The 125,429-nt window shown below is 50.8% G+C and overlaps 3 protein-coding genes and 1 long non-coding RNA gene across 6 annotated transcripts in view; 2 read left to right on the top strand and 2 right to left on the bottom strand.

Annotated features, from left to right (window-relative positions):
- Positions 1–3,818: 3,818 nt before the first annotated feature.
- Positions 3,819–5,805, top strand: Drd5 (dopamine receptor D5). Its single transcript, XM_070012663.1, is given in 3 exon segments — positions 3,819–5,118; positions 5,506–5,606; positions 5,608–5,805. Coding segments are annotated over 3 exon segments (1,452 nt in total). The 3' UTR covers positions 5,659–5,805.
- A 17,609-nt stretch (positions 5,806–23,414) lies between these two features.
- Positions 23,415–25,430, top strand: LOC138820628 (uncharacterized). 3 transcript variants are annotated; one of them, XR_011369938.1, is made up of 5 exons: positions 23,415–23,488; positions 23,954–24,044; positions 24,311–24,438; positions 24,873–24,985; positions 25,159–25,430. It is a non-coding gene; the product is annotated as an uncharacterized lncRNA (long non-coding RNA). The 3 variants fall into 3 exon arrangements; XR_011369937.1 differs by having other exon boundaries at positions 23,475–23,563; XR_011369939.1 differs by lacking the exon at positions 23,415–23,488 and adding an exon at positions 23,574–23,729.
- Slc2a9 (solute carrier family 2 member 9) lies at positions 24,427–92,089 on the bottom strand. The gene is made up of 12 exons (XM_070012386.1): positions 91,884–92,089; positions 90,656–90,754; positions 77,733–77,893; positions 70,133–70,257; positions 65,411–65,556; positions 55,679–55,811; positions 48,294–48,481; positions 45,079–45,189; positions 41,731–41,832; positions 40,325–40,400; positions 27,733–27,860; positions 24,427–25,087 (listed from the first exon to the last, which is right to left on the bottom strand). The coding sequence occupies exons 1-12, from the start codon at positions 91,962–91,964 to the stop codon at positions 24,848–24,850; spliced, it is 1,590 nt and encodes a 529-aa protein (XP_069868487.1). The 5' UTR covers positions 91,965–92,089; the 3' UTR covers positions 24,427–24,847.
- A 24,908-nt stretch (positions 92,090–116,997) lies between these two features.
- Positions 116,998–125,429, bottom strand: part of Wdr1 (WD repeat domain 1) — a 32,277-nt gene continuing 23,845 nt past the window's right edge. The window contains exons 10-15 of the mRNA XM_070012761.1: positions 125,146–125,302; positions 123,624–123,711; positions 121,147–121,257; positions 120,069–120,242; positions 119,677–119,821; positions 116,998–118,089 (exon numbers count right to left, since the gene is read on the bottom strand). Coding sequence (XP_069868862.1) covers positions 117,983–118,089; positions 119,677–119,821; positions 120,069–120,242; positions 121,147–121,257; positions 123,624–123,711; positions 125,146–125,302 — 782 coding nt within the window. The 3' untranslated portion in view covers positions 116,998–117,982. The remainder of the gene's footprint in view (positions 118,090–119,676; positions 119,822–120,068; positions 120,243–121,146; positions 121,258–123,623; positions 123,712–125,145; positions 125,303–125,429) is intronic.

The following is a 125,429-nucleotide window of genomic DNA, read 5'->3' as shown; positions in this document are numbered from 1 at the left end:
CCACTGAACCACCTTCCCAGCCCACGTCTATCAGGTTTTGAAACCTCATTGCTAAGATGGCATGGGTGGCTCATTACTTGGGAGGCTGAGGTCTGAGGATCATGGTTTGAAGCCAGCCCTGACAGCAAAGTCCATGAAACTCATCTCCAGTTAACTACCAAAAAGCCAGAAGAGTAGCTGTGGCTCAAGTGGTAGAGCACTACTCGCCTTGAGTGAAAATGCTAAGGGATAGCACCCAGGCCTTGAGTTCAAGCCCCAGGAACAACACACACACACACACACACACACACACACACACACACACACACACACACACACACACACACACACACACACACACACACACACACACACACACACCCTTATCGCTTTTCCTTTACTGTAAGCTGTAGCATATCCTAAAGTAAAGAACCCTGTGGGGGGGAGGGTTGGGTAGGGGGCCGGGGGAGGATGGGAAGGGATGGGAAAGGGAAACAAAGGAGGAGGCTACAATGCTTGATAAGAAATGTACTCATTATCTTGCCCATGTAATTGTAACCCCTCTGTTCAGTATTTTCACACACAAAAAAACCCTGTGGGGCAATTGTTTGGGGGCCATGTACCCAAGTTAGCTGGCAGAAACTCTCAGGACACACAGCCTTGCAGGGGCGGAGCACGGCCGGCAGGGGGCGCATGTGCACTTCTCATGGTACAGACTCATCTGGGCTCTCCTGGCAAACCAAGAGGCCAGCCTGTGGTACCGGGGTGCAGCCTTGAACTTGCCTGCTAGGTACAGGAGGGTAGTTTCAGCCAGCCTGCCTGCCTGCCTCTCTGCCTCCCTCCCTCCCTCCCCCTCCCTCCCTCCCTCTTTCCTTCCCTCCTTCCTTCCTTCCTCTCTTCCTTCCTTCCTTCCTCTCTTCCTTCCTTCCTCCCTTCCTTCCTCCCACCCTCCTCTTCTTTTCCTGCTCCATTCCCTCTTCTTTTTCTCTTCTCTTACACTGCCCCCTGCCCCCCATCTTCTGCTTTGTGGTGTTCTCAGTCTCCTCCTACACAAGGACACTGACAGCCTGCAAAGCCAAGGCCACAGGCAGGATCGCAGCTTAGCCTCCCCGCAGAAAGACACGACACGACACCCACCCTTCGCTCCAGCATCTCCGCGACAGTCCAGGCAGCAGCTCCAGTCCGACGCTGGGGGACATGCCTCCACGCCTCTGTCCAAGGCCAGGGCTGAGAAGTTCAGCCTCCAAGGCCTGAGCAGCCACGAAAGAGGGGAGGCCAGATGACAGGGTGCAACACTCCAGCCAGCTTACTCCCGTGGCTGCCAGTTACTGCCACGCACAGGGCAGGCGGGACCTTGGGGTGGGGAGGGCGACCCAAGAACAAAAGGCTTCAGAAGGCCCGGTGGTGGCTGCCGGCCTCTGGTGTGGTAAGATGACATTTTCACCTCCCCCCGTCGCTGGCCTCCATCTGGCACTGGCAAGCTTCATTTCCCAGGTTGCACAGCATGGGGTGGCCTTTGCCACCCTGCTTTCCAGCCACAGTACCCCACTGTGATTATGATGGCCAGTTATGTCATATGGTCACACCAATTGCCCACTAGCTACTACCTTGAGCCTCGCTCTCAAGAGCCCCCTGCCACCTTGGCCAGCCTGACCTCCCTCCTGGCTGCCCTTCTCCTGCCACACCCCGTAAGGCTCATGCATGTATGGTCCATGTCCCGCCCCCAGGGGGAGGGGACAGAGGCCGCACCTGCTGGGATTGGTCAGGAATGTGAAATCAATTTGAGCCACCTTCTAGGATCTCAGCCTCGAAAGCTGTGTCCTGAGACAGTGGAGTCAGAAGCAGGACCTGGGCATATGCCCTGTGCCATTTCAGTGTTTTCTATCATTGGGGGACACCGCCCCCTCCCCCAAGCTTTCATCAGTGAGTCCTAAAGACCGAGAGAGCCGCCTGAACTTCGCTTCTGACATCTGGAACTTAGAACAGATGGTATTGTGGTCACCATGGCAACAGTGCTCACGTGCATCTCCACGAACTTGCATCTTCGTGTCACACCTTGCCTGGCTATGACCTTACAGCCCTCCGGAGCCATGTGCCTGCTCTCAGCTTGTGTGTTCACAGATCAGTTCTCTCTGCTGCAGGGCCTTGGCAGCCGCTCATCTCCTACAATGATTCCCCTGACTAAAATCGTGGCCATCTTTCTGACTGATAAGAGGCAATGGGTGCCGTTGTTAATTGTTATTCTTTTGGTGGCAGTGGTGCACTCTTGGGCGCTGGCTGGGTGGAGGAGTGGCAGGACAGCAGCAGCAGCCACGGGCAAAGTCGGGGCCAGGGAGTGATCAGCCCTGGCATGCCTGCCAGGGAACTGAGGCCTGTAGAGCCTGGGCTGATGACTTTCCAGCGGACAGTACGTGCAGGGTCACAGCCTGGACTTGGCCTGGGGCTGGGGATCAGGGCAGAGCCTGGAAGCTCGGTTGTTCCAGATCAGAGCAGGCCTGGTCTGGAAGAAGGCTGTCAGTGGCTGAGAGGAGGGGGCCAGTGCCAGGAGAGGACGGGCAGGAGGGAAGCAAGTACGGCTGGCTCTCCAGCACCTGGACAGGTGGCCTTGCTTTCTCTCAGCAGGGAGCACTGGGCGGAGGGGACCAGGGTTGGAAGTGAGCAGCCAGGGGCTGGGGCTGCTGTCCCAGGGCAGCAGGTGGGTCTGGAGTGCTGAATGCTCAGTCCTCCTTGGCCCCTCTCTTCCCACCCTTCTTTTTATGATTATTTAGACCACCCAGCCAAGCCTCAGTTTCCCCTTCTCTCAAGGTTAAAAAAAGAGGAAAGAATGCGGGAACGCCCTGCCAGGAGGAGACTCTCAGCTCTCTGGGATGGGCGGGTTGTATCCTTCCTCCTGGTCTTCTATTTATTTAGATTGTTCCTCAAAGGAAAAAGTCACCCTCTCCCCCGACCCCCGGCCCAAGATTCAAGGTGATGGGGAGAAAATCTCCTGCTAAGGAAGAACCAGGAGATGCTGTACTGAGCCTCTGCTCCCCAAGGACCTAGCAGGTTCCTTTTGACCCCCCAGGGGAGCAAGAATTGGGACAAAGAAACCAAGGTCCGGGCGGTGGGGAGGGGGGGGGGGCAGGCGCCTGCCCGCGGTGGGAGCGGCGGGACTGAAGCCCGTGCCCCGGGCTCAGGTCCGAAGGCTCCGAAGAATTGCCCTTTTCGTCCTGCGAGGCAAGAATTGCCCTTTTCGTCCTGCGAGGCGAGGCGCTTCCCAACACGGCCAGGCCCAGAGCCTCGGGGCTGGGTCAGGCCAGGAGGCTTCCCGTGTGACCCGGCATCGGGGCTGGGGGCTGGCTTGGGGTGTGTGTGTGGGGGTGATCGCTGCCCCTTCCGTGTTGGCCCTGGATCGCGGCGAGTTAGGACGACGGGGGCCCAGGTGGGGCGGGTGCGCGGCGGGGCGGGAGCGGGGACCCGGGAGCGGGAGCGGCGGGCGCGGGGGGAGTGGGGGGGGGGACGGCGGCAGCGGCGGTGCCGCAGCGCCCGCCTGGCATCCCGGCTCCCGGCGGCTCGCGCTTCCCTCCGCCGGCTCCACGCCAGACCCTGGCTGCCGGTGCTGCGGGCGCCGGCGCCGCGGCCCGGGACCGGAGGGGCTCTGGACGGCCACCGCTCCGGGGCGCACGGTGAGCGCGCCTCCGGGAATCGGGGTGGGGTGGGGGGCGGAGAGGTCTCTCCATTGCGGGGCCGGGCGCTCCCTTTGGGGGGCGCCCGATGGGGCGACCTCTGGGGTGCCAGGCTGAAGTTGAGACCTGCCTCCGTGCGCCCCCGCGCCCCCCCCGCCCCACCCCGAGCCCGACATGCTGCCGCCGGGGCGCAACGGCACCGCGTCCTGGGCGCACTGGGGGCGGCGGCAGCGGCAGCAGCGGCCGGCGCCGGGGGGCGGCCCGCGGGGCTCGGCGTGGCCGGGGCCCGGGCAGGTGGTCACCGCCGGCCTCCTGACCCTGCTCATCGTCTGGACGCTGCTGGGCAACGTGCTGGTGTGCGCGGCCGTCGTGCGCGACCGGCACCTGCGCGCCAAGACGACCAACGTGTTCATCGTGTCGCTGGCGGCGAGCGACCTCTTGGTGGCGCTGCTGGTCATGCCCTGGAAGGCGGTGGCCGAGGTGGCCGGCTTCTGGCCCTTCGGGGCGTTCTGCGACGTCTGGGTGGCCTTCGACATCATGTGCTCCACGGCCTCCATCCTGAACCTGTGCGTCATCAGCCTGGACCGCTACTGGGCCATCTCCAGGCCCTTCCGCTACGAGCGCAGGATGACCCAGCGCGTCGCCCTGCTCGTGGTGGGCCTGGCCTGGGCCCTGTCCGTCCTCATCTCCTTCATCCCGGTCCAGCTCAACTGGCACCGGGGCAAGGCCGGCTCCTGGGCCGGGCTGGATCTTCCGGCCAACGGCACGACGTGGGAGGAAGCCGCGGAGCCTGGGATGCGGGCGGAGAGCTGTGACTCCAGCCTGAACCGAACCTACGCCATCTCCTCCTCGCTCATCAGCTTCTACATCCCGGTGGCCGTCATGATCGTCACCTACGCGCGCATCTACCGCATCGCGCAGGCGCAGATCCGCCGGATCGCCTCCTTGGAGCGGGCGGTCGAGCATGCGCAGAGCTGCCGGGGCCCCGCGGCCTGCGCGCACCACCCGGGCCTGGGCACGTCCATCCGCAAGGAGACCAAGGTCCTCAAGACCTTGTCGGTGATCGTGGGGGCCTTCGTGTGCTGCTGGCTGCCCTTCTTCGTCCTGAACTGCGTGGTTCCCTTCTGCCACCGCAGGCCCCCCGGCGGCGCGCGCGGGGCCGGCTGGCCCTGCGTCGGCGAGACCACCTTCGACGTCTTCGTCTGGTTCGGCTGGGCCAACTCCTCGCTCAACCCCATCATCTACGCCTGCAACGCCGACTTCCGCAAGGTGTTCGCGCAGCTGCTGGGCTGCGGCCGCCTCTGCGCCCGCACCCGGGTGGAGACGGTGCGCGTGCGCGTGGGCCACGAGCTCCTCGCCTGCCACCCAGACGCCGCCCTCCCCCGGGAGATCGCGGCTGCCTCCGTCCACGAGGTCCCCAGTGCGGTGGCCCCCGGGGACAGAGAGATGGAGGAGGAGGAGGAGGAGGAGGAGGAGGAGGGGGAGAGAAAGGAGAGAGAGGAGGGGGAAGGGGAAGAGGGGGAGGAGGAGGAGGGGGAAGGGGAGGAGGGGGAGGAGGGGGAGGGAAAGGAGGAGGAGGGGGAAGGGGAGGAGGGGGAGGGAGAGGAGGGGGAAGGGGAGGAGGGAGAGGAGGGGGAGGGGGAAGGCGAGGAGGGGGAGGAGGAGGAGGGGGAAGGGGAGGAGGGAGAGGAGGAGGAGGGGGAAGGGGAGGGGGGAGAGGAGGGGGAGGGAAAGGAGGAGGAAGAGGGGGAGAAGAAGGAGGGGGAAGTGGGGGAGGAGAAGGAGGGGGAAGAGGAGGAGGGAAAGAAGGAGGATGACGGGGAGGAGGGGGAGGAGGGGGAGGAGGAGGAGGAGGGGGAGCAGGGTCCCTTGGATCACACGTCCCAGGCCTCTCAGAAGTCCCTGGGTGGAGCGCCTGTGGCTGAGTCTGTCCGGGAACTGGACCGCGAAGGGGTCCAGTCCATTAGGCAAAATTACGCCCCTGACCCCAAATGGATTCCACCAAAGTGCGTGAGAAAAGGGCGAAGGCACCTGTCGTGAGGTGCCCGCGCGCGTGCGCACGCGCGTCTCCCTCGTCTGTGTCTCTGTGTAGTTAAGGGCCGCATGCTTAGGAAGCTCCCGCGCAGGGAGCTGACCAGAGGAGGCCGCAGGAGGGAAGGTCGCTCAGAGACACCAGTCAGTCAGCCTCGTTTGCGTCTGGGTTGGTTTGGGAATGGCAGGTTCGTGCCTGGGTGGGGTGGGGGTGGGAGAGGGGGGTGGCCGGCCCGATTCTTGTTTCTGTGGCTTCAGTCATTTCTGCAGTCTGTGCAGGGGGCAGAGGAATGCTTCCTGGTGCTCCCTCGTGTATTCTGGCATTCAATAGACACAGGCTCTGCGGGCTGTGACACCCTCACAAGTTGCTTTGCCAGGTTAATTTTCAGGCTCGTTACTGGAAAACTATGGATTCCCCTAAAAAGCGGCAAGGGTGGAGAGCGTGCATTTATTTGCTTTTACAGATAGGTTAGCCTGAAATGGGGGCCACAGACGCAGAGCTTCTGACATCTCTGATTGTGGATTGCGTATAGCAAGAGACAGGTTCCTTGCACTACTAGTCAGAATGAACTTCTCAAGCTTGACACTTGGATACGTTTTCTTTGCTTCTCGATTGGAACCTTCCTTTTAAAAGGAAATCAGACACTTCCTGCGACTCCTGAGCAGAGATCAGCTCCTGACAAAGACCACATGCAAAAAACAGCTCACAGTGCTTTCTCACCTCAAATCTGTTGTGTTGTGATGTCCTAGCTCTGTAAGCGTGCTTGTGAAGGGCTCGGAGATGTGTGATATCAAAGAAGCTCCCTTTTCAACATTTCAAAGCCACTTTGGCTTTGTAGACAATAACGAATTGGTGAATGCATTTCAGCTGAGATCTGGAAAGCCAGAGAGGGCATTTGAGTGAACTTGGAATTGGAAAATCTCTAGAGTGAGAAGCTCACCTGCCTCCCCATCCTTTTGTTTCTTTCTTTGCAGTGAGCAGGACAAGTTGCTTCATTCCAGCACCTTCCCAACATGACCATTAGACCTCATGTAAAAACCCCGCCAGAGCAAATGGATGTGTCATTTCTGACAAGTCCTTCGACCTTGCGTGATCAAGGACAGTGCCATCAATTTGGGTGACGTCAAGGATAATTTTATTGTCAGCCTTCCAACAGCCATGTCTTGTTCGCCGTAAAATGTGCAGTGCTGGCTCATAATGCTTAATAAACGCGTGCTGAATGAACAGTGATTGAGAGTCGATGCTGGTTGGATGAATAGGTTGAACGCAGGTTGTATTTGCTACATTAATTTTCATGTATGATTCCTCTGCTCGTTCTGGAATCAGGCATGTTCAGTTTTTTTCCCCTGGTGGCTGGGGGTGGGGGGAGGGATTATGTGTTGAGTTCCGGGCCTTTCGCCTGCGAGGTAAGTGCTCTTCCGCAGGAGCTCTACCCCTCCAGCCCTCTAGTCTTTCATTATTTTTCAGATAGTCTCTGACTTCTTATGAGGGCTAGCCTTGGACCCCAACCTTCCTATCTATATCGCCCTCACAAATAGAATTACAGACAGACCGTATGTGGTTTGTTCTTTGAGGTAGGGTCTCGTTACAACTTGTTTTTCCCAGGCTAGGCTCAACCCTCGATCCTCCTCACTCCACCACCCATGCAGCTGGGATTATAGGCATGAGCTACCATACCCCACTTGTGTTCAGTTTTTGCCTTCTTAAAAACCGACAGCTCAGCAGACATCATTCATGCTCCATCAGGGGCAGTACAAATGCACTGCTGTGTGACCTTGATTGAGCCTAGGAACTTTTCTGGGCTTTTGACCTTTTGTCTGAATTTGGAGACTGAGGGACTTACATCATGTTCTTTACAAAAATCATGCATCATGATGTGTGTTAATGGACAGCATCTATGTTGGAATACAGTTAATCACCTCAGCTCTCTCCCTGTTTTCTCTGCAGGACTTCTTAGAGCTTTCTCAAGCGTTATGAAACCCCATGGGGAAAGAATTCATGTTGTGTCTCAGTGCCTCCAACCTTGTGAATCCTTGTTTGGTCCAGTTCCTATGCATATCTCTCTGCAGTCCACTGCTATGGGTATAGTTATGGGAACAAAGTTTGAGAAATTTGAGTGTAACGTATCCAGAAGTTGTTAAAAAAAACAACACACAGCCATTCTGTTCTGGAGAAGAGCTCGGTATAAGAGAATGCCTTCAGAGCAAATGCTATTCTCACCCAGTTTAAATAAGTTTTGTCGGGAGTTCCTGTAAAATATTACCCATTAGGTAGAATAACCATTTTACCCTCCTCTGTCCTGTGTGTGTTCTGCCATCCAGCTGCTAGGAATGTCATCCCCTCCTCCCCGCCCCTCACCCCTGTAGCCCGGGGACTTCCATTTCCGAGGGAGAGAGATGAGTCCACAAACTCCCTGAGTGGATCTCCGCGGTGCCGCACTGGACTCAGCACCACACACAGTAGCAGGCAGGCGGTTATCACCCAGACAGAGGCATGATGGCGAGAGAAAAGGCCCGGATCAAAGATGGGCTGGGCTGAAGGAGCAAGAGTGGTCCAGACTGAAGGCATGCAGCGGCAGAGAAAGATGGCCGGGGTGGCGGGAAGATGATGGAAGGGGGGAGATGCTGGGTCAATGCCGATGGCAGTGGTGGCAGCCACAGGGGGGCTACTCTTCCTGTCACTCCTCCTGTGTGGGTCTGACACACATGGCCACATAGCGGCCATCACCCCCTCAAGGCTCAGCTGCCCCCTAGGTAAGGAGAATCGGCTTCATAAGATGGAATAGGGCCGTTATCTTGCAGGGTTGGTACAGTGTGGGCTCACGTGGGGGCGGAAGGGGCTCCTTGTGGGCTGGGCAGTTCCCTGTTCCTGTTTACGTGTACTAAGCTGGCTAGGCCTAGAGTTGGAGAGGAAGTACGGGAAATGGTTGTGGGGCTTGAACTCAGGGCCTGGGCGCTGTCCCTGAGTTCTTTTGCTCAAGGCGAGTGCTTTACCACTTGAGCCACAGCACCATTTCTGGTTTTCTGGTGGTTTATTGGAGATAAGAGTCTCACAGACTTTCCTGCCTGGGCTGACTTTGAACTGCGATCCTCAGGTCTCAGCCTCCTGAGTAGCTAGGGTTACAGGTGTGAGCCGCCAGTGCCTGGCAGATCCGTTCCCCCCCCATGCAGCTGGGGCACCCATGAATTCACCTTCAGCTCTCCCCAGTAGTTTCACGGTGGCTTGGCAGCATGCAGGCTAGCTTGGGGCTCTGGATGAGGTCCCGAAATGAGGAGGCAGGCGGTGAGAGCCTCCTGGAGCCTCCCTGACCCCCGGAGCCACAGCGGCTCATCAGAAGGGCGTCCACACAGCCAGTTACAAGGTCAAGGGAAGGAGGTTGGACATGACCCTCCAGGGGGATGCTGGGAAATTTTCAGAAATGCTTCCTCTTGGATGGTTTAGTAAAACTTTTATTCTGCCATAATTTCAGATTCACAGAAAGGCTGCAAAAGAGTATAAAGAATTCATAAATACTCTTTGTCCAGATCACTCAACATTCATATTTTACTCTATTGTTAATTTGTTCTCCTCTCTCTTTTCTGAATCATTAGGGACGTGGCACCCAGTTACCCTTGAATTCTTTGGTGCCGTTTCATGAAAAACGAGGACTTTCTAAGCTACGGCCTCGAGCTTATTCAGGTCTCCTAATGATGTCCTCCGTTTCAAAGCCATCCACGGAAGCGAGCTGGGGTCAAATCTCTTTCCTCTCCGTCAGTGGGCCACTTAGCTCCTCTATCAGCTCCTGCTTCTTTACCTCTCACAACACTGCCTCTGCCAGTGTTCTGGCCAGGCACTAGTGCAATGTCCTGGTGCTCCTGATTGGATCATGATCTGGTCATCGGGCAGAATATATCAGAAGCCATCTGACCTTTTCTCCAGTGTCCTCACGGGGACCTGTGTTGTCACTCAGTCCTGTACTAACAGTGTTCTCATTGTTCTGGGCCTTCCCATAGTATCCATGATAGAGTTTCCCTTGTACCCTTGTAATGAAGAAATGCCCTTTGGAGAGATGCTTTGAGATTGAAAATCTCCCCCCTCCCCTTCTCTCAGCTCTGGGGATTGAACGCAGGGCCTTGAATATGCTAGACAAGCACTCTACTACTGAGTGACATCCCCAGGCCATGTTTTTGTTTTTTGATGCTCCATATAGCCCAGAGTAGAATAGAATTTAAGACCCCTGCCCTGCTCTATCTCCACCCTGAGTGCTGGGGGTATAGACGCCTGTCAACGTGCCCGGCAAAAATAATCAATTGATCCTTAAACTTTTGTCTGTCTGTGTTAGTACCAATTAACGAACCTTCTCTGTAAATATTGTATTTGCCAAGGGGTGTTTGTATTTTTTTAAAAAGATTTCTCTTGCCTTTCTAAATTTACTCTTGGCTTTCTACCATTTGGGAGAACATGCTTTTATTTATATCAACATAGATCCTTGGAATCCTAGTTTTCCCAATAACTTATAACACATAATTCTCCACAGTTATTATGAGGTTTAAGAGAGGTTTGCAAGGTTTGAGAGCCTTGCAAATGAGCTGCTGTTTTTTGTTGACATGTGTCAATGCTCTTGGAATAGTTCTCTGCTTTTTGATGTGTAACATCACAGGCACATTTTATACACTGTCGGCCCAAGTTCTGGAATCAGCTGCGTCTCTACCATGCATGGTGCTTGTCAGCAGAGAGTGGCACTTAGCAATCAGTATCTGGGCACTGGGGGGTCTATTGCTACCGGCGTGTCATGTAACTAGCAAAAGACTAAGATAAGGAATGCATATTATAATCTATTGCACATCATAAACTATTGAGTTAATTTATACATACACACATATGTGTCTGCACATACCTATTTCTATGCCTAGCTTGTACATGTATAAAGTTCCATAGGTTCTCTGTGTGTGTATGTGTGTGTGTATGTGTGTGTGTATGGGAGAGAGCGAGAGAAAGAGAGAGAGAGAGAGAGAGACAGCAAGAGAGAGGGAGACTGAGGATTGAACTCAGGGCCTCACACTTACACACGCTCTACCATGTCAGCCACACTCTTGGCCATTTTATTTTATTTTTATTTTTTATTGCTTTGTCGTGTTAATTTTTTTAGATAAAGAGCCTTGCACTTTTCCCTGGCCTGGTCTTAAACTTTGAGTCTGCTGCCTCTGCTTCAAACTGGATTACAGATGCGAGCTACCATGTCTGGCGACAGCATATAGTTAACTCTTGCCAGGGATGGCCTCCAATTGTGATCCTGTAGTCTCTACCACTCATCTCCAAGTAGCTGAGATCACAGGCCTGGCCTGTCATGCCCCGTCCCCGTAGGTTCATTTGGATACCTTGTGGACAGCTTCTCAAACAATCACCCATGGTTCAAAGGCCAGCTCTGACTTCCTAGCTCATGAAGAGATTGTCCTCCTTTTCCATCGTGAAATGAAATAAATGACTCACCTTGTAGTTCATGATGTCATAGGATGTGCTGTGTCACATGATGCACATGGAGTGTGGAAGGCTCTGTGCTTGTGTCTAAAAACCGGAGAGCCCAGGGTAGGGCCACTCTGTGCTCCATTTTATGGATCCCTAGTGCCTGCGTGCTCAGGGGAGGGATAGAGTGATCCAGAGGTCACAGGGAAAGAGGACAACACATGGAGCTTGACACGAGGTAATCACTGACCCACAGCCAGAGGGAAGGGAGGGTCTTGAGCACATACGCGGCCGCTGGGTCCCTAGGCTAATTTTGGTGGAAGACACAAAGGAGCCATGCGTGTCACCGTCGGAGCCACTGGACGTTGGCAGTGGTAAGTGATACCATGTTGGCATTCCTGGTATATGGGCCGGGATTGCCTGGATCCCAATTCTAGGCCATTCACACAATGCTAGATCCAGTGAGATGTGCCAGGATGACTGTTTTCTATTGTTCGCTAAGCCCATCCCTACATTCAAAGCTCTCAGGGAGCCGAGAGGACCAGCACTTCACCATCAGAGGGAGAAGAAAGGGGACCTCCAGCATGAGCTAACCACGCCCGTGGTGAGATGTTTCACAGTCACTGCCTCGCCTCCTACAATCTCAGTCACCTATGAGCTCATCAGTGAGTCAATGGATTGATGAAGTTAGGCCAACCCTTCCCAATACATCCTCAGCTGGGACCCAGCCTTCAGCACGTGAGTTGTTGCTGGGTGGGGGAGAGGGTCTTTATTGCTTCTGCAAGGAAATGGTACCACTGAGAAAGAAGTATTCTGGCACAGGCCAGAACCTGGGCCTCTCAATTCTATTTTTTTTTTGCTACTTCTGAGAGGTGAGTTAAGGGGCACCTCTTGGTCCAAGGGCAATCATGAGCACCAAGTTCAGGCCCAGGTATCCCTTCCATGTAACGGCATTGATGGTATTTCTCTTTCCCTCACTGTATCCTCTGTTAAGATGGAGCATCGTTCAGTGGTTGGTGGAATAAATACAGATACGCAGGGATTTTAGGGCTTTGATTCATTCTCGATTAAAAGCAGTGTGAGGAATGATCATTGACAACAAGAAATATGAGCTCTTAGAGGGGCAGAGCAGCATTTCAAAGGCCTTTTTTGTGTGTTTGTTTTCTATATTTCGTGAAAGACAGTAGGCTCTTCTGTACAAAGCGGCAGAACCGCCATTTCCAAGAAGGGTTAAAGGCAAAAGAGAATTTCCAAAATGGATTGAAAACAGGCTCAAAGCATCAGAACTTCTCTATTATGAGTTCCTCCTGCAGGGTGAGTGGTCCAAAGTGACATCAAGGATTTAACCAACTGTCTGTAAAAAAAAAGGGAGATGTGGATATTTCAAGCAACAAAGAATGAACATCAAATTGGGAAGCAAAGGACTTGGTTTCAAGTCTGATTCCCATGATTCTATACAACTGGCTCGACATCTCGAGTTCAGTCTGCTTGTCTAACAACAAAAGCTATAATGCTGCTATCACAAGGTCATTATTAAAGAGAAAACATGCATCTACTAGAGTTTGACCCATACCAGATGCCACGTTGGGGACTGTGCAGAGTGAAGTCATCGAGTCTCTGTAGCAGACCTTCTGAAGAGATCTTTTCATGTCCATTGTGCATCAAGGGTTCAGAGAGGTCAAGCTCCTTGCTCAAGGTCATTCAAGGTGGGGCTTCAAAACCAGGCCTGTCAGATTTGATACTACACAGTAAGACAGGGGTGACAACAAACTGCAAAGCAAAACCAAACCCACAGGCTCACTTGCCCATTATGTGTGGTTGTGTTAGGGACCCCAAATTAAAGATGCATCAGAGCCAGGAGCTGGTGGCTCATGCCTGTAATCATAGCTAATCAGGCAGCTGAGTTCTGAGGATTGTGGTTCGAAGCAAGCCTAGGCAGGAAAGTCTGTGAGACTCGTATCTCCAGTAAACCACTAGAAAACCAGAAGTAGAATTGTGGCTCAAAATGGTAGATTGCTTGAGTGTAAGAGCTCAGGCACAGTGTCCAGGCCCTGAGTTCAAGCCCCGCAACTGACAATAAACAGACAAACAAACAAGCAACTATGGATCAGCATCAGGGTCTACTTCCAAGAATCCAATACCATTGTCCACGCAGCCCTCAGCTGTGTAGGGGAAAGGGATCTTGATGGTCCCAGGGACAGGGTCTGATGCATTGGATTTAGCTTGGGACTGATGAGTAGGATGCACATGGACCATTCAGGTGGGTATAGAAGGTGAGGAACAGAGCAGAGGTCAGATGACACCAAAGATGTGGCGGATCTCCGTGATGAGAGTAACAGAGTCCATGGAGTGCGCCGCTCTTGCTGCATGTGGCTGTGGAGCTTGCCTCTCAAGCACATGGGGGTGAAAGCTGACGCCACAGGGCTGACACTTCTTGGAAGTCATCCCGGGGCTTCCCTGCTTGGTGATTCACAGATCAATCTTGGTTCCCAAACCCCGTGCTTCCGCTTGCTCAGTCTGTAAGAGGTCCCCGGTGCATTTACTTCAGCTTCATTTGAATGCTTCTGGACTGAGCATGTGCTAACTTTCTTTTTTTCCTCCAGAGAACTGGACAACATTTTATGATCCCTAGTCTGAAAGACCACATTTCCCTTAGGAAAATGCTTTTGTACACCCCCTTATTCCCTATGAGAGAGAGCAGCAGGAGAATGGGATGCTGTGAACAAGGTGAGAGGTACATTCCCTGGGCTGAGGTCGGGTCTCTAGCCCCTCCGGGTCTGCTTCCCTATACAAATAAAGGGATTTCTCACGCTCTCTGTCCCTCAAGGAATTCAGGGAGACAGAAGAGCACTCTGAACACAAGGTCATGGCAGTGCTGATCTATTGAGTGCTTGCTACATGCAAAGGCTCTCTGCCAATAATACAAATATGGACTCAGTCAATACTGACCCAACAAAACTAATGGCAGGTGATGCTTCCACAGTACTGGTGACCGAATGAGGAACTGACTGTGTGATCCAACATCTCAAAGCACATGCACAGCTCTGACCCCGACAGGACACTCCGAGCCCATTTTCCCACCAAACAGCTTGTCTCGCTGGATATCTGGCTATGCTCCTTTAGGCTTGAGCTTTGAGGGCCAAGAAAGGGAATCTCATGGGCATCACCATTTGAGGTTGTTGAGATATTTTTTTCCCCTTGACAGTAACACTGTGGTAAAGCAGTTCTGAACATCCCCATCTCTCTCTGCTTTCCCCCAAGCTTGGTTTGTGGTTCTAAGGAACACTGGGAACCTAGTTCATCCCAATTCAGGAAGTGAAGAAGAATCACATGAGTGAGGTCGACCAGATGTTTCAGTAGATTATGTGTCATGTCTGGGGCATTCCTTCTTCTGAAATGGAGCCTCAGCCCCAACCAACATCTTTATCACCTGTTCTCATCTCCAGGGACCTTCTTAGGGCTCAGTGTGTTTATCTCATGCAACGAGGCAGATCTGTTTTGGAGATGTGGAACATGGATGTAAGTTCACACTGGAGTACACATGACCAACCAGCATTACATCTGTTCATTTCCCTCATGGCTGTTTGCTAGCACTCAGGTGTTGTGGTCCTCAAATTCTTCTACCTCTGAATGTCAGGGACTATAAATAAGTTGAGGAGAGGATCAGTGTTGTGTCAATCATCATTTGTCTAACACTTACCTGACCTTGTCCTTATCATGATAAAATTGGCCAAGTGAAAGCATATCTCATATCCTGGTGTCTCACTCCTATATTTCATTCTGTACAAACCTTGCTTGATTTATAGGCCTAAAGTAGAAATCTAACCCATGTTCATTCACTCGACCTTCAGTGACTCCTTTAATCCTGATACAGAACAAAAGTCAGATTTATTGGATTAGCATATGCTTGATGACTCTATGTACTCAACTACCATCTGTCCACAGTGTAGAAGTAATCATGATGATGATGATGATGATAATGATGATAGTGACAATTGTGATGATAATGGTGGTGATATTGATATAGATGGTGATGACGTTGATGTTAGTGATAATGATACTGATATGAGTGATGATAATGGTAATCATGATGACGGTGGTGTTGATTGTGGTGATGTCAGCAGTGATGATGATGATATTGATAGTGGTGATGATAATGAGTATGATGGTGATGATTCATGGTGATGGTAATAATGATGATGTTAAGAGTGATAATGATAGTGATAATGGTGATAATGAAGAGTATGATGGTGATATCAATGGTAATGTTGTTGACAATGATGTTGATGGTAATGATGATGATGATGATGATGATGATCATGATGCTAGGGATTACTATGGAGCACCAAGTGCAAGCAGACCTTGTGTTTTGTGCTTTCTCTATATTTCTTCTTGTAATCCTTTTGCTGTCTTAGGAGGGATTTTGCAGGTGAGCAGGCTATACATTCACCCATGGCTCTCTTGACTGGTCCAGGACTTCCTGGCTGTCTTCTAACTCCAAAAGAGTGCTTGTTGTCATGCTACATGCTGTTCCTTTGTCTCAACTGAAATAAAATTTCAAGTCTGTTTGGTTGAAGGATTTTTCCCCCCGCTTCTCCAAAGCCTTACTTTGTCATGGTAGCTGAGACTTTAGTATTATAAATCAAATAATAAATATAAGAATTGAAACAGGAATCCAAATAAACCACTTTGATGGATGTTGCCTTGGTCACTTGGTTCACTTGAATTTGTTCAAATGCTTGCTACCCTAAGTGAGTGATAGGCTTTGCTGTCACAATACCGTAGAATTAAAACTCCTATAATGTCGGCGCTAACATTGCTTCCCAGAGTCAAAGGCAAGCTATGGCATCACTAGATGCAGTTGTGCCTGGCTCTAGGCTGCGCGTTAGCTTCTTGTCTGCTGTGCTTGGCTCTCATTAGAGGGTCCAGAAAAGTAGCAACTGCTACTGAGGTATTCTGTGGTATTTGCATCTCATGATAGAGGACAGGATCCCAAGAGACCACATCAAATCAGCAGGAACATTTATTGATTCTGCTTGTATGCTGAGCTCATTAGGTTCAGTCATATTTCATTGGCTAAGGCAAGTCACCTGGCCAAGCCCAATATCGGTAGGGGAGGCACAGCAGTCTAATGGGCATGCAGAAGTGTTAATGTAAGAGCACAGTAACAAACATATCTTGAGTGACTGATAGCTCCCAGGAAGCTACCAGAGCGCCAGGGCTTCAGAGAGGAGTTAGATGTCTCTGTCTTCTGTCATTGTTTGTGTGCTCCCAACCCATCCCTGATAAATCCTTCTAGAAAGTCAGAGAAGAGGCAGGGACAAAAATATTAATCTCCTCTGCTCTTTTCCATTAGATTCATAAGCCTCTTCTCATTCATTTACGTTATACTCTTATTTTCCACCTACCAGGTGCTATGGAATGTGGTAATCGCAAGGTCAGGGGTTAGGTGGTCCTCAGGACAATGGAACTCCCGCTAGCCACCAGAAAGAACTAATTTTATTTTTATCTACCCCCCAATGACACAGGTATCACAATCTCCATGTTATATACAGGGGACTCAGGGAAATTCACTCCTTCCCTCTTGATCCCACAGCTAGGACATAGCTGCATCTAAACCTCCAACCTCTTGGGATTATCCTCAAGGCTTTCCATGTTTTGGATGCTCCTAGATGTAAGTATCAAGGCAGATACTTGGTCCCTGGTAGGACTAACATAGGGACTGACTGAAATTTACATACTATCAGATCTGTCCATTGAGAAGTCTATCTGATTCATACACATATGTGTGATTGACACACATATGAGATCTGGTCTGCACATCTGCAAGCCTAGACATTCACTGTGGGGCTCTGCAGAGACAGTTCATGCTACCAACTCAATCCAACTGTCCATCCAGGAGCTGCTGTGATCTGCCCAGGTCATCCCCTTCTCCAGCATTTTGGAAGGGTTGAGCCAGGATGAGTGCCAGGCACCAGGGCACTTAAAAGCTACAGGCACAGAGGAAAGCAAGTGGTGTTCTCCTTAGGTACCACCATTAATGCTGACCATGGAGCGCAACCATCTTTCCTGAGAAGTAATGGATGCGATTTCAACAGCTTCCCTGGTCATTAACCTAAATATTCAACTTATGTTAAGCACCAAGGCCAGCTGATTAAGAATGGCTCCTTCCAGATCTGCGGAAGCATTTGCATGGCCCCCAGCACCCCCGCCATCAGCCTCAATCAGGGCCTGGTAGACAAGATGAATTGTCCTCATGGGTTATTTATAAGTAAATCACAGAATCATTATGTAAAGAGCATTTATTTGCTGCTCCATCATCTACCCTTCCCCCCTGCAAATGTCGATCTGTCCCTTTTATTTCACCCTCTGGCTGCAGTGAGATGTAATGTAGAGGTGATGGTTTGGGTTATACATTGGAAGATGCTGAAGGCAAGGGGGGTTTGTCATTCTTATCCTTAAAGACGAAGATTTTAAGTGTCAAAGTAGGATTGTGAGATTTCTAGTCTGGCTCTCCTATGTGATTGATAGAAAAACTTGAAAAGTTAGAGAAAGCATAATTTTACAGCCAGCTGAAGGTGAGGTGAGTTATTCAGCTGATCACCATGGTGGTTTGACTCTCCTAGCAAGGAAGACTCCAGAAAGCTGGAAAGAAGCACAATAACTGCAGAACAAGGAAGCAGGTTGATGATTCAATGATGCTCACCTGCATTGAGAGACGGTCCCAGACATTCATTTTCCCAAGCCTCTGGACTGTTGGTCTGAACAACGGTCCCTAGTGTCAGAGAAAGACTTGAGGCAGAAATGATGAGGCAGAGGGACCTCAGATAAGTTACCATGTACCTCAGAGCTGTCCCGCCTGACAGCTCCTCTCATATTGACTGAGGATGGTGTGTCCATGTTAGCTCCGTTATCAAAGGAGAAAGCAGTCATAGAATTCTGGGGGTCAGAGATTGGGGGATGGCTTAGGAGTGGGTTTGTGCCAGGTTCTAGGTGAGCTGCTGGATAGAACACAGTGTAGGTAACAGTGTGATAGCAAACATTTTAAGCAACATGAGGAAAGATGACTAGCAGACAGACTTGGAGCTGGCTTTGGCTAGAGCTATGTGTTCCCTAGCCCATCGGAACAGCTCCTGGTAGGAGGCTGCTGTCTTTCTAAGTGTGGCCTTGCTCCTGCTTCTCTAGTGATAGGAATTACCAGCAGGAGACAAATACTTATTAGCCAGACTCAGCTACTCAGAGACCAAATCTTTGAAATGCTCATTCCAGAAGATAAATAGGAAAGTGTGAGTCTATTTGATCAGGGACAGAAGATTCATTTGTACAAATGAGTTCTACAGATACTTTCCCTTTTTAAACTAGAAGTTAAAATGAATAATAATGAATTTCAAAGACATGATGGACTGTGCTACTGACAGTGAGAGATGCAGCCTGGACACACAGTCTGGTCCTCATACCATTTCCTTCTGACACACAGGGGGTGGCAGTGAAATGCTTCAAAGGCAAGAGCAGGGATGCTTGCATGGGATAGAATATTCTTCTTGTGGGTGACTCTCGATGCTCATTAACATCTTCCTCTCTCGCAAAAGATGTACAACACACAGATTTCATCTTGCCTGAATCAATGTTACAGTTTGAATCTGGGATGGCCCCCTCAGCTTTATGTTACTTGGAGGTGGTGGACACTTCAAGAGGAGGAGCTTAGTGAGAAGTCTTTAGGTGATTGGGGGTGTGTCCTTAAAGGGCATTGTGGGACTCTAGTCTCCTTCTCTTTCTCTCCTTAGCTTTCCAGCTGTGAGGTGCTTGGCTCTGCATCACCACTCATGTCCACCATCTCAACACAGGCTCAGCGACATGAGGCAAACCCATCCTGAATGGAGACCTCAGAAACTGAACCAAAATGAAATCTTTTTCTTTCTTTATATGTTGGTGACCTCAGGTATGTTACAGTGATGGAAAGGTTCCTTCCTTCCTTCCTTCCTTCCTTCCTTCCTTCCTTCCTTCCTTCCTTCCTTCCTTCTTTCCTTCCTTCCTTCCCTCTCTCTCTCTCTCGCCCTCCCCCCTCTCTTTCTTTCTGCCAGTCCTGGGGCTTGAACTCAGGGTACTGTCCTTGAGCTTCTTTTGCTCAAGGCTAGCACTCTACCACTTGAGCCACAGTGCCATTTCTGGTTTTTTTTCTCTGTGTGTGTGGTACTGAGGAATCAAACCCAGACCTTCATGCATGCAAGGCAATCACTCTACCGCTAAGCCACATTCCCAGCCCTGGAAAGGTTTCTGATGAACCCAGATTTCCCAAATATACTTTATCATGTATCCTTTCTTAAAGCCTTTGCTCAATAGTACTGGGAATCCTTTGTAGACCTTGGACTGTAGGATTTAATCCCAAACCTGTGTCCCCTCAGAGGGGATGGCACCTGGCTGGTAAGTGTAATAGCCTGGGAATTGGAGGGCCTGGAACTTGGGCCTCTTCTTGGCCTTGTCTTGCTATACGATCATGGTAAAACACCCAGCTTCTGTTTTCCAGTTGTCTTAGTTTTCTCATTTGTAAAATGGGGCTAACAATGATTGGGCTACTTGGAGATTAAGTGTGAGATCATGGGAAATTCTTAGAACAGGCTGACACATAGCAGAAGCGGTTACTATGATGGTGATGATAGTGATGATGGGGATGATAGGGATGATGATGATGATGATGATGATGATGATGATGATGATGATGATGATGATGATGATGAAGATGAGTTTGGACTTAGGATGTTTACTATGTTATCTAGTGATATTGTCACTTTGTATATAAATCGAGAACTATGATACATGTTTTAGTATATTACCTTGTAAAATCAACACATCCAAAATCAACACATCCATCAAACCTTAACCTAGGTAGATGAGAAATCACAAAATGAGAAGTGGAGGATTACAAAGTTTATGTAACTTCTACAAGGCCAGAAAACAGCAGAGCCAGGGTCAAATCCTGAAACTTCATTACTACAAAAAGAGCAGCCCACTGTCCAACTGTCCACAACTCTCTGAACCCTCACTGCAATATACTGAGTGCTTCTGGCTATTACTTGATATTAAGTCACGTTTCAAATGCAAGCATTTGATGGCCTTTGACTATGGAGTCCTTGGTCTTGCAATAGAGACTTGTATAAATGAACCAGCAACAAGCTTATTAAACACCTCCCACATTGCCAGTGAATAGATTAAATCCTACACAGCTAACAGTCACCAGGACAGGCTGTATTTTGTGTTTTGATTAAGCTAGGAGTAAGTTATCTAAAGGTTACATCTGTTCATTTCTTCCCTGTCTGTTCCAACAAAATATGAATCAAGTGGAATGCATTCCTGTATTGTATTTAACAGTTGGTGTCCTGCAAGGAAATCTGGAGATGGCTTATCAACTCTTCTCTTCTTCAAAAAGTCTGTACTGATAAGGAGAGCAGGAAATGTGAATAGAAAATACAAATGCAATTTTAAATCCTTACAAACTCTGGGTGTGAGAGGGGTAGATATTCTACCTATTGCAAAAAAAAAAAGAATAAAAAAATAAAAATAATTCTAGCTGGATCATGAATGTTTTTGGAAGCGGTGGTAAGCACAGGAGGTAGACACAGAGTCACGGCATTTACGGCTCTAGAATCACAGCAGAGGGTCAAGGTTTGAGAAGGAAAGTAGGAAGAGCTCATCACTTCTTTACCTGCTCCTCAAAGTCCTCATTCTCTCTTCTCTGGCTTTTGCTTCTCACTTCCTTCACCCAGGAGCTGCTCAGCTGGTCAGGGTCACAGTGAATGTGTGGAAAGCAGTCTGTGTTCAGGGAGGAGGGGGGAGAAGGGTGGTGGGGCACTCTTCTCATAGGCCATTGACACAATTTGCACCAGCCAATAGGCTCTCACCAGGAAGCCCCACCCCTCCCCCTACCATGTCTTTGGTCAAGTGCTGAAACTTTCTTATTGTTGTGTTGAGTCACTTTTCTTCAGGCCTGCCAGCTTCCACATGAGCACCCCACTTTCCTGGGTAGCTCTGGAGGTACCTTCTCTCAGATGCGCTTCTCTGTGCTCAGGTTTGTCACAGAATGCAATGTTTGTTTATTTGTTTGTTTGTTTATTTATGTGTGCCAAATGTGGAGGCAGAGGTAGCTGCTGAGGCGAGCCACATTGTTGGGACAGCTTTCCATGCATTCAGGAGGCACCCAGTTCTGGGACTGCTGGAGCTGTGGGCCCCTAGCTCAGTTCTGACATACTGCCCCATGCTGGCTGCCCACACTTACTGCTGAGAACCCAGGCTCTGCCTCCGCCCTCTGCCGGTGGTAATTCTGAGCTCTAGTTCTTGGCTGAGACAAACTGAAGTCCCTAAGTGCCTTGACTGAACAGGGAGGAAATTTACTGAACTGAATGTACAAATTTGCCAGGGGACAGTGAAGGTGCTAAGGGCAATTACATCCACATCACAGTGGAAATGACAGCCAATGTCCACAGCCATGAGCGGCTGCTGTGTCTGTCACTCAAGGCGACCTCTGTTCTCTGGGGTTTGCAACCTGTGAAGGAACACTCAGTGGAAGCCAAATGAGAAGAAGTCTGCTTAGAACGATCCGAACTCCCCGAGCCTCACCATCCAGTCCATGAAGGGGCAGTGGCAGGATCAGGTGTTTTCTGCACAGGCCTGTGTTAAGCAGGAGGTGGATGGTGTGCTCTGGACTTAGTCTCAGTGGAGTCAGCACTCACTTTTCCAGCTCATCCTCCACCTTCGTCCTCACAGACACCACGGGGGCCCCCAGCAGCAGTTTGCTGGTCTTAGGACATCCCATTCCACCCTTATCTCATCTCTTCTAACTTCTGTCTGGAATTCTTCACCCTTTTCTCAATCTGATGACATCTGTACCCTTATTGGAGATGTAGCCCCCATGTTCCCACTCAGAGCTGCCTGTCTTAATCACCCAGCCATACACATTCCCCACCCAGCTCCTCTATCTGCTCATCTTTATCACAACATTCATTTGTTTTGTCAACATACAATGAGCACCTCACAGGCTCTGGGACAGATCTGGTATGTCTTATGTTAAGAATCTTAGCCTGGACAAGAAGAAACGCAAGCAAAAGCAACCACAGCCAAGTGCAAGCAGCAAGAAATCCAACAAGGAACCACAGAGGTCTCTGTTGTAGCCAAAGCCCAAAGCACACAGTCTGGATTGACAGAAAGAGGTCCAGAGACAAAAGGGTTCTCGCTCAGCCACAGAGGCTGGCTGGGTTTTGCCCAGTGCACGGCAGGAGAGTGAGAGTCACCACGGAGGGAACCCTGACCGTGGGGTTGGCATCCATGGCGGCTCATCTTCCCTAATTCTTGAAGGTTGAGTTGGGTTTTAGCTATTTTTGCCTCCTTAGTACCTAACAGAGGTGTGCAGTAGACACTTAACAAATGTTTGGGAGGTGAATGAATGAGCTACTCATCGAGAGAATTCATTTTTATTTTATTATGGGTTGACCTGGACTATGAGGTACGATGACAGATGCATACACTTGTGCCCAGCTCTTTCTGTTGATATGAAATTTCTCTTTTTTGGCCAAGCGGGTCTGGAACTGTGATCCCCACAATCTCAGCCTCACGTGGACCTGGGATGACAGGCATTTATTATTGTGTACCCAGTTGGTTGAAATGAATTTCATAAACTTTCTGGGCTTAAAACTATGATTCTCCTGATCTGTGTCTCCTAAGTAGCCACAATCACAGCCCACTAGTGCTGGAGTAATCCAGAGGATTTTAATGTTGTTCTTTTTAGGGTGTCTGAGCTTGAACCAGGACTTGAGACTTTACTGAGAAATGTAACCAGAAATAACAAGTCTCTGTTATTTATTTATTGTTGTCTAACGAAGTATACCAAAAGATGTTGGCATAGAGCAGCAATAATTCATGTTTACTGTAATTCTCTGAGGGATTTTTAAAGCAGATCTTTGGTTGCTTTCTCCTGGCCTCGCTTACATAGCCACATCAGTTGGAAAGTGATTCAGATCGAGGCTCCCTTACATCTTCAAGAAGGCCAGAGAGAAATTGCCCAAATATACAGCCTTCCAAGAAAGAAAGCTCTAGGGCATACTGATTGTGTCCTTTTCCCTGAGTCATATTGTATGATAGTTCAGTGGCCAAAGAAACTTGTACCAGGTCTAGAGACAACATGGTAGAGTATTACACAACATGGGAGTGCCAGGAGGTGATTTGCTAGTGTCATTAATGCTACACTCCAATGTGTAGTCAGCAGGTGTCACAATGCTGCAGTGCACAGGTCAGAGTCAAAGGCGCAGAATGACAGATGTATTAAACCTGGCTGGTTTGAGAGCTGGAAGAACTGGATTTTGAACCACATAAGATGAGCCCAGTAATATTTACTTTCCAGTCATCTCTAGCATCATAAACAATATCATGACAGTATGTTAGTGGACCCGAAGTCCAGGTCAGCACCATGGACAGCTCCAAAAGCAAGGTTTATGGGAATGATAACTCCAACTTGGACACAGCTGGGCGCCTCTGGAAATAACTCGCCGTGTGTCTAAAGAATTGGATTTGGTTCATACAGTTCATTTGGTTCATTTTACTGGCGCTCTTTCCTATCACAAACTGTAAGAAAATTGAGTTTAGATTTAGTCATAAGTAAGAGGCATTTGACTTGAGCAAGAGCATTCAAAAGTTAAGATTTCACTTTATTTCTTTATTATTATTACTTTTTTTTTTACACTTTTGTATCTGGAAAATTTTGTACCTAATCACCACTTTCTCTGTATACCACTAAACACATCCACACAATCCAGCCATTAACTCTCATTTACCTATTAACTTTTTTCAGGGTTTGGAGGCAAGCCAAATATCAAACACCGCTCCTCATTTCCAGTGCTGGTGAACTCACTGTCTTCGAAAGCAGTATGCTGCCTCTTAGGGTAAGTCTTCTAGACTTGGCAGACATGTGGCACACAAGCTGATTCTTTCATTCCTGCACTGGAGACAGACATCATCAATCAATCACAATGTTCTTTCTCATCAACAACAGGCGTAGTCTCATAATCATTCTCAGTATTGTGCTTCAGTTGGATAGAGTTCAATTTGTAGTGTTTGCCTCAGTTAGGAGAAAGGTTGTTTTTGTTCTTATACTTGCATGTCTGTTTCTTTTTACACATTGATAATTTCTATATCCTGTGTATTACAGTCTAAAGTCAAGATAGCCCAGGCCTAGCATCTGGAACTCCTGGGACAGCAACACAGAGAAGGCAGAACTTGCAAGATGATGGTGGGGCATGAGGCTTTCCTAAGCCTGGTCCCAAGGCAGAGAGACAGGTGAGTGAAAGGCACTTACTGGAGGAAGTCTTCCTACTGGGCTCGGAAGGCCTAGGCTTTCATAGGGCAGGTCAGGGTCCTTAGGGCCCAGCTGGAACTTGAACTTCCAAGTATAATTTCCAGCCATAGAGTCCTCATCAGACCAGTTTCCTTTAAGAATGCTATTGCCCCAATTTCCTGTCAAAACCATAGCAATGTCACAGAAGGCCAGCCTCTATGGTACCCAAATGGTCCACATAAGGAGATTCTTTCCAGCTTCCAGAAGAGTGTGGGAGGTTGAGCTGTAAAGAGACAGTCGTGTGAGATCAGAAAGGCTCATTTTTAAAGGCTTGCGTGGTTTCAGTCATTTGAGTCCTCCAAACGTGGGGAGATCTTTGGTTGGTTGAAACGGGGAGACCTTTCCATCCATTCAAACAACCCTGTTTTTGACACAGTTGTCCGACGTGGAAGCCGTTCCGTTCTCCTTCTTGCCCTCTGTGGCAGGGCCGGGCTTCTCCTCAGGGGCCTGCACCTTGTTCCGCCTGGCAAAGGCTTGGCTGATTTCGGCGTGAGTCCTGTTCTTGGTCTCGGGCAGGACGAAGTAGAAGTAGAGTGCGCCTGCGACACATATTGCCGCGAAGACGACGAAGCAGTAGGAGTCCAGGCTTTTCTGTGGAAAGGCAGGGACAACACAACCTGAAACCAACCATTGCTTACATTTTTTTTCTGTTGTTGTTGCAGATTTGGCTTTTCAAAGTGGACCATCGCAAAAGCAAGAATATAACATTGGAAGTGTAGTGTCTTAGCTTTCTATCCAGTGTTTCCCACATTTTCTTCCCACTTCCACCATACACCACAAGACACATGGGTTACCAACAGGAAGAGAAATATTCCCAGAGAGCAGATCAAGAGAACAGTTCTGTTTTTCCACTATGTGAAAGATCTAAACTCCTGACAGACACTTAGACCCAACCTTGCACAAATAAGAGAGACTAGAGAAAATAAAAAGACATGGCAGGTACAGATGCTGCTTGGTGTCCTGATTAGAGCCAGGAGAGACCTCCGGCTTTGTGGTGACTTGGTTACCTCTGCTGCTTCTGGGCCTTGAGGGGTGTCTGGTTTGCACGAGGCACTCAGCAAGGTTTAGGAGTGAAAGGCTTCCTGGGGAAGCTGCCTCTCAAGGACAAATATCTAGTAAGCCAAAGAGGAGGCGATGAAACCCATAAGAATATTTGTTGTCTGCTTTTAGTCAATTCTATTTAATTCTTGCATTTGAAAAACAAAAACAAATCCACACCTATTTTTGGAGCATAGCATAGCATTTAGAGCTTGATCTCTTGCTCCACTCTGAGACTGAGCAGACAACACATCTGAGACTCCTCCTGACTCAGAGTCAATGGCTGTAAAAGAATAGCAGTGTTGTTAAAGTCAAGTCCTTTGGAGTAGTGCATGCAGGGGCTTTGCTCTGTGTGTGTGGGTGCCTTCCGTTGGCCCCTACCATGGGTAGCATGGAGGAGTGGAAGTGGGATCTGTGAATCCAGTGGGATCCAGATTCTTGTGCCTTTTTTCATATGTTGCTAACATGTAAGACCTGGCATTTCAGTGCACTGAGCACCAGTCAGTTTCCTAATGGGTACCATAATGGTGGTCTTGAAGCTAAAATGGGAGCTGAAATGGGTGTTTTGGTATAGCAGCAGAAACGGCTAGGATGAACCTCCACACCCTGCCACACTGAGGTGGCTGCCCTTGTAGGGCCATAGACCCGATAGCAGATGCATGCTCACCGCCGCTCCTACCTCGTACCCCTGAGCAGAGCCCCAGTCCTGACGGTTGGCTCTGCAGAACTGCTCAGGGAGGGGCCGGTAGAAAGCTACCCAGCGACTCAGTGAGCTGAGCATTTACCCAGTGACTCAGTGAGCTGAGCATTTACCCAGAGACTCGGTGAACTGAGCGTTTAGCCTTATTGATTTTGGAGTCAGATCTTTGGCAGTGTGCTCCTGTCTAGTTCATCCCTCTTCTCAGAGGAGGAAATCAAACTGCAGTGATTTATGCTGCTTGTCCTGAACACCCTGCTAGGATGGCAGGTGGGAGCAAAACTCAGCCTTGTGCTCTTTCCCGAAGCTGTGCTTGTTAGACTGTGGCTTGGGCTGGGGAGGAGAGAGGATGAGGCAGAAGGTAGTGGTAGTGATTGCCTGTTGACTCTTCCCTGTGCTAAGCACTGTTGATGGGCAGCACTTGTGCCAACCCTGTGATGTGGGCACTGTTTTTGGATAAGACAACTAAAGGGGGTGACATTTGTAGTTCCAGTTTTTGGGCTATGCAGACCAGTTGAAAATGGAGGTACTGGAGGCTCTTTCCTGGACCAATTGTCCACCCTGCCCAGCGAAGAGCAGCCCCTCCTTGCCTCTTCCCTTTGCCAGCTGACTTTAAAGCTATTAATGGTAATCATACCACTTCTGTAAATATATCTTTTATGTTATTGAAAATGGCCATGAAAATGTTCCAGCTTCTCAGATTCAGACAAAGATCTCTTTTTCAGAATATAGCATTCACGTTAAAATGATGCTAAAAATAGAAGGCAATTTTGGCACAGTGCTACTTTTACCTTGCTATTTAGATAAAACAAAAATCTCAGCTGTTTCCTACTCCCATGAATGGGAAGTGGGTGAAAGTGAAGTGTAACAGCTCCTTGGAGCAAGGCAGACAGATAAGAAGGACTTTCTTGGTAATGTAGTCATGGCCTCCTACACATCCTCCTACACCCAGGGACCTTTTGTGGATCAGTGTTTTTGCATGAGTCAAGGGTGAGCCAGGCATGGCCTAGAAACTTAGTAACAAAGCTACTGTCATACAGCCTTATGTCATAATTTAGAAGCAGCCATTCAATCAGTTCATCAAAAGCCAATATGTGGCCAGGTGCCAGTGGCTCACGCCTTGAATCCTAGCTACTGAGGAGGCTAAGATCTGAGGATTGTGGTTCCAAGCCAGCCTGGGCAGAAAAGTCCCTGTGAGACTCTTATCTCCAATTAACCACTCAAAAACTGGAAGTGGCGCTGTGGCTTAAGTGGTAGAGCACTAGCTTTGAGCACAAAGAGGCTCAGGGACAGCACCTAGGCCCTGAGTTCAAACCCCTCATCCAACAAAAATAAATACAGGTGTCAGCCATGGTGCCTTGTGGGAGAAGAGGACTTTTAGTTAAGAAGACTAGTGTAAGTTGGGGGAGGGGGGGATCGATCTGCTCTGTCCTTCCAGCTGGCCTCCACAGGCTGTGGAATGCAGGACGACCCCATAGAAGCAGCCTCTTGCCAGCCATACCTGGATGTAGGGGAAGAGGAGGCCCACGGCGAAGTTGGACAGCCAGTTGACGGTGCCTGCGATCATGAAGGCTGCTGGCCGCTGTGACTGCTGGAAGAACTCACCGGTCAGGATGAAGGGGATGCCACCTGCAGGGAGAGCCGCGCAGGAATGAGTCCTGCACCCCTGACTCCACGAAGCAGGCCATAGGACCACCCTGGGGCAGGCGTGCTCTCCTGTTAGGAGCAGCTCTGTGGGTGTGATGGTTTGGGGAGAGTTTGCTGGCACTGGAGGACCCTCAGCCCTTAAGCTCTGATGTAAGGAAACACATGTCTGGTCTGGATCATCCAAAGCAGGAAGCCAGCATCCTCTTGACCCTCTGAACATCCCTGGAAATGGCCTGATCACACCTAGGAGCCTTTGATGTCTGAACCAACCGACACTTACAGTCTAGAGACCTCCAGCTTGCCATGGAGTTGCACACATCTGTTGGATATTAAATATCAAAACGGCATCGAATATAATCTAACCTAACTGAAGGATGTGGGTTAGCCCAGTGACCTAGATGCTCAGATCACTTGCTTATAATGTTCACGTGCTTGTGAACATTTGAGTAAGTGTTAAACTGAACATTGCTGCCAGGAAGAGGCTGCGATTGGTTTTGACTGAACATCTGATTTGTTTTGCTTTTGGACAGGCTGTTGTTACTTTTGACCAGGCTACAGTTGGACTCATGATCTTCTGATCTCAGCCTCCTAAGCTCAGTTTTCATACATTATAAAGTCAAAACATCATGAGTCAAGCCATGGTAAGCTGGAAGCCATGTTTTAGGAATATTTTCAACCTAACATTCAGACTGAAGCCACGTAAGCCAGGCTGAGATTGGTTACCGTATTCTTCAATGAGGAAACCAAAGCCCAGAGTGGTCACTTGAGTTGTCCAAGGATACCCAGCTCTCAGCATCAGGATGATAACTCAGGCTGGAACTTTTGCTTCCAAATTCCAAGTTTCTCCCTTATAATTCTTACTGGAGAGACAGAGGACAGAAGCTCCTGCCCAGATGGCTCTCATTTTACCCTTAACTTCTATTGGTTGGGTGTGGGGTTAGGCCCGCCCCTGATTTGGGGGAAGGGTGCAGCCCAGAGGCACCACCACTGACAATGGAGATAGTTGATTGTCCAAGAGGATGTCCATCACTCCCCAGTCACCATGGCAACCGGATCACCAATCTGATCACTGGATTGCTCAGTTGTAGATGTACTCAGCTCTCCTGATCAAGCACCTCTGAGGTTCTGCCCCCTCCCTCCCTACAAATTTCACTCAGTGGAGTGGACCATTGGTCCCCTGCCCAGACCTGGGACCTAGGATGCAGTGTGGTTTGTTGGGTCCTGTTGTCCCCTCCCCCACTCTGGACCCTAGTGGAGCTGCTACTCTGCCAATCAGATACCATGTCGGTGTTCCTCAGACACAGCAGGGTGGGGAGTAGAAGGGGAGACACCAAACACAGCTGGAAGACCACCCGGAGGGATTCAGCCATGCTGTGCCACCCAACGGTTATTTGCTGGCCGTGGCTCTCCAACAGGGGTGGTCAGCTATGCCCTTGCCTCCAGGGAACTCCTTCATCTTCTAGGGGAGATGAGGAGACTTCTTTTAAGGGCTCGAGTAGAGCCAAGTATGATTAATACTGAAGGAGATGCACAGGGAAGTGGGATTCAGCTCAGTGGAGTCGGGGGACGCCTCACTGGGCTCCTGAAGACCCAGAGTTGTTCATGACAGGTGGGGAGCTGGCAAGGCGGAGGTCTGAACATGAGCATGGAGTCGAGGTCTCGGATATTCAATCTACTTAGACACACGAAGGAGAGAGGTGGAGAGGCGGGGAGATGCGGTGATGAAGGCCGGAGGACAGTGTCCTGTTCCTGTAGACCAGGAGGCCAAGGACTTGATCATGGAAGAAAACCACTGGGGTTGACGTGGTCAATTTCCACTGCAGACAGAGAGTGCTGCTCCTTGGGGGAAGGACGGAGGGTGGACACAGAGGCTCCTGGGGGAAATCCGGGGGGGGGGGCGATGGTTCTGTGGGAGACAGCTCAGTGGCGGCAGAGGGCAGAGGAAGGGGGGGTAGATTGAGAGATCTCTGGAGCCCTGTGTCTGAGCATGACTCCTAGCCACACACCATCAAGCCACCCGGTACACAGAGCCACGGGGCCAGATCAATGCCAGTTGGTCCCTTTTGGGCTCACATGGCTGCCAGCAAGCTTTGGGCCCAGATTGATGGAGATGGCGAGCTCGCTGGGCAGCACCGTCTCCCGCCTGCCTGGCTCCGTGGCAGGCAGCACAGGTGCCAGGATCTCCTTACTCCACTTTGTGTTCACAGCGAAGCTGGGACTGGCCTTGGGCCACAGAGCAAGTGTGTCCTAAAGGAATCTACCAGAACAGTTTGCCAACAATGATTGCACAGGAGAGGTGATAAAAAGTGGCCTTCAGGGCTGGGGGTGCAGACTGGAAGTTCCCCTGTCAGGGACTGTGTGCATCATGCTCCGAGCCGATCCTGAAGCTCAGCCGCATGGCTCCAGGAAGAGAGGTTTGGTGAGGAATGGATCTTGATGCTTCTGCAGCTCACGTGGTGCTGCTGCAGGGTCTCACTTCCCTCCCCGAACTCCTGAAATATTTGGAAGCAGCTGTGGCTCACACCACAGACTCCCGAGACTGAGCCCCTGAGAGGGGCCACCGGCCCAGACACAGAGGGGCATGAATATGTCACTTCAGAGGCCCCGTGGGCAGGATCTGGGCCCTGGGTTCAGTCAGATGAATATGTCACTTCAGAGCCCCGTGGGCAGGATCTGGGCCCTGGGCTCAGTCAGGTGGCCACTGCCACCAGTTCTTCCTATTGGCTAGCAGCTTCTCCCCCTTTGCTTTGCAGTGGGAGGGTGGAGTGCTGCTTTTCCGGAACTTTCCTACAGATGGAGGCGGGTGACGGGGTTGGGGTGGGAGGCAGGCATGGCTGGGAATCTAGGTTCTTCCTTCTCCGTCTGCTTTGCTCTGAGATTTTATAAGGTGATTTGCACCAGAATTCTATCCACATGGCCGGGGGGTTTGCTCTGTGTCAGGGCTCTTCTTCCCTCAGATTAGGGCATGGCTATGCTTTGGATATGAAATATCGGCTGCAGGCTGGTTGTTAGCTGGGGGACCCAATCGTTGAGGGGTGAGTAGATTCTGAGGGCTCTGGTCTCTCCAGTGAAATCATCAATTGTTGGATTCATGATCAGATGGGCAGTTGGAGGGGCAGTTCATGGAGGACGTAGGGCATGTCCTGGAAAGACATCCCTGGCGCTCTCTCTCCTCTTTCCTTGTCTCTTCACCCCCCCACCTCTCCCCTCCCCTCTCCTGGTGCTCTCTGGCTGCCAGCAGATGGGAAACTCTGCTCCTAGTGCCTCAAGGCCCCATGGACTGCGACGCACCGTGCAGCTGGCCTGCACAGGTAGCCGTTGCGACCTGTGACCTCCCACGAGGCAGGGTCTCTGCAGCAGCAGAAGCTGCACGTGGGTTCTGACCTGAATTTGATCCAATCCATCCCGGGACTTGAAAGAAGCCACGCTGCCTCTGGATGTGCACTTGACTCCATTCCTGTGGACCCTTCCCATCGGAGCTCCTCAGACTAGGGTGGTACTGCAGCCTGGAAGGCGCCAAGCTCGTGGAGACATTGCTGGAAACGTGGGCCCCCAAATCCCTGGGTCTGAAGTCATTACCCCCCCCTTCCCTCCCTCCCGGCCCAGCATGGAATGGCAGCTGCTCAATCTGTCATTTAACGTGGCTGAGGTTCTGAGAGACAGAGAATGAAGTAGTCATCTATGATTCCTGCGCCCCTGGTGTCTTCGTGTCTGTCTGCTGCAGGATTTAAAGCACTTCTTCTTTCAGATAGGGCTGGACACTTCTGTGTGGAGCCTCTATGGAGGCAGCTGGGCTGAGGAGCGGCCGTGGGGACGGGGAAGGGGTTTGCTGTGTAGACGTTTCCTTTGCAGTCCCTTCATTCATTCTTAGGACATCTTTGAGGGTGGTGTTCTCATAGCCATAGTATTAGTGCCCAGGGGCTCTGTGACTTGTTGTCCAAATTCAGGTGCTGTTAATCGCTGCATCAAGACAGGAAGTGTGTTCTGAGGCTGTTCCAAGCAATTCATCCATGAAGGAATTGACCCAGTGAAAATGCTAGTGGAGGTGCTAAGCCAAGAAGGCAGACCGAGATCCAGGTCTGCTGAACTCCATGGAAGTTCCCTTGTGCGTCTCAGCACAAACAGCACTTCTGAAGTCCTGAGCAACACAGCGTGACCTCTGGTACAGGGGGACAGCAGTTGATTTTTATTTCCCCGTGACTCTTTCCTGGAGGGGCATATTATCCCTAATTGACAAACGAGGGCACAGAGACGCAGAGAGGAGAGCTGCTGAAAGTTGTTCCCAGGACTCGTGGCAAGGCTAGAATCTGGTGCCAGTTTGCTTCCATACCAGGGTGAGGCTGAGAGACAGGTGACAATGAAACCCACTGCTCCTGATTATCACAGGACAGTGGCAAAGAGCAGCGAGACAGATGAAGGCGAGGGCTGAAGCACTCGGTGCATGCGTGACCTCACCTGGCGTTGCCACGTTCTACGACTTCTCTCTTGGACTTCTTCCCAGCAGAAAAATGAGCTGAGGTTTCTTCTCTGGTTGTCTTCCTTTATCAAGCATGCCCAGCCTGCAGCTGTAGGCGTCAATGGAGAGAGAGAGAGCAAGGGAGAGAGAGCCATGCCCTCCAGGAGTCAGCCCTTGCTATCGACCAGCTGGGTGGTCATGGGGGCCAGCTGTGACAAGGGACCTCTCTGCAATGCCAGCTGTTTCTTGATTAGGAGGCTGAGCCCTGCCGACAGGAGCTAAATCCTTCCTGCTGAGCACTGACCTGGCAGCTGCTGGGCTGGGCCACTTCCAGGCCTAGATTCTTCTTACTATGCAAAGTGCTAGGGTTTGCAGGCTTTGCTCTGCCACAGCTAGCCTCCTGTGGTACCTGCTGTCTCTTAGCCGCCTGGCTATACTGGGTACACATATCTTTCCTCTTCCATCCACTCCACATCTGTAGGCTTACAAAACGACTCAGCTTTTATAATTTACTTCTAGGACCATTGACTGAATTATAAGCTTAAAGAAACCTTCCTCCTTCTAAGCTGATTATCTCAGGTGTGTTTGTCCTAGCCACAGAAAGCTGACCCGCACAGATACGATCATGTCAAAGATCTGAAGGAAGTCTGAATTATCAGCTTGAGTCTCAAATACAGTCATACAGATCCCCACAGGGTCTTTGGGACATCGAGGAGGAGATGGGGTGAAAACAGAGGCAGAGATTGGAGGGATGTAGTTACCACCTGCGGCGCACCAGCAGCTCCAGTAGCTCAGAGAGAGGCAGGAGAGAGATCTCTCATGGAGCCATGGGTCTAGTGTGGCTCTGCTGAACCTTGGTCTTGGACTTTTGGCTTTCAGGGCTGTCAGCAAGTGCAGTTGTGTTGTTTGAGATCACCAGTGCAGAAGACAAGAAATGAACCTCAGAAGATGGTCTGAGATGGAGTGAGATGATTCTAAAAGGCTGGGCATGATGCCAAGACATGGCAAGTACAGAGTACATCTTAGCCAGCATTATATTAAAATGTTCATCATAATGGTGCCCAGCTGGGGAGTAGAAGACCTTTCTTGTTCCTATGGTGAACATGGCAAGTTCTATTCACAAAACCTGTTCACCTGTAGTACCTGCAAACATGGCCTCATTTTGAAGATGAAGCAGTAGTGGATTCAACCTTGTGAATGGTGACATTATAAGGAGAGAGAATTTTGAAGGCAGAGAGAGGGCCTTCCCCACAGCCTTTAGAGAAAGCTTAGTCCTAAGACACCTTGAATTTGAGCCGCTAGCTTGCAGACCTGTGTGAGAATATGTTGCTTGTCTCACTTTGCAATGGCAATGCACGCAATCACATTTGAATACGAGGCAGTAAAAGTTATAGACAGGAGCAGAATGAAGATAAGACTTGAAAAGTATCTGACAGCTCTTTGAATGGATTTGACGCACTAGCTTGGGCCTGATGTGCCCTTTGAAGGTGGCGGTCTTGGTCCCCAGCAGCGCAGGGGAGGTCATGGAGACCTCGAGGGTGAGGCTGAGAGTGACATCTGGTGACAGGAGCGGCTTTGTTCCACCATGAACTCCCACCTGCACTCCCTCAACGATGCGCCGCTTAGTCACAGGCTTACAGCCACTCACGGAGCGGAACCGCCACAAGGGTGAGTCAAAATAACCCTCTTCTTTTCACTCGTTGATCTTCTCAGGTATTCTATTACAGTCCTGGGTGACGGATGGCAAAAGCCTGCAGCTTGGTTTTCTTGTCTTATCCCCAGTCTGTCCCCAGTCCATTTCCCATCATCTTCTGCCTTGCTCTGGGTCCCTACGGACAGCCAATGTGGGCCCCAGCCTCTGGCTATTTCCTAAGACCACCAACAGGGGGCACTGTTAGCATACAGAACTGTTGGGACTAGAGATGGGGTCTCTCTGCACTGCCTCCCTTTCCACTTCATGGCAGTTCTAGCTAAACAAGTGGAAGCTACAGAGACCACCACCACCACCACCACCAGCAGCAGCAGCAGCAGCAGCAGCAGCAGCGACAATGAGCCCTGTCCCTAAGCCTAGCCAGACACAGGGAGCCACATGGCAAGCCCAGAGAGAGGTCCTTCTCCAGGGACTGCTCTTGCTAGGACTCAGCCTGTACCTCTTCCGCTGTTTCCCTGAACCCTAACCTTCAGCTCCGAGAACATCCCATACAGACCACTGCTACTGAAGTCCCAGCCACCATCTCCTGCTGGACCCTTGGCTAACGTCAGTTCATATATAAGACGCTATGTAAACAGCTCGCCTCAAATGCTTCCTTCTCCAAGGCTCTCACAGTTGTGGTCTGGTGGTTGGTGACACAACCACCAATTCCCACCGTGAGCTCCCACCACCACCTCCATTTCTAGATCGCTACTGTGACTAATTCACACACGTGATAGCAGAATTAAACAAACTCATTTTAGAGAAATCAATATGTCCTGAGCAATGACAGCTAATCTTGTTTTACATGGTTTTTAAAAAAATTATGACTACATGATGATTTGGGGCCAGGATGTGTTTTTTAATTTATGGATCTAATTATATTAATGTTTGTATACCTGTTTCTTCTACCCAATGATTTCTGCTTGGTCAGGAAATTAATTTACCTGCCATTCTGCTTTGTACATATTTTTCTGACTCCTGAAGGAAAAAGAGTCATGGGGGAGGCGTATGTGTGTATGTGTGTATGTGTGTGTGTGTGTGTGTGTGCAAGACCAGAACTCAAACTTGGTACCTAATGTTTTCACTCATTGGCTAGTGTTCTACCAACTGAGCCATACCTCCAGCCCCCATTTGATTTTTTTGAGAAGTGGTAGTAGGGTTTGAACTCAGGGCTTTGCACTTTCTAGATGGGTTCTCTATTGCCTGAGCTATGCCTCTAGTCCTTTTGCTCTGGTTATGGTTGAACAAGGGTCTTGTTTTTCTCCAGTGGGCCTAGAATGCTGTTCTCCTATTTCTTCTTCACTGTAGCTGAGATAAAAGGCACATGCCACTGCACCAAGCTTTTTCTGTTAAGATGAGGTCTCACTTTTTTTTTTTGGCCTGGGGTAGCCTGGAACTTTGATTGTGTCAACCTCTGCTTTGGAGTAACTGAGATTGTAGGTGTTCAGTGAGTCACGTGGTTTGATGTGTGCTCGATCTGATGTACTTGGGTGGAAGCCCAGGCCAGTCAGGGGTCTCTCCCAGGAGTCTCTCCCAGTTCTAGACAGAACTGTGCAGGTGCCTGTACCCACCGGGTGCTGTGCAGGGAGATTTCTTCTCAGGTGCTTGGGGTCCAGTGTGTGGTCTACTGCAGGCCCCACCTCCAGCCCTGATCCCTGGCCAGACAGCTCAAGTCCTGCTGTGGCGGTGAAGGCTGCTGAGTGAAAGCCCTCATCAGTGTGGCCTGAAACTCAAGAGTCCAGACTCTACCCGGACCTGTGCCAAACCAGGGACCCAAGCTTGCACGTGTGACAGAATCAAAGAGAATCACGCATCAACAATGTGCAGGTAATTACAGGTCTTCCCTCAGCTCTCTCTCTCCCCTGTGGGCCCGGCACATGGTCTCTCTCCCCTGTGGGAGGAAGTACTTGGCAGTAGATGTCTTCCACTTCCTTCTCCGTAGATACGGCAGGCATGTGGCTGGCATTTAGCCACATCAACGAAGAGTGTGGTTTTAACTGTTGCACTTGCCTCTCGTCTACCTCCCTGTCTCAGATCCTTCTGGGCTGGATCTGTCTTCCAAACTCCCCATGCTCTGCTGTGCAGCCCAGAGACCAGCTAGGGTTCTCTGGTCCTCTTAGGCTCAGTACTGGCCAGCAGCAGGGCAGCCTCCTCACCCTGGCCAGCGCTGTGAACCCAGTGAACCATGCGAACGCTTGCCAATGGCTCCACAATGCAGACAATGTATGACTGTCTGCGGTGGGTGTCTGGCCCCGCAGCTCCCCCTCCACAGGTCAGATCTTCCCTGGTGATAAACACACAGCATATCCGATCTTCGTTCCAAGTTTTGGCCACAGAGCTCCCGAAAGCCTTGGGGCACCCCCAAATTACCAGAGTGGCTGCTGATATTTGCATCCAGTCCTGTCCTAACACCTGAAGTTTAGGAGGTGACTGGGGGGGCGTCCCTTATTGAGAGGGGAGTCAACCACGCTTAGGCTGGAACTTTGGGTCCCATCTTCAGGAGGAGCTGAGCCGGAGGTGGGCAGACAGAGGCAGGCAGGTCTGCTCCAATACTCCAATGTGAATACACTTGCCCAGTCTTTCCATGGAGTCAGGAAATAACAAATGGAGTTGCTGCGTTTCTATCCCAGTGCAAGGGCGCCATGCCCCGGGCTCTTGGGTCTGGTCGGCATCTCTGCCATCACAGTGGTACAAACTCCCTAGACGGCTTCCTTGGGGCTGAGCACACAGTCAGGCCATAGGAGGATTTTGTTTCCAAGCTGGAGTAGACACTCGTCCATAATGATCTCTTCTTCAAAGGTAAAGCTCTCTTATTGTGCTTCATTTATGAGGTATTTCTGCCACTGCCTCTGGGTTATGTACACAAATAAAATATTTAACAGGAGGCTGCCTTCCTTGTTTTCTTTCTTTCCTTCTGCCTAATTTCAACTCACTGTCAAATTTCCTTACATCGATCCGCTCACCAGAGATCCTGCCTGGGGCTCTCTCCCGGGAGCGCCGCTCTTCACACGGAGTCCCGGGAGGCAGACCCCACGGGAGGGTTCTACCTTCCACCCCTCATCATCTCCGTGGCCCACTTGACCAGGGTGACTTCTCTGGGGCCTTTTGCTCCCTCCTGTCCATCAAGGTGGAGAGAGATGATCTCCCGGTTTTACATGACAGCTTCCCTGAGATGAGGAATTTCCAGAGGGCCTTGATCTGTGCAGACAGTGTGAGTTTCCATACTGCTTCTCCAGTCTGGTCCACCTGTGGCCAAGGCTGTGTCTAGTTGTGCCAGGTGAACACAGGGTGTGTGTGTGTGTGTGTGTGAGACAGAGAGAGAGAGAGAGAGAGAGAGAGAGAGAGAGAGAGAGAGACAGACAGACAGACAGACAGACAGACAGACAGACAGACAGACAGAGACAAAGAGACAAAGGGAGGATTTCAGTAGTAGATAGTTGGGGGTTAACAATTGATAGGGAGTGAGCATCTCAAACTTCAGAGATACAGCACACGACAGAGCTATGAGAGCTACGTGTGCAAGCAGGGGGTGGAGCCAACCACCATGAGAACACAGAGGGCTGGGGGTGGGGAAACAGAAAAGGCAAAGCTCTGTGGGTGTGCTCGGCCACACACGGGCAGGTCGGTAGATGCAACCAAGTGGGTTTGTTCAGGGAACTGGGTGGGGAGGAGGGTCAGCCTAATCATGGAGACACAAGGGAGGACAGCTGTTACAGGAAAAGGTAAGATGAGAAGCACAAAGTCCACAGCATATAGTATGACATCCTGGCTATTGGTGCTCTACCGTCCTCCAGGACCCTGGCTGGTATCTCATTTTTCTCCGTGTATCTGTCTTGAGAAGTCCATGCCTACAGATCTTCACATAGACCTCCCTGGAGCTCAGCATGAAGCAGAAATTCTTAGTGAAAAACCATAGATGCTCAGAGCTCTGTTCCAACGTTACCCCCTTGCTGCCTCTGAGGGCTCTTGCTGTGGTTCTTGCTGGGTGCTACCTGGAGGTCCTGACTTAGCTGGCATCCGCAAGACCTGAATGAGATGTTTGCTGTGGTGTTTAAAGTTCCTAGGGGTGTGTAAGTGTGTGTGTGTGTGTGTATGCGTGCACTTGTGTGTGTGTGTGTGTGTGTGTGAGTGAGTGAGTGCTGGTCCTGGAGATTGAACTCAGAGCCAGGGCACTGTCCTTTAGCTTTTTCACTCAAGGCTGAGGCTCTACCACTTGCGCCATACCTTCATTTCCAGCTTTTTGCTGGTAAATTCAAGATAAGAGTTTCACAGACTTTCCTGCCCTGGCTGGTTTCAAACTGCAATCCCCAGATCTCAGCCTTTTGAGTAAGCCACTGGCTTATGTGCAGATTTGACCAAGTGAAGTGAAAAATGAATTTGAATAAGAAAATCCAAGCCATTTCAAAAACGAACGCCTTACATTCCTGCGCATACATGATGCAGCTCAGTGGATGTGGAGAAGCATTACCCACGGTCCTAGTCACCCAGTGAGGACCCGCAGCTTTTCCCTGGAGGGGAACAGTGCCCTCCAGTGAATGGACTTGAGTGAGGGCGTGGAGACGGACAGTGTTGGAAGGCAGTATGCTTTTGTCGGAAGCTGCATGGCATTGTGGGAAAGTAAGTGAAGCCTCCTGAACTTGTGCAGTTTTTCCTCAGTCACCATCTTGGATGCCCAGGCTTTACTGTATTAGTTCAGGTTGAAAACCACTGTGCAGCCCAAAAGTTCTTGCAGTTTTTAACAAAATACCTAGCCTGGGGTTCCAGCCCCAGGTTGACTTTCAATTAAGAACTTTTATTTTTTTCAATAATGAGGTTTCAACTCAGGGCCTTGAGCTTGCTAGGCAGATGCTCTACTGTGGATCTGTACCTTCAATCCTTTTTTTGTACTGGTTATTTATGAGATAGGGTGTTACTTTCGGCCTAGGAGTGTGCTTGGACTGTTTCCCTCCTGTTTTATATCTCCTCCCGTGTTCCCATTACAGCTGGGATGACAGGCGCATACCACCAAGCCCGCTGCGCTTCGGGGACAGTGGGAGAGAGCTACGCAGTTAGTGTGAAAGGAATAAAATAGTCTCGTTGTGTGTGTTATACCTCGAATGTTCAATCTGGACGAGAATGCACCCTCAGATGGTAAGGAAGAACTGGGGAGCCGTCTTCATGATTTTACCCCGCACCTGTGCCTTGGATTATTTAAAAAACCTGACAGCTTGGTTCTGTGTTATCTTATATTCACACAGTATTGTCTGTGCACCAGAACAGGGCCTGGAACACAGTTAATGCTCAGTAGGTGTTCACTGCCCACACCTTGGACACACAGATGCCTGCAACAAGTGCTCAGGGGCTCCTGCGCCTGCTCCTTGCTGCCCCTCCTCCTCCCTCCAACCTCTCAGCAGGAAGTGGGCATGTGTGTGTGTGTGTGCGTGAGTGTGCGTGTGTGTGCACATGTGTGTGAGTGTGTGCGTGTGTGTGCACGTGTGTGTGCATGTGTGTACCTGCGTGTGTGTGCGTGTGCGCATGTGCATGCGTGTGCGTGCCTGCGTGTGTATGCATGTGTGTGCATGCGTGTGCGTGTGTGCATGTGTGCGTACTGTGTGTGTGCATGCGTGTGTGTACGTGTGTGTGTACGTGCGTGTGCGTGCGTGTGTGCATGCCTGCGTGTGTGTGCATGCGTGCGTGTGTGCGTGCTGTGTGTGTGCGTGCGTGTACGTGCGTGTGTGTGTGCACGCGCGCTCAAGGCAGTTCTCACTGTATGGCCCACTCTGACATCCTGTTACCACACCGAGGTCTCCGAGGGGGACACACGTGCCATGCATTCGTCACCAGTGGCCTAGAAGCTGGGCCATGGTGACCCATGGAAATCAGCAATGCAAACAGAGAGACCCAAGTTCAGTTCCACCCCTTTCCATAGGAACTTTGTTTTCCACCCCCACAATAATCAAGCCAAAAGAGCCATGGACGCGCCTCACGGAGAGAGAGCATCCATATTCCCCGATGCCCGCATCACCCTATCTTCCGCATCACCCTGTGCCTCTCGGTGGCACAGACCGTACCATGACTATCTTTGATCGTCCATCCCAGACCCATCCTCATGGGGCTCACGGCTCTCTGGCGCTGTCACGGTGTTACACGTGACCCGCTTGTCTTTGGGTGAGCACCCTGCTCGTGCTTTCGAGGATGCCTAAGTAAGGGGCAGCAGGGACACGCCGGGCTCTGCTTCTGTCTGCTCCCATCTTACCGGGGAGCTCCCCCACCCCGTGAGGGGCTCCGGGTGAGGCACAGCGCAGGAAGGCCCCTTACCTGGTCCACTGCAGAACGAGGCGATGGCGGCCAGGATGCACACGATGCTCAGGTAAGGGATCCAGGGGGCGCGGTCCTGTCAGGAAGAGCCATGTGGGTGGGGGCGGGGCTGCCGTTAGGAAGGGGATGTCCCCGCCAGCCCTCTGATCCCTAGGGAGATGTTTCCATTCTCTGCTGCTCAGTGACTTCCTGCTTGTGGCTAGCCACTGTCACACACCACCGTGCTAATCCCCCTGTCACACACACCACCGTGCTACTCCCACTTCTAGAAATGTCTGGACAGTAAGACCAGAAGATGAGCACCCTGCCCAGTTTTTAATTCCATTGTTCATTTTTGAGTTTGGGGTTTTTTTTGGGGGGGGTTTGGGGGGGTCCGGTCGTGGGGCCTGAACTCTGGGCCTGGGTGCTGTCCCTCAGCTCTTCAGCTCAAGGCTAGCGCTCTACCACTTGAGCCACAGCGCCACTTCTGGCTTTTTTCTTTTTGCTATGTGGTGCTGAGGAATCGAACCCAGGGCTTCAGGCATGCAAGGCAAGCGCTCTACCACTGAGCCACCTTCCCAGCCCTCCATTGTTCATTTTTGAAAATGACTGCTGTGAGCTTGGGGTGAACGCTCATTCAAGACACTTAGTAAGTGTTCAATTAATGCACCTTGCCTTGCAGGGGCAGAAAGGAAAGAGGTGGCATATGAAATCTGGTCTTAGGGTCCAGTCCCAGCTCTGCCACTGCTGAGTTCTGTAACCTCGGCCATGCTACTCACGGTAACTATGCACTGGATTCCTCATTTCTAGTGAGGGAGGAAATCAGAATATTGTAAGGATGAAGCATTTCAGCATCACTTCCCCTAACCTGAGCACCTGTTCCAAGTGCATTTCTCATGGAATCCTCAGAGCATCTGTGTGTGTGTGTGTGTGTGTGTGTGTGTGTGTGTGTGTGTGTGTGTGTGTGTGTGTGTGTGTGTGTGTGTGTGTGTGTGTGTGTGTGTGTGTGTGTGTGTGTGTGTGTGTGTGTGTGTGTGTGTGTGTGTGTGTGTGTGTGTAGGGGGTTACTGCTCCACTTCAGGAGTATGGCACAAGAGGAGCTGACACAGTGAGTGGCTTGCCAGCCGCAGAGCTCCTGCTGCAGCCAGAGATCATGGGAAGGGGACGGCAGGCACGTCTGGCACCCTCTGCTGGAGGGTGAGGGAGCTACAAGAGACCCCTTCGGGGCCACCGTGTGCAATCTCGTCCACCCCACAGACTGGCAAGCTGAGGCACACAGAGGCGACACATCTTGCTTCAAATCACACAGCTCCTCAGTGGCCGTGACAGGACAGAGGTCAGAGCTCTGGTCTCCCCACGCGAGGATCCACCCACAAAGCCACCAGCCCGCGCTGGAGCCCCTCCCTGAAGGCGTGGCAGGGCCTCACCTGCAGAGTCAGCGCGGCGGTGAGGATCCCGAAGAAGAGCGCCATCAGCCCGAAGCCACCGATGAGCAGCACCCTCCTTCCCAGGCGCTCAATGACCAAGCCCTAAGCCACGGGAAAGAGCACAGGACGGTGCGTGATCAGTCCACTGTGGGCAGCAAGCAGAGGGACCTGGCCGAGGGCCAGGGGTCAGGGTTGTCTGACACTGTGACAGCCCAGTCACTGGCCACTTTCTCCCAGACACACGCAGAAAATCATTCTGAGAAAGATCATGCTGAGAAAGAAGGGGAGGCAGAGAGACTCCATCTAGAGTTGCTGCTGGGGTCCCTCTTCTTCCTCTCCAGGAGGAAGTAGACCTGGAAGAAGGACCTGGCCACCCAGCCCTCTTGCCGCCCTCCAAGCCAGCTTGCTTACAGGCAACTGCCCTGAGCTTCTCTGCCTTAGCTTTTGTGGGGACAGATGCCCGGGGCTGGGCATGTGCAGGGAGTGGTGGAGAAGGTTCTCAGCTTCTCCATGCTGCCCACATCTGGATGGTCAGTTCCTGCTGGGTATGTGATACAGGGAGGCCAGGTACAAGGATGGCATCCATCAAAAGCCAGACAGCGCTAACTTCTCAGAGGACTAAGGAAGCCGGCAGATTCTCTCCCCCTTCCAGCAGTGGCTGGAAAGTTCCCAAACTCTTGCCCTCTGTCATCCTGGTTATTTATGCTAAGGTTAGAGCTGGTGGAAAATGCCTGGCCAAAGGTCATAACTGCTGTATTATTTACAGTGACAAGGATGTAAAAAGAAAAATAAATCCACCAAGACATGAATGGATAAAATATATACTGGAATGTCTAGATGCTAAATATATGGGAATTAACATATTTCTATAGAATTGTGATATATATATATATATATAGTCTTGTGAAATATGATTATATTAAACTAATAGACTCTTTACAGATATATACAGGAAGCATTTGTAATTGTGAAGACATATGCAAATATTATTTCACTTGCTGGTGTTTTAGTTTTATCAGTTGAGATTTTTTTTTTTTCACTTACAAGAAGGGGGAAGACAAAAAAAATACCAGAATTAGTTTATGGGGATGCAAATTCCTGTCCCTTGAGTTACAGTCTTCATTCTTTTACCATCCCCAATGCTCACCCAAGCAAACCTTCATAATCATGTAAAAATATTTTTACTGCAATACAAGGATGATGTAGTCATTCTTGAGGTCCCTAGGGCAGGGTCCAAATAACTGGACTACTGGGAACTTTGTGCCAAAGTGTGTTAGAGGACGTGCGCGTGCCCCTAGTGACCTGAAGCTGACATGAAATCCTCCTCCCCCAGCAAACTCCCACTGCTGTTACTGGAATACCCAGGTGCATTACACTGTCACCGCCTCTACCCCAGGGACATGCTACCCTGAGACTAATTCACATTGCAACAGTGGGATGGAAACATTACATAGTCACCCTACAGTGGATGCAACACACCTGCTGCATTGTTACTCCGAGGTAACACTGTAACTGAAATGAACACATGTATCAGTTTTTGATTTCCAGGGTTTGAAGGTTTCTCCAGCTGGGGTAAAGCTCCTGGCAGAGCACTTGTCTAGTCTGTGTGATGGAGTGGGGGGGTGTGGTTTTCAAGTGAGCCTTCCCCAGTCTCAGTATTTGTGAATGTACCCCACACATGGAGCAGTTGAAAGCCATTATTTTCTGAGCATGCCCACATCCAGGGCCTGTGGGGGGGGAGGGGCTTGCATCATTGTACTGATGTCACCTGAGCGAAGTGCAGAGAATGTGTCCTCCCTGACAGGGAAACAGCTTCCGGGTGCCGGGAGCCTTCCAGGTGAGGATGTGGCCTCAAGATGAACGGTTGGAAGTTACTGAAGCAGCTGGGCGGGGGGGGGGGGGGCGTCAGAGTCCCTGTGCTCCCAAGAGAGCCCTCTGGGACTCCTGAGTCCAGGGCTGCTCAGCTCCCAGCGGCCTGTTGGGTGTGTCTGGGTTCAATCTCCCCTTCTTGTAAGGACAGTCATACTGGATTAGGGGTCCCACCAACTCCAGTATAACTCCATCTTGGCTGAAATAATGACATCAGCAATGACTCTATTTGCACATCAGGTCTGATTCTAAGGTGCTGAGGATTTGAAAGTATTAATTTTCAAGAATCACAATCCAGCCTATAATAATATTTATACGTATCTATTCTAAGCATGATGCATTGTGGCATGATCTTTGCAAAGCCATTTGAGATAGATCTGTGATCATCTCCACTTTCTTTAAGATAAAAATGGCTATCAGTGAGGCTGACAGACTGGCACAAGGTCACCGAGCTAGTCCGTGAAGGTCAGGAGGGCACAGAACCCGAACACTCTCTTGTCTGCATGGTCACCTCCAGCCACTTTCTTCTTTAAAAAAAAAAAAAAGAAAAAGGGCTGGGGCTGGGAAGGTGGCTCAGGTAGAGCGCTTGCCTTGCGTGCATGAGGCCCTGGGCTCAATTCCTCAGCACCACATAAGTGGAAAAAGCCAGAAGTGGCGCTGTGGCTCAAGTGGTAGAATGCTAGCCTTGAGCTGAAGAGCTGAGGGACAGCGCCCAGGCCCAGAGTTCAAACCCCACGATGGACAAAAAAAAAAGGGGGAGGCTAGATCTGTAGCTCTCACCTGTGATTCTAGCTACTCAGGAGGCTGAGATGGGAGGATCTCAGTTCAAGGCCAGCTTGGGTACAAAAGTCCACGAGACTCTTATCTCCAACGAATTAGCAAAAAGTCAGAAGTGGAGGTGTGGCTCAAGTGGTAGAGCACTTACCTTGAGCCAAAAGGTGAGGGAGAGTGCTCTGGCCTTGAGTTCAAGTCAGTAATGGCGTGCACGTGCACGCGCGCGCGCACACACACACACACACACACACACACACACGATCCTGAATCCACTAAGGCAGTCATAGGAAACATGCAGGTGACAGTCACAGCTCCCAGGACTTAGGCTGTGAGCATCTTTAGGGGTCATTATTTCTTGTCAGTTGCAGACGGGGCCATGAGAACGCCCATTTTACAGAGGAGCAAATAAACTTAGAGCTATTGGCCCGACCACCTATCAGCATAAGAGCAAAGACGTGACTATCCATGCAAGGGGAAACTGAGGCAAAGAGAGTATCAGTATCACACAGCTGAGGGGTTCCTGAGAGCCAGGGTTCGAATCCAACTGGGTCTAATTCCAGTCTTGGAAAGGAGTTGTTAATGCAGAAGGGAAATGCAGTGCGTGGATGACGTTGTCACCGTGAGTGACATCACGTGCGGCGGACGGGGAGGCTGCCGCGCCCCCCTCCTCCCCTCCCCGGGGCCTTCAGACCCCCAGTGACTCACCGAGAAGATGGAGGCCAGCGTCTCGATGCCGCCGGTGCTCAGGGTGATGTACGGGATCTTCTCCTGAGCGATCCCAGCATTCCCAAAGATGCTGTTGGTGTAGAACCAGATCTACAGTGTGGGAAAGAGCAGGAGGGAGGTCAGCGAGAGGCCTTTGTCTATCTAATTCAGTGCTAGAGCCATGGGTACCCTTCCCCGGGAGCAGTCCTCACACGTTCCTGTGCCCAGCTGATCTCCCTCACCATGAAGTGTGGCCATGAGGTATGGAACTATTGCTTGGCTGCCAGGAATCCTCTTTATTATTATTATTATTTTTTAAACAGAGCTTTTCACCACCCTTTTGATTGTTCTCTTGCCCTTCCTTTCTGCTGGACGGTAGGTGTGTTGGCTGGAGCATTAGGTGACGTTGGGTCAGGATAGCTTTGTGAGAATTAGACTGGGTCCCTGTCCTACCATTTATCTCCCACTAGGAAACCGTCTTTATAAACCTATCAGGTGGATGTGTGGTGACATTCCCAAGATTTGTGCAGCGCGTAGTCTGCCTACCTAGGCCTAGAGCCCCTGGCTTTGGGATGGAAGTGACCTCATCAGTGCTGGAGCAGGCAGTGAGCAAGTTCCCCTCTCCTCCCCGATTGGAACAATTGTGTAATTGATTATCCAGACTTGGGTCCATCTGGGAGAAGTAATAAAGACCTCAGCTCCACGAGGCATTCCATGAGGCCACAGCAGCTCCTCCCCGCCTTCTGAGACAGCAAGCCTGCCCTCCTGTGTAGGTGGCTGTGGGGGTGTCACGTGACGCCAGACCTCCTCCTCCCTGAGGGGAACATGGGCTGCTGGGTAAGAACTTGGAGACTAGCTGTGTGGCTGCAGACAACTCATTCCTCTCCCCAGGTTCAAACAAAACCGCAGAGCCGTCCTGCCCGCCCTGTGTTGTGCCTGTAACTAAGTGAGGTGCTCACGATTCTGTGCCCGCTTTGAGTCAGGGTCAACAGGTGGGATTTGCAGACTCGCGTTTGCCGCAGGGCGGGCAGGGAGCTGCCCGGCTGGCATAGGTGAATTCAGATGAGGAGGCCTGGCCCGGACCCCGGGGCATGCCGACAGTCTGGCAGTTACTCAGCCGAGCCCGCACCATCAGAGCTTGCTGTTCCAACCTGTCAGGCACAGGGGCGGCTGGCTGGTGTGGACATCGGCTTTGCTTCTGGAGGGAACGCTTGTTTCTATGATGTTCTTCTTGTGACCAGCACGATTATTCATGATGTGTGAGAAGGGAGGAGATTTAGCACCTAGTTAGCACTTCCCTGACTGGTTAGGTTTTAAGTGACAGAGGTTTCAGGCACACTTAGAAATGGAGCACCAGCTGCTGCAGGGAGTTCCTGCTGGGCATCCATGCGTCTGTTAATGGGCATGGGTTAAACAGGTGAGACGGGCACCAATCCTGCTGTGTCAGCCTCTCATTTGGGTCAGCTCGTCTTAGCCTCTGTCTTTGGTGTGATCGGAGGCTGTGATGTCTAGAGTCCAGAGTCCAGAGTCCTGAGGACAGAGGTAGCACTATGAGAAAAGCTGACTTCATTCCAGAATGCCTCCGTGTTCTGGAAAGAGACACTGGATCTTCCAAAGAGAAGGCTCATGATTGAATTCTGGGATTCCAGAAGTTGAAGAGTCTTTGTGAGAGGCTGGGAAGGTGGCTCAGTGGTAGAGTGCTTGCCTAGCATGCTTGAAGCCCTGGGTTCTTTTCCTCAGCATCACACACACAGAAAAAGCAGGGAGTAGCCCTGTGGCTCAAGTGGTACAGTGCTAGCCTGGAGCAAAAGAAGCTCAGGGACAGTGCCCAGGCTCTGAGTTCAAGCCCTGGGACTGGCAAAAAAGAAAAAAAAGAGTCTTTGTGTGTGGTCCACATGCCGTGGCAAATATATGTATATGGTTTTGCCGATGCTGCAGACGGCTACCTGGCGCCAGGCGGTGGGATGGGGATGGCAGGGCAGAGAACAGCCAACCCGAAGCTGAGACCAGCCAAGCTGAGCCTGCACCGCTGCACCGCTGGTGAGGTGGGTTTTCCCAGCAGAGTCTGCGCCTCTGTGGCTGCAGCCCCGCCCGGGAGGAGCTCACCGGGCTACACGGGTCTGGGTATGCGCGGGTCTGGGTATGTGCGGGTCTGGGTATGCGCGGGTCTGGGTATGCGCGGGTCTGGGTATGCGCGGGTCTGGGCATGCGCGGGTCTGGGTATGCGCGGGTCTGGGTATGCGGCCAGGGCTCCCAGAGGAGTGGAGGAGTCCCAGCTCTGTCTAAATGCCTTACAAAAAGCAGAATGTCCTTTAAGATGCCAAGTGCGAGCTTCCCGAAATGGCAGCTTCTCTCTCCCGTCCCAGAGCGTGGGAAACGGTCTGGCTCCTTCCCTCCCCCGGCTCTGTCTGGAGGAGAAACCAGCAGGACGTGGCCCTGGCATTCAGTATTCTGCTGACTTCCCCAGGCCAAGAGAAAGCAGAACAAGGGGCCCTATGGTCTCAAGTCACCGTGGCATTTTGGAGAAGAGAGAGCGGTGGTGTTGAACTAAAGCAGAGCGCACCTGTGTGCAACTCCCAGAGGACCCCCTTCCTTGTCACTGCCCCTCCCCTTCCCTCCACACCCCCAAACACACCCTGCTGGCCTGGGTGGGCACGGGGCTCCTGCTCACCTCACAGAATCACAGAGCTGTGCCACCCCGGCTGTGAAGGCCACTGATGGCTGCCCATCTGCCCTCCTCTGGGCTCAGCCATGCTCCCACGGAGCTGACACTGCCCTCGGGTGTGTGTGTATGTGTGTGTGTGTGTGCGTGTGTGTGTGTGCACATGCGTGTGTGTGTGAGTGTGTGTGTGTGTGTAAGGGTCCCCTCCAGGCCCCATCTTGGCGAGTGGCCGGCCTGCTGTGTGTACCCCATCTTGGATGAGTGACTCAGACCCCAGGGGAATCCCAGAAGCAGCGAGATGACAAGCACTGCACTCCTGGCCCGGGAGATCGTGCCTTCTGGGCACAGAGGGTCCGGAGCCTGACAGTGAGACGTGCACCCAGATCCCAAGACACTATGGAACCCGTGCTTGACTCGAGCCCAAGTTGCAACAAGTTGAAGCCAGAGCTTAGCCCAAATGACTCGTCTGCGCAGGGGCCACTGCTGGGCCCGGCCTCCACAGAGGTGGGCAGAGCAGCGGCCGAGCGCAAGCCCCCAGCCGCCCGTCACTCACCGCGTTGAGGCCACAGAGCTGATAGCAGGCCATGGTGACGCCCACGGTGATGATCTGCCAGCGGACGGCGGGGGCCCGCAGCAGCTCCAGGACCGGCACCAGGCGGAGGTTCCTCTGCACACGGCTCTCGGCCAGGGCCTCGTCCACCTCCCGAGACACATCTGCCTTCCCCAGGAACGTCTGGAACGCTGCGGACGGACGCAGAGCGCACGGGCTGGAGCGCCACGCACGCTGCCCCGAGGGGACGGGTTCCACCCTCCACGCACGCCCACTGCCAGGTTTAAACTGGGAGAAACAGAGGCCCAGAGAGACGCACCGCAGGGAGAGAAGCCGTCCCTGGATTACCCCATGGGAAGGAGTGTGGATCGGGGTTCATGCGTGGGGGACAGGGACGGGGTGGGATGCGTGGCCGTGTCCTGCGTGTCTCTTGTAATGGTTCCAGATTCTATGGCTGCTGAGGTCATCGGGAGGTGGGCTAACTTGGTGACATTGAGGCATAGGACCCAAGAGCCAGGGGCCAAGAAAATGAGAGCTAAGAACAAGAGAATTCAAGGACAGCTGCGATGAGCGCTAGGGTGGAAAGAAACATAGTAGATTCGGGAGCAGGGGAGAGGGGAGGGAAGGAGAGAGAGGGAGGGAGGAGAGAGGAGAGAAGAAGTACTGTTTTAATCGGCGGCTTGACTTCTCTCATTTCCCTGAGGCTCACTGTGCTTTTAACCTCGCACGAATGACTTGCCTGGAGTTCTGAACCAACCGCAAGAAGAAAATCATCTGGATAAACTCCTCCCTGGACTAGGAGACCTCGTTAAAGGAAAATATATCTTAACAAAGGGCTTTTTTGCCCTAAACAGTTTTTTTTTCATTCAACCAAGTTTTCCTGATCCTATTTTATGTATAAGATGTGATCTTTCTGGTATTATTGAATGCAGGTATTTATTTACTTTGTATTTATTCCTTCTCCTTTTTTTTTCTTCTTCTTCTTTTTCTTCTTCTTCCTCTTCCTCCTCCTCCTCTTCTTCCTCTTCTTTCTCCTCTTCTTTGTAGGTCATGGGGCTTTTTTTTTTCTTTCTCAAGGTTGGTGTTCTACCACTTGAGCCCCAGCCAGCTCCACTTCTGATTTTCTGGTGGTGAGTTGGAGATAAGAGTCTTGTGAACTTTCCTATTTGAGCTGGCTTTGAACTGTGATCCTCAGATCTGAGCCTCCTAAGTCACTAGGATTACAGGAATGAGCACCTTCACCCAGCTTATCTTATTGCCTTTTAAATAGTTGTACAAGGAGGTTTCGATTCAACCTGATAGTTGATGAGCACAATGCATCTTGATCCACCCCTTCCATCCTTCTCCCCTATCTCTCCCAGCCTGGAGATGTTTAAACATGTTTCCCCCATGTCAGTGAAGGAGATTGTATCTCTGGGAATCCCAAACTCGCCTTAGGTTCTAAGAACATATGATGCAATTAAAAGAGAGTTGGCACAGCCAGAGGATCAACTTGTCACAAAGGTAACCTGGACTGGACAGTCTGTGAGACTCTTACCTCCAATGAACCACCAAAACCCAAAGCAAAGCAAAGCAAAGCAAAACAAAACCCAAAAGGAGAACTGTGGTTCAACTGGTAAATTGCTAGCCTTGAGCATGAAAGCTCTGGGACAGCACCCAGGTCCTGAGTTCAAGCACCAGGATGGGCACCACAAAACAGAACAAATTTCTAGAAACCTCCCTGGTTCTGGTGACAGTTATGCCGTGTCAAATACTGTTCATGAACCCCTGGCTTGGAGCTGGTCCCGCGGCAACTGCTCCCATTATGTGCATTCATCGGGCGTGTCCTGGTTGCCTTCCCCGGGGCTCACCCGCAGGGGAGGGGTGGAGAGGGTGCCCGTGGCTGCTTGGCAGCACACTCTGGAGTCAACTATCACCAGAAGGAGTTCTGAGTTAATGGCCTTCAAGACCTTTCCAAGGGGTCTTCTAAAATGAGCCTCCAGCTCTGCCCTGGAATGTGTACGCCTCAAGTCAAGACTCTCCACAAGCTCAGCTTTCCTGGGCTCAAACGGGGGAGGGTGATTTGTGCCATCTCCAGGCTGAACGCCATAAAGTTCCAGCTGCAGGGAAACACCGTTTCCTCAAGATCTTAACTGTGTCCACTTCTGCAGAGGAAGGCTGGAAGGTGGGCTGACATAATAATCGGCTCACAGGGGCATGCACTTAGAGCAAAGATTTAAATATTCAGCGCTCTGATAGTCTGCCCAAGGGAAGCAGGGTGGGGGTGGGGGGTGTTCCAGATAGTTCAGTGGTCAGGTCAGGCCATGCACAGTGGGCAGCCTCTGTAATGACAAGGCTCAGCACCGTGGGGGGTGTGAAATTGCTCTTCTTAAGCAGGAAAAAAAAAAAGGTAAAGCTGTGAAATTCACTCCAGATTTTTCAAAAAGCAAGCTCATCAAGGCTTTGCAGTGCTCTATCCAGCATGGCATTGAACACTGCTTCCAGGGTCTCATTGAAAGCTGGGATTTAATACTTTTCCTGAGGCTAATTAAAGATGAAAAAGAGAAGGAACCAAAATGTGTAATATTTCTGCACCGTGCACTGCATCATCTTCTGTCTAACATGTCTCCGAAATTCCAAATGCAACATATAAAAGAATTCTAAAGTGTGGAGACAGTAATATATGTCTCTTCCCTTCTTGATGTACATGTTTCCCATGATTGAACAAGAAGAACATTGATAGCATTTCTTTCCCTTTTCACATGGATTGCCAGGAAGCTCTTAGCCAAACTCAACACATAAAATAGTGACCCTCCAAAACACAAAAAAATCCATGCCTAGTCCCTAGAACAGGACACCTCACATGGCCAAAGGGACTTAGCAGATGTGGACTTAGCACTGGGAAACACTCAGCGGGCACCTGCGTTGGTTGGGTGTAGCCTATCCGCTTTCCCTGAAGATCTACTTTGCTTCTAAGAAGGCCCAGGCCATCACCTCAAAACGCAGGACAGAAGAACGTTAGCTTAGGTGACTTGTGCTAAGTTGGGCCTCATGGGCAGCACCATGTACGAGCCTTCAAGGGACCCGTCTGGGAGATGCTGGCTGACCAGAGTTCTGGGTTTAGAGATGGAGACATAGATTGTGACTGGGAGGTAGAATGGAGGTGCCTTCGTCAGTGCTGGCTGCCGTGACAGCGGACAGCAGGGTGTGGTTGGGCGGCAGGCATCCGTTCTGCACTGTCTGGAGGCGCTGGCTGAAGTCACGTGGAGAGGGGAAACACGCCCTGGCTTGCAGCAGCTGCCTTCAGCAGTGGCAGAGCTGCGGTGTGTTTTCGTTAAGCTCCAGGGCCACAACCCTGTTACCTCCTCAGAGACTCATCTCTGGGTGCTCCTCTTGGGGCTGAGACTGAAGCACAGCAACCTGGGGACACAGAATTCGGTCCCCTCAAGTTGCTTGCTGTCATTGTCACAGATGGCTGAGCCCATTGTCTTCATGCCCACAAGAGGAATAAAGACAGACACAGGTTCTTTTTCCCCCATCAGTCCTGGGGCTTGAACTTAGGGCCTGGGCACTGTCCCTGAGCTTTTCTGCCGAAGGCTCACTTTGAACTACAGCACCACTTCTGGTTTTCTGGTGGTTCATTGGAGATAATAGCCCCATGTTCTTTCTTGTCAGGACTGGCTTTGAACCACAGTCCTCAGCTCTCAGCCTCCTGAGTGGCTAGAATGACAGGTGTGAGCCACCAGTGCTTGGCGAGCTACACCTTCTTGGCCAGTCAGACTCTCAGCCCGGAAGTGCTTCAGCTGGAGGAAGTGGTGACCAGAAGTTGTGCACTTCCTCTCAGACTCACAGAGAACTGGAAGCTGGCGATAGTTCACCTCAGGACCTCAATCGCCCTGAAAAGCCTCCCATCCCCCCTCTCCCCACCCCTGCAGCAAAAACATGGGGTGGCGAGAGGCAAGAAAAGTAGACAGGCCCAGGAGACAGGGCTGGGTTCCAATTCTGCTGCTAGTCCGAGGTAGGACCTTGGTGAATCACCCCTGCAGCCTCCCACGTCCCCTTCCGCCCTTCTGCAAACCCAAGGAAGGCTGCTAACAACTTAGTGATTTAACACCTGCCGAGCAAACTTGCACCTGCGGCCTGAGTGTGTAACTCAGGAGGAATTGGAGGCTCCAAGGCTGACTCAGGACCACACTGCCTGGCTTTAAATCCCAGCTCTTCCATCTAGTGTGTTTCTGTGCCTCAGTTTCCGCATCTGTAGCATGGACAAAATAGCATTGGGACTGTTTAAAGTATTAAATGTCGGCATCCATGACACCATTAGTAGAGTGTTGACTGTCAGTGAGCAATGAGTACTCTAAATGAAGTAAGGTTTGCAGCAGGAGGTGTTGATGGCCTTTTCTGTTTGGTTGGGAGAGGGGCTGTGATGTTATGGATTGAATCGTATCCCCATAAAGATGGGTTAAAGTCCTAACTCCTGGCACCTGTGCGTGTGGCCTTCTTTGGCAAGTCCTCACGGGTAATGGAGATTCCAGTTGAGATGAGGTCATGCTGGATGACAGCGGCCTTGATCCCCTGACTCTTGGAGGAAGAGAAGGGATGCAGTGCCTCACAGAGGAGACACGGTGTGCTGATGGGGGCAGAGGCTAGAGTGCTGGAGCCAAATCCAGCGAGGACCTTGAGCCCAGGAGCGGCCATTGCCACCAGCTGGGAGAGCAAGCAGGGCCACGCAGGACCTCCATCTCAGACTTCTGGTCTCCAGAGCTACCGGGGGCCCAGTTCTGCTCCCTGAGCCACCAGTTTGCGGCACTTCATTACGACAGCATCCGCACTTGGTCACGGGCCACATGGACCTTTGGGATCTGTACCAACAGGAGAATGGGACTCCATTCTTATGCACAGTGTAGGACTCGGCACTTCTAAAAATAGGCTTTGTGGAGGCATTTATTTTTAACTACGATTGGGATTGGAGAGGGAGAAGTCAATACGCTTTAGGGCATTGCCTAGAACTATGGATCTTAAGCACGGTTGGAAGAAGGGGTAGAGAGGAAATAGTGGGGTCCTAGGCACAGTTTTTATAGCATTTTATTCTAGACTAACCCTCAAGTCTTTGTACAGTCCATATGAGGAGAGAGTGCTGAGGAGCTACGTGGAGGAGCAGGCAGAGAGCTTTTAGTCCTCCTTTGCTTTTAGCAACTTACTAGTTAGTGAATCTGGGGATGGTAGTGTTTGGTTTCAATTGAAATAATTCTAAGAAATATACGGGTATTCATTTTAGGGATTCCAAAGAAGCCTGTGACCACAGAACTGTGAATTTCAGTAACTGCAGCAGCACAGACTGCAATGGGAAGTGTCACCTCTTCTCTAGCTAGGTACAGGCCTGCTGCTATCCTCTGTGGCCATTGATAGGGTCTAGCAGGGATGTGTGCGTATGTGCGCGTGTCCTGGGGCCTAACCTCAGGAACTGGGTGCTGTCCCTGTGCTTTGCTGCTCAAGGATAGAGCTCTCACACTTAAGCAACAGCTCCACTTTTGGCTTTTTAGTAGTTTATTAGAGATAAGAGTCTCATGACTTTCCTTCCCTGGGCTGGCTTTGAACCACAATCCTCAGATCTCAGCCTCCTGAGTAGGATTATAGGCATGAGCCACCACCAGCTGGGCTAGCAGGGATTTTTTAAAGATTAAGGTGTAATCAATCATTTCCTCAATATAAAGATGCCATTTTTAAATAGAAACTGAGAAACCAGGAACATTTCAGGAGAAGCCATGCCAGGAAAAGGGACTATTTGGAAATGTTTCTACCATCGTATGGTTTGGTAGCTCAACTCAATTACCTAGGTCACTATATCAAAGCTATGATATCTTCACATTAAACAATGCCACTTGTAAAGGGTTTGAGAAAAGCTAGGTGCTAGGTGACTTATGGCTGTAGTCCTAAGTACTCAGGATACTGAGATCTAAGAATTAAGGTTCAAAATCAGCCCAGGCAGACAAAACTGAGAGATTTATCTCCAATCAACCAGCTAAAAGCTGGAAGTGGAGATATGGCTCAAGTGGTAGAGCACCATCCTTGATTAAAAAGGTAAGGGACAGTGCTCAGACCCTAAGTTCAAGTCCTAAGTACTGGCATACACACCCACACCCACACCTCCCCCCCCCCCCACGTTTGAAAAATATTTTTGTTTAAAAATCTTCCAACTGAAGAGATTCAGTGGGTCTTGCTTGCTAAAATATATGAAGGTAACCTCTTCTCATTATTTTGCCAGAACAAGTGGATAACACTAGAGAAGATGGAAATTCACTGGCTGCAGTTCCACCTATCAAATTCCTCGCTCTAGTGGTTGGATTGCTGGCTGAATACCAAGTACGTTCGGCTCACAGGCTTGTTTCCATCTCTTTCTATATTACATGCTCTGTGAGGTTCTCCATCAAGACCATCAAGGTCATTGAAATGACCTTGGTTAACACTCTGGGCTGGCCTTGAACCTTGATCTTTCCATCTCTAATGTCATAGTAGATGAGATTAAAAGCCTATGCTACCCTGCCTGGAGACAAAATAGTGCTTTTTAAGGGAGAACTTTCTCTACGTGACACAAGAAGGCTCCATCTGTGGTCCAGAGATGAACCCTCCCAGGACACTACACATATGGAACTTGGCTGTGGACATCCAGCTGATGGATTCCTTCACGTACAAAATGAATCTCTGTTGCGTCAAAGCCAGCCAGCCTATGGAGCCACGAGGTCAGATGGTAGCACATTTATTCAAGTCCTCTTACATGACCACTATGCTGCCAACCGGGTCTCAATTTATACAGGAAAACAACTGGGTGTCTCATTCCATACTGTCTACTTCTGGGCAAATTTGGTTGGTCCATTTGGGGCTCTGTGTAATGCCTCTGATTGTGAAAGCCATTTTCTTGAATCTGTCACTGCACCCCAACATTTGGACATGGAAGGAAAGCCAACTGGGGCCATTCCCAGACTCCCCTCTGTTAGGGGAGGCTTCTACCTATGCCTTGCTGCTGTTCATTCTGTGCCTGCATCTTTCTCTGACCTCACTTATAAATGCAAAGGCAGGGACAGTTGGAAAAGAAAGAAAAAGATCTATGAGAGCCACAATGTACCTAACCCATTAGGAAACCCAAGTTTGGGCCATCCGAAGAGTGGAGAGTGAAGAGAGCTGGGTCTTGTCCCGTCTCACTCAACATTTCCAGACTCCTTGGGTGTCTCCCCTGTGCTGCTACAGCAGGGCCATTCAGAAAGTTAAACAAGAAAGGGCGGTCCTATGGTGTCCAGCACAGTACCTGCAGGAAGGAATCAAGATGGTGCCACTTCCTGTGTCCACTGGCCTAGGTCTCTGCACACTGCCTTGCAACAAGAATCCCACTCACAGCAGGCCAAGGCCCCTACCTTTCACAGCTCCCGTCTCATCATGCTTCTCCAAGAGGAGGTAGCGAGGGCTCTCAGGGAGGAAGGGCAGGACTGCCATCTGCACCACAGCAGGGACAACGATCACTCCAAACAGGTATGGCCAGGTGCTCTCCTGTGGGGAGGAGGAGATGAGCATGAAGCAGGTGACCCTTGGCATGGTGCCTGGGGCTGGGCCAAGAGCCCAAGTGGCTTCATCTCTGCAGAAGGCCTCCCAGCTTAGCATGAGCCCAATGATGGAGAGAGGGCAAACCTGGGGCAGAGAAGCAGAGGGAAGGAGCAAGGGTAGAGGGAGTTTCCATGTGTAATTCAGTGTCCAGGTGAACTGGATTTGACTTTTTTTCTGAAAATATTGGTTTCAACTCAGATCCTCAAACCTCATAGGCAGTCATTCTACCTCTTGTGTCATGCCTCCAGTCCCCTTGCTCTGGTTATTTTTGAGATAATGTGCCGTTTTCCCCTTAGGCAGGCTTGGACTATGATCCTCCTATTTACACTTTTTACTGTAGCCGGGATGGCAAACACACATCATGAAGCCTTGCTTTTTTCCCTGGGCTGGTCTGAAACCATGATACTCTCAAACTCCCACATGGCTAGGATTGCAGGCATGAGCCACCAGTGCCTTGGTGTTGGCTTCCTTGCATCTTTCTCAAGCCCAAGAATTCCCAGTGACCCCCAAAGTTCCCCTGAGCACTGGTTCCAGGGAATCAGCACTTCCTGTTACAGATGGGCAGGGATGGTACAGGCATATAACTACTGTTCCAAATGTGTCTTGGGAGAATGAATGGAGAGGAAAGAGGCTTTCTCACACTGGTCATTACCGAGGCTGTTTCTTATTTGTAGAGGGAAGGCTCTAGGTCTTTTCAGAGAGTTTACAGAAACAGGAGATCAAGGAAGAGGAGAAAGAAGAGGAGGAGGCGGCAGCAGCCTGTCAGGTGCTGTGGAGTGTCTTTCCTGGGCTGGTGAGAGCCACATGCTATAAGGAAATCTGTCTGTGCTTTGGGGCGAGGGTCCTTCCCCTGATAGTCTACCATACAGGAAAGATGTGGATAGTTGGCTATTTTTAACTCTCAATAAAAAAAGTGAATGATCTTGCAAATAACTTATTACCTTTTTCATTTGAAATAGATTTCTGGGTCATATTTCTCCCAGGATATGGGAGCCTTAAGTCCTTTCCATAAATACTGCTTCCCTGGGACCCTACTTGCCTACAATACCTCAATGGCCCCATGGTTCCAAACAGCTGCCCCTGCCTGTACCTTGGTAAAAGAAGCTGTGTTGGCCATACTTCAGTCAGGTTTCAGACCTTCTGTTGGGCCATTGTGCGTTTCCTTATAAAAGCTCAGAGACAGCAGAGAACTTTGCCAGTGGGTTTAACAGAGTCCCACAGAGTCCCTCCAGTATCTGATCACATTCTATCTAGGTAGAGTCACCATCTTATGCCACCCACTAGGTGCTGCTGGATCACCTGTTCAGGAAGAATTCTTTATTTTTTTTTTGGGGGGGGGGTGTCTGATCGTGGGGCCTGAACTCTGGGCCTGGGCGCTGTCCCTCAGCTCTTCAGCTCAAGGCGAGCACTCTACCACTTGAGCCACAGCGCCACTTCTGGCTTTTTTTCTGCTTATGTGGTGCTGAGGAATCGAACCCAGGGCCTCAAGCATGCAAGGCGAGCACTCTACCACTGAGCCACCTTCCCAGCCCATCAGGAAGAATTCTATGGCCAGTTTAGACACGAAGCTTTCTCTGAATCATATCTATCCACTGCCCCCATGCTGCTCCTTGGCTATAAGCCCATGCTGTCTTCCTCCTCTGCACATTCATTCATGCTGTGCTGTACATTCATGCTCTCTCCATGGTCCTGATCAAAGTCCACGAGTCATGCCTCCTCCCAGATGCCTGGTGGGTGCTCCACGGAGAACCCACAGATTCTCAATCTGAGCATGGTGTTGTTCTTCCATCCTGGCTCACACATGCCTTCTCCACCACAGCCGAGGACAGTGCCACAGACTGAGCACCCACTCCAGAGACCTCTGGGTCCCCTCCAGCCCCGTCTTTCTCTCGTGCACTGTCCTGATGAGATCCCACGGCTTCCATTCCCTGCCTCTTTCTCGCAGGCACCTCTCCACTTTTCTCCTCATGACCCTCACATGATGGCGCTTCTCCCTGCATTTTTTTTCTAGGTTCTCGTAGTGGCCAAGAGCTGTGCACAAATCTTTCTGCCAACCTTTCCTTTCTCCTCACACCCTCAGAGTGACCTTTCTAGAAGGTGATTTTGACTTTATCTTGGAGATAAAGTCAAAAACCTCTTGGCCTTGATTATCAAACTCTCCTCCCGGCTCTTGCTCAGGATGCCAGCAGACACCTGCTGGACACCTACCCTGCCCTGACAAGCCGTGAGCTTTCCTGAATCTTCCACATCGATCCATGATGCTGTTCCCTCAACGCTTGTCTACAGAGGACCCGGGGCAGCTGCCCTTTCCACAGGATATCCATCAACTCACCCTTCAGATTTCAGCAATTCCTTCCCCAGATGACATCACAAGATAGTACAAAGCTCCACCAAAGCACACCTAACCCTGGTTAGCAGTGGGTCCTTCCTGGGCCTAGCTACCCTGTAGAATACGCCCCCAAGAGCCATCTTTACCTTGCTCCTTCGTGTATCTGCTCAGTGCCTGGCCTATGCCAGGTGCACACATGTGTTTGTGGGCTCAATGCACATTGGATAAGGCTGAGTAGATAAGCTACTTGGCAGCATGGAGGTAAGCTCTTGAAGCAACACTGTTTTTCAATGCTAGAGCTTTCTGATATGATAGCTCATTAAAGAGCAGGCAGTTTACAGTACTACAAATACTATTCTCTAATGTAGCATTATTGTAATTTCCCATAGAATATTTGACTTCATTCCTGCCCTTCCTCCCTTCTTTCCTTCCTTTCTTCCTTCCTCCCTTCCTTCTTCTTTTTCTCCTTTTCTTTTCTTTTTTTAAAAAGAAACATCCTTTATCAGTCTCAAAGCCACACACCTTATTGAGAGAAACACACATACCTGAAAGCAAAATGCTACTTTGGCCCAATTTGGCAAGTCCCACAAATAAAGAATTTTAAAGTAAATGTTGAGGTGTTAATTATGGACTAGGAGAACTTTGTTTTTGAGAATGACATTTAGGATTTTGGGTGTTTGTCCTTTTGATCTGAAAACTATGCATGTCTTTATAGGAAAATAAAGGATGTGAAAAATCTTTTTTTTTTCTTTTTCCCAGTACTGGGGCTTAAACTCTGGGCCTTGGTGTTGCCCTGAGCCTCTTTTGCTCAAGGCTAGCACTCTACCACTTGAGCCATAATGCCACTTCTGGCTTTTCTGAGTAAGTTATTGGAGATAAGAGTCTCATGGACTTTCCTGCCCAGGCTGACTTTGAACTGAGATCCTTAGATCTTACCTAGCCTCCTGAATAACAGGATTACAGGTGTGAGCTACTGGGCCTGGCTTAAAAAAAATCTTTTTTTTTGTCAGTCATGGGGCTTGAACTCTGGGTCTGAGCACTGTCCCTGAGCTCTTCAGCTCAAAGTGAGTGCTCTACCATTTGAACCATAGCACCACTTCTGGTTTTCTGGTGGCTAATTGGAGATAAGAGTCTCATGGACTTTCCTGCCCAGGCTGACTTTGAACTGCAACCCTCAGATCTCAGCGTCCCGAGTAGCTAGGATGACAGGTGTGAGCCTCTGGCACCTGGCTTGAAACATCAATTTTTAAAAATGTGTTTTTCAGGGGCTGGGAAGGTGGCTCAGTGGTAGAGTGCTTGCCTTGCATGCATGAGGCCCTGGGTTTGATTCCTCAGCACCACATAAGCAGAAAAAGCTGGAAGTGGCGCTGTGGCTCAAGTGATAGAGTGCTAGCTTTGAGCTGAAGAACTGAGGGACAGCGCCCAGGCCCAGAGTTCAGGCCCATGACCGACCAAAAAGGGAAAAAAAGTGTTTTCCATTATTCTCGATGAAAAGAGGAGGTATGAAAGTTTCTTAGATTTACTAAATGAAACTTAAACCAGGCACTATGGCTCAAGCCTATAATCCTAGCTACTCAGGAGGCTGAGATCAGAGGATCATGGTTCAAAGCCAGCACAGGCAAAAAAAGTTGATCTCCAATAAACTACTCAGAAAAATCTGACAGAGAAGCTGTGGCTCAACTGGTAGAGTGCTACCCTTGGGCAAAAGCAGCTCAGGGACATCACCCAGGCCATTATTTCAAGTCCTAGGACTGGCACACACACACACACACACACACACACACACACACACACACACACACACTCTCTCACACACACACACACACACACACACACACACACAAACACACACACACACGTAAGCCCACAAGGAGTGCTTCATACAGGAGTCTAATGTTCTAACTCTTTTAAACAACTAGCTTACTGTTTAACAACATGAACACCAGGAACCTGGAATGCATGCTGTCAGGGGGCGGGGGCTGAGGTCAAGGAGAGTGTGTCAATAATACTAATGTAGAGGTTAACCAGTGAATAAACAAAAATTGTACCATAAATGTAGGGGTGAGAGAGAGGAAGGGGAAGAGAGGGATAGTGGTATAAGGATGCTAAGATTTTGACTGCTGTGGTAAGACGTCAGCGAACAATGTTTAAAGCAAAGGAATCTACAGTACTGTTAGGTCCAGCTATGTTTATGTAGGGCAAACACTTCGCACATTTCTGCCTTCCCACTCAGCCCGCTTCCTCTTCCCCTCCACCATATGCAACAAAGGCTCACAACGACCATTCTGCTCTTCAAGACTGAAGGTCGGAGGAGCCAAGTGATCTGCGCAGGACATCAGGAAAATCAAAGAGGGGGTGACACCAAAGTATCATCTTGGCTGGACCCTGAGCCTGGATGTGTCTGGGTCCTGGGACACAGACAGGTGGTGCGGCACATGAGCAGTGCACTCAGGGTACTCCAGAAGCAGTACTTATTTATTTATGATGGTGAGCTCGGGACACCCTACTTGAATCATGTCCCCAGTCTTTCATTAGTTTGTGTGTGGTGCGTGCGTGTGTGTGTGCGTGTGCGTGCGTGTGTGTGTGTGTTGGAACTTGAACACAGGCCTGGGTGATGTCCCTGAGCTCTTTTTCTTTTTCTCAAGGGTCGCAAACGGTACCACGTACGCTCTGTACGCTCTGGTACTGTACCACGTTCAGCTCTCACCTTCCTGTGTAGCTCGGTTTGCAGGTGTGAGTCGCCAGTGCCTGGCTCTAGTTTTACTTATTTTTCAGATAAAACCTCATATTTGTGCCCGGGCCCAGCCTTGGACTGCAGTCCTCCTATCGAAGACGCTCTTGTGGCTGGGGTAAGATAACATCATGACCCTGGGCCAGCTCTTCAAGGTAGGATCTCACCAACTCTTTGCCCAGCCTGTCCTTGGATGGCCATCTTCCAATCTACCTGGGATTATAACAGACATGAGCCCTGACACACATGAGCCCTGACACACGGACTTGGAACCATTATTTCGCAGAGAGAGCGTGGCCTCGAGGAGGTGCGGTGGGTAGGGCTGGGCTGAGCTTGCAGAGGGCTGCTGGTCCCACAGTCCTCCGTGACTCCGTGACTGCCCTCAGCACTGGCCCTTCAGCACAGCCCTGGCTACAGGCCACCCACTCAAAGAAGAGCTAGCTAGTCATTTTCCCAGAGGCTGTCTTGGAAATAGGACAGCAAAGTTCAGACAAGCTTCAAAGACTTTCTTTAAAATTCCAGTTGACATGACTTCAAGAACTATTAAATTTATCTTTCTTGCTCTTCAACCTTCCTGGTCTGTAGAGGAGACACCAGCTGGGCTGACCATGGGGCTCAAGTGCCCCCAGCCCCGGGCTCAAATCACCACCCAGCAGTAGACATTGTCAGAAATGCCAGCAGGCAGAGCTTCAACAATGCCACAGCCTCTCTGGCTGATGGTAAACTGGAAGTCGGGGCAGGTGGCTCATTGGAACCAAGGCACCCTGAGTACTCAGGTGACTCAAGCACTGCAGGGGAGCCTGGTGGTGGGGGATGGGGAGGGTTCTATTGAGCTCTCCTAGAAAAGTCCAGCCAGGCTCCTCATCCTAAGTCCAAAGTCAAGAGGATTGTGTGACTTCCCTCCCCTTAGGGTCGGCTCAGGATTGTAGATCTGCAGTCAGACCTATGACAATAGAAAGATGGAACCCCCTGGCCTTAGGCCTGGGAAAGACAGGCTGCAGAAGACCACTTGAGCAGGGTGCAGAACAAAGCAAATCTAGAAGAAGAATCTCGTTTGGGGGAGACTGAGGCAGGCACAGTGAATTCTTGTGTCCAATAGGTGAGAAAGCATTAAAGGAAGGGAGGGCCCTTCTCTCTGGGCCTTGAAGGGTGGAACTGTCAGAGGAGATGGAGGAAGGAGGCCCCAGGAAGCAAGGGCGGAAGCGGATGCTGTGATCTCCAGGCATGGGATGGAGGGTGGGGGCAGCGCCTTCCACCGTCCGAGTGCTTGGGAAATGAGTCAAGGGAGTCTGACAGAAATGAGCACTGTGAGGAACCCGCCTCAGTCCAGAGCCTGGAATGGGGCTGAGAAGCCTTGTTCACAATCTCCACCTGCGTTGCCAACTTACTGAGGGAGGAGGGAGCTGGGTCACAGGAGCTTGACACGTGCCACCCAGTCACATGCACGTCCAAGCCTCATCCTAGGGAACCCAGAGAACTACAGATAGAGGTAAGGGAGAGGTTTGATGTGTTTAGTTTTCCTCCCCTTCCCCCACCTTCAATTCTTGCAAACAAGCTGTTGACTGTTTTGTAAAGCCAAGGTTGGCTGCACATGGATGAACGATGGGCTTGCAACTGTCCGTGTCTTCTGCATTTCAGGGATTTGGCAGGTGGGGAGGGGAGTCTATACTTCCAGCATATTCCTCCACAGGGAGTTAGGGGGCGGTCCTGTCCTGCCTGCTGGGTTTTGCAATAGCTGTGAGGTCACTGAAGGAAGCAGGTACTGCAGCTTCCAGACACCGGGCCCAGCACGTGCCCTCAAACCAGGGCCCTTCCCATGGGAGAGATTCTATTAGCAATACAGATGCCACAGCAAGCCAGCAGGACTTTTCCTGCCCTCTGTAAAGATCCTACATTGTCTAAAGGAGAAAACTCAGCATCCTAAGTAAGTGTCATTTAAGGGAAACTGTCCTCTGAAGTGGTGTTGGGAATGTGAAGGTTGGGGCTGGGAAGGTGGCTCAGTGGTAGAGCGCTTGCCTTGCATGCACAAGGCCCTGGGTTCGGTTCCTCAGCACCACATATGCAGAAAAAGCCGAAAGCGGCACTGTATCTCAAGTGGTAGAGTGCTGGCCTTGAGCTGAAGAGCTGAGGGACAGTGCCCAGGCCCAGAGTTCAAGTCCCACAACCGACCAAAAAAAAAGTGAAGGTTTGTTGGACCTAGGGGCACATAACTATAATCCCAGATTATTTGAGAGATGGAGGCAGGAAGATTGCAAATTTGAAGCAGTCTGAGCAAAGGTAGTGGTAAAAACTCATTGGGAACAGATGCCCTCTTCCCCGCCCCCCCCCACCATGACAGGAAGCCGCTCACTCATGGCTCATATTGTTCCCATGTCTCTTCATACTTCAGCCCACGATTTTCATCTAAGTTCCTTCTTTCTTCATCTTTGCAAGAGAAATCATGAAACAATATGCTTTTTAAAACATTTGGAGCCGGGCGCTGGTGGCTCACGCCTGTAATCCTAGCTACTCAGGAGGCTGAGATCTGAGGATCGCGGTTCAAAGCCAGCCCGGGCAGGATCCTGGGCAGGAGAGACCGTGAGACTTCTATCTCCAATAAACCACCAGAAAACCGGAAGTGGCGATGTAGCTCAAGTGGTAGAGCGCTCGCCTTGAGCTGAAGAGCTGAGGGACAGCGCCCAGGCCCAGAGTTCAAGCCCCACGACCGACAAAAAACAAAAACAAAACAAAAAAAAAAAAACATTTGGAAGCACCAAATGTCACATAAACATTCCAGCAGCACCTTGTTTTGTGATGGGCCCGAGGAAATTCACGACCCACCCTGAATACCCACTCCTGGCCCCTCTCTGGCCTGGCCTCACACATTGCCACCTTCTCACCATTCCCTTCAGCTGCACCTCAAAGGGCCTGCCTGCACGGAAGCAGAGCTTTACAACTTTCTTCCCCCCCAGCTCCGTTATCTCTGTCTTTGAAGGTAAATGAAAATAAATGATTAGAGAAGAGGAAGTCCTGACCCCCAGTGAAATAACTGCAGCTCTCACTTGGCTGGAACACTGTGTATCTCCAAAGAGAGGAAAGCAAAGACTTCATGTGATGTCCTTCCTGGAGAAAATAGTCCAATGGTCACCTTCCCAGAGTGTGAATTTGGAAAACAAAAACAAAACAGTAACTGGGCTATGAACACGCCTTCCAAGCCAGGGCCAAGGTGATCTAGAAAATCTAAAGCTTGGGGAAATATTGTTGTTTGGATACAAAATGTCCCTTCAAAGACTCATGTGCTCTGAAAGCCATATTCAAAGGAGGCTTGGGAACTGATGGGATCCTAAGGGCTCTGGTATAATCAATGATCAACCTGCTGATGGATTTATACATTGATGGGATTTTTGGGAAGTGATGAGGACCAGAAGCTAGGGCTACCTGTAGGAATATCCCTGGGCCTGTGTTTGGAAGATACCTCGTCCTGGCTCCATGTCCACTTGCTCTGTCTCTTGCTCTGTCTCTCCACTTCCTGGCAGCCATGAGGTAAGAAGTCCCCCCTGCCCCCAGCATGCCTGTCCTTCCATGATCTTCCCCCTTACCACAGCCCTTACCACAGCAAGGTAGACAGCCAGTCCTGGACTGAAACCCCAGAAGCACACATCTTTCCTCTAAGCTGTTTTACTCAGGTATTTTTATCATGTGATTAAACAACTGACCAATGCAGGAAGAAACAGCCTGCAGGCAGCAATAACTTCTATCAGTAACTTCTTCTGCCCCAAGCCCAGGAGGTAGCCTTGGCCTTGTGCCATTCTTCACCCTCTTCATGTTCACCATCTCCTGACCTCCAACCCCCTCAGGCCCCCCCAGAGGGCTCCACTCCGTCTTCAGGCCTTTGTTATCGATTACTTAATTATTATTTTTATTCCCTTTCTTAGGATGTCCTATTGCCCAACCCCCACCATCCACTGCCTGACTCCTGCTCACCTCGGAGGGTCTGATTTAGATGCTGCTTCTGGGAAGCCCTCCCGGATTCCTCCCCTTGTTCCCACGTGGATGAGTAGCCACTTTTCCCCAGGCCACACAGAAAGTGTACTACTATGCTTAGATTCTAATTCTGGCCTTCCTGTTCCCCAAACATCAAGCCAAATCAGAAAATGTGTGGTGATCATTTATTTAGGGGGAAGAAAGACTCACGAGTGAGGGCAAGGATGCCCTCTGAAATCTGAACAAGGGGTGTGGCATGATTCTAGTAAAAAGGCAACCAACCAAATCTGTTTATATGGTTTGCAAGGAAGAGAGGATGGCTAAGTGAACATCCATTGAGTTGTTAACCATAGTTTGAAAACGTCTGTATTCCTCGCATGACTCCCAACAGCCTTACCAATGAGGGAACGGCTCGACCCTCAGGAATCATGTAGGTGGGGATGAACTCTGCGGGAAGGACTCCCGCCAGGATGGTAACAGCGAGGAGAGAGCAGACATGGCTGGCCAGGGTGCCACGCTTACCTTTCCCAACAGCTCAGGCAGGCCCAGCAGCTGCCCAGCAAACACGCCAGTGCAGATGAAGATGGCGGTCATCTGGCCCAGGGCGCCGCGGATCTCCTTGGGTGAGATCTCGTTGAGGTACATGGGCAGTGCACTGAGGGCGATGCCTGAGGAGGAGGTGAGCAGCAGTGAGAGAGCCAGACGGGCCTTCTGGTCCCCATGCCTCCCGCCCTGCCTCTGCGCGCTCTTGATAATGAGCAATGCTCCAGCCGCAGTTACCGTTCCTAGCACACCGCACAAAGCGCAAGGCCTGCATAGATGCATTGTCATTTAAACCATAAAGCGGGGCTGGGTTGTGTTTCATGGATCAGGATGGAGATAACGGTGGTGGCGGTGTGGTGATAATGATGCTAAAGGTGGCGGTAATCATGTGATGATGGGGCTAATGATAGTGGCAATGATATAATGAACACAAAGATGACGGTCAGGACAGATTTCCATCAGGGTGATGGAAAGGAACCATCAGCAGCGCTGAAACCTGGTCTGCACCTACAGCCTCTAGGACCATGAAACTGCATACTTCCATGGTTATGAACCCCTCACCCAAAATGGACACTTTCCTTCTTTACTGAGCTATTTCCTGATCACACAGTGTAAATCAATTAGTCCTCCATCTGTTCACCCCATCTGGGGTCCCTCATAGCTTTTCATGTTGTATGGAAATACAGCAGCCCTCTTTTATTCTCAGGAATTCATTCTAAGAGCTTAGTGGATGTCTGAAACCATGGATAGTACTCAACTCTATATAGATTCTGTCTTTCCCTATAATTATATATCTATGGTAAAGATGAACAAATTATGTCCAGTAAGAGATTAACAGGCTGGACTTTGTGGTACATGCCTGTAATCCCAGCTTCTTAAGAGACAGAATATGAAGATTACAATCTGAGGCTCACCCTGGGTAAAAAGTGTTGAGACTTTATCTGATAAATAACAAAAGCAAAAAAGGCTTGGGATGTGGCACAAATGGTAGAGTTCATGCTTGGTGAGCACAAGGCTCCGAGTTCAAACCCCAGTACTGCCAAAATAAAGATTCATAGCAATAACTAAGAATAAAATAGAAAAAATTTAACAATATGTAAGAATAAAAGTTAGTAAAAACTTATTATTTCAGGAATTTCCTATTTAATATTTTCTGACAACTGAAACTATGAAGCTCTTAAGGTAGCAGACTCGGACTTGTACCTGGGACCATGGACAGGCCTACGAAGGCCAGGGCAGGAATGTGTTCAGCACAATGAACTCTGCGATCTACATACATTTTTTTTCCCATGACACCATACTGTGTCCTATTTGTGTCAATGTAAAAGATAATGTATTTGTTTTTCTCTCTGTCTTCTAGAAAAAAGTCCACTCCAGGAAGATGTCCTATATTCAAACATTCAGGAGAACTCAGTCCATCAGCAAATGGTTGAGCCTTCTACCTTCTGGAATTCTCCATATTCATCACTGGCTTTTAATTCTTTACTATGCACACACTGCCAATCTAACTCATGACCAGCAATTCTCCTTTCTTCCAAAGTAACTTCCTTCACCTTAAATGCCCTCATGTTCCCTTCTCTGTTCTGAGAGGGTTTGGTGAGAATAAACGACAGCAACTTGAGTTGTGGCACAGCTCCAACAGACCATGTCCAGAGGTCAGGAGACTGTGCGTGTGCGTGTGCGTGTGCGTGTGCGTGCGTGCGTGCGTGTGTGTGTGTGTGTGTGTGTGTGTGTAATTATCTCCTATTCTTCCCTCTCTTTCTTCCTGCTTAAAAAAAATCTCCTTGGAATGGGATCTAAAGGACATTCATTTTGAATGTGTGGTGTGTTAAAAGTGGCATCTATCTTTAAATGTGGCTTATTTTTAGTTAAGGTAATTCAGAGTGTACCTAGCACCTATAATTGGCATTAGCAAGTACTAAAAGCAATGGAAAAGGATCTAAATGGATAAAATAGAAAATCAAAACCAGCAGAGAACAGATCTTGGAGACCTTAAACCATCCAGCTTTCCTCCAAGGCTGGTGGGTCTGTAAACCAGGCCCCTTGGGTCCAGACCGTGGAACTAAAGAAGAGTAGTAGCCGCGGCCATCATACAATAACTGCTCTCACCATGTCTGGGCTGCGGACAGGTAAAAGGGTGCCAGATTCTGGAACTGAACCAATCCCTTCACACACAGTAACGGTGTTTTTGTTGTTAGATCACACCACCGGGAGACCCTAGTGTGAGGCCAGTTCAGGCCGAGGAGGTGGCTGGGATGGGAGGGAGGTTGGTGTTGCTACTCCTGCACTCACACCCACATCCACAGGGCTCGCTTGGTCCAAGGGACCTAGTGAATGTGCTTCTAAATGTTTCCAAGCTGGGGCTTTCTCTTCCCTGCTTGGGAGCTCTTGGGATTCCACGTGAGGAAGTCTGGGCTGGGGCCCCCAGCTGATGTGCGGCTGATAGCATGGCCCAGCCCAGCTGCCCTGAACAGAACTCCAGGCAGCCGTGGAACTGAGAGCGCAGTGCAAGGTTATTGCGTTCCATGTTGCTGTTTTATGTAGCCGAGCTTAACCAACAGGTTACGAAATCTTCCCAGGTAAATAACAGCCCAGATGATCTGAACCAACTACCTTCATCTTCCTGAGTCTCGATATCGTCATGGAAATTAGGAAAGATCAGAGATTAAATAACACAAACTCTATGTATTATAAACATAGAAACTTCATGAAATCCAGCCATTTCGTAAGATTCTTTCTTGAGCTGGCCTTTCCCTCTGTGCAAATATTAAGACCAAGGAGAAATTTCATTTTGAGTTTGGATTATTACAAAGTCCTAAATTATTCTCCTGTTTACTTCCAACTCCTTGCTCATCTGCTCCCCTCCTGAGAAATTGTGTGTGTGTGTGTGTGTGTGTGTGTGTGCTTTTTTTCTCAAGGCTGGTACTCTACCGTGTGAGCCACAGCTCTACTTCTGGCTTTTTACTAGTTAAATGGAGATGAAGCTAACAGACTTTTCTACCCAGGCTGGCTTCAGCTCATGATCATCAGATCTCAGCCTCTGAGTGGCTAGGTTTATAGGTGTGAGCCACCAGCACCTGGCCAGAGACAGTTTTTAAACAGTTATCCAATTGTTAAACAGATACCTTTGGCTTTAAAGAACTCTGTAAGAGGGGAATCTACCTTCCATGAGCTCATCCCAGGTTCCAGGCAGTCTCCAGTATGTGTGTGTGTGTGTGTGTGTGTGTGTGTGTGTGTGTGTGTGTGCGCACGCGCATGCACACGTGCATCTGTGTTCTATGTATAGTTTCAGGGTGGGCAGCAAGCACAAGAGTCCTGGTAACCAGGGCAACTGAAATGGATCTGCCCACAAGACATGTCTTTCCTGACCTCCAAAGAAAGGGTTGAGCCTATGAAATAGTGCATCAAATCAGTCTCACCTAAAGGAGGCTTAATAAAGATGCTCATGAAGTTCCTGGGGCCAGGTGAGTTGATGCCAAGTCCTGGTAAGCAGGGTACATTTGGCACATGAACCCCTCTACCCCAACCCTCACTGGGCTATTTGTAGAAGGTGTGATGACACTAAAGTGACCCGTTGGCCTTAAGCACCAAGGAGTTTGGTTGGAGACGATTCACTATGCATAAGGGGCACGCGCAGATGCACAGGAGCTCAGCAGCTCCATCTGCCCATCAACCTGTCTGTCACGGCTCAAATGCTGGGTCATCTCAGGATGACCATACTAACCCTGGCCCGAAGGGTCAAAGCGGCCACTGCTCTGGAGCCTTGCTCCAGCCTCAAGGCACATCCCCCTTTCCCTCTAACGGCCTTTCCCTCCCAGGCTCTGACACTTTACATCTCGATTGGATTCCTCGCTTGCCGGACTTTCGGGAAACAGTTTCATTCTAGCCTAGTACAGCTCTTCCAAGTAGGGATTCTAGGGTATGGAAAACAAGACTCAGCTCTTAAGTAACTGGAAGTCAGAGCCGTAGGATGTAAGATGATTTCCCTGATTCTCCCCTCCCCTGCCCTCCCCTCCCTCTGTTCCCCCCCCCCCGCCCCCCCCTCCATCAGCCTCAGCTCCCAGGCTCTGCCACCCTTACCAAGCTCCTTCCCCTCAATCTTTCTGGAACGTGCCAAGCACCCTTCCACCTCAGAGCTCTTGTTCTCTCCTTGCTGCTGGAGAACCAATTCCCCAGTCTTAGCTCAGTTCTCATCCTTGGTTCATTCTGGTCCCTGCCCAGGTGTTCTCCTCCAAACACTCTTCCCCGACGGGCTTTTCTAGAATAAGAGTCACTACGCCCCCGATGTGCTTTGCTTTCTTTGTAGCTGTCTCCCCTATGGCCCTCCACATACACAACACCAGGCACTATCCTCGCCATTAATGCTGGTGTCTACAGAAAAGAATACATGAGTCAGAGGCCCAGACAGGAAACACAATCCTCGTCAGCACTCTCCAGAAACCCCAGGTAGCATTGGGATATGAATTTTAGGCCTTTTGGACTGACTTTGGTTTATTTCAACGAAGGGGATAAAGCATTGCTAGAGGGATGTTCCATCCTATGGGTCTGTCCTGCTTCCTGTGAGGTTCTGGCGTGCTTGGCCCCTGCCCACTGAGCAGCCGTACCAAGCTGTGGCCTTGTGCCACCTTCAACAACTCTCAATTTCTAGTCAACCCGCAGGTATGTATTCCTGCCCACCTCCCCGGTCATGTGACCACTCACCTCCATCCACACCCATGATGAAGCGTCCTATGATGAGCATTTCAAAGGCTCCCGCCAGGAGAGAAAAAGCCATCAGCAATGCAGCAGAAATCCCAAACACATTGTTGATCAGCAGTGTGGACTTCCTGGAGGGAAAGAAGAGTTTGGTGAGGATGCCCCACGGTGAGGCCTGTCAGTGCCCTGTGGTCCCAGAAGCAGGGACAGCCCTTCCAGAAGGGGCTGCGGAGCGGCACTCAGGCAACATGGGAGAATAGGAGCCTGGGTCCAGCCCCTGATGGCCACCGCTGGCTGTGTGTAGCTCAGCCAACCATTTTTCATGCACCATTTTCACAGTTCTTACAGTTGGCCACAGGTAACTGGAACTGAAGCGGGCAAAACCACAGATAAAGGAGACTCTCGAATACAGCTGAGAATGAGTCCTGCCGTTTGCTTGTTTACCCTCTCATCTCTTCCTCTTTCTCTGGCCTGGACATTTCAAAGAGAACTGCACTCCCGGGCTCCCTTTTATTCTGGTTTACTGGTAGGACTTACTGACCCGAGGCCTCGGGAGGGTGGAGAGGAGCAGAGTTCTCTCCTCTGCTGCTTGCGTTACAGCAGCCCTGTCCCCCCCCCGCCCCCCATGCCCTGGACCACACGGGCCTAGCCTCCGATCCTGTGATGCTACTTCCTGCCTTTGGCTTTCCATACCAAGAACTTGATTGTAAAGGGGAAAAAAGTATTTCTGACAAACAAGCAAAGAATCATCCATCTGCTAGTCCCTATGCTACAATTTGAGGTTACACAGAGAAAAAAACAACCAAAAATATACCCCCCCAAAAAACCCCAAAACTCTGTTGGTGTGGACGCTGAAAATATATATAGAGATTTTCCTCAGAAGTAAGGCAGGAAAGAGCTGTGGATGCACATTCAACGTTCTTGGAAGTTGGGCAATACAACGGCCCTTGGTTCTGTAGACTTACGAAATAAAGGGCTGGATTAGAAAGCAGAGCTCAACACTTCTTCCCAGATACCTTCACTGCCTATGACAGTGACACTGGGTTTTTGTTATTGTTATTGTTGTTGTGGGGCTTGAACTCAGGGCCTGGGCACTGTCCCTGAGCTTTTGTGCTCAAGGCTAGTGCTCTACCACTTTGAGCCACAGCTCCACTTCCAGTTTTCTGGTGGTTAATTTGAGATAAGAGTCTCACAGCCCTGCTTGGGCTGGCTTTGAACCACGATCCTCAGATCTCAGCCTCCTGAGTGGCTTGGATTACAGGCGTGAGCCACCAGCCTAAACTGGACATTTGACACTAGATAGTATGAACAAGAATTGTAGAAATGACTCTGGCCTCTTCGAGTATCTCTGAAGCCCAGCTGCTCCTCAGATTTACCACTAGCGTGAGTGGACACGGCCATGGGTCACTTGTAACAGCAATCCATTCTCAGGAATGTGTCACTAGGCAATTTTCATTATCACCATGTGAGCGTCACAGAGCATGCCGAACGTAAGCAAAGTGGCATGGTCATCTGGTGACACGATCTTTGGGATGACTAGGGAGACACCGCAGACAGAAACACCTGCAAGGAGACCCTCAGATCTACCACCAGAGGCCAGATCCAATGGGAGACCTCCAGAGTGGTCACAAAAGCCAGGGAGGTGCTACTCGTGATCTCACTTCATCTTTAATGGCAATGTCTACATCAGAGCCCTGCCTGTGTGGCTGGGCTCTTCCAGCCTGTGTCTAAGAGGGATAGACTCCACCTGCCTGGATCCCACCTGCTTCCCCACGTCCCCCCCCCCCCCGCCCCGCCTGCTACTGTCTGTCCACAATCACACGCAAACAGCTCTAAATATTGCCTCTGCAGGGCCTCTCCCACATGGCGGCTACTTCTTGCTCTGTTCTCTTTACAGTGCGGCCCCTTTGGGAACTGCCTGCTCACCTCTGTTCTCCCCCCTCCCCTCGGAGAGCAGCTCATCCCAGCCTTGGAGATCCGTGTCTACGTTGACGGATCTCGCTGTCCCTTGGCCTTCTGTTCGGGCAGCCTCTCCGCAGGCTCAGACAGAGCTGACTGGGGCCCCTTTGTGGAGACACAGCCTCTTCTGGAATCTGGGACCTCCCTCCCCACTTCTCGCCCCTCTCAGTGTCTCAGCTCACACTCCTCTCTCTGCCCTTTGACCTCTGCGCTCTGGCTCTTCTCTTCCCTGTTCCCATCTCCCTCTGTACTCTGTCCCTAGACCAAGAAGACATCCAGTCCCTTAAGACTTACAAGTGACCATACTTCTGACCTCTGTCTCTGGCCCAGACTCAGATCTCACGTCCACCCTGGCGTAATTGTCTGCTAGGCCTTCTACCAGGGGTGCACTGGCACATTCAAAACTGAACTCTTGGATCATTGCTGAACCCCTCTCCCCACCCCACCCCCATAGTCCAACCCTTCCTTCCCCACTTTCCCCTTGGCTTCCTATTGGCTTATGCCAATAATCTGGGAATAATATTCCAATCTATTTTTCTTCACCACCAGTATCTAATCTATTATAATAGAGTCCCACCTCCACCACTTCCAAGGTGTAGCCCAAATCAAGCCACGCCCCCATCTCCAGCCCCACAGGATGATGGGATGCCAGCCACCATCCACTCACAGCGCAGCCTGCCTCACACTCTGCCTCCACGTGGGCTCTGGTGCACCCACATCCGCAGATCCGGAAGTGACCCTTTCAAAGCCTTACTGGGGTGCGTCGCCCTGGCAGACCTTCGAATGGCCCCTCACTGCTTGGATGCTCTTCACATGTGCGTGCAAGCCATCACTTTTGCTAGGCCATTCCACCATGTGAAATTCTCGCCCTTATTCACAGTGCACGGCACTCATGAAGCTCCCGAAGGGAGCTCTCTGCGGAAACCAGGCTGCTCCCCAGCTCCAGGCCCTCATCCTTGCTGCCCCTCTACGGCTGTCCCTTCCTGCTCCTCCATTGACTGGTCTCACGAGCCTCAGCTCAGGTGGCCCCTCCTGACGTTCTACCTGCCACGACAGCTCCCAGCTACGTCGCCCAGGCATCCTAAGAAATTACCCTCTATAATTTTTGTTTTCGTGCCTGCTGTCTCCTTCCTCCCACTCATGTAAGCTGGTTTTTTTTGGTCTTGTCACCACAGCCTCTAGCAAGTAACTCAGTTTCAGGCACATGTACAGTCCTACATGTACTCGTGGCATAGACAAGAGAGTAATTCCCAGGAGCCAGGCCACATGTTAGCCAGGCAGCTGGCCCTGTCTGCCCTGGGTCCCTTTTCAGCTTCTAGATCTATGGGTAGGATACAGAGAGGCCTCCACAGAGAGGACTTGAGCGACTCTGCCACACACAAATGGAGTGACGTTGGGCAGGTTTCTTAGCCTTGTTTACTCGCAAAATGGGTAACAACGCTGGTTCTGCGATTTATGTAAAATTCTGAGGATGGCATCTATTTGAAGCCTCAAGAAATGGAAAAATCCATGAAAATTAATGGTGACAGCTAGCAAACATGGAATGTACAATTCTTTGTGTATAGTTACCCTATGAGATTGAATCATGAGATGGCTGGCATCTCATTTCACACATGGAAAAATAAATCTAGCCAGGTGCCACTAGCCCATACCTATAATCCTATCTATCTGCTCTGAGATCAAAGAGTCTTAGTTCGAAGCCAGCTTGAACAGAAAAGCCCCGGAAACTCTATTTCCAATTAATCAGCAAAGAGCCAGGCTGGACTATGGTTCAAATGGTAGAGCTCCAGCCAAGGAAGCACAAAGCCCAGAGTACAGTAACCAAGGGCCCTCCCCCCCCAAAAAAAAAGTCAGGGCTACACACTAGTAAATAAATGACCTAGCCTTCTATTAACAGTGATACTAAGCAACCTATATACGTAGCTATCTGGTCACTAATAGTCTTTCATTTTTTTCTACATACATTCATTCTTCTACTTCTTCATTCATTCACTCACATTTATTCATTCAACACAGTTGAGAGTGGACTAGGTGCTGAACATCATTCCAGGCTCTGGCACACAGCAAGGATGACCACAAAGCCTGTAATCCTGTTTTCCCCAATCAACACATATTTTTGTTTATGTTTTCTTTTTGGCTGGTTCTGGGGCTTTGAACTCAAGGTCTGGGTGCTGAGCTTCTTTTGCTCAAGGATATAATTCTATCACTTGAGCGACAGCACTATTTCCAGCTTTTTCTGAGTCATTTATTGGAGATAAGAGTCTCACAGACTTTACTGCCCAAACTGGCTTCAAACCGCGATCCTCACCTCTCAGCCTCCTGAGTAGCCAGGATTATAGTCATGAGCCACTAGTGTCCAACTCAACAAGTTGTTGTTGTTGTCTTTAGATATAGCATGTCAGTAGTGATGTTGTAAAGACAAAGCAGAGAAGGGGCGGGACTTTGTGAGAGAGGCCAGGATGACTTCCGAGAGAGGGTGACACGTGAGCACAGACATAAGAAAGAGAGCACCTGAGCCAGTCAGGCATCAAAGACCAGCGGTACCAGGAGCCAGGCTCGGTCTAGTTCAGAAGCATCCCTTAGGCGGTTACAGCTGGAGACAGATGGCTGAAGGGGAGCCAAGGAGAGGGTGGCCGGGGGTTCCTGGCGGCTCTTCCACCCCCAGGAGGACTGGGTTTCCCTCTGGGTGAAGCGGGCAGCCACGGGAAGATGCCAAGGAAAGAAATGGCACAGGCTGCCTTGTAATTTAACGAGTTGTCTGAGTTGCTCATGGCTGGAAGCGGTTGGTGTGGTCACAGGTTAGACCATTTGGGGAATTATTGTAAGAGTTTAAGCAAGAGCTGGTGACTTGGATCAGGTTGGTGGCCACAGAGCTCCTGAGGTGTGATGAGATCCTGTTTTCTCGGAGGCCGCAATGATTGCAGTTTGTGGTGGTTAGACAGAGATGGAGAGATCGGGAAGCGAAGGGTGTTCCCAGGGCTCTGGCCTGAACCTTTGCCTTGGATAGGCTGATGCCTTTTGTGCTAATCAGGAAATGCTCAACTCGCAGTTTTGTCCGGCTTGCACCCTCCGTGCGAGCTCATCACAGTAATATATTCATTCCCGAAATAACCCCGAGCCAGACAGCATCCTAGTGGAGAATGGAAACCTTATTTGCAAATAAGTCACAAACCTGACTTACTGAGGTTCAGAGACGAGGATTGCAATATTGTTTTTCCATTCCCCTGCCCCCACCCCAAGGTAAGCAAAAACACAAAAACAAAAACCAACAAACAAAAAAACCCTGACAATTAATTCCACAGGGAAGAACTCCAGAGACTCGGGAACTTCACCCAGGACCCTGATTCATTGCTCTGAGCTTCTCCCTTAGTGTAGACTCTTTCCTCCTCCCCCCTCCCGGATCATCAGCCCCTAGACAGAAAGGGCAGGTGATAAGGTAGAGAGAGACTGCCATCAGGCTCTTCAGAGAGGCTTGGGGAAAACTTTGTCTTCACAAAGGGAAGGACAGAGCAGGTCTGAGTGCCACATTCTTCCAGCATCCTTCCTAGAACCAGGGTCAATTTGTGAAGGACACAGAGGTAGCTAGTTCTGGTTGAATTGGGGAAGCGTTTTTCATCAGACCCTCGTGAAATGGGGAGCTCTGGAAATACCAGCTGCCCCCATAAGCAGCTGGAACTGCCTAGTAATTCGTTAGCCACACTAGACCTGTGGTTGCACCTTATGCCCATATCTTTCACCCTCTTTGTGTCCATCCATCTCTGCTGCTCCAGCTCCATTCCACTGCTCTTTATCCCATGAGTTTGGTAGAACCCTACTTGGTTCTACATCATTCTACCATGCATGCGTGCACCTGTGAAGCTCAGCGTGGCTGGAGGAAACACAACCACAGTAACAGTTCATCTGAAATATATGGCCACCAACCCCACGGCGCTTTAAGGCTCCTAGCATTGTTCTTACAATTTCCTGGTCCATTCAGCACCCTGACCTCCAAGGGGAATTTTTCTCTCTCCCTCATTTTCAGTGGATGATCTTGTTTTCAGAAGTGATCCCCAAACTCTCAACTTACTGCCCTACCTGCAGTGTATCCATATGCCTGCCCTGTTCATGTCCCCAGACTGTCCTGACTCTGCTGACCCCAGGCCCTGAAGCTTTCTGATGCTTCCCCATTCCTGTTCCGATTTCTCCAGCAACTGTTTTGCTATTACTTAGTCCCTCTCTACTCAAACATCTTATTAACAAGTTTTTAAGGCTCCCACCTTAAAAGAATACACTTCTTGAACACTGCTGTCTGTTTCCCTTTTCACATTTCACAATGTCTCCAGCCCTTCTCCTCTCTTGATATCCACGGAGGGATTACTGCCCTTGAAACAACCCAGTGACCAGTGGCCTCCTGGTTGCTAGATGCACAGAGCAGATCTCAGTCCTTGCCTTCGATGCTCAGAAGCACCGGGCAATGTTGATGTCCTTCCCCTTTCATTCATTCCTAGATCTCGTTCAGCGCTGGCCTGTCCATACCTTCATGACTGATCTTTACTTTGGTCCTTTCCTCTGAGCACTGAGGGATACGAGTTCAGATGAATTCCATGCTGGGATCTGTTGAGCACTATTTTGTGTGGATATCATGGGGATACTAAAGATGCTGGACAGGAGTGACAGGTTCTATTTATGAAACTCCTGCTAGTGACATTCTCTCTCCATTCATCTCCTCCAGCGCTTGGAACATTCTCTGGAGAAAATGGAGATCATTGCTACTGATCTCCAATTTTAGAGGGTTGGAAATTGAGGTCTAGATAAATAAAATGACTTGTCCATAGTCACTCCACTAGTGGAAGAATCGTGACTCTGCTCGGACAGAAAATTCAGGGACTCCAGTCACACAAGCCTTTGTGGCTTCCAGGAAACTGTTGTTCATAGCAAGGATACAGAGAAGACAAAGAGGAAATTTATGACTGGTCTAGTCTGCCTCAAGAGAAAGCTGCATGTCACAAAGAAAGGCTGGAGGGAGGAGGCTTAGGAAGTAGAGTGGATCTGACTGGAGAGGGCCTGGGTGGGAAATCTCAGCGTGGAGTTTTGATACTCGCTGCATCTTTATGTGTGAGGTAAACTCTGAAATCGCCTAAATATCTCTCCGTCAGGGAGCAGGCAAGCAAATGATGAGATAGTCATAAAGCAGAAGATAATCTGAACAGACGATTTTCCTCAAAGGCAGATCAACACAAGCGTACGTGGGACAGCCAGTCTCTGAGCTCTGTGCTGGTTCTGCGTCCTCCTCCCTCCCGCCTCCTCTGCACTCTTGCCGCTGGCTCTCCTGGATGGCTCCCTAGTTTTCTGGATTCCACTTGGGTTTGACAAGGGAAGATCCTACAGAAGAATGGAGGATGGGAGAAGAAGAGGGGTTCTTCACTGTACCCCTCATTTGGGTTTCATGGTTCTAGCACAGACCATCCCCTTCGCAGCTCCAGCTCTCTCTCCTTAGCCCTTCATCCTTCACCTCTGTTCACTTCCGGCGCTGACACCCTACCTCCTCCCCTTCCTCTTAGGGCGTTAAAATCCCTCCACATAGGCTGAATGGAATTGTGCTGCCTGCCAGGACCTTGATGATGATGTAGATACAGTGTGTTCCTTACAGAGGGTGCAGCTTACTGACCTCCCAAGAGCTTTCCCAAGCATCTTCACGATGACAGTCCCCACCAGTCCACCGATGGCGAATATGGACACGGTCACAGACCAGAGCAGAGTCAGAGTGTCCGGGTCTATGGGATGTCCGTACCGCCTTTCCCACACTTCACTGTAAAAGGCCTTGATATACTGAAAACAAACAACAAAACGTGTTATTTCCTTCTGTCCCCTCCTGCTGCTGCTTGAAGAGTTTTGTTTTTAATAGATCACTCTCTTCATGTTCTTCTCTTGGCTGATTCCAGGTGGGCTTATCTCACTAAGCTCTTCTAACAGATTATGGGATCAGTTCCTAGTTTTACCTCATTCTGCATCTGGGAAATGGATCCTCAGTAACTTGTTGAGGATCCTGAGTCAGAGGGGCTTGTTAGGTGCGAACACTGGGAATCGAACTCAGAGCTGACTGCAAGATGATGACAATTCCAATACTTAAGATTCTTTTTTTTTTTTTTGTCGGTCGTGGGGCTTTAACTCTGGGCCTGGGCGTTGTCCCTAAGAGCGCTCTACCACTTGAGCTACAGCGCCACTTCCAAAGAATTTGATTTTTTTTTTTTTTGGGTCCGGTCGTGGGGCCTGAACTCTGGGCCTGGGCGCTGTCCCTCAGCTCTTCAGCTCAAGGATAGCGCTCTACCACTTGAGCCACAGCGCCACTTCCGGCTTTTTTTCTTTTTGCTTATGTGGTGCTGAGGAATCGAACCCAGGGCCTCAGGCATGCAAGGCAAGTGCTCTACCACTGAGCCACCTTCCCAGCCCCACTTAAGATTCTTTAACTTAGAAGTAACACCCTAGAAATGTGGCAAAACTTCACATGCCTCAAGAAAGAAATACTTTGGAACAAAAAAACCCCAGAACACTAAAACAATTACTGTAAAAGAAAAAAAAATGCTTATTTGGATTTTTATATAAGAAATTAATCTCCTATTGCTTAAAGCATCACGAAATGAAGACAAGCCAGAGGCTAAATTATATTTGCAGTACATTCAACTGTGGAAAAAAAATCTGTCAACAATATATAAAGAACTGAAATATGTCAATAAGAAGAGAAATAATGTAATTACAAATGAGCAAGAGACTTGAATAAATCTTAAATGAAACACAAATGACCAGTAAGGCGGCAGGGTGTTTACCATCAGTGGTCTACAGGGAAATGCAAATGAAAACTAGCTCTAAGCTAGACACAGAGAGAAACCAAACATAGACCCACATCTGAAAGACATTTCAGACCACCATAGCTGATACTGCACTAACCCACGTTAAGGATGCCCTTGGATACCAACTCAGAATAGCTCAGCAACAAGGATACCTAAACCAGGCAAATTCACTGGGGTGATAAATTTCAAGGACTATTGATCTGTTGGCTCACAACTAATCAATCAACACAGTCAGAATACAGATGCTTCTACAGCATGTTTTACTCTGTCTGTTTCCATAGCTTGATTTCCTCCTATAACTTCATCCACTCACGAGCACAGAATGTTCCTGGGGTAATTGGGCTGTGTGCTTTCCCATTCACAGTGTCTGGGGAGATAGTAATTGATGGTGTTAAAAAGACTTTTCTTAGAAGCCTATAGCAAGCCACAAGTCTTTCGGTCCAGCTTAGGCACAGATTCCTTTCCATGCCATGCTATTTGGAGCTTGGGGATCTGTCCTTGAGTCTTTGCAGGTGCTCAGTCAGAAAGTATAAATGTATCTTTCACTCTTGCCTTTGGTCAAGGTTCCTCAACCAAGCCACCATCTTTGTCCATTGTGATCTGGATTATGTCCCCCTTCGTTTGTATCTTAAGACCCTTCAGCACCTTAGCATGTAATGTGACCTAACTAGAGTCTCCACAGAACTAAGCAAGTTCAAATAAGGTCACTAGGGTGGCTCATAACTCAGCATGACTGGTGTCCCTTTAGAAAGGGGAAGTTTGAACTCAGGCAGGCAGGCAGGCAAGGGAGGGAAAAGTCAAGAGCACAGGGAAAAGATGGCCATCTTCAAGAGTGGTATGGACTAGACCTTCCCCTCACAGCGCTCAGAAGGAGCCAACCCTGCCTACACTTTGATCTTGGACTTCCAGCTTCTATTACTGTAAGACTGTCTTAAAAATGGTGGTGGTGGTGGGGGATTAATTTAATTAGCATCTATTGAGTTAAGAGACACAAATGAAGCACTAAGGAAAAGCTACTCCAAACAAGTACATCCTCAAAACTCCTATTTCCAAGTTCTCAGGCCAACCTTGTGGGGAGGGCTGGCCACAGTGAGCGGGTAATTTACCAAGCTTGTTTCCACTGTGTAAGCCACTTACTGGATGGCACTGCTGGGCGGCCCTCCCAAGCTGAATCACTGCCCCACAGCCAAAGACCTCACGGCTTCCACCTCTCAGCCAAGTCTGAACACCTAACCCTCTCATGGAAGCTTCCATAGCTCCGACGCTTGGGCCCTCACCAACGCGCTCAAGCAGTCTCAAATGGGTCCCACACTCCCTGGCTGTGGCCACTGACAACCACCGAGTTGAAGGGAAGGCTTTGCGTGTGCCGGTGGGCATTTGTCACCCTTTTGCAGGTACTCAGATTCAGATGCCCTCTATCTATGTGGGAAACAAGGACTACTGATCATCACAGAGGCTGTAAATGCCAGATATATATTCTCCAAGCATCCCTTGCAGCTAGGGAGTGATCATGTGACCCAGCCTCAGCCAATCAGATGCCTGGACTTTGCATAAGGTGCTGGTGGGACCAAATCAAGGGCTTGTGGTGGTGGTGGTCTTTGATGCAGAGAAGGCAGTAGCAGCCAAGAGGGAAATGGCAGGGTTCTGTGCCATCTGAGTATTTCACAACAGTGGTGGCTGCAAGAGGCCCCTCAGACCGGCTCTGGGTGTGGTCTTCTCATTCAAACTGTGAGCAACTCACTATTTTTTTAAACAACTTTTTAGCTTCACTCCGGTGAAACTGTTCATCTTCCCTGCAACTATGGAAAGTTTACCAAGACACCTGAGTGACTGCATCTCAGCTCTGAACAACCCTAGAGGTTGGAAGCCTTCGCTTACACACTAGGGGACCAAGAGTGACACACTTGTCTTGGTCACCTGGCTCGTGTGCGGTAGGTAGAGGGGCTTGTGCACTGGAGCTGCTGACTTCACAGCCCCAACACATTCGCTCCACTCTCCAGACTCTTCCACGCACCTCAGAGGAGGGAAAATCAAGCAGCTAAGCCCAGAGGTCACTGATTTAAAAATGAACCTCCGTCAGTCAGTGGACCCCATGAAGTTCAAGGAGCATGAAGTCTACCAGGAGAGACGGCGACAGCCACTAAGACAAGGGATCAGAGGTTCACAGGAAGGCAGGGGGTGCAGGACACCCCAAGGGCCACAGCAAGGGGTCAAGGCCCTTCGGAAAAGTGTGTGTAAGTAATGAATGCCTAGAAATTCTCAGGCACTCATTCTGTCTACACTGTCCTCAGAAAGACAGCATCGCCCCACACAGACAGTCCTTCTTGAGTCTCATTGTGAGCCTGTGCTGATTCAAGCAATTGCAGCTCCTTGAAGAGCCTCCTCCGACCCATCTGCATCGCCTCCTGCTCCTGTACTCGTGGCAGTGTCGGGTGCCATGGAGGTCACTACAAGATGCTGACTGCATCACTTTGCATGGTGTCCTGGCGTTCATGGAAGGACGTCATGTAGTTAAGCATCTGTTTAGTTAAGACGCTGACTGCGTTGCACTGCCCCATGTCCTGGCGCTGGTGGAAGGACACTCAGGACACTGACTGCATTGCCCTGCATCCAGGAGCCCCTGGGGAGAAGCTGGCTTACTCTTCACCATCTTGCCATGCTTTGAGGACTTTGTGGTGCTCATCCCAAGGGTTGCCTGGCAGGTTCACAGAGATGTTTCACCCCATCTTCAAGATGTAAGTTCCGGCCCCCTGCCCTCAAGGAGCTCAAGGTCCAACGGAGACCAGCTGAGTAAGTACCCCATGATGACAAGTGGACACCACAATGGCAGGAAGCCCAGCAGAGTGATGGCCAATCTCTCGGACCAGGCGGGCTGCAAGGTGGTCTGGGCTCAGGCAGACAATGTGGACAGAGGGGACTGAATACTCAAGGTTCATAAGCTGGTGACCGCATGTGGACATCAAATTCCTGGAAATGGCTTCACGGGGTTGGAGGGTATCAAGCATCAGGAGGAAGGCTGGAGAGCAGGGCAGGGGCTGCTTATACCTGGTTTTGCCCGTGGTCTTTGGAGCTCATGGCCCCTTAGGAGTCACTGGCTGGCTGGGCAAGGAGCCTTAGCTCTGATGTGTGGTTCAAGATATTCATTGTATGTGTAGCATGAAGACCCCTTCACAGCTACTAAGCTAAGCCAGTGAGGAGGCTCCTGCATTTGGTATGAGACAATGAGTAAGATAGATGATTTGTGTGTATGTGTGTGTATGTGTGTCAGTCCTGGAGCTCAAACTCAGGGCCTGGGTGCTGTGTCTGAGCTCTTTAGTTCAAGACTAATGTTCTACCACTTGAGCCGCAGCTCTACTTCTGACATATCTAGGTAGTTAATTGGAGATAAGAGTCTCACTGGACTTTCCTGCCCAGGCTGGCTTTGAACCTTGATCCTCAGATTTCAACCTGCTGCTCAGATTTCAGCCTCTTGAGTAGCTAGGATTACAGGCATGAGCCACAGCACATGGCTGACTGAGATTTTTCATTAAAAAAATCTATCCAGTAGTATTTATACTCTGACTTGTACTTACTAGAGCCTAAACTACAAAGATATGAGTAAGAGTCTACTTAGTTAAAGGAAACCGAAGCGTTGACAGTCCTGGGTTCAGACTTGCTAGAGCCATGGAGTTCTGTGACCTTGGCCATGGGACTTTGGCCTACTCCAGCAAGGTGCTCTGGCCCTCTGGGAGTATGCCATTCAGGACCCTGGGCATCTACTTTGTTCCATTCTTACCCCTGCCATCCACTCTCTGCTGGGTGACTGAACAAGTCACTTAATGTTTTGAGGCCTTGGGTCCCTCAACTGTGAATCACTGCCTTCTTAAAGGTGTCATTGGGAAGAGTTGTGCGAGAAGAATATGAAGACAGCTCTGGCTCCATAGACACACACACACCAGAAAACAGAAGTTGGTGTGGTTGGTTGGTGGTGCTATGAATACCATTATTTCTTGATTTGTGAAAGAAGGCGTCTAGACATGTTTATTTCTCAGGTTTAAGAGCCTATAAATAATTCACCATTATCTCCCAGCCTAAGAACTCAAGGGCTATTCTTCTGACAATAAATTAAACTCTCAGAATCCCATCCTCCACATGGCATGGAAATTATTGCCAGACAGTGGGCGACCAATTACCTTGTAGCCTGCCTTGCCACGGGAAAGGCTTCCTCCTGCTTCCCGAAGAGCCCGCCATGCATTCATCTAAAGTCATGCTCAGGGGTGTCATCTATACAGTGTGCAGAATAGCCGGTGGCCATCCGTGGCACACACGTGTCACAAGTGAGAACAAATCATACGGCAGCTCCCTGAGGGGTCTGCCAAGCCAGGAGGCACAGTGAACTCACTGCTCCCAGGAGGAGAATCGTGATTAACGAAGTCTTTGTAAAGATATCTCTGTCCAGACAGGCTCTTCCACATGGGGACCATGTCAGCCAGCTCCCTACACCCAGAACTCCTGTGTGGACAGGCTTTCACAAGGCAGGCCTGAGACTGCGGTCCTTAGAAAGGCCTGCTTGTGACTGGGGACTTGGTTTTGGGAAGGGGCATCCTTCTAGAACAGACATTTGGGCAGAATTGTGGTTGGTTCCTGAGCTTTATGTGTGCTTTTCTTCTGGGAGTTTGGGATTTCCCTTCCTTTTCCCTCCCCTCCCCTCCCCTCCCCTCTGCTCCCCTCCCTTCCCACCCCCCCCCCCCAACTTCCTAGTACTGGAAACTCAGGAACTTGTATTCTAGCTTGACATTTTTTGCTTAAGGCTGCTACTCTGCTCCTTGAGCCACGCTCCACTTCCAGCTTTTTGCTGGTTAATTGGAGATGAGAGTTCATCAGGTTTTTCTGCCCCTGCTGACTTTAAACTAGGATTCTCAGATTTCAGCTTCCTGAGTCACGTCCTAAGGTGCAGGCATGAGACACCAGTGGATGTCCATGATGAGGAGAGGGCCTCACGTAGTTGGTGCTAAATAAATCTGTCTTTCGTCTGTGGGTCAGAGGCACGGTATTTAGGTTTTTGTCTGGGCTTGCTCTCGCCCACAGGCCTTCTCCCTCCACGATTCGCCACCTCCCACCCTTGTGGATTCATCAGCCTAGCTCTCTGACTGAGCAACCTCTGCCCTGCCCTGTAAGCAGAGCATCCCAGAGCCAGGATAGGCTCATGGCCTGTTCTCTACTAGGGCCACCAAGACATTGTCTTAGAACATCACGACATGAGAAAATTCTGAATCAAATATGCAAGCTGGCTGAATCTAGAAGCATACACCTGTACCCCCAGCTTCCTTAAAAGGCCTGGATAGGAAGATCAGGATTTGAGGATAGCCCAGGAAATGTTACTATGATCATAAACAAACGAACAAATACAGGAATGAATAAAGTAAAAATAAAAGGGCTGGGGGTGTAATCTCAAGAAGTAGATCACTTGCCTAGCAAGCATAAGACTTTTGGTCCAATCCGTAGTACAGAAAAAGGAAGGAAGGAAGGAAGGAAGGAAGGAAGGAAGGAAGGAAGGAAGGAAGGAAGGAAGAAAGGAAGGAAGGAAGGAAGGTGGGTGGGCGGGCGGGCGGGGAGAAAGGCAGGGAGGGAGGGAGAGAGGAAGAAAGAAAGGTAGCAGGGCTGGAGGTGGTGGTGGTGTATTAGTGAATGAGCAGAAGCATCAGATACTGAGTTTCAGGCCCAGTTTTGGACTAAAAAAGAAAGAGAAAGAAAGAAAGAGCAAGCCACTCAGCTCTAATAAGCTGAAAGTTTCAGAGAATGAGCAGGAGGCTGGTGATACCCGCAGCCTGGAACGCCCAGATACTGACACCCCAGGCCTCCAGTCAGTCAGCAGCCTTCCCAGCACTGATTCAAACCAGACCAGACCAGCACATGACTCAGAGGCCCGCGTCTGAAAAACTCAGCAGCACCTCAAACTAGAGAAAAGTCAGAAACAACGGAAGATGCACAGGTCGGGAACACGGACTGCCTGCAGGGCACTTGAAATCCCAGGAGGAAGCCTTCACCCAAGAGGGGAGACTCTCACAATGTAAACACACACACACACACAACACAACACAAACTAGCAGATGTGGATGACCTTTAGAAATGAATAGATTTAGAGGAAGAATTCAGAGCGGCACCCCGGGGGCCCAGCCCAGGCTGTGACTGATGTATGTCTTGTTTTCGTGGCCACAGGCAGCACTTGATCTCCCCCTGGTTTGTGAAGTGGGTTATTATCCCAGCACCTCCCCACCTGCCCTGCGTGGTGGGGAGACACACACTCGGCCCCTGACTCAGAGGTGACTCATCCAGGAGCTTTGTGATTAAATCCCGGGTTTGCTTTCCTCGCCTACTAGCAGCCTGTTGCTTCCATAATTGGTCAAACAAGATGAGACTCTCGGCAGGAGCCCAGAGACTGTGGAGCCTGGAGAAACCCATTTCAGCAGCATAATTACCCACCGCTGCCGCGCTTACGGAGTGCGCGTGGCTTCCTGGAATCCCAGCCCTCTCCCTGAGACCCCGCGCCCTGTGTGCCTCCTTGCCGCCAGGCGGGATGGACGGCCTGGCCGCAGCGTCTGGGCTGCTTGCTTTCCTCCCTGGTTTCCGAGACACCACCAGGAGCACACCTTGGCTCTGTGCGCAGCCCGCAGCATGGGGTGGGGCTGTGCAGAGTCCAGATGTGGGCTTCTGGGTTCTTTTTATTTGTCAGTATGCGGGTTTGAACTTAGGACTTGGTGTGTACTAGTGAGAGGAAGAAAGGGGAACTTTTAGGTAGCTAGGAGATTAAAAAATGGCACACACACCAGGCACAGACAAGCCGTGGCCCACCGTGGTGCTTGTTCCCATAAGGCCCTGGGCTTGTGCTCTAACACTTCTTCTTCCCCTAAGGCCGTGGGATTCCATTCAACCAATAAGAAGAGCCAGGGTGGCAGGTGCACAAGTCATCAAGCAATGAGGGCAAAGCCTCTGGGGAAGAAGACCACAGCAGAGCCCGTTCCCAGGCTCCTCTCTAAAGGAAGTCTGTCCTCCATTCAATAAACTTGCTGCTTCGCTACTCCTCTGCCTCTTAATTTTTACCTGGTGGAGAAACAGACCCCTACCCTAGCCCTCAAAGACCTGAGCCATATTTCCCAAATTGGAGCAATGGCTATCCCTGAAGACCCAGGGAACAGAGACCCAGCACTGTTTGGAAGCACGCTCTGGTCTGTGGAATCCTGTCTGTGAACATCTGCTGAGGCTTCAGGCTCCTTCCTGAACTACAGGCAGCAACTGTGCAGCTGAGAGGCGCTCGGCCCTTCCCTCCTCCCGCAGCTCCCAACCACCCCTCCCCCTCCCGACCACAGCCCTCCCACTAAAGTTCTTCGCTTTTCCTCCCCTTCCTTCCTCTGTCTCTCCCTCTCGTCCTCCCTCCTCCCTTGCTTCCTTCCTTCCCTCCCTCCCTCCCTTTCCTTTCTTCCTTTCCTCCCTTCTTCATTTCTCTCTCCCTTTCCTCTTTCTTCCTTCCCTCCCTTCTTCCTTCCTCCCTCCCTTTCCTCTTTCTTCCTTCCCTTACTTCTTTCCTTCCTTCCCTCCCTCCTTTCTTCCTTCCTTCCTCCCTTCCTCCCTCTTTCTTCCACCCTCCTTCCTTCCCTCCCTCCCTCCCTCCCTTTCTCCCTCTCTCGCTCAGTTTCTCCCTCCTTCCCTCCCACTCACCCTTCCTCCCTCCCTTCCTTTCTTCCTTCTTCCCTCTTATTTTGTGTCTAGTTAAAAAAATTTTTTTTGGTGCTAGTGCCCAGGGCCTTGGCACTATTGCTAGATTTTGTATTCAAGGCTAGTGCTCTACCACTTGAGCCACAGCTCCACTTCTGGCTTTTTTTGGTGGTTAATCAGAGATAAGAGGGTCGTGGACTTTCCTGCTTGGGCTGGCTCTGAACTGTGATCCTCAGATCTCAGCCTCCTGAGCAGCTAGGATGACCGGTGTGATCCACCATGCTCAGCTGACATGCCGACTTTATACCATGGTCATGTGTTCTGCTCAGAACACATATCTAGCTCACTTCCGGTGGCTTTTCTTCTTCTTCCACCCAGTGGCCATTCTGCCTAGGCAGCTGTTTTCTGAGACCCTCACCTTGCGGCTCTTTCAGCAGTGTCGCAGCCTCACATGTCCCAGCTTGGGAAGGCATCCCAGGCCCCGCTCCTAGCTCGAGGCTCCCCTTGGATTGGCCAGTCTCATGCCTCAACCCTCCCCGGCCTGGTGACTCGTCTTTGCTAGGCCCTTTAGACTGGAGCCTGTGCTCCACATTGTCTGTCCTGGCTCTGACATTGCATGTCTTCAGAACATGGCTCCCAGGATCTCCCTGTGGACTCTCTGGATGATGCACATACACGAGACTGGCTTTGCCTGGCCCGGTCCTGACAGCCTCACTCCACCCAGGCCTGTGTCTCACTGCCTGCCTGGGTGGAGACCTGTCTCTGTTCCTACAACCGGCTTTGCATCCAGAAACCTCACTAGCTCTGCTGACTCCATCCGGTGCCTCCGGCCTTGCCGGAGCTTCCAGACCCCCGGGGTCCGCAGGCACCCAGCGACATCTCCCTCCCACTGTAACCCTGGGCCCACAGGCACGTGGCGGACACCTTCGACTGCCACTCTGGCAACGGCAGGCTATTGGGGCCATCCTGAGGAAGCCGTCCAGGGAGCACTGCGTTCTCCTGCTAAAGGTCGATGCTGAGATGGCAGAAACCTCAGGCCATTTGCCAGGTGTCAGCCCATGTGCGTGATGGCTTGAAAATTCAGTTCATTATCACACCTTCGGTGGCTGTGCAAAGTGGCCTTGGAAAGGTCTGTCCTTTACGAGTCATCAGAATGCCTCCGAGGGGTAGCTAGGCAGGCAGGTGAATAGACACATAGATGATAAAGGATAAATAGAGAATAGATACATCTACATAGATGATAGAGGATAGAAATGACAGGTCAATTTTATGTCACTTAGAATTAGAAATAGAAAGGCCTAGATAAGCACCAATAAATGCGCAAAAGAAGGAAAAATGCTAGGAAATAAGCATCCCATTTTCTCGCTGATTAGATGCTATAGATCACTAGTGATGGACTAATTGTCCAGCCAGCTCGCCCTCTGCCCCGAAGGCCCACATCACTGGCACGTCTCCCTTTCCTAAAACTCAAACCCAGGAGTTAGACAATAATTCCTGGCCCACACCCATTTTGGTAAATAAAGTTTTATCGGCACACAGCCCTGCACATTCATTTATAGATTGTCTCGGGCCCCTTTCACACTATGAAGGTAATGTTGAACACTTGCAGGAAGACCCTAAGCTCTGCCCAGTGTAAATCAGTCACCGTCCAGACATTACAGAACGAGGGTGCTGACCGGAACAGTGGCACGTCAGCCTAGGAAGCAGGAAGGAGCATTAGACCTGGGTCCAACACCTGCTCTGAGTACAGTAGAGGTGGTGCTATCAGAGTCTGCGGAGCTGCAGTGACCACAGTCTCTTGTGTCTAGCAGCGCCCCCTGGTGGCAGCTGCCGTTCATCTCTGCAGGCAGCCGCTCTATGCCCAGTATGGGCATCTTTTCCATCCCACAACTCCCTCCTTCCCGTGAGCCCCAGTCAAGACTTTGCTTGGAGTTTCTGCTCTGTTCCCAGCCTCCCGGGGTCTGAGATTGGTTCCCCAATCCTACAGTCACTACAGGGGAAAGGTATTGAGAGTGACTGCCGGACAAAGGGTTGAGTCTTGCCTCTGCTTCCTTGTTCCCATAAAGTGATGGTAGGTCTCAAAGCTCCAGTAAGGGCCTCTCTCTTCCCCAGGAAGAGGAGTACACTCTTAATCCGGTGTTCACAGCTTCCCTCCCCCATGTCTCACTGTAATCTCTCTCTCTCTCTCTCTCTCTCAATACTGGGGCTTGAACTCAGGCCTCACCCTCTCATTTGGTCCCTTCGTTCAAGATTGGCACTCTACTACTTGAGGCACATGGTTTTTTTTGCTGGTTAATTGGAGATAAGAATCTCCAAGACTTTTCTTACCCAGCTGGCATTGAACTGGGATCCTCAGATCTCAGCCTCCTGAGCAGCCAGGATGACAGGTGGGAGCCACTAGCACCAGTCCATGAAACAATTTTGACACCTCATCACTTGCAGGGGGCAGAGCAGGGGAAGGGTGCTGTGGCCAGGCCCTCAGAAGGGAGCAAGCTTTGGGGGTGCTGGCCTAACTAAAGCCACTGTGCATTCTCTGTTGGACCACACGGGGGCCTTGCATTTCTCCTTGCAGTGATGGGGCCGAGGGCTTTGTCAGGGTTCAGATGATCGAGGGTCACCGTGGTGATGTCACTTCAGCCTCAGCGAGGTTTGTCCGTGACCCTAGAGTCATGTAAGGAGAACCTAGCCCGGGCATCTGCGGCCTGGGCCTGGCAGGAAACAGCTCGCTCTGTGTGTGGTGAGGGCCCTCAGAGCCTCATGTTCATTCTTGCCTTCACTGTCTATGCCAAGACTCCCAGCACGCTGAGCTTTTGAGGTTTGGCACCGCTGGTGGATGACAGGGATAGGAAAGGCCTGAGATGGCTTTGGGCAGACGAGGGTTTGAATTGCAGCTATGAGGCCTTGGGCAAGGTACATAAGCCTTGAACCCCTTTCCCCATGGTGAAGTGGAGGCAACATCCATGGGCTGAATTGGGCACATTCCCATGGGAAAGCCCCAACCCTGCACGTCTCCCCGACACCTCAAGAACCTGCTGTGGCTCTTCACTGTCCATAAAAGAACGCTGCCTGAGCTCCTCTTCTGACTCCAGCCTGCTTCTCCACCTCGCCTTCCATCTCCTCCCCTCCGGACCCTTGAGCCTGATAGGTCACACTTCCATGCCCACTACGTGCTACCCTCCCCCCCCCTCCACCGGCTCTCTGACGCCTTTGGAAACCCTGTTGCCTTTCAGGGCTCAGCGTAGATGCTACCCCTCCATGCTGCCTTCCTGATATTCAGCTTTGGGCCTTGTGGAAGGAAGGAAAGGAAGGGAGGAAGGAAGAAAGGAAGGGAGGAAGGAAGAAAGGAAGGAAGGAAAGAAGGAAGGAAGTCCCATAGTCCCTGCCTACACCCATGTCCATCCATTCCATGTTGGAGTCTCACCTGTCTCTTCTCCCCATAATCCTTAAGTTCAAAGGACCGCCTTCCTCCCCCCCAACACCCCGCAAGCTGGCCACACCGCAGAACTTTCAAGATGAAGATGCCAAATTCCCGGTCCTCTGTCACTCAGACAACCCCGGAAAATCAAGTCCCCTTCTCAGAGTGACAGCGAAAGGTTAGAGAAAATGGATTGCTACACAAACCTGGAACTCGGAGGAACTTCTACAGTCATCCTGGGGGCTCTGAGAACACCCAGAGACTCGCCAGCCCGTGCTCCCCTGTGCTTGGTGATTAGGCTATTTCCAAATGAGGAAAAGCCCCAAAGCCTTCCCAGCCTGCCCAGCCTGGCTCCTGTCTGTGCTGTGCTCCAGGTACCTGAAAAAATACCCCTCATTGCTTGGCAAGATCCGGAATGTCAGGCCATCCCTCCACACGCAAGGCTGGGCTCATGCATCACCTGCTGTAGTACCTCAGCATCCAGCACAGGGTCCAGCACAGGGTCCAGCACAGGGTCCGGGCTCCCCAGCCCCTCCGAGCTGCCCAGCTGCAGGTGGCCTCCTGCCAGCTAAGCAGGTGCCTGAAGATTTCTGTATGGCCACAGCGCCCTCTGCTGGGTGACGCACAGACACTCACCGGGGTTGGAGCGTTCACCACTGACAGGTTGTATCCATACAGGAATGAGGAACCGAAGGCGCCCACCAGAGAGGCCACGACCAGCCAGCAGGACCAGTCCTGGGAAGAGAAAGGAAGACGTATCCATCAGTCACGGTGGAGACCGTCTGCGCCGCTGGGGGAGCCCATCAGAGGGCTCTGGACCTCCTCCAAGTCCCGACATTCAGTGTTGTTTGTTCGTTTTCAGTATGAGGATTTGAACTCAGGGCCTTGCACTTGGCAGATGTGCCCCAGCTTGAACCATGCCCTCAGTCCCTTGTCCTCTGTTTTACCCTATTTCCCCCCTCTTCCTCCTTTTTGTGTTGGTACGGAGGCCTGGACTCAGCTCTTGCTTTTTCCTCATAGCTGGTGCTTCACCACTTGAACCACGCCTCCAGTTCCTTTTAATTTTTTGCAGGTCAACTGGAGATGAGTCGCTCAGATTGATCTGCCCAGGATGGCTCTGAAGCTTGATGGTCAGACCTCAGCTTCCTGGGTGGCTAGGATGAGGGGCGTGAGTCGTCACATGAGACGCAATGCGTGCAAGGGCCCTGCGCATTTTGAGCACTTGCAAGTTCTCTTCCGTACAGCGGAGACGTTGATATGGAGACTGGAGTTAAGCTGCCTCAGACCAGGGGAAGCCCAATATTGCCACGAAGCCAGCTCTGAGGAGTCATGGGATGACTCCCCTTCACAGCCCACGGGCGGTTCGGTTCCCACTGTGAGCCTTCGGGATGGCGAGACACAGCATTTCTACTGTTGAGACTCACAGTGTATGGTATTTGCTAGGGCAGTGAGTTCTCACCAACTAGCAGAAGGTAAGAGGGGCGGGGAGAAAGATAGACATGTGTGGAGAATAGAAAGACTTCACGTGGCCGGCTCCTGTCTGCACCCGCCCGCTGAGACGCAGGAGGCCTGGCCTAGGGTGGAAAGCAAGCGTGGACGGAGCTGTCTCTTCAGCCTGGCGGTCTGCCTGGCCCCCTCCTCCTCCCATGGCTCCCTCCCGAGCACAGAGTGCCACAACCTGATCGTTGGTGTCACTGCCTGTTTTTATGTCACTGCCTGGTGACCTGGGAGGGGAAGGAGGGGGACGGCTCTCAGGCAGGGTGCAGAACTCTCCAAGGAGGATCTGTTTTGCAGGCGGCTCCAGGCGGGGCCTGAGCCCTGTCTTTCGGTGCCCACCCAGGCCCTGAGGCCATTTTGTGTTTACCTTCCTGGTCCTTCCACCAGGAGCCTCCTTCCTAGGGCTGTCCTGTGTCAGAGGCGCCAGGCTGAGGTCCTTGGAATCCATGCTGAGTTTCTTCCCCAGGGGCCTGGCAGCCCAGCTCTCAGCTCCTCGCTGCCCCAGGACTCTGGACTCTGCCAGGGCATCTCCGTGGGTGAGGAGGCAGAGTCCACAGCGGGAGGGCAGGAGTCCCCAGACAGGAAATGGAGCAATCTGCTCAAGCCCCAACAGGAACCGCTGCATTTTCTGCCCTGCCCCCCACCCCCTCCCCAATCATCACAGCAATTGAAGACTCTTAAAGGAAAACCTGGCCTCTTCGGAGGTAACAGGAAGTGCTTTCCTCCCTCCCCCGGCAACCTACAGTGTCTCCGGCTCTCCACGTGGAGTGACTGGCGTTGATCCAACACACTTGTGAATGGCTGGGACAGGAGGGAGGAGTCCCCGGCCTTGCCTCTGAGGCCTGCATGAATTCCAGCGCTTTACTGTGTGTCCTCAGGATACATAGTGCGCTTCTCTGAGCACACTGGCAACATGGCACATTGATCTTCTCCAGCGGTCCTCCAGGGTTATTCTGCAGCTCGATGGGAGCACTCAGCCGCAGGCCGCGCTGGGGATGGACGCGGGCTGCCTGTGGCTCTGGAGCAAGCCCACCACGTAGTTTGGAGAAGGCAGAGCTGGTCTCTTGGTTATGACTGTGTTCTGCCCGCTGTCCGGGGCAGGCCGCATCCCTGTGCAACCTGAGCTGGTCGGGACGCGCCGTCAGGAGCACACGGGAATATGCTAGAACACAGGCAGCGGGGCGCGGGGATCTCAGTCACCGGCGCCTTCAGCCCGGCCGCACAGGCTGCTCCTTCTTCCAGCGGCAGCAGCAGGCGGAGGCAGAGCGGCGGGTACGCGGGCCTGCGAGGCGAGGCGAGGCGAGGCGGGGCGAGGCCGCCGCCCGCGGGGAGCAGCAGGTGGGCGCTAGGCCCGGGCTGCGTGACTCACGCACGCACTCAGCGCCACGCGCGCCCGCGGTCCACGGTCAGGGCGCCGCTGGGGGGGGGCTCACCTCAGCTGCATCCGGGACTCCTTCCAGAAGCATCAGCTCCTGCTGCGCCCCGGGAGGCGAGGCCCGGGGCAGGGCGGGGAGGCGAGGAGGTGAGGCCCGGGGCAGGGCGGGGAGGCGAGGAGGTGAGGCCTGGGGCAGGGCGGGGAGGTGAGGAGGTGAGGCCCGGGGCAGGGCGGGGAGGTGAGGCCGGGGCAGGGCGGGGAGGTGAGGAGGTGAGGCCGGGGCAGGGCGGGGAGGTGAGGAGGCGAGGCCGGGGCAGGGCGGGGAGGAGAGGAGGCGAGGCCCGGGGCAGGGGCGGGGAGGTGAGGAGGCGAGGCCCGGGGCAGGGGCGGGGAGGTGAGGAGGCGAGGCCCGGGGCAGGGGCGGGGAGGTGAGGAGGCGAGGCCCGGGGCAGGGGCAGGGAGGCGAGGCCCGGGGCAGGGGCGGGGAGGTGAGGCCCGGGGCAGGGGCGGGAGGTGAGGAGGTGAGGCCCGCGGGGAGGTGAGGCCCGGGGCAGGGGCGGTCAGGTGAGGAGGTGAGGCCCGGGGCAGGGGCGGTCAGGTGAGGAGGTGAGGCCCGGGGCAGGGGCAGGGCGGGGAGGCGAGGAGGTGAGGCCCGGGGCAGGGCGGGTGGGGGATGGTGAGGCCCCTGGCGGGGAGGTGAGGCCCGGGGCAGGGGCAGGGCGGGGAGGTGAGGCCCGCGGGGAGGCGAGGCCCGGGGCAGGGGCAGGGCGGGGAGGTGAGGCCCGCGGGGAGGCGAGGCCTGGGGCAGGGGCAGGGGCAGGGCGGGGAGGTGAGGCCCGCAGGGAGGCGAGGCCTGGGGCAGGGGCAGGGGCAGGGCGGGGAGGTGAGGCCCTCGGGGAGGCGAGGAGGCGAGGCCCGGGGCAGGGCCCGCGTGGGTGGGAGGCGAGGCCCGGGGCAGGGGCAGGGCGGGGAGGTGAGGCCCCTGGCGGGGAGGTGAGGCCCGCCGGGAGGCGAGGCCCGCGCGGGTGGGAGGCCAGCGGCCTAGGCCCCATTTTGGCAGGCTTCTGTGGGAGAACAAACGGCCGAGCAAGCTTGAGGCCTCACGGTGCCGGGAGGCCACAGGACGGGCAGGAACTGGTCCAGTCCTGTCCGCGAGGGGCCGTCCTGAGGGGGGCTGCCTATTCGTCGCCTCCGTCCTCCTCCTCACCGCCCTCCCCCCTTCTTCCTGGGGAGCCTGTTTCCTCATCTGCAGCAGCAGCCTTTAGCACGAGGTGGCGCTCAAGCTCACTGTCCCCAGTGAGACCCCCTCGCCCTGGGGCGGGGCCCCAGGACCGTTCCCCCCCACAGGCCAGCCCACACCCTCAGGCAGACGCTGGGCTGGGGACCCGCATCCCGGGGCGCACGGCGCTGGCACTTCAGCTCACTCTGATACACCCCATTCTTCATTTTTCACACCAGTAGTTGGGGATCCTGGGCACCACAGGCCCTTCCTCTCACCGCCCTTAACCTTGTCCATCTTCGATGCTTCGCCGCTGTGCCCCCTCTTCTGGGAAGCCCCCTTGACCTCTGCCAGCCTGCTGCGTGTTCCCCATCTTGCCCCTTGCCCGTGCTGCCCCGGGAATGGTGAGGGAGATGGGAGTGGGTAGGAGATAGGTGTGAAGAAGTGGGGGGTGCGCAGGGGTGAGAGGGAGGGCTCAGGTAGCTTGCAGGGATCAGAGAGGCGTGGAAGGGAAGGGAGGTGGTGATGGGGACAGCCAGGGAAGTGGGTATTGGAGGGGAGGGGAGGAGATGGGCTGGGGTCTGGGAGGTGGGCAGGGGCAGAGTCAGCGCAGTGGTCAGGGTTGAGAAATGAGGGACAGTCTCAGGGGTGGGGGCAGCGGGGTGTGTTCAGGGAGGGTCTCAGGGGTGGGGGCAACGGGGTGTGTTCAGGGGTGGTGGCAGTAGGGTGTGTTCAGGGAGGGTCTCAGGGGTGGGGGCACTGGGGTGTGTTCTGGGAGCTGGGCAGAGGTCAATGCAGGGGTGTGCTCACTGAAGCGAGGTCAGGTTCAGGGAGGTGGGTGGTGTGGGGAGGTAGGGTGGAGTCAGGTGGGTGGAAACAAGTCAGAGAAGTGGATGGCTGGGGAGGTCAGAAAGGAGGAGAGGGCTTAAGAAAGACAGCTAGAGGGCATGGAGGTGAGGGTCATGGAGGTGATAAGGGTCATGGAGGTAAGGAGGGTCATGGAGGTGATAAGGGTCATAGAGATGAGGGTCATGGAGGTAAGGAGGGTCATGGAGATGAGGAGGGTCATGGAGGTGAGGATCATGGAGGTGAGGAGGGTCATGGAGGTGGTGAGGACGGTCATGGAGGTGAGGAGAGATAGGAAGGTGGAACACAGCCCATGACCAAGTGTGACTTACGGGATCAATGGCATCCCTGGTTCACATGTTGAGATCTAGGAGACTTAAAGGCGTGATCAGGTCATGTGAAGTCACGTGGGTCAGCCCTAATCCAATATGTCTGGTGTCTTGTAGGAAGAAACAAGGACTTGGGCCCACCACGTACATATACACACACATACCACATTTATCACACACACGCATGCACGTGCACGCACACACACACACACACACATGTGTGTGCGCACTGACCACATGAGCAGACAGGGAGAAGACAGCCATATAGGGCTGAAAGGAGAAGGCTCCGCAGGAGGCCACCTGTGATTGGCTCCGCCTTCTATTAGCTAGCGTAGCCTCAGCGGGTGAGATCGTGTCCAGTGAGCCTCTAGGCTGCCTGTCAGCTGGGGCCCAGGCTGCCATCACCCTGGTGTGGCCGAGAGACCCAGACATGGACCGTCCAGCCCAGAACCCCATCCTAGGCACACGATGCTTGCCACGGAGCCTTACCATCGGCTCCTCACAGTCTTCTCCCTGCTGCCCCTACGCTAACCTCACTTCCCTGGAGAAAGGAGGGGAAGGGGCCGAGAAGGGCCGGCCTTGTGTCCCCAGAATGCTCATACAGAGAAAGACGAGCAAGGGGAGGTGCAGACATGGAGGGAACGAATGCAGCAGGGCCACTCACTCACTGGACACATGTTGAAAGTGAACTATACAACTTGTGAGTGGGACAGGAAGGGAAAAAATGGGAGAGAGTGAGGGAAGGGAGTGACAGTAACTTTAACCCCTCTGCATATCACTTTTTCTTGGGTCAGTGGTGGGGCTTGAACTCTGGGCCTGGGCGCTGTCCCTCAGCTCTTCAGTTCAAGGTGAGCGCTCTACCACTTGAGCCACAGCGCCACTTCCAGTTTTCTGGTGATTTATTGGAGATAAGAGTCTCACGGATGTTCCTGCCCAGGCTGGCTTTGAACCTTGATCCTCCTGAGTAGCTAGGATGACAGGCGTGAACCGCTAAAACATTTTTTGAAAAAGAGAAAGACAAGAAACAGGACTGACCGCTTTTTTTCTTGCCGATTCATTTTCTTTGCTTCCTGCTGGGTCCTGTTCACTGAGCGTCATAGCTAAGAGTTCCGATCTTGGATCTCTGCTGGTCCTGAGAAAGAAAGACAAGAGGCTATTAGACACTTCCGGTCCAAGACGAGGTGACCCTCAGTGACCTTTGCTTCAAGGGACACCTGATGAAGACCCGGGATAAGATGCAGTAGATCCTCCCTTGGACCCCAGGTGCCCTGGAGATCCAGCACTGCCCTGTCTGCATCAGGTCATGTGTCAGATGGGCATTGGGAGCAGGTGTGTTTCCCACACTGGTCTGGCTGCTGAATGCAAGAAGCTCCTCCCACTATTCTCCTTCAGAAGGTCGTGCTAGACTGTCTGTCTCGCAAAGGTGAAAATGAAGTCAGTGGAAGCTGAGACAAGTGCCAGCCTCGCGAGTTAAGTTGGAAACAGTCACCAAAATTGTACTTCAGAGCACTGGCTGGATAAACATGGAAACTGCCTTTTCTGGAGTTTGGACATAGGTTTCTATAGACAATATGTTTTTTTGGTACTACTGGGGTGTAAACTGAGGACTTCACACTTGTAAAGCCAGACTCAATCACAGAGCCACGTCACACGGAGAAATACATTTCTAGAGCCACAAAGGCATTGATGTCCTTTGGACTAACTAATTCACAGGTGAAAATTTATCCTAATGTGTGGATAAAAATGTGCACTAAGATTTCAGTCATAAAATGCTCCTTAGAGCATTTTACGTGTTGGAGCCAAGACATCTATAACAGGAAAAGTTTGGCTACATTATGGTATGCTCATAGGTTGATACATTCATGTCATCCTTAAACTACATGGGATGCCAGGCAGAAATGCTCAAATCAACTGGCTTGACAAAGAAAGGTATATTCATGAATATGCATTATTCAACATTAAAAATAGATGCATCGAAGGGGCTGGGAAGGTGGCTCAGTGGTAGAGTGCTTGCTTTGCATGCACAAGGCCCTGGGTTCAATTCCTTAGCACCACATAAACAAAAAGAAAAAAAAGCTGGAAGTGGTACTGTGGCTCAAGTGGTAGAGTGCTAGCCTTGAGCTGAAGAGCTGAGGGACAGCACCCAGGCCCAGAGTTCAGGCCCCATGACCGGATCCCCCCCAAAAAATAGATGCATTGATACATGTGCAATATGAGATATTGTAAGAACTTAAACTATGTCTGTGTGTCTTTCAAATGAGTTTGAACAGTAGTACACATTAAATATTTACTCAGCAAACATTATGTCCCTAGAATTCTAATGATGGGGACCCAGGCCAGAGCCCTGACTCTGCCATCTCAGAGCTGGCTTTTAAAAGAGGAGATTATCTTGAAAGAGCCTCCAACATCATATAGCCAATTTCTTTTCTTTTTTTGTCAGTTGTGGGGCCTGAACTCTGGGCCTGGGCGCTGTCCCTCAGCTCTTTAGCTCAAGGCTAGCACTCTACCACTTGAGCCACAGCACCACTTCTGGCTTTTTCTGCTTATGGGGTGCTGAGGAATCGAACCCAGGGCTTCATGCATACAAGGCAAACACTCTACCACAGAACCACCTTCGTAGCCTGCCAATTTCTTAAAATAAATCTAGACACACAGATTGTGTGTGTGTGTGTGTGTGTGTGTGTGTGTGTGTGTGTGTGTGTGTGTGTGTATCTGTGTGTGTCCATGTCTGTGTACACACATATTCTCCTGGTTCCGTTTCTCTGGAGAATCATGACTGAGTCACCCCTATACTTCTCACACTCAGGAGCCATACTCAATTCACTGTGTCCACAGTCTGATGGCATGGCTGGCCAGATGTTCCCAGCAAGCAGAACAGATGGAGTAGAGTGGAAGAGAGGGAAAGAGGTAAGGCAATAGGTCCCATGTGATAGAAGGGGGCAAAAGACAGGAGGGGACAGTATCCCTGCCACCCCCTGGGACCCACTCTCATTCTAGTCACTGTCACTCCATGACTGTGGTTTGAACAGTTGACACTGTAAATATCCCTCTTGAATTATGCAATGTGCTGGCCCTACTGGTGCCACTCTAAGATGACAGATAAGTAAGAAAGAGCCAAAGTTCAAAAAGATAGGAACAGAGTAGAAAGAGCAAGGCCACTAGAATCAGCAATCTGGGTCCCAGGCCTGGCTCTGTTAGGGTAACCTAAGAGAAAGTAAGAGACCTGGAGACGGGAGGATGGGGAGTTCTATTTAGGAGTTTTGAGGTTCAAAAGTGAACATATCAGGTGGACAGTTGGAAACAAGAGTGGAGCTCAAGAAATGGTCTCATGGAAAATGGTAACTCATGCCCTGGGCTAGGTAAGGCCCCCAAGGGAGAGAATGTGAGGGCAAAATCCCCAAGGAACTCCATCTGGAAAGAGAAGATGGGGAGAGTCAGTAGTGAAGGAGAGTGAGCTGGGGAACGCAAGCAGGGTAATGGGGTGAGGAATGGAAGCAAGAACGTTAAGAGGATGAGGGAGCAGTGTGTTGAATATTGATAGAGGGTGAAGAGAGACAGATGACAAGGTTCCACGGCCTATGGCCACACAGAGGCCACTGATAACCATAAGAATGGTGGTTGAAGTGGGTGCCACAGAGGAGCCCAGCTTGATGAGTCTTTCCAGCGCATAGGCTGTGAGGATGCTCAAGAAGTGGCAGGTGGAATCTGGGCATGGGGTCAAAGGACAGGGCCCGAGTCAAAGCACGGTGATGACCGCAGATTTGCAAGTGGGGGAAATAGAAGGCTTCTGTTCTAGGACTTCTACATTCTAACACCATCTATCTTCTGCCTGGGGCCACCTACAGCGTTCTGAAAATGCTGTTTGCATCCTCTCTATTGCCACCTACGTCATTCTGTCTAAGATGTCTACATTCTATCAATGCCAACTACATTCTATCTAGTGCCACCTACACATTCCGGGTAATGCCATCTACGTTCTATCAACGCCAGCTACATTCCATCTAGTGCCACCCACACTTTCTGGGTGATGCCATCTACATTCTATCGGTGACATCTACATTCTGTCCAATGCCACCTGCGTTGTTCTGTTTAGAACTAGCTCCATTCTGTCTAATGTCATCGGCATTTTATTTAATGCACCGATGTTTTAATGGCCATCTACATTCTGTCTAATACTACCTACGTTTTGTCTGATGCTGTCTACATTCTGTATAATGCCATTGCATTCCATCTAACACTATTTATATCCAATCTTCTGTGTCTATGAGATGTGTGAGTTGAAGCAATCAAGGGCGGGAGCAAGAAGGGGTGGAGCAGCCTCAAAGGAAATCTAGAACTGAGACTTAACGAAGTCTGGCTGGGCACGGGATCTTGTTGAAGGTCCACTCAAGGCTCAGTGCTGGAGATGGAAGATAGGGACCTTTAGTACTTCCAACTAGGGTCTTAAAGTTGACAACAGCAGGGAACACATGACTCCAGCGGTGGTCCAAGCGTGGCTTTCACATCTATCCAGTGTTGGAACCGATTAGAAGTCAAGGTCAGAGCAGGTGGATGATCACACAGGAGGAGAAAGCAGGACAGAAGCGGGCATGTGGTGGGACGGCACCGAGGGGTCCTTTGTAAACCATGATGTGTTTCATACTCCACCATCCTCCAAACAGTTCTCCCTCTCTACTGAGAGAGGTGGAAGGCGCAGGCTGGGGAGGCACCTGCACACGCTTCCTAGAGAATGTGCTGTAGAACGGGAACGGTGCTGACGCCGGAGGAGGTGGGCGGTGGCTTGTGCTTCTTTCCCATTCACAGCTAACTCCAGCTTCCCCTACTCCTCAGACGGCAGGTACTGGAAGGAGGTTGCTAAGTCAACAATGCCTGCTGCTAAGAGGAGCTGCACCAGCAGGAGCGTGAGACTATGCCTTCCTCTTCCTGGCAGAGCCCAGCATGCCCCCAGTAGCCCTGAGATTCCCTGTTATAGTTAGGAAGCTGTGGGCCTCTGTGGTCCAAGGCCCCTGAGCCAGCTTGTGTCCCAGGCAGCATGGGCTGGCTCTATGGCTTAGGAGTTGTGAGTGGAGAAGGGTTAAGTTTTTCTCTGTATCTTGGGAGATTTCAGGGCCGACCTTATGGGGCTGCTGTGAGGATGAATGAGGTTCTCCTGTGATGGATGTACCTCACTAGTGCCATGCCCATGGTCTCTCATGATCTCCGCCCGAGTACAACAAACAGCTTGTGCATGGGATGCTCTCCAGTTATTAGGGGTTTGGGGAACGGATGCCAACTTAGAAATGCTTAAGACAGCTCTTCTGTTTGGGCTCACTGGGTGTTTAACTAGAGAACCATCAACTCCCTTAAGCTACACGAGCCCTCCCTAGAATAATAAATAACTACATAAGGTAAACACGGGCTGTGTGCCTGGGAGACGGTCTTTCCCACCCTCAGTAACAATACTTCACTGTCGCGGGAGGCTGAACTCTGTGGCTGCCAATCAGTGTGGCCGGGCCAGTTCTTCAAAGAACAGAAGGCTTCTGTACCCATGGGTGGAGAGCCACCTGCCCCAGCACCCCGAATGCCCATCTGCCATTGTGGCATCCCATGCTCCTCTCTGCCAGGCCGCCCCGCAATCCAGCAGCTACAGGGGTGTCATCTGACGCAGCCAAGCACCAGGACTCTGTTCCCAACAATCTGACTGGCCCCTCCCCGTGGTCGTTCTTGGATTGAATACTCAGAAAATCACCTTTGTCACCGCTATCATTGCTGCTGCTCTAGCAGTGCCCAGCCCCTGCTAGAAAGAAAGCAGTCAGAGTTTGCAGAAGTAACTTTACCCACACAACCTGCTGTAGAACTTGGATCTGAGCTCCTAGAGTCGAAAGTGAGACCCTCACTCCTGTCCTGTGCTCATAAAGGACAGAGGCAAACAAAAGGCACTCACCAGCATCACTATGCCACCCACGATGGGCCAACACGAAGTGTGTATGGACTTTCTCCCTTGCCCAGCCTGTGCAAGCTGCAGGGAGCCCCCTTCCCAAGTGCCTGAGGTCACCCCCTGTGCACTGTCCATTCTGACGTGTGGCTGTGCTGAACAGACCACGTGGCAGCCACGCGCCACTGCCTGACACTTCCGGACAGAAAACCCCCAGCGCAGCCTGGCTCGGCGATCTCCGCGGGACTAACACTGGACCAGCTTTGTCCTTGATTTTCTGGACTCTTTCCTCCATATAGCATAAAAGTAATTCTTTAAAAAAAAAAAGAAGGAATTTAAACAATGAAAATAAAGAATGAATGTGGAATAGAGGGAAGTTTTAAGAGAGAGGAGGAGAGGGGAGAAGAAGAGAGAGGAAGGGAAAGAAGGAAAGGAAGGGAAGGAAGGAGAAAATAGAAGGAGAGAGGGCAAGAAGGGAGAAACAGGGAGAGAAGGAGGAGAGGAAGGACTGGGTGGCAGCGGACAATTGGACATTGTCATATTAGCCATCACCATCAGTGCTCATAATCAGCTGTCTTACATCAACACTCGCTGGACACCACAGTAAGTACTTTGCCTGTCTTCACTTAATCTCCCCCAGACCCCCGTGAAGTTGGCTCTCAGATCCCTGTCCTGTCAAAGCCTCCTGCCAGGCTCTCTGGAAAGTGTCTGTCATTGCTGACCCAAGCCTTCGAGCAGAACTCACCTGAATCCTGCAGCTTCCCTCACCTGCTCTAGTCTAAAGAGCAGATGCAATACGCCTTATACAGAGATCACCTCCCAGTATGAGCAGACAGAAATCCACGCGCTTGTGAAAGAACTCCACATTAATGACTACACGGCGCCCAGCTGTTATTATAAACAAGTCTGAGGCCCATCTTGATAAGCTATAAATGATTAGCAGCTAATTGTTGATGAATAGCTCAGGTAGGGCAAGGGTGCCCAGGTGTGTGGCCAGCACACACCTACAGGAATCTGCAGGCGGAAAAGAGTCTTGGGGAAGCCGTTGCTGACTCACAGGCTGAACTTGGCTTTGCTGCCGCAGGTATCCGATCAAAATTAACATGAGGAATGAGCCACAGAGAGCAACCTGCCTGAGCTGAACTGAGGGTCAAGGGAAATGATCAGGAGCGGTCACACAGCTAGAGGAAATTCACAATGTGGTCGAAAGTGTGGAGCAATCAGAGGAACCTGCAGTTAGCAAGCACTACTGTGTGTCAGGCTGAGGGACTGCGTAGCGTCCCGGAGTCCCACAGCAGTGCGCTGGGTGTTGTCTCTATCCTATAGCAGTGGCTGCTGAGGCGGACGAGGTTAGACCACTGGGCTGAGGCCCCATGTCCGTGGGTGAAGAGTTGGGGTTTAAAGCAAGACGACTCACTGTGTGCCATTGGGTCCTTATCTCCACCCCCCTGGGATCACCCCTCTGTCTGCTGAGGAGGTCTCTCCCCAGGGATCCCGGGACATGCCCATCCACTCAGGTCTTTCCTTCGGGGGCTGGAAGCTACCCAAGCCTTAGCAGGTCCCCAGTGAACTTTCAATCTTCCTCTCCACATCTGCTCGTTCTCCAGTCCCTCTCAACCTCTCTCTTTCAAAAGCTAAGACCCGTTGGTTTTCCCACACCTTCTGCCCATCAGAACGACCACAGCGCTGCAGTCCTGCTCATCTGTCCTTCCTCTCACGGAGTGCGGGTCACAACCTCCCAACGCCTTCCCTGACTGCCCCCTGGCAAGACGACTCTCTGCTGACTCCCAAGATTCAGGCCCCACCTCCCTCCCGAGTGCCCGCTTCTAGCCCCTCTACCCCAGGGCCTCTCCGTGGGCCTGACTCCCACAGTCCTGGCTCATCCAGGCACTTCATTGTGTCCCAGGGGCAGCTCTGCTGACATCAGCAGCCGGGGGAATCAAGCAGGTCACCACGGCCTTGGTGACAGGTCGCGTCTAAACCTCCATCACTCTCCACATCCCCCACTAAACCCCCCCACGCTGGCCTTCCTGCTATCTCCCCAGAAACCACACTCTCCTGTATTTTTTCCTCTCCCAGGAAACTCCTTCTAGGACTCTTGCTGGGTCCTCCAGGCCACTAGGGGTCACCCCAAATGCCTCCTTCTGCAAGATGCTGCCTTTACCCAGACCACAGCCACCTCTAGCAAGGGCTCCTCCTCTGTTCCTCTTCTACCTTCCTCTCCTTCTTCCTCCTCCTACCCTCTGCCCTCTCTTCCTCCACCACTTCCTCCTCCTCCTCCTCCTCTTCCTGCTCTTCCTCCTCCTCCCCCTCTTCCTTTGCTCTTTCTCAATACCTTTTACTTACTCTGACCTGTTAATCAGGTGTCTGGCTCTATAGTAGCTGTAGGTTCTGTGGCATGTACCCTGTGGGTGTGTTCTCTTTCAGCTGGCCTAGACCCCCACTGAGGGACTGGCAGGAGGTAGGGGTGTGAAGAGAAAGAGGAGGGGTTCCTTCCCTGTTCCTTCTGCTCTAATTCCATGTCTCTGACAATAGTCACGTCTCCCCACTGCGGCTTCCAGGGGGCTCCTCGCTATTTTCTCCTGCCCTCCTCCTTTCAAGAAGGATGGCTCTCTTCATATGTTCCTGTACCCACACGCTCCCCTCTCAGAGCCCCTCCTTCAGCCAGGACCCAAGCCTTGAGTTCCACCAGAACACACTGTTTTAAACACTCAAGAAGTGGTATTTAATTGGCAGAAATAAAAGATCAGAACAGACGAAGACATGATCAAGTATACAGGGCTCTAGGCATTCACACACAGTGAGACCAAAGAGGATATTCTTAGGGGAGGAATACAAAGGCGCAATGCCTGTGTGCCTCTGATCCTACAAGATGATACTTATCAAAATGCATTTCAGAAAAGGGAAACATGAGGTTTGTTGGTGTTTCTGTTTTCTTTTCTCTTTGTCTTGTTTGTTCATTTATCTGTCTTTGGGAGGATAAGCGAGGGACAGAAATGGAGGGACAAAGGTGAGCAAATGCAGCCGTGGTACTCACCAGAAGAGAGCAAGGCCAGGGGTGACAGTTTTGAAAAGGAATGTGCTCATGAGCTGACCTATGTGTAACTGTAACCCTCTGCATATCCCCTTTATAACATTGATTTTTGTCGGTCGTAGAGTCTGAACTCTTGAGCCTGGGTGCTGTCCCTCAGCTCTTCGGCTCAAGGCTAGCGCCTTACCACTTGAGCCACAGCACCACTTCTGGCTTTTTTTGCTTATGCGGTGCTGAGGAATTGAACCCAGGGCCTCATGCATGCCAGGCAAGCGCTCTACCACTGAGCCACCTTCCCAGCCCCCCCCCCCTTTATAATAATTTTTAAGACAATGGAAAACAATGGGCACATAGCACTTAAATGCATGAACAGACACATTTATGGCACACTTTCGAATGGAATACAATGATCAACAGAAGTAAAGGAGTAGCAATCTGCTGGAGTCTCGTCCCAACAGATCTGTGGCCCCCACTGAACTGAAGAGTCCAAGGGAAAGCATGAGACACGCCCACTCGAGGACAGAGCACTTGTTCTTCCTGTCCTTGGGAGCCAACGGCCATATTCAGAAAAACCTCCCCACCCCAGCACTAAGCACAGGGCTCCTCACCATGGGCCAGAGCAGCAGCATCACAGCTTCTGTGCCCTCCTGCCCTGGGGTGGGGCAGGGTGAGGCTCCTACTCAGCCCTTCCCATTGCCAAACACCAATAGACGGGTGAGTTCTCTGCTGGCCAATGCCCTCCCAGTCCAGCTCTGTTTCCCCTGGAGATGTCTCCAGCCCTCCCAGGCATGGCTTTGACCTCTCCCATGCTCTGGGGAAGACCAGAGTCAGGCTGGCTGAGCAGGGCAGGGATTTTCTGGCTCATTCTTTGGGGTGGTGACATATTGGATCTAGGATGGGACAGGGCCTCTGAGCCTGAAGAGCATCCAGCCTTCTTTACCCCAGACAAGGCTCATTTGAAGCCTCCAAGCCAACCATGGTTCTCGGGGGCTGTCCACAGCCTGAACTCTCTCCACCTCCCAGATCCTCTGCCCCACGTCATTTGATCTGTCCCTGTGACTCAGTTTTGGCTGAGGCAGCAGCGCTCGACTATTAATGCCTTACAGAGACCGTTGTCTAAAACCCCAATGCCAGGCCTCTCATTAGATGGGGAAATATTGTTTTTCAAAGCTCCCTGGTAGCTGTAAGGTGTGGCACTGGTTAAGGACCACTACCTCAGTAATGATGTATCTGAAATGTAAGAGATAATAGAATGCATTTCTGGAAGAATATGCACGTGTATGTGGCCAGAGGGCACAAGGCGTGAGACAGGAGGATAAATTTCAGTGAGCTCTTACACAGCCTGGTGACCACAGTTCATAAGAATGGAGCTGGGCACTGGTGACTCACGCATACAATCCTACCTACTCAGAAGACCGAGATCTCAGGATCGCTGTTCAAAGACAGCACAGGCAGAAAAGTCTGTAAGACTCCTATTTACAATTAACCAGCAAAAAGCCAAGAGTGGAGGTGTGAGTCAAGTGGTAGAGTGCCAGCCTTGAGTGAAAAAGTCAAATGAGAGCATGAGGCCCCGAGTTCAAGCCGTCATACTGGCACCGAAACAGAACAAAACAAAAGGAGACAACAGGCCAAAGTCTAGTGTCTGCCAGGGTGTGCACAAGTCAGTTCACGGAACCTCTTACTCAGTGCTTCTGCGGAAATTGCCTGGAGCCTGGAATGTCCCTTGGAAGGACTGCTTTACCGGAAGTTGCCAGGATGTGCACATGGTGCCAGGCACCCATCTCCACACGCAGGCAGTGGGGGCCTTGTAGATGATGTGTGGGGGTGGAGGGGGAGGTGGGGGCAACCAGTGGCACAGGGAGGAAGTGAAGGGCGAGAGGAAACGGAGAGTGCTGCAAAAGGATATGTCCCTTGAAGCTCTTTTTTGTTGTTTTTGTTGGTTGTGGGGCCTGAACTCTGGGCCTGGGCGCTGTCCCTCAGCTCTTCAGCTCAGAGCTAGTACTCTACCACTTGAGCCACAGCACCACTTCCGGCTTTTTCTGCTTATGTGGTGCTGAGGAATCAAGCCCAGGGCCTCATGCATGCAAGGCAAGCGCTCTACCACTGAGTCACCTTCCCAGCCCCCTTGAAGCTCTTAAGTACCCACAGAGGAGAACTTTTGTCTCCCTTCTTCCTTCTCTTGGGGTAAATGCTGCCACCATATACCCCGCTACTCCCTGTACCAGATGACACTCAGGTAACCTGTCCTTCTGCCCTACCCTTTTCCCCCACAGATTATTGTAATAGCAGAACCTTCCTCAGAAATACATATAAGAAATGCCTATGATCTGGACCCTGAATATCTCCCTAAGCCTATGTGATAGAGGATTGGTCTCCAGAGTGATGCTCTTGGGAGATGGTAGAAACTTTAAGAGTTGGGGCCTAGTGGGAGGTCTTTAGGAGATTGTGGGGTATATTCCCTAAGAGGTTGTGGGACTTAGCCCATTTCCTCTCCTTTAGGCTTCCTGCTCCTGAGGTAAGCAGATTTCCCCAATACCCACTCACCATGCTACCTCATGACAGTCTCCAACACAATGGGGTCAACCAACCATAGTCCCGAACATTCAACCTGGACAACTCAAATCCACCCTTTCTCTCTCTACCTTGATGATCTCAGGTATTTGTTAGGGGGATGGAAAACTCTGTCCTCACTGATTTTGCCCTCGACCAACTGGATATCAGTCTTCTGGGCCCCCAGGGTCTCCCAATGGCTGAGCTCCACAATTGGTTATCTCCAGCATTCCTGGAGTACTCTTGCTCAAAGGCAGGTGGCATCTTTGTTTCAGAAGTTGAGTAAACTTCAACTTAGAGAAGGAAGTTTTGGACAACTACTCTGTAGCTTAACAAAATGAAAACTAGTTTAACAAAATGAATCTGGGCAACATGTGTTGTTTGAGAGGAGGAGATAGAGGAAGGGAGGAAATGGTGGATGAGGGAGTGGGTGAATAGGGTCGTAAGGTTCATTGTAATATGTAAAAATAGGGACAGATAACTTGAGGGGATGAGCAGGGCTGGGAGAGAAGTGGGCGAACATAGGCAGGAGTGACATTGATTAAGATGCATTGTAACAAACACTGTAAATAGAATGAGCTATATAGGTAATGATACACAATATAAATATTATGTGGTATCATTGTATACTTGTATTTTAATATAAAATTATATATAATTAAATATAAACTGCTGAACAACTTTGTACAACTCCCCAAAGATAGTTAAAAATTCATCATCAAAATAGATAAATAAAATAAAGATGGAAAGAAGGGAGGAAGGGAGAACATAAAGTAGAGGGAATGGAGGGAGGGTTGTAGAACTCTGTATTTGCAACAGCCTGTTCCGTGCCGACGATGTCACCTGTGTCTGGCATGTGTCCTGCTAACACCTCTGGATCCAGGCACAGAAAAGGCCCACATTTTAGTATACCTAAGCCCTTCTCTGTTTCTGTCATGGCATATGGTGTCCCCATCAAGAGCCCCTTCCTGTCTTCCGCCCCTGGCCAGTTCCTGCTCACATTCTGATGCTTGCTTTGTAGCCTTGAGGGCAGCTACATGTGGAATAGAGCTCCATATGCCCTGGGGTCCAGGCCCAGAGTTAACTCAGTCAATAGGAAACTGAATCAACAAGCAGCCCTGGCTGCTACAGTGAAGAACTGAGTTTGACTAGGATTCGACTGTCATGTCTGCATGATTCTTTAGTGGGTCACTCCAAGCAGACACTAGAAGGACAGCTGCCCTCATGCTGTGAGAAAGTAGTCTGATTTCCAGGACACCACTCTTCTCCCTGGGAAAAAGGCTGGCATCCATCATCTGCCCAAGTATTGTCCACTCTGCCTCACTTACTCCTGTGCTAAAGGGACACCACTGTTCCCACAGATCACAGGAACAAACAACATTCAGAGAGGTTAAATAACTTGTTCAAAGTCAAGCAGCTGAGAATTGCAACCAGCATATGGCAGCTTCTGCTCATTCCCCTCCCATGCCAGGCCACCCTCAGAAATAGAAGAAAGTGTCCTCCAAGTGATGCACACCAACCACCAACACAGTAGTACGTGCAGAAGTAGGATTTTATCTAAACTGTAGAAAATTTTCACTGGAGGTGTTTGAGACCAGGTGCTCACTGATAGTGTGTCATGATAAGTTTTAGTCTCATGTTGGGAGAATCTGGAAAGGAAGAGCCTGATCTCTATGCTGTTCTCTGGGGGGAACTGTGGCACTGTACCCGAGAAACTTTTGAAGCATTCTCAGCAATAGGCTGTTGCATAAGCTATAGAGCCGGATAGCTACAGGTCCAGACACAGACAAATCAAAGTTCAACACATCTCTCCAGTAGCAAAGTAGATTTCAGGTTGTCCTACCTTGGAGAGTTGAATGAGAGAAAGCTCAAGTCCCCTTGAAACAGCACTTGCCCAGTGCCACCTTGCTCCATGGCCACAGAGAGTCATAGGTTTTGAACATACTTCTCTGTATTCCTAAGAACTGAAGTATTATGGGTGCCTCTCCTTTCCAGGAGGCCTGGGCCCCAGCTCGATGCTGTGACTGCTGGCAGTCCTCTCAACGATGCCAGGTAACACTCAGCAGGACCAAGTGTTTCCAGTCCTAGTTTCTGGTAAAACACCTGCAGGGGCTTTTCATTAGAACTAAAAATCAGGCTCATTGTTCTAACCTGAAACCTGCTCCCTGCTTTGCATGCTTCTGTCCCAGGCAATAAAGAAAAAAAAAGGAAATAGTACTCATTACACAAGCAAGAAGAATGACGAATACCAGATGACCCCGAGGACTCAAGGACTGGCAGATGTCTGAAAAGTTGCAAGAAATACCATCTGGGTTATAAGCTGTTTTCTCTCTGCCAAGTACAGAGTCAGGAAGGCAGTTATCATAACTATGCACTGTGGTTTATAATAATCTATGAGTGGGACAGTCAAAGTTCTTGATAAGTGGATACCTAATTATGAAGCACCCTTTGAACAGTCAAAATTTCACAGTATTTTTGAATACATGCAGGTAACTATTTGACATGGCAGGCCCATGTATGCTCTTCTAATACATAATTTTGAAAATGTACAAAAGTTCAAGAGTTGAGTAAGTTAGAAGAAATGGGAAAGTTAGGAGGGCATGAAACTATCAAAACTGAATCATGAAGGAAAGAAAACAAAAACAAAAACAACTGAGCAATTTGTGCCATGTGAGTAGATTCAAGCTGTAATCAAACTCCTGACCAGATGAATTCTAACCAAACTTTTAATGAATAACACCAGTTCTTCTCAAACTCTTCAGAAGAATAAAAAGGAGTGGTATGCTCCCAAACTCATTCTATGGGGTCAGAAGCAGTACCCTGACAAAGCCACAGAAGATCACCCAAAGACACTAAAAGAAAACTAAAAACCAATGTCCCTGATAAATCATAATGCAAAAGTCCAGAACAAAATACTAGCAAACAAAATTTACACTACATTATGGGTATTGTACAAGGTGGCATTAATACCTGGAATGCAAGGATAGTTCAACATGAAAATCAGTGTAACATAATGAAGGACAAAACTACATGATCATCATAATTGAGGTAGAAAAAGCATTTAAAAAAATAAAATAGGGGCTGGGAAGGTGGCTCAGTGGTAGAGCGCTTGCCTTGCATGCTCGAGGCCCTGGGTTCGATTCCTCAGCACCACATAAGCAAAAAGAAAAAAGCCGGAAGTGGCACTGTGGCTCAAGTGGTAGAGCGCTAGCCTTGAGCTGAAGAGCTGAGGGACAGCGCCCAGGCCCAGAGTTCAGGCCCCACGACTGGACCCAAAAAAAAAAAAAATAAATAAATAAAATAAAAACTAAAAACCCCTCAAGCCCATAATATAAGGAAACTACCACAATGTGACAAAACTTGTTCATAAAACTCCCATTACTAACATCATAGGTGGCCAACAACCCACAAATGGATAAAGAAAATGTGGTACATATATATAAAATTCTGTCATTTTCAGGGACATAGTATTGGAAATCATTGTATTGAGATAAGCCAAACTCAGAATGACAATTACTGCCTGTATTCATTCATATGTAAAATTGAGACATAAAACATGAACATAAGAGGGGGATTATTTGGGGAAGACTAGCAGGAACTGAAAAAGGGGAGAGAGATGGAGAGTGAATATAACTAAGTTCATTATCTAGTTATGAAAATAGCCTAATAAAATCACAGAAAACTATTTAAAAAGAAAGGGGCTAGGACATTGAGGGGTTATGACAGAATAATATAGATCAGTGAATTTGATAAAAGTACATTGTATGTACACATGTAAATATAATGAAGCCCCTTTATATCAATATTTTTAAAAAATATTGTCTTTTTTTCTATATTTATTAGTTTATTTGTTGTCATTGTAAAGGTGATGTACAGAGGGGTTACAGTTACCTGTCAGGTTCTTTTTGAATACTGTTACCTCTTCATTCGCTTTCTCCCAGTTTTCCCCTTCCATCTCCACCCATAAGTTGTATAGTCGTATTGTTTCTTATAGATTTGGTATATTAACCTCCTGCCAGGTGTACCTTGTAGCAATTACAGAAAAATAGTGTGGAAATTTCTCAAATCATTAAAAGTGGGCCATCCAACTTACCATTCCCACTTGTAGGTATATACCCAAATGAACTGAAAGCAAGACTTCAAAAAAAAAATATTTGCACCTTCATGCCCAGCACCACATTCACAATAGCCAAGATCTAGAAACAATGCAGCTGTGTATCCAGATGAGTGGCAAAGGCAGTGTGGAACATAGCAGTCTCTATTAGGCAGAAATGTTATTTTTTGTTTTGTTTTGTTTTGCCAGTCCTGGAGCTTGAACTCTGGGCCTAGATACTGTTTCTGAGCTTTTGTGCTCAAGGCTAGCACTCTACCACTTTGATCCACAGCTCTGCTTCAGGCTTTTAAAAAAAATTAATGGAAATAAGAATATCACACTTTTTTGCCCAGGCTGGCTTCAAACTGAGATCCTCAGATCTAAGCCTCCTGAGTAGTGAGGATTTACAGGTATGAGACTGGCTATACTATGCAATTTTTCAAAATCAACAAGAAATTGCATGCATATTTGTGCACATATGTACATGCAAACAAGAATGGAAATCCTGTCACATGCTATGACATAAACACCAAGGACATTGGACTGTGACCCACGCTATGGGATTCCATTCATATGAAGTAACTCATTATCAAGAGAAAGTAAAAATGGTAGTTAACGAAGGGTGAGAGAGAAGAGGAATTAGCGGATAAACCATGGATTGGAGGATAGATTAGTAGAACTAGAGGATAGATAGGATCAGAAAGTTCTTGAAACTGCTGGCAGAATAATGTGACTATTCTCAACACTATTGAGCTGCACACACACAATAGTTAAGATAATGAGTTTAATGCTATGTGGTGGTAGTGGTGGTGGTTTTAACCATGAATAGAGTGAGGGTTAATGAGCACATCTTTTTTTAAGGTATTAATTGGAAAGGCAAAGCCTGCTTTCTTTGGTAGGAATGTCACGCATCCACAGGAGAAAGCTCGGGTGAGAAACTGATCGCTGTCATGGTGACATCCTAGATGGAAAGTGCAGACAGACGCTGAGAGATTCTGACTTGGTAGGTGTAGAAGGAACCAGTGGTGGCACGGGTGGGTGTGAAACAAGCAGTTGCTGTTTCCCTCTTTTGTCCCGGAGAAAGTAGTTGAGAATAGGGAAGCTTGGATAAACTAGGCTGCTGTGTCCTTACACCAATCCCTCTCTAACCCCGAGCTGAGCTAGAAGAACATCCATTCACTCATTCTCTCCTAGTAAAAAGGGGTCTGCCCAGCTTGGGATTTCCCTGAAGGGAGCAGCTATCTCCTTTGCTCTCCAACAAGATCATTTGAGAGCAGTCTGTCCTCTTCACAGAGGAGGAAAGATCAAAATGGTGGTACCCGGGACCTGCTCCTCACTGGGCTGTGCAGGTCCCCAACCAATGCTGGAGGAGCGAAACTGCCCCTTGCTGCCAACCCGGGATATTTCAAAACAGACCCAGCCCATTTCTTGGAGAGTAGAAGGCTGGGAGGCAGCGCGCCCTGCTGTCAGAGGCAGGGAGCGAGGAAGGCTGCCAGCGCCAGGGCTTCCTCAGCATCTTGGCTCTTAGCCCAGGAAACAGCAGAAAGCAGCTCAGTCTCTGCCCAGCCACAATCCACAGCTGCTCTCTGCTGTTTTCAGCTGAACACTGCAACCAAGGACCTCGGAAAACCAGAGAAAAAGAGGACTCCATCCAGAAAGGGGAGGAGCACCCACATCTAGGCTGGTTGGAGATAACACCAGTTCTAAGCCAGTCTCTGCACATCCAGAGACCCAGTGAACCCAAAAGGTGGGCCGGAGACCTCCATACTCCCAGGCTCCAGGCTGGATCTCACGTCTTCCCCTAGACTCGTGTGGATCACTGGACGGGGCGTCGTCTCCGACAGTTCACACAGCCCTGCCATCCCCGAGTCCCTTGTCCAGACTCTCCCACTGCTGAAAAGATGCAGTGAAGGGACTGGGAAGGTGGCTCAGTGGTAGAGCACTTGCCTTGCATGCATGATGCCTGGGTTCAATTCCTCAGAACCACATAAGCAAAAAAAGCCAGAAGTGGCGCTATGGCTTGCATGGTAGAGCACTAGCCTTGAGCTGAAGAGCCGAGGGACAGCACCTAGGTCCAGAGTTCGGGCCCCACAACCCCCACCCCCAAATGTAGTGAAACCATGGACTGCATCTGTCTAGCTGTCAGAGCTGAGGGCCTTCCCAAAGCCAAAATGCAGTACCTGTTAGAAGGAGAGGACCCAGTAAGCTGTGAAGGAATTAAACATTCTTGGGTAGGGACAGGAGGGAAAAATGGGGAGAGAGTGAGGGAAGGGGTGACATTGTCCAAAAAGAAATGTACTCGTTATCTGAATTAAGTAACTATAACACCTCTGTTCATCACCTTGATCATAACAATAAAAATGTCTTAGACTGAATAATAATATGCTGGGCACTGATGGCTCACATCTGCAGTCCTAGCTACTCAGGAGCCTGTGATCCCAGGATCGCAGTTCAAAGCCAGCCTGGGCAGGAAAGACTGTGAGACTCTTATCTCCAATTAATCACTAAAAAACCGGAAGTGGTGCTGTGGCTAAAGTGGTAGAATGCTAGTCTTGAGCAAAAGAGCTCAGGAACAGCACCCAGGCTCTAAGATCAAGTTCCATAACTGACAAAAAATGTTATTTAAAAATAAAAGTATGAAAAATTTTTTAAAAATCCCAGCATGTAGACTGCTTATGTGAAGAGCACTTTCAAATGGCAGGTATATGATCACTTTCCTGATGGAAGCAGAAGAGATGGACACGAAGTTTGCCACCTTGACTAAATGAATAAATGATAGAGTGAACTTTCAGTGAAGAAGTCAAAAATTAGTTCATCAGTTCATTTTTCTTAAAATGTTGGTCCTCAGGCTTAAACTCAAGGCCTGTCCCTGAATATTTTGTGCAAGGCTAGTGTTCTACCACTTGAGCCAAAGCCCCACTTGTGGTTTTTTTTTTTTTTTTTTTTTGCAGGTTAATTTGCCTGGGCTGGCTTTGAACTGTGATCCTCCCATCTCAGCCTCCTGAGTAACTAGGATTACAGGTGTGACGTACCAGTACCCAGCAGCCATTTTTTTCTTTTCTTCCTTTTTAAAGAAAATTAATTGATCAGGATCACAAGCTGTAAAGCTCTCTGCTAATGACAAAAATTGAACTCTTTAAAGAAAACATGAGCCCTTCTCTGAATCAGCAGTGTTGTTCCTGGAGCTTGAGTTGCTGCTGACCAGCAATGATAATGTCCTGGACATCCAGGACAGTCTCCTCCTCAGGACATGGTCCTTGGGGCAGGGGGCTGTGCTCCACTTCAAGGATGAGATTTAGACAATTGATATGGACAAGAACCAGATAGAAAAGGTTTCGTTCACAAGTTTTGTCAGCAAGAGCTGAAGAATTGGTGCCTATGTGCAGCAGAAAATGAAGCAATGGTTGGGGCGCTTATGAAACATGCCACATAACCCTTTCAGTTACTTGGGTGTCTTGTGGCCGAGACAGCAGTAAGGGCAGCTTTGCCTCCAGGCCAAACCTGGTGATTTGTGGTCATTGACAGTTGCCAAACCTGAGTATTGGCTTCACTTTGGAGAACAGTGCTTCCAAATTTTCAAGCACTATCCATGTTGTTTCCAAACCTGAAGCCTAGTGAGGCACAGAGAAAGGGAGGGATTAAAGAGGCACAGACATCCAAGTCAGCAGAGGAACATTGCTCAACCTGCCTTTGTATCACATCCGACTCAGGGTAAGCCAGAAGGCACAGCCTGTTACCAGTACAAAAAATACAACAGTGCCCTGCCTTGGGTATTCTCTAGGAAGGTCACATCCTGAATCCACTGTGGCACTCTGACTCATTCTCCCTACTGCCGCAGGAAGCCTACCCTGACTTCCCTGCCAGAGGCAGTCCTATGAATTTCTCCAGGACCTCCCTCCTGTTGGGGCCTGGGCACTGCTGGCTATTTATAATTAGTTGGCACGTATTTTGTCCCTTGCTTCCATAGTGCTAATGTACCAAGTGTACATTACTCAGCGGTTGCCAGAAGCCTTTCACAGCTACACTAACATCTGCTGTGGTGACGAACACGGAGTCCCATAGATTGATAAAATAGGCAGCTACTGCTTATTTACACTAGTCTGCTCCGTCTGGTGGCCTTCCTCCGTTTCAAATCCAAGTCAATGTGGAACATGTGTCCTTCAAGTTCAGGGTTGGGGAAGGGAACCAGGGGCAGAGGTGCCTCCATCTCCTCCTCATGAGCACAAGGCCCCAGCTGCGCTGAAGGCTGGCACGTGTGGGGATAAATCCATATTGCTTGAGCATGTACTGGCTTTGCCAAGTGTCCAGTGACAGCGTGTTCTGAGACAGCGCATTCAAGTCTTCAGCGTGCACTGTGGCAGCACAGCTTTATCTAATGAGACCCAAGCAGAGGTCAAGCATCACTCCAGGAAAATGGTTTACACCCCCATATTTGCACACATCCCTTCCTCCTCCTCCTTTCTTCCTTTTTCTGGAATGCAGTCACTGCACAAGAGGGAGAGGGGCTAAAAGTGGAGCCAAAAGCGATAGAGGATTCTCAAGGATTCTTCATCAGGCAGACTTGTTTTCTACTATGTTTTGTTCCACACAAGTTTGATTAATTTGCCCAAAGTAATACCATTTCAGCCTTTGCTACGTGGGGCGACAAGATATAACGGTGAGAATTAAGCAATGTAACAACCCAGGAAGGGTGATCAGTTGGCTAGCCCATCAATGAATGGATGCCCAGTTAAACCTGAATTTCAGATTGACCATACCATTTTCTCTACTCAGTACAGTATTTTGGGACATACTTCTACTAAAAAATAAAAGTCATGTTGAGGTTCAAACATAAATGGGCTTGGGCCCCTTTTGCCTGGTCTCTAGGACACAGCAGCCATTATGAATCCTAGCCCAGGATTGCTCTTAGCCCAGTACTTGACATAATGCTCAAACTCCAGCAATCCCAGTAAATACATTTGGGCAGTGCAAGACTCAAGTGCCAGTGGCAAATGGCTATAGTCCTAGCTATTCAAGAGATGGAAATAGGATTGAGGTTTGAGGACTCCCCTCCGGCCCCCCAATCTCAACCATGCCACCTCAGCTATGGCCAAAGCATCAACAGGAGGATCACAGTCCAGGTTGGCCCGGGTGCGAAGTACCTTTCCCAAGAATCAAAGGGCAGAGGGCCTGTCCCATTTTAAACTCCAGTACTACTCATTTTGCTCCAAATGTCAGTGCTGCTGGAGGCTTCTTCATGTACACCAAAGGCCCACACAAACTAACAAACCGCCTTATAGTTTGGTTCCTTCATGGCACTAAGTCAGTCAGTCAGGGGCAGAAATGGATGCAGGACCCCTGGCATGGTACAGCTTTCTTCCTACTACAGTATCTCCCCTGGGGTGAGAATCCAGTCTTTGTGCAACCCTAAGCTATCTCCCATCTCCCTCCCAGTGGTCTATTCTGGACCTTGCCGACTGCTCCGGGTCAGCCCAAGGTCTCAGAATCTTTCCCGTTCCTGGCAGCCAGAGTTGCTCTGCCAAATGAACTCGGTGTGCTGAGCCCTTGCCTAGAGAGGAACTGGCAGACATGTGCAGGGAAAAGCATCGTGTCAGGGTTGACTTAGCTCTATGGCAGCCTCAGCTTAGGCAGTAATGTTTTTTTCTTTCCCTGACTTCTACAGCTCTTGTTTGTGTGTGAACTGCAGACATGATGATTACAGCCTGACAAGGAGGTTTGTTGCTAGGAGTACAGATCTACACACAACTCCACGCCATCTTTTCAACCTGAAACAGCAGCTTTAACTAGGGAGCTCATCTGGATGCTCCCAAGATCTCCAGGTGTGCTTTTCCTTTTGGAAGACAGCTGATAGAAGGACACGCATGGCGACTTGAATGGGATAAATGGAGACACCTCCCATCCACAGCACAGTGTAGAGAGGAAGGTAAGGCTGGAAAGGAACGGGCTGTGGGCGTAGTGATGTGGCAGCAGGGATGGGGAGGGGACCAGGCGCCCTGGGCTCCTCTACTACTGCCCTTCTCACCATAGCCCCCTCCTAAGAGGCAGGGTGGCCATCTACCTGAGGCCACGAGGGTTCCCCAAACTGCCCCATCCCCTCACACCCCACCACACAGAACCAGTGATCCACAAACAAGAGAAAAGATATTTAATTATTTCTCAGTCTAATCTCTTAAAGCGCTCAAAGTGTTTTCACAAGTGCAAGGGGTGGGATTGTTCTCAGCCAACATTACCAGTGACTCCGACACACACAAATAAACTCCAAATCACCGTGCTTTATACTTACTTTTAATTTCTGCACTGAAAAAGAAAAGGAAGGTAAAAATGACGACAGATTACAGTGATTTCATCTTTGCCCTTCTCCTGGTCTTGGAGGCAGACGGGGGAGGCAGGGACACATCAGACATGGTGACGGTGGCAGCCAGAACACCAGAGTCTGGCTACAAAGGGCTCTTCATGCCTGGACACGGTGCTGTCAGCGTGCCAGCTTGGGGACAAGGACAGGCAACAGTTAAGATACACTTAAAAAAAAAAATCCCACAATTTCATTTTTAAAACCAAGCACAAAAGCTGACAATGAAATAGGTCCAAGGTTACTTGTCTTCCCGTGAGATCCGGGGAGGCGCCCGGGGAGGCGCCCGGGGACGGGCACGTGGCGTGAGCACCTGCTCTACAGAGTGCCTCGTGCTCCCTGCATCGCTGTCCCCTCTCTAGTGCAGATGTGTCCTGCGTAGGAAAAGGGGAGCCGGGGCTCCCCTTGGCCGGCCTCCCTACTGACAGCAAGAGCCTTGGAGCCGGGTCTCTGTGCTTTGGAGGCAGCTGCCTCTGGAATGTTCCGCGCGTTCTCAAGGTCTGCTCGAGTTGTGGGGTTTTAGTTACGAGCCACACTTTGTTTAAGTGCTCGCTTTATTTTTCATGTGCAAACTGTAACTGTCTAAAGCTTTCAGAAAGTCGTATACAGACACGAACACCTGCAGAGATGAGGGGAGCCACCGGTCCTCCCCCCACGGGGGCGGACAGCGGGTGGGCACGTTACAGAAATAGTTAGAGAAGAACGTTGGCGGCAGTTAGACTCTAGTCCCTGATTCGGTCCCTTCGGGCAGGAGGCGTCCTCAGTAGGTGATTGTCCACTCCTTGACAGAGGCGTCATGGGAGGTGGTGACCAGCGTGTGCTCGTCCAGCCAGGCCAGGCTGCTCACGTGGTGCAGCCGGTGTGCATCTGGGGAGAGAAGGCGGGGAAGGGGGTCATGGAAAACACGACTCCTCTCCCTCCAGTACGTCTCAGACAGGGAAGAGAGGCCCTGGGGGACGAAGTCATCAAGGGCCCCAGAAACCCAACCACGAGGAGCTGGCCTGGCTGGAGTCCCCTCGCCGGAGAGCAGGGGGCTCAGTCTTGCACTTGCCAAGCTGGCAGGAGCAGGGCCCCGGCCTCTGCCCGCCATGCCAGTGGCTCTTCTCCAACACCACACGTCCCGCCCCCCACAGTGGTGAGAGCCTTTCATGTAGAAGACAACTCTCACCAGGCAGACTTGGCCAGCCAACGATAGAAGTGCAGGCGGGCCCATGAGGGCTCCTGCGGTGAACACAACAAATGCCCTTTCTTCCTTTCTTATTATTCCCACAAGGACACAGTGTAACAACGGTTTACATAGCAAGCACTGGCTTAGGCACTGGAGACACACACACGCACGCACGTGCGTGCGCAGATGTGGATGTGCTTCTAGGCAATCGCTACCTGTTATGAAAGGGGCTTGAGAACCATGGGGGAAATGCCGACTGCAGGACACCAACGCTCCCTCCCCAAGGCCCCAGTTAATAGGCAGGGACCCCAGTTACACTGAACACTAAAGGTGGCCTTCTGTGTGGCAAATGGGAGGGGGGGGACCAGGCTGTGTATAAGCAGCTGGCAGGACAGAAGAACTGAGGGAGTCCTCCCGGGAGCACAGCCACATGCGACTGTGGAGCCCCTGGAATGAGCTACCTGCAAGGGAGCAAATGGTAAGACGCTAGACTAAATCAAATACACTATTAAATTAAAACAGCTGAGCCCTGCTGGGTGAGGTAGCTCACGCCTATAATCCTGGCTACTCAGGAGGCTGTGATCTGAGGATCTTGGTTCAAAGACAGCCCGGGCAGGAAAGTCCTTGAGACTCTTATCTCCAATACACCAGTCGAAAACCAAAATTGGTGCTGTGGCTCAAGTGGTGTAGTAGAGTACTAGCATTGAGCTGGAGAGCTGAGGGACAACGCTCAGGCCCAGAGTTCAAGCCTCACGATTGACCAAAAAAACAAAAAACAGCTTAACCTGTCCTGTTTTTTTTTTTTTTTCCCTTTTGATGCCACTTTTGAAGCTTGAACTCAGGGGTCTGGGCACTGTTCTTAAGGTTCTGTGCTCAAGGCTAGTGCTCTACCATTTGAGCCACAGCTCCACTTCTGGATTTTTAGAGATAAGAGTCTCATGGATTTTCCTATATGGGCTGGCTTTGAACCTTGATCCTCAGATCTAAGATTACAGGTGTGAACACTAGTGCCTGGCTTAAACCTATTTCTTTAAAAAATGTGGCTACTTGGAAAATCTGCCAGCCACATGTGGCACTGGTTATCCTATGGGACAGCACCATGGCCGGGGAGAGAAGCTGGTGAGGACAGGGCAGGGGAGGGTGCCAGGAACCTTTCTCCTCACGTACTCCCAGGACCAAGTGCATGGGCCTGGAGAGGACAAGAGCGAGGCCTCCACGGTGTCACAGAATGGCGGCCTTGGAACCTGCGTCAGGGACAGTCTGCCCAGGTGAGGGGTGGGAGTCACCTTGGATCTTGACTCTGGTCTCTGGGTCGCTCAGGGTCCAGACATATACCATCATGTCCATGCCACCGGAGGCAAAGTGTTCATTGTCTGGTGACCAGGCCAGGCACACGATTTTTGCATGATGTCCATAGAAGACGTTGTTCTCCTAGTGGTAGGTGAATGCACAGAAGGAAGGTCAGGGCTGAGGCCAGAGCTAGCACGCGTCAGCTCTGCTTCCCTCACGCTGGGGAGGGCGAGGGTCCTGCTCCTCAGCACTACTGCAAGCAAGGCAACTCTGAAGTGTTCCCTGCCTCCTGCCAAGAACCCCAGGGTGCCTGCCACGCAGGGAGGCAGGGACACACGAGCCTGCACCAGCCGCCCGTGCCGCCCAGCACGACGCAGAGCCCACTCACCGAGTAGCCATCAGCCACGCTGAACACCGTGACCACCTTGCTGGAGTCACACACAGCGAGGAAGGCGCCGTCGTGGGAGTAGGCCACATCTGTCACGGGGCCCTTGGCCTCTAGGAGTTTGCCCTCATCCTTCAGCGTGGTGCCCAGAATGGAGTACACGCGCACATTGCCGTCCTGCGGGCAGGTGGGGCGGGGCGGGGGTGTGTGTGTGTCATTCCACAACGCACACACAATACCCTTTCCTGGAGGGAAAGGTCTGATGCCCAAGGTACCACCCAGCCTCAGTTTCCTTCGCATTATGGCCTCAAGGGTCCCCCTCTCATTCTAGCAGGAAAAAGACTGAGGTCAAAGGAGTGGGGCACAGTGATGTGGCTTTTAAGGGGAGACACCAGGCTCAATCCCAAATCTGGACCTTGCCTCCTGGCTAAAGTAACCTATGACCCGGGCCTGCCATCCCTCCCAGGAGACTAACCTGGGGTGGCCCACCTGCGCCACATCACTGCCCAGCTTGTGCTAGACTCCCGGAAGACTCTGGTTGAGTCAGTGGATAGAACCGGAAGACACTGGCTGAGTCAGTGGATAGAACCCGGAAGACTCTGGCTGAGTCAGTGGATAGAACCCAGAAGTCACTGGCTGAGTCAGTGGATAGAACCAGAAGACTGGCTGAGTCAGTGGATAGAACCAGAAGACACTGGCTGAGTCAGTGGATAGAACCAGAAGACACTAGCTGAGTCAGTGGATAGAACCGGAAGACTCTGGCTGAGTCGGTGGATAGAACCCGGAAGACACTGGCTGAGTTGGTGGATAGAACCCGGAAGACACTGGCTGAGTCAGTGGATAGAACAGCTGAGCACAGGGCCAAGGCCTCATCTTCTGGCCTGCCAGGTGCCCTAAGCTGGGGGACGGTGGCACCACACCCTTCTGGTATGACACAGCTGCCCAGGTGGCAGAGAAGACTGCTGGGCTCCGAGCATGCTCCTTGCACTGGGACATCATCTCCTCCCGGCCTTCTCACTTGGTCCCCACATAGCAGCTCACACATGAAGGTCAGAGAGGACAGAAAGAGGAAAGGCCTTACCGAGCCCCCAACGGCCACTGTGTCCCCACCGGGGTGGACGGCCACAACTTCAGGCTCATAGCCAGGGTTGTCGATGCTAAAGCACTTCTTCTGGTCCTTCAACAAGACGATCTGAGGGACAGACACACCGCTCAGCACCACAAAGCCATGGGACACTGCTCTTAGCAGGAAGGGTGCATACTGCTTAGGGACCCTGGACTCCAAGCCACACCGCAGGTGCAGCCCCAACCCGCCTCATGAGTCGAGTGGGGCACTGCCAAGCTCTGGTCAGCCAGCATCAGGAGTTGGAGACTGACACCTGGACTACCTTGTCAGAAGCTTCAGAGACCTCTTGTGAAAGACCACTAGAGCCTGAACTTGAAACCATGGGCACAGGAAATAAAACAGTGCCAGGTAGTGTTCTCTGGGGAGCAACAAATGCACAAGGACCGGCAAGAGCGGGAGCTGCAGGGTCCCAGTCAGCCAACCCCTTCAGCCCATTCTCTGTGTCCATGCCACAGAGGACACCGTTCTGTGTCAACAGCTCTAGTCTTGTCAGCAGTAGAGTTCAATGGGCACCATCAGCTGGGGGAGAAAGAGGCTAAGGCACTGCAGCAAGGGGCCTGAGCTTCCTGGACCGCAGCTGAGAACCGCAGTGGTCCCAGGGTGCTTCGTGGTGCTGGCCTGCTGAGCAGTGCAGGGTGCGCAAGCTACGCTGGTCTCTGCTGCTCTTAAAATGCTACACAGGCACTGCCTCGGCACAGGCATCTCCTGGCCCTAGCTAACCATACATCTGCAGAACGTTCTGACAACATAGTGACACTCTGGCCTAATCTGAGGACCAGGGGGAAGCGCACAAATGGTCCTGTTTCCCAGCAGGAACTAGACTCTGGGAAGACAAAATTCAGTGGGTAAACCTAGTACTAGTAAATGGGAAGCAAGATCACCAGCTTGTACCCAGAGCAAGTGCCATGCCTCTCGGGTGGGGAGGTGGGGGGACAGGAAGGAAAGGGGAGGCATAAAGACTTTTTACCACATGCCTGGGCACCACAGCTTCCTATGGGCCGGGCCGGGCCTAGACCCACTGCTCTTGACTGCCCGAGTGGACATACCCCACTCCAGCACACACATCATGGTGGCTACAGTACTTACTAGCTCACTCCTAGACAGTGTGGCCTGAGGCCTGTGACAGTGCTGGCTCTGTCCCATCTTACCCATGACAGAGCCAGCAGCTGCCCTCAGGGGCTGGCTCCCTTGGGGTTTCTGGTCCTGGTAGGGAAATGCCAGGTGCCAGCCCCCACTACAATCCACTCCGTGTATATCCAACTTGACAGCAGTCTGTCTTACAAGGAAGGGCATGTGAACATCTCCCCCCCAAAACAGCCTGAGATGCCATCTGACATGCAGTGTTCCTGTTCTAACCTCGTGGGCCCCTTTAGAGTTCCTGACCTTGCCAGAAAGCTGTCATTTGGACAGAGAGCCGGCAAGTCGTGGCAGATCAGGACCTTGTCCCCTGGTCTGCTAATACCCTGCTGGACACTTGCCAACATGTCCCAAGTGGCAGGGCCAGCCTGTGACCACCAGAACACAAAAAAGCCCAAGAGCCTGGGAAAGGAGCTGTCTGAAGCCCAATCACAGGAAGACTCCCTCCCTCTCCCCGTCCCATTCTCATCTGCTCCCCACAAGGACTACAAAGTTGTTCTAATATGAGGCTGGAAGATCCTGCATTCCTTTTGCACCCCCGTGGCCATCCAGGCTGTGCACAATAATTACTTGGCAGGGAGTCGTTGTTATCTAGGGCACACAGCATCCATTCTCCCTGAAGCAATTAGGTTCAGAGTGAGGGGGAGGGAGGGGCAGGCCGGTCCTGAATGGTGGCTTTCTTCAGCAAGGTTTGTTACTCCTGCCGGCAGGGCCTTGGCTGCCACCTGCCTTCCTGTCTATATGCTGGGATGCCCAGGCCCACCGACAGGTGACATGTGCAGTGGAGCAGAATGTACATCAAGTGGGTCAACGTGGGTTCAATCAAGGGCATCTGATCCCACACATTCCGTTAGAAACCGAGTGCAGGCGACCTCAGCATGGCAATGAAAACCCAACCCGCAGAGTCAGCACTCCACCTGCTACCTTGCCCTCATGTGGCATGAGCAATGTCACCAATGCTATGGACAGCAGTGGCAGATCTGGCCCAGTTTCTTCCTCAGGCTTCACGGGCCAGCCCTGCAGTGTGGTGCTTGGAGGCACATTCTAGCTTGCCCTTTAATCACTGAGACTCAGGGCTTCAATCTGTGTTCTCCATTTACTTCCTGAAAACAGGGGCCTAACTGGCTACACCGATAGTTGGGGTTAGGGGTGGGGTTCCATACAAGAGCGAGTACATGCAGTGCTCTGGTCAGTCACAAAATGCCCCATAAAAATGCTGGTAACAGGGGACACAAGTGGAATTTAGAGGCCAATCCCTTATTCTTCTTCTAGACAAAATTCAGCCAGATGCATACCTGTCCAATGCACACAACCACGGTATAGCCCCTAGGGCCAACAGCTACGCACTTTGGTTGAACATCCAGTTTCACAACTCCTTGTCCACTGTGAGAGGAAAAAACCCCCGTTACTTCCAAAGGTGGCCCAGTGTGGGTGCTGATACACACTTAATTGTCAACAGTGTGTACTTACTGTAAAACCACAGCAATTTGGCTATGTGGAAGAAAGAAAAGTTGACCGTGACCTATACTGAAGGAGTGATTAATTTTAAATGTGAGAGGGCAGTCACATCACGAACCCGGGCTCTGGGGCAATGGTGGGTGGGGAAAAACAAGAAGTGAGGAGGAGTGAACAGAATAGTCTTTCTTTCAGCCTTAACTACCTGCCCTCCAGTCCCTCCACCCACATCTTTTTGGCCAAAGACTGAGTTTCCTGAGTATAGACTAAACAGAGCTCTGTTCTCTCTGGATGACTAGTATTTTTTATTTCTCCCAAGAGGAATCTTTAAGAACCCATTACCCCAAGAAAAAACAATCTACTGCCGGGTGCTGGTGGCTCACGCCTGTAATCCTAGCTACTCAGGAGGCTGAGATCTGAGGATCGCGGTTCAAAGCCAACCCGGGCAGGAGAGACCGTGAGACTCCGATCTCCAATAAACCACCAGAAAACCGGAAGTGGCGCTGTAGCTCAAGTGGTAGAGCGCTCGCCTTGAGCTGAAGAGCTGAGGGACAGCGCCCAGAGTTCAAGCCCCACGGCCGACCAAAAAAAAAAAAAAAAAAAAAAAAAAAAAAAAAAAAAAACCGAATCATCCTGGCTAATGTACTGACTCACTCAAGAATAATTCATGTACACACACTTTTGTAAATAAGAAAAGTTCCACATAACTGGGCCAAGGGTGTAACGGATGTGCCCTGCCTTTCACCAGGCCATGGTAGGTTCTGTAACCTCCAACCTCTCAGAGCATGCAGCCATAGCATGCAAGATGCACACAGTGAGCAACTGCACATCTGCTACAAGCTGGGAGCCAGGCTGTGTGGAGCCTCAGGTGGATGGGAGAGTTGTGATGGGATCTGGACAGCAGTGCCAGCACAGTGCTGGGTGGTTGGTCCTGGTCTGAGGACAGTGGGGCATGGAGGACATGGGGCATGTCAAGGATGCAAGTCTGCTTCCCATTTGAGACCCGGGAGCCCTCCCTGGTTTCCCCTTGCCCGAGTTCCGAGCATCCCCACTTGTCCCCAGCTACTAAAACCAAGTTCTAATTGCTGTAAGCTGAAGGCACCAGGGCAAAACCAAACAGCAGCCGCTCTGCATTAGAGTGCCTCTGCTCCCGACTAATCCGCAGCACCTGCCATCTGTACTCATGGCAGAGTCTATACACTGTCATCATCTACAAGTGCGGTCACCTAGACACTCTAACCAGTGCCTGACAACAGAATGAGGCTAACAACTAAGAACAGACAGGACACTGGGCAGTGACTGTCATTGGCCTGGGGCCCCCTCAGAACCTGATGGCTGCTGTTTCCCATGGGCAGCTCTTACCTGTAGTCCCGCAGTGTAAGGTTGGTGTATCGCACAGTGTCATCCATGCTGCAGCTGACCAGCTGCCCAGACTCGTCTACCGCCATCCTAGACACCTGATTTGTGTGGCCTTTCCCAGAGAAGGAGTCGTTCTCCCCCGTCTCAGAATCCCAGTAATGTGGGGTGTGGTTAAGGAGAAGCTTGGCTTCGGGAGGGGGAGGCACCTGCCGTACCTTGTCCAGACAACCCAGAAATACACCAGAGGACAGCAGGATCCTCCAGTGTGCCCAAGCTTACAATTTCAG

The sequence above is a fragment of the Dipodomys merriami genome, unplaced genomic scaffold (genome assembly GCF_024711535.1).
Source record: "Dipodomys merriami isolate MVZ:Mamm:240054 unplaced genomic scaffold, mDipMer1.0.p SCAF_9, whole genome shotgun sequence".
NCBI classification, from domain to species: Eukaryota; Metazoa; Chordata; class Mammalia; order Rodentia; family Heteromyidae; genus Dipodomys; species Dipodomys merriami.
The sequence above is the reverse complement of the archived record's forward strand: the minus strand, read 5'-3'. Positions and strand labels throughout refer to the sequence as shown.

Excerpts from the sequence above, each read along its gene's own strand:
- Slc2a9 (XM_070012386.1), bottom strand. The coding sequence starts at position 91,964 with ATGGATTCCAAGGACCTCAGCCTGGCGCCTCTGACACAGGACAGCCCT. Across the intron at positions 90,755-91,883 it reads CTGGTGGAAGGACCAGGAAG|GACTGGTCCTGCTGGCTGGT; the intron begins GTAAACACAAAA and ends TTCTCTTCCCAG. Across the intron at positions 45,190-48,293 it reads AGCTCTGTGGCCTCAACGCG|ATCTGGTTCTACACCAACAG; the intron begins GTGAGTGACGGG and ends CCCACACTGTAG.